This window comes from Miniopterus schreibersii (genome assembly GCF_964146895.1).
Source record: "Miniopterus schreibersii genome assembly, chromosome: 4".
Classification (NCBI taxonomy): domain Eukaryota; kingdom Metazoa; phylum Chordata; class Mammalia; order Chiroptera; family Miniopteridae; genus Miniopterus; species Miniopterus schreibersii.
In genome coordinates this window covers 10510743-10615861 of record NC_138105.1, presented here as the reverse complement: position 1 = coordinate 10615861, position 105119 = coordinate 10510743, and the positions used below count along the sequence as shown (strand labels likewise).

The 105119-nt window shown below is 51.9% G+C and overlaps 5 protein-coding genes across 13 annotated transcripts; 2 read left to right on the top strand and 3 right to left on the bottom strand.

Moving 5' to 3' along the window:
- The first annotated feature begins 3875 nt into the window (after nucleotides 1–3875).
- On the top strand, nucleotides 3876–6637 carry LTC4S (leukotriene C4 synthase). The gene is made up of 5 exons (XM_081136573.1): nucleotides 3876–4023; nucleotides 5760–5859; nucleotides 5943–6013; nucleotides 6100–6181; nucleotides 6386–6637. Exons 1-5 carry the CDS (start codon nucleotides 3966–3968, stop codon nucleotides 6525–6527), a joined length of 453 nt encoding a protein of 150 aa, XP_080992699.1. The 5' UTR covers nucleotides 3876–3965; the 3' UTR covers nucleotides 6528–6637.
- Nucleotides 6638–7854: 1217 nt separating this feature from the next.
- On the bottom strand, nucleotides 7855–18189 carry MGAT4B (alpha-1,3-mannosyl-glycoprotein 4-beta-N-acetylglucosaminyltransferase B). 5 transcript variants are annotated; one of them, XR_013998769.1, is made up of 15 exons: nucleotides 18019–18189; nucleotides 13014–13199; nucleotides 12791–12931; nucleotides 12574–12707; nucleotides 11279–11325; nucleotides 10846–10959; nucleotides 10562–10637; nucleotides 10328–10442; nucleotides 9840–9970; nucleotides 9563–9670; nucleotides 9248–9441; nucleotides 8790–8921; nucleotides 8621–8708; nucleotides 8420–8532; nucleotides 7855–8317 (listed from the first exon to the last, which is right to left on the bottom strand). XR_013998769.1 is itself a non-coding variant. In XM_081136564.1 (15 exons), the coding sequence occupies exons 1-15, from the start codon at nucleotides 18113–18115 to the stop codon at nucleotides 8294–8296; spliced, it is 1647 nt and encodes a 548-aa protein (XP_080992690.1). In that variant the 5' UTR covers nucleotides 18116–18189; the 3' UTR covers nucleotides 7855–8293. The 5 variants fall into 5 exon arrangements, 3 of the variants coding, with proteins under 3 accessions (XP_080992690.1, XP_080992691.1, XP_080992692.1); XM_081136564.1 differs by having other exon boundaries at nucleotides 8790–8868; XR_013998770.1 differs by lacking the exon at nucleotides 8790–8921.
- On the top strand, nucleotides 18044–41813 carry SQSTM1 (sequestosome 1). Of its 3 annotated transcripts, XM_081136568.1 has the most exons (11): nucleotides 18044–18120; nucleotides 19264–19352; nucleotides 19428–19519; nucleotides 23237–23280; nucleotides 31198–31293; nucleotides 31810–32039; nucleotides 32132–32273; nucleotides 33007–33087; nucleotides 37629–37840; nucleotides 38098–38293; nucleotides 40946–41813. In XM_081136568.1, exons 5-11 carry the CDS (start codon nucleotides 31245–31247, stop codon nucleotides 41101–41103), a joined length of 1068 nt encoding a protein of 355 aa, XP_080992694.1. In that variant the 5' UTR covers nucleotides 18044–18120; nucleotides 19264–19352; nucleotides 19428–19519; nucleotides 23237–23280; nucleotides 31198–31244; the 3' UTR covers nucleotides 41104–41813. The 3 variants fall into 3 exon arrangements, with proteins under 3 accessions (XP_080992694.1, XP_080992695.1, XP_080992693.1); XM_081136569.1 differs by lacking the exon at nucleotides 23237–23280; XM_081136567.1 differs by lacking the exons at nucleotides 18044–18120; nucleotides 19264–19352; nucleotides 19428–19519; nucleotides 23237–23280 and adding an exon at nucleotides 29030–29314.
- MRNIP (MRN complex interacting protein) lies at nucleotides 32653–58429 on the bottom strand (the record flags this gene model as incomplete). Of its 3 annotated transcripts, none has more annotated exons than XM_081136571.1 (7): nucleotides 58262–58429; nucleotides 55462–55521; nucleotides 49727–49815; nucleotides 45939–46011; nucleotides 42369–42476; nucleotides 33952–34062; nucleotides 32653–33799 (listed from the first exon to the last, which is right to left on the bottom strand). In XM_081136571.1, the coding sequence occupies exons 1-6, from the start codon at nucleotides 58325–58327 to the stop codon at nucleotides 33973–33975; spliced, it is 486 nt and encodes a 161-aa protein (XP_080992697.1). In that variant the 5' UTR covers nucleotides 58328–58429. The 3 variants fall into 3 exon arrangements, with proteins under 3 accessions (XP_080992697.1, XP_080992698.1, XP_080992696.1); XM_081136572.1 differs by having other exon boundaries at nucleotides 32971–33871; XM_081136570.1 differs by lacking the exons at nucleotides 32653–33799; nucleotides 33952–34062 and having other exon boundaries at nucleotides 41991–42476.
- A 3643-nt stretch (nucleotides 58430–62072) lies between these two features.
- TBC1D9B (TBC1 domain family member 9B) lies at nucleotides 62073–103373 on the bottom strand. Its single transcript, XM_081137072.1, has 21 exons — nucleotides 103089–103373; nucleotides 99680–99790; nucleotides 95241–95359; nucleotides 94074–94302; nucleotides 92825–93083; nucleotides 91356–91563; nucleotides 88376–88588; nucleotides 78458–78619; nucleotides 77997–78147; nucleotides 77318–77532; nucleotides 75673–75790; nucleotides 74474–74759; nucleotides 72806–72935; nucleotides 72591–72689; nucleotides 71819–71887; nucleotides 70665–70908; nucleotides 70313–70378; nucleotides 69159–69230; nucleotides 67021–67083; nucleotides 66343–66449; nucleotides 62073–65305 (listed from the first exon to the last, which is right to left on the bottom strand). The coding sequence occupies exons 1-21, from the start codon at nucleotides 103204–103206 to the stop codon at nucleotides 64574–64576; spliced, it is 3771 nt and encodes a 1256-aa protein (XP_080993198.1). The 5' UTR covers nucleotides 103207–103373; the 3' UTR covers nucleotides 62073–64573.
- Nucleotides 103374–105119: the final 1746 nt, after the last annotated feature.

The window sequence follows — 105119 nt, the reverse complement described above, 5'->3', positions numbered from 1 at the left end:
TTGCAAGAGATGTATTTGATAAAGGACTTATCTAAAGTATACAAAGAACTCTTAAAACACAACAACAAGAAAATGAACAACCCCATTTTAAAATGGACAATAAACATGAACAGACATCTCATCAAAGAAGATATGTGGATGATTAAGTAAGCATGTGAAAAGATGCTCCACATCATATGTCACCAGGGAAATGTAAATGAAAAGAGCACTGACATAACACTAGGAACCTATGGAATGGCCAAAATCCAGGGCAGTGACACCACCAAATGCTGGCGAGGCTGTAGAGCAACGGGAACTCTCATTCACTGTTGGTGGGAATGCAGAATGGTACAGCCACTTATCTGACAGATTCTTGCAAAACTAAACAAGCCTTACCACACGGTCCAGCAATTGTCGTCCTCGGTATTTACTCCAGGAGTTGAAAACTTACATCCACACAAAAACCTGCACACGGACGTTTAGAGCAGCTTTATTCATAATTGCCCAAACCTGGAAGCAGCCAAGATGCCCTTCATTAGGCCTGGTACATCCAGACAATGGACTATCATTCCGCACTGGAAAAAAAGATGAAGCCATGAAAAGAGATGGAGGAACCTTAAATGCAAACTACTAAGTGGAAGAAGCCAATTTGAAAAGGCTGCGTACTGTACGATTCCAATTATGCCGTTCTAGAAAAGGCAAAGCTATGGACACAGCGGAAAGTGTAGTGGTTTCCAGGGGAAGGTGGGAGAGCAGCTAGGCCAGCTGGATAGTGGTTCATTTGCTCATTCATAGGCATGTTTCTTTGAGCGCCTACTACATGTGGGGCCTGGGGACCAGCCAGAGGACAGCCATCTCCTCCCAAGAGCTCCTGGAAGGGTAGGGAGATAGAAACCCAACAAGGGAAACAGAGAGGGACAAGGGCTGCCAAGGAAGAATGCTCAGGCATCTTGGGAGTACATAGGGTGCATGGAGGCCCAGGTGCCCAAATGTCATCAGGCTGAGAAAAGCAGAGTCAGAGCTGTCTATCTGTGAGGTTACTCTGCAGGTGGAGCACGGGCTGGAGACAGGGTGGGTTAAGTCTGCAGCAAGACAGCCATCATCATGGGTGTTATTTCCTTATGTAGAAAGCTTAAGGTTGTGATTAGATTTATGGACACATTAGATGTCCCTTCTGATGTGATGCACTGAGATGTGATGCCATAACTTCTTTTTTTTTTTTTTTTAAATATATCTTTATTTCAGAGAGAGGAAAGGAGAGGGAGAGAGAGACAGACAGAAACATCAATGATGAGTCATTGGGAATTAAGCCTGAAGCCCGGGCATGTGTCTTGACCGGGAATCGAACCTCGATCTCCTGGATCCTAGGTCAATGCTCAACCGCTGAGCCACGCCCGGCTGGGCGTGATGCCATAACTTCTGTGGCATTCTTGCCAAAAATGAATAATCTCAGTGAACCATGTGAAAATATAGGACAATCAAAACTGAGGGTTATCTACAACAGAACTCTTGGATCGGTTCCTGGACCACAAAAAGGACATTGTGGGACAGTTGTTGAAATTTGGACAAGGTCTGTAGATTAGTTAATAGCCTTGGACAATGTTGCCCTCCTGGTTTTGATCATGTACTGTTACCACATAACACAGTAACAGTGGTAGAAGCTGTGGGCTTTTTCACTTCCCTCCTGATACTGTCACCTCCAGGGCTGCCCAGGGGGGTGGGGGTGGAGTGGCCAGTGCCTGGAAGGCCTTAGGCTGGACCTCTGTCTCCTGAGCAGACTCAGCCCAGGCTGGGACCTGAGAGGCTAGACAAGCTCAGAGGGAGGGGGGTGCAGACCGAGGGGCTTGGGGAGGATTCCAAGGCCTGAGACCAGGGACTTCTTCAGAAGCTGCTGATAGCTTCCTGCTGCCAAAGCAGAAGGGGATTAACTAAGAAGGGAGGATGTTCAGGCCTCAGAGGAAACAAGAGCTTGGCAGAGAAGAGGGTCTGAACACGTGCAGGAACCCACAGAAACACACGCAGGCCACAGCTGAGCACTGGGTCCCTGAGAGAGACACACAGGCATGTAACAAGCTGACTGACAGGCAGGCACTGCACATGGGCGCGCCCGGTGCCCAGGCCTTCTGCCAGCATATGTCCCACCTTTCAGGAGACTCAGGGTTTCAGGGGAGGCCAGAGCAGGGGCTGTGGTCAGGGTAGGTTTCAAGGAGCAAGAGGGCTGAGTGGGCAGCCAGAGGGCTGGAGGATGCGTCTGGATCCATTCCCTGGTGCTCTCGTTTGTTTCTACGTGTCTATCACTAAGCTCCTATTGGTCAGACCTGGTCCAAAGCAGGGCACAGGCTTGGAGACCCTCCCCGCCCTTGAGGAGCTTGCAGTGCTCCCAGTTGGGGAGCAGCTGGCTGGGGTAGGGGCAGGGGAGGGCCAGAATGGCCAAGGGGAATTCATTGGTGTTGGCCAGGTAATGAGGGTAAAAGGGGTTCTTGGGGAACCCAGTAGGCAACACAGCCCCCGGGCTGGAACCTGGGCTTGGGCGGCAAGGAGGCCAGGTGGGTGGCAAGGTGAAGAGGCCAAGGGGTGCCGAGTCATCGTGGTAGCCTAGGACCTGCTGCAGCAGCGGTTGCTCCGAAGACCCAGATGCTCCGTTCTTGTACCACGACATGGCCGGAGCTTGCTTGTGGGCTCGTCGGCTCCTGCCGCCCCTGACCAAAACCCACTTCAAAGTGGTGTGAGCCAAAAGCAGAACTGGTTGTTTTACAGCACAAACAGGCTGAATGGCTGGAGGGCAGGCCGGGCAAGGTGGCCTCAAGGTTCCAGGACATGAGCCACCTCTCTCCTGTGGTGGTGGCCCTGTGTGGGCTCCATTTTCCTCAGGCTACTGTGTGGACTTCAGCCATCTCCCTCCTCACTCTGAACTCTTTCCTAAAGTTCTAAGGAAGCTTCCAGAACTGTGTCTCACCATTTTGACTCAGCCTTGGTTCCACAGTCAGTTTTGGCTTGTGCCCTTCCCACAAGTCTCAGAGGGGTGGGGGCAGCTCTGCCCAGATCAGGGGACCTGAGTATGGAGAGGGTCAGGGTCTCAGGAAGGAGGGCTGCTGGCAGGCAGAAACAGCAGGTGGCTGTTCTGGCGTCAGAGGCCCTGAAGAGGATGAGCTCAGCCGTCCCGAGTGGGCTAACCCACCCTGCCAGGCCAGCCAGGCCGCCTTCAGGAATGCCCATGTACATGGGGCCCAGGCAGCTGTGAGGCTGGCGGGCATCAGGCTTCCTGGAAGGAGCACTTGGCTGTGCTGGGTGCCTGGGTGGCCCTGCATCGGTTGGATGTTACGAAATAGCCTTGTTTAGGGGGTGGAGAAAAATAAGTGGGTGTGTATGAGTGGATGGCAGGTGAGGACTGGGAATCCATGAGGAGCCTGTGACTTGTGCCAGATGAGATAAGACTGAGGCTTGGAAGGTGGCACTAGGGTGGATGTGAGAATGAGTGGGACTTGCTGATAGATGGAAAGTGGTGGTAGTGGTCACCCAGGTAGGAACCTCTGGTTTCCTGAAACCAGACTGAGACAAGGGGAGGTCCGGAGGGCCATCTGGGACCTTCTGAGGGTGCAGGGCCTGGGGAACACGGGGATGACACAGTGGCTGGACACACCTGAGGCTGGAGCACACCTGGGTAGGCAGCTTAAATTCTGTCAGCATAGGGCTTGGCACAGGCACCAGAAGGACTGGAAGAGGCCAGGCTGTCCCAGCCAGCTGCTCTCTCCCGCCCAGCCTCATCTGACCCTGGTTTCCGCCTCCTCAGTCTGACCAGGCTCCAAGCCTCTCTCTGGCCATAGTCACGCCCCTCCCCATACCCCCTCCGCTGTGAAGGGGAGGGAAAGCCAGCCACTCTTCCTCTCCTGGGCCAGCCTCTGAGCAGCAGCCAGGCAGGGGCTGAGAAAAGCTCTGCAGCCAGTCATCTTACAACCAGCTGGCCCGACAGAGCCACCAGCACCACCATGAAGGATGAGGTGGCTCTTCTGGCCACTGTGACCCTCCTGGGGGTCCTGCTGCAAGGTGAGCTGCCTTCTGTTTGGGAGTTGGGTGGGCCTGCAGCCTGCCCTCTGCTCTGCAGGCCCAGATCCAGGTAAGGGGCAGAGGTGGAGCCCCCAGCCTAGATTCTGGTGTCCGAGATCTTCTGACCCCATTGACCCTACTACTGGAAGCTGGGATGCCCCAGGGCTGAGGGGCTTGCAGTTTCCCAGATGGGGAGGGGTGAGCCCTGAAGGGATGTCTGCAGGAAGAACTGTGGAACCCTGGGCAGGGACCCAGGCTGACAGGGGCAGTGAATTGGAAAAAGACCCCTGAGGGATGTCAGATAGGCATGCCAGGCACCATGGGGTTGAGGTGGTGGCCCCTGATCAACATAAAGAACCCCGGAGGAGGCCAGAGGCTTCCAGGGAGCAGATGGGCATCCAGCTGTGCTGCGCTGTGGGACTCGTGTGTGTCTGTGCCAGCATGAATGGGTGGCCTGGTGCTAGGTACAGAAGTGGGACAACCCTGCACCTGGTGCAGCCCCACTACAGCTGGCCCTACCCTGTCCAGCTGTCCCTCCCTGGGTGTCCCAGCAGGAAAGCCTATTCCCTGGTCTTTTCAGATCATGTGGAGCTGGACAGGGTTGGAACTTGCTTCCTTGGGCCCTAAAAGGTGCCTACTTGGTACTATTCTCAGACTTCCCCTAAAAGACACATTTCTGGGCCAGATATCCCCACTGCTTAGGACACCACAGCGCATGGACTAGGGCAAGGCACAGACTGGGGCACAGGCCTGAAGGGGCCAAGCAGACTCCAGTTCCAGCCACATTAGCAAGCTTGGCGCTCAGCCTGTTCATGTAGCTGCAGGACCTCCTCCAGATCCTACACTGTGCTCTCATGGCCACCCTTGGCACCCACAGTGCACTCGGGATGGGATATGTCTGCATAGGGCCTGGCACCAAGGGTTCCAGGGCCACAGAACTTGTAGTAAGATAGTTGGGGACACCCAGCACTGGGGCTGTGTGTGATGAGGGCCTGGCCTGGGGTTAAGAGAAGGGCCTCTGCACACTCAGATCCCCTAGGGCAAGCCCACCCGAGCTGGAATGAAGGGTGGCAGAGCCCTTGGGGGTCTGGCATTGGACTAGAAGAGTCCCAGCTGCAACCACCTGGGGCAGGAGAGAGTATGTCTGTCAGGTTTAGGCCAGGGTCCAGAGTACCTGAACAGAGACACAGACAGGAAGCCATGCCACAGTTTGGAAGCACAGGAACCCAGGCTTGAGTGTCTCTGGCCTGAGGCAGTGTCAGGAGGCTCTGTAGGTGGGGGACCAGGGGCTGTCAGCCACAGGGTGCATGCTGCCCTGCACCTGAAAGGATGGACTCTGTCCTCAGGCACTGGTGGCACTCCCTATCTAGGGACACAAAGCCAAGGTCCATGTCTAGAGGGAGGACAGGCGTAGCTGGGCATCTGCCTGTATTTTGCAAGTCAAATGATTTATAAGGGAAGTCCAAAGGGCCTGCCCATAACAGGTGTCCCTGTGACTGGCATCCCCCTTCCCCTACACTCACAGGTGCCCCCAGGCTGCACCCTGCCTTTCCCATTGAGCGTCGTGGACACGGGGCAAGCCCCGAGAAGAGTGGGGGTGGAGGTCCCCTGGGGAGGGCTTTCGAGGGGAGTCGTGACTAGTTCAGTGTGGAGGCGGCAGTGGAAGAGAAAGGCGCGAGGCCGGCTGGGAGGGGGCTGGGGGAGGCCGGACCTAACTCCCACCCCCTCGCCCCCAGCCTACTTCTCCCTGCAGGTGATCTCGGCGCGCAGGGCCTTCCGCGTGTCGCCGCCGCTCACCACCGGCCCGCCAGAGTTCGAGCGCATCTACCGCGCCCAGTGAGGCGCGGGGCGGGGCGGGGCGCGGGGCGGGGCGCGAGGCCCCGGGTGGACGCTCTCACGCCGCCCCGCTCCCGCCGCAGGGTGAACTGCAGCGAGTACTTCCCGCTGTTCCTCGCCACGCTCTGGGTGGCCGGCATCTTCTTCCACGAAGGTCTGGGCGAGGGGCGGGGCGCACGCGCCGGAGCGGCGGGGTTCCCCGCGCCGGTGCGCTCACGGCGCCGGCCTGCCCCCCCGCAGGTGCGGCGGCCCTGTGCGGCCTCGTCTACCTGTTCGCGCGCCTCCGCTACTTTCAGGGCTATGCGTGCTCCGCGCAGCAGAGGTGAGAACGGGCCGGGCGGAGGCAGCTGGCGGGCGGGTCCTGACGGCCCGGGCCCGGAGCGGATGGCCCCAGGGACCAGGCTACCGGTGGGAGGCCGGACCCTTTGGGGGGCTGGGGGGGGCTGGGGGGGCCCTGGTGGAGTTCCCGGGGGCTGGGAGGCGAGGCGGGCCGCCCGGCCGCGCCCCCGCTGAGCGCTGTCCGCAGGCTGGCCCCGCTGTACGCGAGCGCGCGCGCGCTCTGGCTGCTGGTGGCGCTGGCGGCGCTGGGCCTGCTCGCCCACTTCGTCCCCGCCTCTCTGCGCGCCGCGTTCTTGGGATGGCTCGGGACACTGCTGCCCAGGGCCTGAGACCGAGGACCCCGGGTCTGCGGCGCTGGAGAAGAGCCGGGGCCGCCTGGAGGACCGAGGGAGGGTGCTCGCCCCTATCCCAGTCTCTCATTAAAGTGCTCGTCACCGGATCCCGAATGCTCTCTGGGTGGGACCGCGTCTCGCTCCGCGGCTGTGGAGCTTCGAGGGGCCCAGCCGCTGGCCGCAGCAGTCAGGTGGGGGCTGCGGGAACGCGCCGAGGAAGGAAAGCCCTCCCCGCCCCGGAGGAGGGGCTCCATCCGGCTCTAGGTCCGTGCTCTTCGCCCTTCTCGGGGCCCCTGGAGCAGCACCGCCAGCCTGCGGCGCCCCGACTCGCCCGCCGAGGTCGGCCCCACGGTTCCTCCTGCTGTCAGCGCTCTCCTCCCCGGCCCCCTTCCTCCGAGGCCCGCCCCTATTCTTTGTCCCCTGGCCTTCATAAGACACCAGGGACCCTTGTCAGCACTCAGTCCCTGGCGTCTAGAACAATGTTAGTTTTCGGGGCATCCTGCCACCGAGCCGTGGGGACAACGAACGTGGTCAGTGTCCTGATAGGGGCTTACAAGAAAAGGTCCTGCCGGGCCGGGCGTGGCTCAGCGGTTGAGCATCGCCCCAGGATCCAGATCGAGGTTGGAGTCGGTCGGGGCGCGTGCCCGGGTGCGGGCTCCATCCCCAGCAGGGGGCGTGCGGGAGGCAGCCGGTCAATGACTCTCATCACTGATGTTTCTCTCTCTCCCTCTCCCTCTCCCTTCCTTCCTCTCTCTGACATCAATGAAGATACATTTAAAAAAAGAAAAGTCCGGGTGCTTGAGGGGCCAGACTCAGGGAGGTCCTGCAGGCGGGAAATAACGTCCCTCAGGTGGTGACTTTTAGTGGAGTAGGCAGGGGAGGAGCTTTCCAAGAAGGGTGACAATATGCACAAAGGCCCAGAAGAGGGCGGGAGTCCCTAAAATGTGTCAGACGCAGGGGTGGGCGGGTGAAGGAGGCCTTGGAGACAGTGGAGGTCGGCAGGGCTGAGACCCTCGGAAGGAGAGGGAACGAAGTGGGGGATGCCTTTGGTTTGAAAGACCCCACCTCAGGCAATTGGGGCGGATGATGGAAGCTAGGGGGCACGCTTGGAGGTCTTTGTGCAGCAGGATGGCTTTTGGGGGCCAGGGCCTCGGATTTCGCTCCAGCTCTACCCGCGAGTGTGCAGACGCTTCAAGGAGGCCCAGGCCTGGACTGGACTCCTGCTGTGTGGAGGTGGTACCAGGTGGACACAGGGTGGCATCACCTGGTGCCTGCTCCCCACTCCCACCAACCAGAGCTGAGAGTACCATGTATGAGGCACACACTTCATTAACCCTTTATTACAAGTCACGCTCTTATAGAAGTATATGTGGACTTAAGTGAAAAAAATCAAATGTATCCAAGAATAAAAAACACAGCACATAAAGTAGTATATGCATTCCAGTGTTCGCGCCGGAGAGAGCGGGCGCCCAGGAAAAAGCTCTTCTAAAACGGCCTGGCTCAAGCCCGCCAGCCAGCTGCGAACAGTTCAGGGCGGCACAGGCCGGCCTCAGGCACAGTGTGGGGACCACCACCTCCTCCCGCAGCCGGGCGGGTGGGCAGCACCAGCTCCTGGGGCCTCCCGGCCAGCGGCAACCCCAGGCTGCTGAGAGGTGCCAGGAACAACCCCTCAGGCTCGGTGGGCCACATCTGGCCCTGCAGGGGCAGCAGCGAAGACATCAGTGGTCTCCTGGGCTTCAGGGCCAGTCCTCAGAAGTCCTCCTTTAGTCGGCCTTTTTCAGAAAGATCTGGAAAAGCCCGCCTAGGGTCAGCAGGGGCCACAGAGCTGACCCCATGTAGCTACTTGGAGCAGCTCCTTGTTCCCTGTGCCCTACCCTGTCCTGTCTCACCTCGCTCAGAATGACCCACACCGGCGAGTCTGTCTGGATGGAGAGGCGCAGTGCTTCCAGGGGACCAAAGGCAGGGTCCACCTCGCCCTCTGCCACACCTTTGTAGAAGGAGCCTAGGGGATGGCAGTGCTGAGAGCTTGCCCCAAGACCCCTGCTCAGTCCAGCCTCTCCCCCCACCTCTGCCTGCCTGACCCCACTCACCTATCTGGAGGTAGCCATCAGGGCTCCGTGGGTACCGGAGGGTGGCTGAGCGGCCCTCCTGCAGGGCCTCCTTGTCTGACTGGGGGTTCTGGGGGCAAAATCAAGGGGCTGAAGCAGAGGCTGTGGGAGAGGCTGGCCTCAGTGCACACCCACACGCTACCACACTCACATCAAAGGGCAGCACCTCCACAGAAGTGTTGAAGAGCTTGTCCTCTGGGTGCTCAATGTTCCCGCTGCGGAAGAAGAACCTGCAGCCAGGCCGGCCTATGAGCTGCTGTAGTGTGGGAACTGCCCAGGCACGCTGCCCAGCAGAGAAAAGGCTAGGCTTGGGCCCTGGGTGCTGGGCAAGGCTGGGACCACCAGGGGCAGCCACTGGCTGTGCAAGGTAACCAGGGCCTTACTCAGAGGGACTATGGTGATGGGTAGTGTCACTGAGTTCCTGTGGGCCCTGCCTGACATAGTCTTTACAAGGTAGCTACCATTACACACCCTGCTCTTCAGATAAGGGGACTGAGGCATGGTAGGGTTAATTAACTTGCTGGGGTCACAGAAATGTGTGGTGAGGCCTGTACCCTGGTAGCCACCCTGCCCCTCCCCCACGGTAGACCGGTGGGTGCTGTTACTGACCGCTCAAGACGCAGTGGCTGGAAGAAGCGAAAGCGGATGAAGTCCCCCGCGGCAGGCGTGAAGGCCCAGAAGAAGTCCTCACGCAGGTAGGCCTTCTCCAGAGTGAAGTGCTGGTATGTCTTGAGGCTCGTGCTCACTTCAGCAGGGGGGTTCATGTGCTCCTTCCGCAGCGCCTGCTTCCCAAAGTCCTTGTCCTGTAGTTCCAGAGGGACAATGGTGTTAGAGTGGGCCCTGGACTAGCCCTGCTGTCCCCTTGCCCCACCCCAGCCCAGACTCTGCCTGTACTCAGCCGGGCTCACGTGGGACACAGCCCACCTTCAGTTTCTGAATCTTGCCCGCCAGTGAGGAGTGCGTGCCCACGTGCTGGAAGAGGGACGGCTTGAAGCGGATTCGGAGGTTGGCCTTCTGCCGGTCACAATGCTTCTGTGGAGGGAGGAAAACATTCTAGGTCTGAGCTCATGCCCCACCTCTGAGGACAGGGCATTCTCCAGCCAGCAGCACCATGTCCTTAAGTCAGGGCACACCGGCAGACAGTTCATGTGGAGGTTGCCTGCTCCACTGTGCAGGCTGCCTCCGTGCAGCCCCTACTCACCGCATCCTTCTCAGGGTTGCAGACCTTCACCCACAGAATATGGTCAAGGAGCCAGTCGATGGGTTTGTCCCGGTAGAACATGAGGATGAACTCCACAATCAGGCTCAGGTCCAGCGACTTGAACATCTTCCCTGGTGGAAAAGGGGGGTAAGGGGTGCTGAGCAGGCAGCTCTGCCCTGCCCTACTTCCTCTTAATCCCTATGGGAGCCACTGGGGAGGGTCTCACAACAAACCCTGTGTCTGGCTGCAGGCAGGTGTGGGTCACAGTGATGGTGACTCTGAGGGCAGGTAGGAACAGGCCAGATGGGGCTGCAGTGGCCACTCCAGGCATAGGCTCCCTACATGATGTTGTAGGGTATGGGGAATGGGGTATGGGGTATGGGATATGGGGCAGGGTGGGGGGAGAGGATTATGATAGAGATGCAGAGGAGGGTGGGTCTGAGGGGCTCTGTTCAGGTCAGTGGGGGGGGGGGGTTGGGGGGGCACACCAATGAAACCCAGCTGGGAGAATTCCAGGATCATCCAGTCCTCCGAGGGCTGCTGGAGTGCGAAGTTCTTCATGGTGCTCAGGTAGTTGGGCTTGGCCACTATATCGTCCTCCAGCTTCACAGGGGCAGAAGGGGGCTGGGACTCAGGATGGGCACGGGCGTGGGGCAACATGCATCCCCCAAGCCCAGCCAGGGTCTGGGAGAGGGGGCGCAGAGCAGGGTGTCAGTGCTGACCTGCACATAGTAGACGCCTTTGGACTGCGCGTACATCATAAGGAAGCAGTAATCAAGGTTCTGTTTGGTCCTCCACCTGTGGGGCAGGGGCAGGGGCCTCAGGAGCTCAGACCCCTCCACCTCTGGTATGGCTGCCACAGGCACTCAGTGAGTAGAACCTTCCCCCCACCTCCCCCAGGCAGGGCTCCTCCAAAGGAGAAGTGGAGGTACTGCAGCCAACAGAATGGGCCCTCAGCACAGGTGGGATGGTTGCTGGGGGTACTAGAAGGGGGCAGTGCTAGTACCTGACTCTTTCCTTGGGGTCCCCAAAGGATTCTCGGAGTCGGGAGAAGTCAGGGTAGAAATGGGGGGAAGGGGAGATGACCTCCAGGAGCCCAGAATGGATCTCTGTGGGGAACCTGGGGGACAGGAAGGCCCAGTGGGTGTGTAGCCTCCAGGGCCTGGAGCAGGGGCAGAGCTGAGCCAGCCAGACCCTGTCCCTTATTTGAGGCCCACTAGGCAGACATCACCCACACCACACCCAGCCTACTGAGGCAATGGGGCTTGGAGGGGTTGGGCCACCTCTACATACCCATTGCCTTTCGGCCAACAGGGGAAGCACCCCCTCCCCCCCCCCGCCCCGAGAGGTCACTGTCTTGTGGGGACGCAGGCATCTGCCTACTCAATACCCCACAAAGGGCCCTCCTTCCACCAGCTTTTTCAGCTGCCAGTACTCACAAGGCCTTTATGTTTTCCGTCACCACCGAGGTGTACTGTGGGTCAGTCTGTGGGGAGACCAAGCACCCTCCCTAAGCAGGACTGCCGCCCCAAATGGCCTGGAAGAAGGGGCTAGGGGTAGCGGCATAGGCTTTGGGTGACCCCACACACAGAGGGAGGGAGTCCCCTTTCCTGAGGGACAAGTAAGGCTGGGCCTGGGTGCCACAGGTGCCTCAGAAAAAGCCCTTTGGGCCTGGCTGGTGTTGCTCAGTGGTTGAGTGTCGACCTATGATCTAGGCGATCGCAGTTTGATTTCGGGTTGGGCACACGACCGGGTTGCGGGCTTGATGCCCAGTGTGGGGCATGCAGGAGGAAGCTGATCAATGACTTTCTCATCACTGATGTTTCTATCTCTCTCTTTCCCTCTCCCTTCCCCTTTCTAAAATCAATTAAAAACATTATTTTTAAAAAAAAGGAGAAAAGAAAGAGAAAGGAAGGAAGGAAGGAAGGTAGGAAGGGAAAGAAAGAAGAAAGGAAGGAAGGAAGGAAGGAAAGAAGGAAGGAAGGAAGGAAGGAAGGAAGGAAGGAAGGAAGGAAGGAAGGAAGGGAAAGAGAAAGAGAGAGAAAGAGAGAAAGAGAGAAAGAAGAAAGAAAGAAAGAAAGAAAGAAAGAAAGAAAGAAAGAAAGAAAGAAAGAAAGAGAAAGAAAGAAGAAAGAAAAAGAAAGAAGAAAGAAAGAAAGAAAGAAAGAAAGAAAGAAAGAAAGAAAGAAAGAGAGAAAGAAAGAAAGAAAGAAAGAAAGAAAGAAAGAAAGAAAGAAAGAAAGAAAGAAAGAAAGAAAGAAGCCCGGCTGGGCGTGGCTCAGCGGTTAAGCATTGACCTAGGATCCAGGCGATCAGGGCTCGATTCCCAGTCAGGGCACATGCCCGGGTTGCGGGCTGCAGCCGATCAATGACTCTCTCATCATTGATGTTTCTAGCTCTCTCTCTCCCTCTCCTTTCCTCTCTCTGAAATCAATAAAGATATATTAAAAAAAAAAAAAAGAAATAAAGAAAAAGAGAGAGAGAAAGAAAAGAGACAGACAGACAGCCCTCCCGCCCTTGGGGTGGGGCGCACTAGGTAAATGTAATCTCCACGAGGGGGCGCTAAAACGTTTCTTTCCTTTAACTTTTTATCTTGATGAATTTGTGAATGACAGTGAACTTCTGATAGCTTTCCCCTCTGGCATGCTGCCCTGTTTTCATTTCTCCTTGTAGTTACTTGGTGCCGTATGTCCTCCTGTGAGTGCGTTGCCAACCCGCGCCCCAGCCCACTCGCCTCGGCAATCAGCACCACGATGACCGAGTCCTCCTTCTCCTGCGGGCTCAGCTCCGAGATGAGCGAGTGCAGCGTGTCAGTCAGATACGAGTGTACCTCACGCCGCACACTGGGGATGCCCATCACCACCGACACTGCAGAGAACAAAGAGTCATCAGGTATGACAGCGGGGCCCCGCCCCACCCCTGCCTCTGGCCCCTCCTGGCCCCGCCCCTACCTCCAGTGCGGCCCTGGCCCACGCGCACAGCAGGCTGCAGGCTGCTTTCCTTGGCTAGCAGGTGCGGCAGGTGGTGGAAGACGGTAGGCAAGTGCAGCACGTGCTTGTGCGAGATGTTCCACGGCTTCAGTCGTGGGTCCTCTGGGTGGGTCGGGAAAGGGCGGGTCAGACATCGGGGCCTCCCACCAGCCCCGCCCCCCCTGCCGCCCTCTCAGGCTCTCACCGGTCAGTCTGCCCCAGGTGCGATTGCCGTCCCGGTCTCGCAGCGCCTGCCTCTCCGACACTGCCCTCTTGATCTCGTCCAGCACCAGGTTGAGCTCCTTGGAACGCTTGAGGCTCTCCTGCTCAGCTGCATGCAACCGGTCACGCAGCGCCAGGAACTCCCGCTGGTACACGTCCACCACATCGCCTGTGGGTGGTCCGCAGGCTGTCACTAGGGGGCGGCCTAGAGCTGACCTACAGCCGTTTGAAGGTGCCCGCGCATACCTCTGGATGCCTATCTGTGCGAGAGACCATCTATACCTGTTCTAGTTCCTGCCACATGGGAGCTTTCTGGGGTTGCACAGGGTCACTCTGAAGTCACACTAACACACTTGTGGAAGAAAAGCCTCCACTGGGGGATTGGAACTCCAGCATTCTCTCCCTACCCCCCGTTTTCTCCTTTGAGGAGGTATCTGAAGTGGGAGGGCAGCAGGATCTCTTCCAGCTCCAGGTGGGGCATTCCCAGGCAGGGGCTGGAACAGCCTCAGGCTGAATCCTTTCCACCCAGTGACTCTGAAAGCTCCTCTGGCTTCTCCTTGCAGTATCTACTCCAACCAGGGGGTGGGACACCCAAAGGTCCCATGCAGGGCAAAAAGACCCAGCCCTTCCTCAAGGGGCTTCTTAGCACTAGCAACCACATCTGGATTCCCTCCGTCTCACACCGGCCGAAAGAGCTGGCTGCTGCTGTTCCAGCCCCCAGCACTCAAGTGAGCAAATGATGTTGAGAAACTAGTCCAGGTCATTCAGTGAGTCAGCAGCAGAGAAGGGCCATTTCTGAATGCCCTGAGGCCTACTTCTTGGGACACTTGTGCCTGAACCTCCAGCTGGATCCCAGTTTTGGGTGTTGGGGTGCAGGGATGAGGAGCAGCACAGAGGTGGGGCGGCCTGACAGTATAGAGGAATCCCCAGGGTGCCCCTACCTGGCTCCACCGGCTGGGCAGGGACCAGTGAGCAAGTATGAGACAAACAACATTCCTGCCTCAGCTGGTACAGCAGGTCCTGGAGGGCTACACATTCTAGGCCTTTCTGGTCTCACTAGTGTCATCTTCATTTGACATCACATACAAGTCCTTGTCCTTGCCTATGGCCCATGTCTTCACACACACATGCTGTGCTCTCTTTGGCCTGAGATCCCTTTCTTCTTCTGGGCCAAATGAACACCCAAGTAGCCTTCAAGGCCTGGTTTCAAAGTCCCTAAATCCAAGAATCCTTTCCCATCTCCAGACAGCTCTTCTGCTCCTCAATCCCTGGTGGGGTCCCAGCCCCCAGAGTGCCCTGGATGGTGCCACTCCCCACAGTGGGCACCAGAGGTCACAGCCAAGGCAAAGTTCAGTCACCTCAGGACACAACTACTTTTACAGCACTCTATACCCAGCTAGCCCCCACCTCCACCCCCACACCCAGCCTGCCTGGGGGACAGCCCTGAGGGGTGTGTCAGGTTACAGGATCTTCCAGGTTCTGTGCTGAGTTCCAAGGCCAGGTTACTGTGGAAATCTGAACACTTGAACAGGAGCTGGCCACCCCCAAGGCTGTGGGTGGAGGTGCTCAGGCCCACCAGGAGGCAGTTCAGAGTCACCTGGACACCTGGACATAGCAGGTGGGCCTCCCTCCTGCCTGCATCCCTGCCCATCTACCTATAGTATTGGTCCCTGCTGCCTACCCCCGTGCAGTGGAGCCACTCAGTGCTGCCTAGGGCAGCCTCCTGCAGTGGGCCCCTTTGTGAAGTAGGGTGAATGTAAGGAGGCCTCAACCCCCTCTGACTGCTGCCTCTGTCATCCCGTCCTCTCCCTTTTCTCTGGTCTTTAACAGCCTGCCTCAGGTAGACAGGCCAAGTGGGCAGCGGTGGGCACTGTTGCCCTGAATCACCCTGACTACCAAGGCCTGGGCATAGCCTGCTCCATACTGTGGCTGCCCTTCCCAGGGGCCCAGGTCCTGAGGTTCCTCCATTTACAAAAAGGAGATGGGCCTGGCTCCTGCCCATCTCCTGCCACAGAACCTTTTATCATTTCCCTGAACGCTGTAGGCCCTGTCCCTCAGCACCCTGCCCTTGCTCTGCCTGTTGCCTGCAAGGTCCCCAGCTTCACCCTTATCCCTGGCTTCTCGCTTGTGGGTCCAATCTATCCTTGCCTGCCAAAGCCAGAACTTAAAGCTCTGTGACTACCTATCCAGGTGCTGAGCCTTAGGCCAGAGTTCTTCTAGGCCCTACTGGCACCCCACAATCTTCACGGGCTGGGTGGCTGGACTGAAGGGGTGAGTGGGCTGGGAAGGCAGCTAGAGTGATGGGAAGGGCAAAGGTTTGGGAGCCCCTGGTTTCTGGGGTTGGGGCAGAAGTTCCTGGGAGCTAGGGCTGAGGGGACCTAGCTTCTCCTATCCATACATTCCTACCCCAGGGAGGTGGGGTAGGGGGCCTGGTCCCCACTACAGCTGGTCCCAGGGAAGGACTGCAGCTGTGGCCATACTATTGGAGGTTTTCCCACTGGAAGGCAGAGTAATCAGGACACCTGAGGACCATGGACCACAATCTTCTCTCTGGTCCCCTCTTGGCTAAAGAACCAGACCTTGTGCCCCATGCTCAGGGAAGGGGAAAGGGGCTCAGAAGGGCACAGGCTGGAGCCTGGCCCAAGGAGGTCTGTTGTTAACCAGCAGGTGGGGTAAGGGGTGGAAATGGGGCAGGTGCTCACTTCCTCTCCAGGACCTTTACCCATGCTCCCAGCGGTCAAGGGCTTCCACTGCTGCTGAAGTACAAGATGTTGGGAAGCTGGGGAGTGCCATGTGGATGAAGCTGGCCCCCTAGAGGATCTGCTGTCCTCCCTAGGAACAGGTTTTCAGCAGATACTTGGCTGAGGGCTACAGTTTGAGTGCTAGCAGAGGTGGTGCACAAATGTGGTCAAGGCTGGATGTGAAACCCATATCCAGGGCCCATCTTGCCAAGGCCTACATGTCCTTCCTGTCCCTGCGCTTTCAGGATGCCACTTTCTCCTGCTGCCTCTTTCCTCTCTGGCTACCTGCCCACCTCCTCCCTTCCCTATAGACCCAGGTTCCTCTGCCCTTCCCCTACGTACCAGTGCCTGGGCCAACCCTATCCTGAGTTCCTCACTTGCTGCAAACTGGATGCCAGGGTCCAGTCTGGCCTCAGCCTGGCTTAGTCTGGCTTCCCCACAGGTGTCCATAAGCAGGAATAAGAAGGGGTCACATAAGAGCTCAGATTCAGGCTTCTCTTGAGGCCTTCAAAGGTGTGGCCCTAATGGGCCCCCAGAAACAGTGACAGCTCTGGACAAGAAGGGCTCAGGTCACGCCCTCACTGTGCCTCACAGCGTCCTTGGCTTCCATGCCCCAGGGGTGAGGACCCTTGCTTCTGAGCTCCACAGTTCTTTGGCTGAGGGTGCTCTCATACTCCCCAGGCCCTTGGAGTATCAGTCTCCTCGATGCCCACTTCAGGGAGAGTGGGCCCTAAATGGAGACACTGGAATCCCCTCACTCTGCTGCCCTGGACACTGGTTTCCTGTGGGCAGCCAGGCCTCCAAAGGTGTCCTGGTGGGGCTTGCACTGCAGCTCCTGACATCAGGCTGAGGGCTTTGCGGCTGCTGCAGGAGGCAGACAGAAACTGTACCCTGGCCAAGGACAGGGTGTAGGGGCTCATCACTCCACCCGCAGTCAGACAAGTGTGCCTCAACCCTTCCGATATAGCCCCACCTGGGCCTCCATGCCAGTCTGCTTACATGGTCACTCTTCCAAGGATCCAAAATGCCATTCCTAAGGTGACACCCCACCTACAGAGACTGTCCCAGCCATGCTCTCCCCCAGGTGATACATCCCACCTACAGACCTACAGAGAACTCTGCCCCAGTCATGCCCTCCCTGTGACGAGCCCTAGGGGTATCCCCTCAAGGCCCCTGGCCCCCACACAAACAGGACGCTGTAGGCTGGGCTGGGCTGGGCTGGGCTGGGCAGGAGCAGGTGGGGAGGGCTGTTGGGGCTTAGAGGGTCAGGAAGGCTCCAGGTCCTCCCCCAGCCCTCCTCCTCCAGACTCATTTAGTGTGGTGTGGGGGAACAGGGAAGCAGGAGGTGGGAGGGAAGCACAGGGTCAGCTGACCTCAGCCTGATCCTGCCGAAGCCTTCTGCAGGAAGGCCAGGAGGCAGGAAGGAAGCCGCTTTTCCCGCTGCCTCCTGTGCTGCAAGCTGGATGGGCCAGGGCTTCCTAGGGCTCCTCGGCCCCAGCCATCCCAACCAACACACAGTGCTGGTGCCGCCTTCCCCCATCTCCTACCCCCACGGTGCTGGCCCAGATTCGGAGGCCCATGGTGGTGAACTGGCCAACTTGGCCAAACTTCGGGGGGGGGGGGGGGCGATGGCCCGATGAGACCACACAAAGTGAGTTAATCGGCCGCTGGGGCCGGGCTGGGCGCTCCCGGGCCAGCAGCCACAGGAAGGCCGCCCCAGCACCCAGGGCCCTGCGGGGAGTCCTGGGGCCAGATGTCACGGAGGAGGGCCGCGGATCCCCAGGGAGCAGCAGCGGCGCGGGGCTGGGGCGAAGGGGTGCTGGGAGGGAGAGGGTCGCTGCCCGGCTGCCTGCCTCAGGACCACAGTACCTACTCCTGCTCGGGCGCCTGGAGCATCCCGGGGAGCGCCCGGCACAGCCGCCGCCGTGACCTTGCCCCTCCGCCCCCCAGATGCCCGCCGCCCAGCGGGAGCGACCCCCGGCGGGGGCGTAACGTGCTCCCGGAGGCGGGGCCCGGCGCGCGACCCGGCCCGGCGGCGGCTCGGCCCCGCGGCCAGGCCCGGGCGGGAGGAGGATTTCGATATTCCCGCAGCAAACAAGTGGGGGCGAGGAGGGGAGGGGCGTCCTCCGCGCCGTCGGGCGGGAAGGGGCGCCCGCGTCGGCTTCCGGCCGCCTCCGGCCCACCGCCCGACCCGCTCGGCCGCGGGCGCCCGGGCGCGGGGTCTGGGGCGGGGCGGGGCGGGCTCACCTTTCTGGCCGCCGAGGGCCGCGTACCAGGAGAGCGAGAGGAAGGCGCACAGGCAGAGGAGCAGCAGCGTCAGGAAGGTGCCATTGCGGAGCCTCATCTCGGGTGCGCGGCGGGCGCCGGCGGGGCCGAGGCCGCATGGCCCGGGGAGCCGGGGCCGGGGCTCGGGGCCGGGGTCGGCGGGGGCCCCGGCCCCGGGGCGGGGCGTGGCGGGGCCCGGAGCCGGGCCGGGCCGGGGCCGGCTCCTCCGGGGCGCGGGGCGCGGGGCGCTGGCGCGGGGCCTTCCTCCGCCGCTGGGCCGGGCCGGGCTGGGCTGGGCTGGGCGGCGAGAGCCGCGGCCCGGCCTGAATCCGGGGCCGCGGCGGAGTCGGCAGCGCAGGGCGGGGCGGCCCGGATTTAAAGGGGCCGCAGCACCCGCCGCTGCCGCCAGCGCCACGAGGAGGCGGGGCGGGGACCGGCGCCCGGCTGGGGACCGCGGCGCCCGCGTGGGCTCGCGGGGCCGCTCCGGGTCCGGCCTCCGGTGGGTTAGGTGGAGGCGGGTGCCTTCCCGAGCGCGGCGGACCCGCTGCGGTGCGGGCGGCGCGCCCTCGTCCCCCGCAGCCCCTTCTTAGTGACATCTCCATTATAACCCCCCCAGATACGGACCCTGTCCCCGTCCACTCGGGGATCCGCAGAGCTCTCCGCCGGGTCCGAGGAGGGTCTAGGAGGTGGGAGGGGGAGGGATGGCTGGAGCTGGTGCCGCCTCCAGCCAGGGGCCTCTGCCTGCAGGACCTTTCTCTAGTTGGCCCGATAAAGGCGTGCTAGGGACAGAAGGTGCTCCTGCTTCGTAAAATAGGGACCGTGGGGTGATTTTAGGAGTAAAGAAGCTGATGTGCGGGAGTGTTGGACACAGTGACCAGCCCAGAGTTGGGCTGACCTCCCAGGTGCCAGGCACGGGTGTATGGAGGCTGGCAGAGCCTCAGGGTGGTGCGGTCGGCGGCCCTCACCGTCCAGCGCCCCCTATCCCTTTACTGCAGGGCGCTTACACCTTTATTCCTGTACCATCCAGGCTTTGCACAGCCCTCGGTGGAACCAGGGAGGGGACAGCCATAGAGGGACTAGTCGGGCAGGCATTGGGAGCCTTAGCACCATTCCTAATAGTCCTGGCTCCTAGCATTGGCTGCAAGGACCCTGGGGGCCCTGGTGGGAGAGGCCTTTCTGGGATGGGTTCAGACTGGGAGACGCTGAGCATTTGTCTTCCTCTTTCAGCCCAAGCCTACATCTGGGGCAAGATAGGAGCCTAGAAGAAGGTAGGGCCTGGGCATTTTCCTCTGCAGAGAGACTTCTGCCAGGAGCAGGTGAGTCAGGGCCAGCGGCTGAGGGAGACTTGATCCTGGGGCCTGATTAAATGACTGGCCTCAGTTTTCCTTCAGGCCTGTTTCCAGTGCTGAGAAAGTGGTACTGCTCTCTCACCTTGCTAATGAATTCTATGAAGGGAGACCGGCCTTGTCGCAGCCTTCTGGAGGTAACTGTCTTGTTTTGTGTTCCTGTTTTCACAGGCATCTTCTATTTGTCGCAAGGGATAATGGTTTTTCATTTGGGCTGTGATACAAAGGGTTTAATTTTTTTTCTAGGTGTGTATTGAAGTTTAAAATGCGTTGATTTAAGGAAATTAAACCAGTAAAAATTAAGGAGATGGCTTGTTAGAAACTAAAGTTTTGAGAACCTCACCTGAGTCCCCTCCCCCTCTACATTCTGGCTTTGGGGCTGGAAGAAGGGTGGGTGGGGGTGGCAGGGATGGCTCAGGATGGGAGTGGAATTCTGCCCAGATGCCTGGAGACTGAAGGGCCTCTGTCAGCACTGGGACTGTCCAGGGCCAGGGTGGGGGAGAAGGGTGGTGATTGACTTTTGGTAAGTGTGAGGTCTGGAGTGATGGAGAATGGGAGAGGGGCTAGAGTGAGTAGACTGAAGGCGGCCACACACAGAAACTGATGGCTGAGTTTAGGCAGCCATAGTGGTCCAGGGAGTGGAGAAGGAGGGCAGTCTTTCCAGTCCCCATCTCCCCCCCCCCCCTGCAGCCAGGCTGTTTCCTCCCACTACCCCATTACAATCCCAGAGGGGGTTCTCTGGGCCACACACCCACTTCGGGGCACACACCCACCACTTGGCTGAGAATGGGTCAGCACCAGGCCTGACTGTCTTGCCAGAATTGTACACTGAGGGCGGGGAGGGACATCCCAAAGGAAGAAAGTCTGGTGCTACCACTAGTAGGGGGCTGCAGAGGGGGTGGTCATGGAAAGAGCAGAGGCGTAAGGGGTATGTCCCCCAAGGCCTGCAGAAGTGACATCGCTGTGAGAGACGGCCCACTGCATGCAATCATTGGGCCCTGCTGTCCGAGAGCTTCACGTGTCCCTCCCTGTAGCCTCTGCACTCCCAACTTTATCCTTTGAAACGGCAGCAGTTGTCTGGCTCCTGGCCAGTTTTCCACAGCTCTCTGCACCCTTACTGTAATGAATTCCTCAGGGCCTGCCTGCAACCCAATTCCCTCAGGCACTTCTAGGCAGGTGAGCTCTGCCTGTCATCCTGCAGCCTAGGATGGGGCACCCCCTCACCCAAGGGTTCACCTTTTTGCTGGGGACAGTGACACTGGCCCCCATCCAGGAGGGAGGGTGGAGCCAAATGGGCATAGCAAGTCCTACTTTCTCTCCAGACCCTGCTGTGGGCCTTCCTTTGTTCTTGCTTCCCACAGAGTGAAAATGACCCTTTGTGTTGGGATTCCATGTCAGCCCTCAGCCCACACTGCCTTCTGGAGGTTTTCTGGGACAGCCCCTGGCAGTGGCCTCTCTTTCCACCCTTCTTCACCAGGCTTCTTAACCTGTGCTCTAGGGATCCAGAATTGGGGAGCTCCAGGAGCTGAGATAAGAAAAAAAAAATTCTGTCTTTACTTTCACTAACCTCTAACTGAAATTTGCATTTCCTTGAGTTGTGAATGGAGGCAGTAAAGTCCAGCAGAATTCACAGTACTTGTGGCTGTCACACAGAAATCACAGGGGTTTTCATACGCGCTGCAGGTGCTGCAAACCCCTCAAAGTAGCAGTTACCCGCTGCTACCTGGTGTTTCTGGTACCTATTAGTCCTACCTCTGTATCTTATAATGTCATAACTTTGTGTGTGTGTTTATGTTTTGGCATTTGCATTTCAACATTAGCAGTCCTTTTGTAATGCAATATACTTTATGCATCTGAAAACACGGCTCTAAGCAGGGGTCCTTCATCTTCTCTAGTTGCTAAGGGTGTCTCTGGCACAGTGAGAGTTTAGAAGTCCTGCCTAAGTCACACCTCATCCCTCTGCTGGCCTTCTTTCCTTGGATGCCTCATTCTCACATTCATTCATAACAAAGGTCCATGGGGCTCAGAAAGCTTATCCTGGGGGAAATGACCATGCCTGAAGGGCAGAGGGCCTTCCTGAGAAAATAAGGTTAGCAGTTTGATCCAGGGGAGAGGAGAAATTGCCTTGAAAAGGTGGCCAGGTGGTTCAGTACATGCAAATGTCTCTGTTGCAGGAACCTCCAGGCCAGCCAGGGTAGAACTCAGTGAGAGAGGGCACCAGAGGCAGACAGGGTAGGGCAGAGAGAGCACCAGCACCTAGCACACCGTATCAGTAATTTGGGTTTTTACCCTTGGAGCTATGGGGATCCTCTAAAGCAAGGAGAGGAGTGGGGACTGCCCTGGGGTCAATACAATCAGATTTGCATTTTGAAATGATTGCTTGGGCAAGCATGAGAAGGGACTAGAGAGAGTAAAAGAGGAAGCAGGGAAGGAAGTTTAGAATACACACCTGTGGCATGAAAATTATTTTGAGCTGAAGGCATTTGAGAATAGGCTTTTTTCCTGAAGTCCCTTATCTGCCTAAAAGCAGAGCTTCCCAAAAGAACTCAGCTGTCCTAAATCTCTTCCCCAGGAGCAACGAGGGAAAGACTGATTTTATCACCTAATAAACCCAGACACACAGCTGTCAATCATCTCTTCTCCTAACGGCCCATTTATCTTTCCTAAAAGTCATTTATTTCTCCTATAAGTACCTTTCTCCCCCTCCTCTCCCTCTGCTTCCCCTATTAAGTTGGTATATAAGACCCCAAATTCTAACCGCCTAGTACTTGAATAAAAATCTGTTTTTGTTCTTGTTAATCTAATCTGTCTTGTGTCATTTTAATTCACAGGCCCCAACTACTAAACCTAAGAGGGTAGAGAAAAAAGTTTCCTGCCTCCACATAAGCATCTCTCCACCACGAAAGATGGTCTGGAATGCGGGGTGGGGGTTAGAGATGACAAGTAGATGGGTTCAGGACAGGCTTTCCGAGACCGTGTATCAGGAACATGGGCTAGAAGGACAGCCTGTCTGGGTTCATAATTCTGGCTCCACCACTGTGTGTGACTCAATCCTTTCTGAGGCCATTTTCCCAGCAGGTAAAATGGAGGATAATTATCAGTTAGAATAGGCTTGATTGCCCTGGCCAGTGTTGCTCAGTGGTTGGCCTGGGCACAGGAGGGTCCTAGATTCAACTCCCGGTCAAGGGCACATACCTGTTGTAGGTCTGATCCCTGCCCCTGGTTGGGTGTGTGCAGAAGGCAACCAATGGATGTGTCTCTGTCACATTGATGTTTCTCTCTCTGTCTCCCCGTTGTCCTTCGCTTCCACTCTCTCTAGAAATCAATGGAAAAAAATAGCCTCACTCTTAGGGTGAGGGTTAAAAAAAAGTTTTTTAAAATCTACTTTAAAACAAAAAAAGAGTAGGCTTGCCCAGCCGGGCGTGGCTCAGCGGTTGAGCGTCGACCTAGGATCCAGGCGATCGGGGTTTGATTCCCGGTCAGGGCACATGCCCGGGTTGTGGGCTGCAGCCGATCAGTGACTCTCTCATCATTGATGTTTCTATATCTCTCTCTCCCTCTCCTTTCCTCTCTCTGAAATCAATAAAGATATATTTAAAAAAAAATAGGCTTGATTATGCCACTGTAATAACCCCAAATGTCTATGATTTAATAAAGGTATATTTCTCAAAGCTGCATATCTATCAAGGGTCCCTGGGGGCTCTGCTCATGGTAGTTCCGGCCCAGGCTACAGGAATAACCACCTGAGCATAGAAGGCTTCCCTGGCAAAGGGAAAGAGAGCCCTAGAAACTCCAGCACTGGCAAATAAATAAATGCTCTGGCCTCTACCTGATACATGGCTCTTCTGTCTCAGGTCCTTCGCCAGACCTAATCAATGGTCTCACCTCAAGGGAGCAGGTGAGTTAATATATATAAAATATTCAGAATACTTCCTGGCATAAGAGAAGTAGTGTGGGAATGTTACTACTGTTGTTATTGGGATGTACAATCAGCCAGAACTGCTGTGGTTTGAGGACATGGCATGGTCACAGCTGACTCTCATGTTTCTGGCCTGCATTGTGATCATAACTGCTACTGGGAACCCTGGGGCTGCCATCTGGTGTGGGGGAGTGGTGGTTCAGTACTCTTGGATTCAACTGACGAAGGCCAAAATCAATTGATTTAAGCTGTCTCATGATCCAGCATTAGGCCTGTGGGGACCCAGAAGCTCAGTTGCTGAGATGAGGCCTTGATCCCCTGCTCAGTGTGGGCCCAGCTCACAGGCAGACTCCAGCTTCCAGGTGGCCCCTGTGGGCATTTTACCAGCTTGGGTTATATGTGCATTCCTGACTCAGTGGGCAACAGTGCTCTGGTTGGCCAAACCTGGGCCATGTGCCTACCCCACCCTACCCACAGTGGGGGAGGAATGAATAGAGCACCGGGAATGGGGAATGCATATCAAATCTGGGAGCAGGAGTGAGCAAGACTTTGACCCTCTCCCCTCACCCCTGCGGTCTTGGGGAACCGCAGTGCCTGAGGGTGGTGGAGTGGGTCACTGCAGCCTAGTGAAGGGCTGTGCCCTTCTCAGTAGCTGCCAACTTCCCATCTCACATCCTTTTTTTTTTTTTTTAACATATCTTTATTGATTTCAGAGAGAGGAAAGGAGGGGGAGAGAGAGAGAGATAGAAACATCAATGATGACTCACTGATCGACTGCCTAGCCTGCAACCCGGGCATGTGCCCTGACCGGGAATCGAACCCCAATCACCTGGATCCTAGGTCGATGCTCAACCGCTGAGCCCCATCGCACATTCTTTAATAAGGTTATAGTGGTGGCCATACTGCCAACTTTTTGGCCTGGCCTCCAGGAGGCCCAGGCCCTGTGGACCCTCCATCCCTCTCTTCTCTCCTCAGTTCAGGGCCTGCCAGACTGTAATTCCTGGGTGCCATCCTGAGCGCTAGGCAGAGCAGGGTACTGAGGACCCAGCCTCAGCCACGAGGGCCTCCCCATGTCCTCCCTTCACCTGGTCACCTGTGCAAAGCCCAGCTGCACCCACTGTCCTGCCATCAGGTGGCTCGAAGCCAACTACCGGGCATGGCAGCCCTGCAGAGCTTATCAAAGGAGAACCCCTTGGCGTCCTGCCTCAGAGTGTGAGGGTTACAGGATAGGGGACACACTCTAGGTCCAACATGAGCATGACCCCCAAGCCCCCCTCCTCCCTGAACACGCTACTTGAGCTCTCTACCTGCCAGGTGCTGGGGACAGGCTGAGCAAAAGAAGTGCCCACCGCCAGCAGGTGTGCAGGGATGTGAAGGAATTGGGTCCTGGATGGAAGGCCAAGCAGGATAAGGGGAGCTCAAGCTCCAGGCAGGGAACTGATCCGATCCGTTCACAGAAACTTTGGAGCAAGAGAAGGCGGCTTAGATTTCAAAGCTGCACATTTCCAGGTTTTCGACTGGCCAGGGTGGGGGTTGGGAGAGAGGAGGGACAGAGCCCTGAGCCTAAGCTGCAGGCCACTACCCTCTCCATGTGACCCCAAACTCCTTCCCAAGGGAAAGCCAGGGCCCAGACACCTTCTCACTGCTCAGCCTGGGACAGGCGCTCCCTGGCAAGTGTTACGCTGACCTCTGGGGCCCCAGCCAGGTTGGGAGTCCCTGCATCCTCCTGCGCCTTCTCTTCTTCCTCTGCCTTGAGTTGCTGTCACCTAGTCTGCCAGGCCTAGGCGCCTAGCTCCGTTAGAGGTCACCGCATGGTCTCCTGCGGCCCCCAGAACCTTCAGCAGTCTGGACGGCCCTCTGCTGTCCGGATCCCCAGAATGCCCGCCCTGGGTAGGTATAGACGCAGGAAGGGGCGGGATCATCGGACCCCTGTCGTCACCCTCCTCCGAGCCCACTTGGGGTCCCACTTAATGAACAGCCTTAGGGGACCTGCAGCCCGACCAGGCCACTTGCGACCGGTGGATCTGACTCCCACTCGTAGAGGTGCGCTCTCCCTAGTTGCTGCGGGAAACAGGAGCCCCTGCCCGCTTCTCAGTCGGCCAGAGCCCCGTACAGCTCTGGGGGTCCAAGGACGCACCTGGGGAGTAGGGTCTGGCAGGTTGACGCCGCTCCGGCGGGATGGGGACAGGGTCGGGTGCAGCCTCCCCAAAGGCGAGCTGCGGACCCCCTCCAGGGACGCCCCCGCCCGTTGGCCTGAGCCCGGGCCGCTCCCTCCCGGGCTGCCAGCTTTCTCCAGGCCAGGCGGGCGGGACCGGGCTCAGCGGGAGAGGTGCTAGCGCCGCCTGTCGGGCTTAGAGTTAGTTCCTGCCGCTCTTGGGCGCAGGGCTTTCTGATAAGTATTTACAGACAAGGCCCCGCAGGCCTCGGTCCGCCTCCCTTCCCCCATTCGGCGCTGGTGGGAGCTGTCTCCAGCGCCCCGTGCGCAAGGCTGCTGGCGACCCAAGGCGCGGGGGCCCCCTCAGTGCCCTCGGGAGGGCGCAGGCGTTCCACTCCCGGGCCTAGTGTCGGCAGCCAAGCTCAGAATGGCTGCTGCCACCCTCCAGCGTTCGTATGGGCGGCCAGGGTGATTTCATGCCTCACAACCCGGTATTACCTAAATCCCATCCATGTTTCTTCCTGGCTTTATTTTATTTCAACGATGACTCGACCCCCCTTTGTTCCCCCACCATAGCCCCTGACACATCTTGGCTAGGCTGTAGGCCTTTGCAGGAAGGGCTTAAAGAAGGTGATATCCATTGCCTGGGGATTTTCCTGAAAGGGTGGCCACGGAAAGCTCCATCGACATTTAGGATGAGCGATTGCCATGGGAAGCAGTTGGAAAGGTTCCTGGCAGGAGGAAGAGCCAAGGAGAAAGTCACCAGGTGGAATGGTTAGGAACTGGGGGGTAGGGGGGGTCCCTCTGGTGTGAGGGAGTGGCATTGGAGTCCCAGCCCAGTGTGACCTGGGGGCCACCCCACCCTTGCCCCTGACCCTGTTCCCCCACATACGATAAACTCATCCCTTGGGCGTAACTCAGGGGTCTAGAGGAGCCTGATCCCCTGTGATCCTCAGTCTCAAGGGTGGCCCAGAGCCTCTCAGCCTGAGTCCTGTAGTGGCCGTGTCTCTGGCTGGCCCAGCACCCACCTCAAGGCTTGGATCCATACCCCAAAGAAAATAATGGATCTTCAGAAAACCATTATCAAGGGATGGGATTGTTTTTGGAAGGAAGGCAATGGGAACTGAGGAGGTGGTTACAATACACCAGAAAGCAATAAACCAAATCAGACAACCTCCTGCCACCCCTGCTCCCAAAGTACCCTGGAAAGTCTCCACTCAGGTCTCTTCCAGGTTCCCCACTCTTTCACCCCCACCATTGGCTACAGTCTCCTTCCTAAAGTTCCCATCCCCAAGTTGATACCCCCAAAGGCAGCCAAACAACAACTAGCACACCTAGGGGGCATCACCTGGGAGCCGGCACCCAAGTCATCCCACCTACGTCATCCCACTCCAGCCCCATTCAAAGATGAGGAAACTGAAGCTGGCCATTTGCTAAAAGATGACAGGGTAGTAGATAGTTGGTCTGATTCAGGCACCAAGCTTCACTCCCCCTTGCCCCCCAAGTGTGAATGCCATGCCCTGGAAGGTGAGGAGGTGGCCAGTGGGCACAGGGGAGGTTGAGGAACTCCCTGCAGCCCAGGGAGGGGAAGGGCAGAAGATGGAACTCAGTTCATGAGGACAGGGTCTAGTTGAGCCTGGCCTCCCCACTGCTGCTACCAACCCCTGCCGCCTGGCTGCCTGCTAAGATGTCATCAAGATTGGCGGCATCCGGGCTGGGGATCTCCCTGTGGTGGTGGCTGGTCATGGGACGCTGACTCACTGCCGGCCTGACCACCTGACCTCGAGTAGGCCGGCGGAGAGGGCCCTGCCAGGGGGTTCCCCTGCCGCAGCCTTGTTTACCTCTCCTGCCCTTGGGGGAGGGCGGGGAAGGCCTGCGCCCCGCTGCCGCCGCGGGGCATGCTGGGAAGGCCACCGCTGGGGCTCCCCAGGGCCGAGGGTCTCCTGGTCTGTTTTCAGGGGCCCGTTTCCCGCCATCTGGCTTCTCCCTTCCTGCAACCCCACCTTCCCAGACGTTGCCAAAGCCAGGCGGTCCTGCGGGCAGCCTCCAGTTTCCGACAAACCTTTGTACGGGGGGCCGCGCCTCGGGCCCTTCCTGAAACCAGGGTTCCCCAGACCACAGGGTTCTCCTGGTGTACCCCCCACCCACTCAGCAGGGGACACTGGAGCCCTGGGAGCGGGAAGCCTGGCTCTGGGCCCAGGCTGCAGGGGCTGCGAGGCTCCTAGGCTGCTGAGTCATGCCCTCGGGCACCGTGGGCTGTGCAGCCTCTGCCCAGCACCGCCCCTCCTTTGTCCCTGACCCTGTCTGCAGGGCGTGGGCGCGGGCGCGGGGTCTCTTTCCCAGGCTCACCGTAGGGATGCCGGGGGACCTGAGAGGGGACTGTCCTCTCTACAGGGCTGTTTTCAGGGATGCACTGCTTTGCCTGCTCTGGAACACTCTGGGAAGGACCAGCCACAACTGTGGACAGGTCCCTGCTGTGCTCGCACAGGCGAATCACCTTCGAACCTGACTAATCAAATCCACCCAACCTTGGGGGAGGTGTGTGTGTCTGGGTTTCCCATGCCTTGAGGTTACCTGCTCCCACAAACCCCTCCATGACTTTAAAAGTACATGACTTTGACTCAACAGGCCCGAGCTGCTACGTACAGGACCCCACCGGGAGGCTTCCTGGTGACATACTCTTCCTTCAGGCTCGTGAACAGGTCACTTGTGTCAAAGCATGTTTCTTGGTTTCCAGTTGGAGGGCTGTTGGTCTGACCCCTGGGCTGCGCATGAAGCCAACAGGCCTGAGACCCCACAGGCCCTTGGGCGCTACCTGCTGAAGGGAACCCCCGTGCCGACCGGCGGGTGTCCAGGCTTCCACCGGGAGTGTCTTGGGCTGTAGTGGTACTTGGCGTCTACTGAGGCTCCAGGGAGCTTAGGCTGGCCCTCCAGCTGGGTGCGGGTGGGGTTTCTGTGCTCTTTCGGCACCTCTAAGCCCTAGTTCCTATTAAACTGGGAGCGCCTCTCGCGCTTGCTCCTGAGGGGGGCCAGTGTCCCTCAGCCCAGTGAGGGGCCGTCCTGGAGTGTGCGGGGGAGGTGGCGATCCCGGGAGGCCACCTGGGAGACCGACGCCTTCCAGCGAATGGGGGGTTGTCAAGAGCGGCAGGGTAGGGGCAGCCCCTCAGGAGCCAGTCTGATCCGGTCGGTGGTGCCCGCTGGGAGCCCCCCGGCTGCGGGCCTCTGCGGTCCCGCTCCCCCGTGTGGGGCTTCCCCGGCGGCCCGGCTCCGCTCTGCTGAGTCACGGCCAGGCCCGGGAGGGGTCTGGGGGCGGGAACCCTGCGGGTTCTATCCCCAGGTGCAGAGGCCTGAGTCCACGTCTAGATGTCGGAGGGCGGGGCCGGCCTCTCGGGGTCACCGGTGCACTGGGGGCATCGAGGAGAGGGGTCGGCGATGACGGGGGCAGGGGAGACCGCTAGGAAACGGAGGGGGCGATACGCGCGGGGGTCCGGCAGGGCGGCTCACGCGCCACGGCCGCAGCGTTGGGGGCGGGGCCGCGCGAGACCCCGCCCTCTAGGGGGCGGGACCAGACTCCGAGGTCCCTTACAAAAGCCGCCAGCCCGCAGCTGCGGCTCCACAGCCAGGCTCCTGCTCTCCGACGTAGCGCGATGGCCTCCTTTACGGTGAAGGCGTACCTTCTGGGGAAGGAGGAGGCGACCCGCGAGATCCGCCGCTTCAGCTTCTGCTTCAGCCCCGAACCCGAACCCGAGGCGGAGGCGGAGGCCACGGCGGGCCTCGGGCCCTGCGAGCGGCTGCTGAGCCGGGTGGCCGCCCTGTTCCCCGCGCTGCGGCCGGGCAGCTTCCAGGCACACTACCGCGGTGAGCGGGTCGGGCGCCCTCGGGAGCGGCGCGGGGCCCTGACGCAGGCCTGCCTGCGGGGCGGGTGGCCGCGCCTTCCCTCGAGATGGGCTTGGTGGCGCCTGCGGGGCTTTGTCCTGGCCGCTCACTGGGTGGTCGGAGGCCCGCGTGGATCCCCAGAGCAACCTCGGGTGACCAAGAGTGGTGACCAAGGCCGGCTCTTGTGGGGCCATGGTCTGCCAAGGCTCTCCCGGCGGGTCTCAGGCCTGGGGCCTAAGAGGCCTCCCCTCCCCCGGCCATGATGTTGCAGATCTTGGCGAGGGTGCTCTTGGGCGTCTTCGCCGGCTGGCGGCGGGTACAGGGTGGTCAGGCGGGCACTCGGGTTACACTGACATCTTGCTGCTGCGGAGTCGGGGCCTGCTAGTGCCCGGTGGGGTTTCAGATCGTGACCCGGAAGAGCCCGGGCGCCTGGAAAGAGGAGTGGTGCGGGTAAACAAGTGTGGGGGTGCAGGGGACTCGGGCTGTGCGGCCTGGCGCTCAGTCCGCGGCGGCTGGGGGAGGAGAGGCCGGGATAGACCGCAGGACGCCCAAGACCAGGCTGAGCCCAGACGTTATCCCACTGGTCGTGGGCAGAGGAACAAGATCAGAACCTTCTTCCGAAGTGGCTGCGTGGAACGGGAGGCCAGGAACTGTCCAGTGTCTTGACTGGTGGCTGCTAGGGGTGGGGTGGGGAGGTGTGGCTGAGAGGGAGGCGGCGGCAGAGGCAGGCTCCTGGGCAGGGCTGTGCTGGGCCCTTGCTGAGGGGTGCGGCCTGGGCGCCAGGCCCGCTCCTGGTTGGTTTTATTTTTGTAAGAACTTTATTGAGCTGTAATTCACATGCCATACAATTCACTCAAAGTGTACAATTTTTAGCATATTTACAGGTTTGTGCAACCATGATCACAATTTTAGAACCTTTTCACCACCTTATAAAGGAACTCTAATCCTTTAGCCATCCTCCCAGCCCCCCAGCCCTAGGCAACCACTAATCTCTTTTTCTCTATGGATTTCCCTATTCTGGACATTTCATATAAATATAAATATAAATATAAATATAAATATATATATGTAGCCTTCACAACTGGCTTCTTAATACTTAGCATAATATTTCCCAGGTATACCAGTGTTGTAGTGTGTCAGTGCTTCATTCTTTTTTGGTGGCTGAATACTAGTCAGTTGTATGGACATAGAGCCTTTTGTTTATCTGTTCATTAGTTGATGGATGTTTGGGTTGTTTTCACCTTTTGACACTGCCCCTGTTCTTATGGTACATAAGCTTTGTGTGTCTGGTGACCCACAAAGCTGGTCCAGCTTGCAGATGTATGGTGTGGTTTGACCTACATGGTGGTGCTTTAAAACCATTTGAGCCAATATCTAAAAAGGAGACTGGATACAAATCCATAGTTTTAGCTTTGTTGGGGGAGGAAGCAAGTGGGTGTCTTCCTTAAACCTCAAGAGGGCCAAGGCCTTTGGAGGAGCCTGGTTTCCCAGGAGCAGGTCACAGCTGGGGATCTCCCACAGTTAGAGAGAGGTCTGGGCCTGGTCAGATGTGAACTGAGGCAGCACCTTTGTGAAGGGGCAGCTGGCTAGAAGCCGAACAGTAGGTAGCCAGCTACTACTGCTGCTGCGCCTGCACACACGTGCTCTGCCTCCCCCGTGCGCCAGGGCCCAGGTTGGAGTTTGTACCTTCTGGGCAGCGGCAGAGTGAAAGCAATCGCCTCAGTCCTGCTTCCCCCTGCCTCAGACAGGTGGGCTTCAGGTATAGCCCCAAAAGTGCTCCTGTGGCTCAGGCCTCAGCCCTTTTCAGCAGTTGTGTATAGGCGAGGAGCCCTGGGTGCTCATGTGCTGTCTTTTAAACAATCTAGATGAGGACGGGGACTTGGTTGCCTTTTCCAGTGACGAGGAATTGACGATGGCGATGTCATATGTGAAGGATGACATCTTCCGTATTTACATTAAAGGTAAGGGCTGCTGCCTACCAGGTAAAACCGGACGGCTTGAGATTATAGGGAAAATCCCCCCAGCAAAGAGGAGAGGAGCTGCAGACAGTGTAGGGGCGTGATCATGGCTGTGCTTGGCCTGAGAAAGGAGTCAGTGTCCACCACAGTGGGTAGGGGCAGAAGGTCTCTGGGTTCACTGTTGATTGTGCCCAGACCAAGGGCCATGGGTTGGGGCAGCTTTGAGGGGTGCTGTGGGGTTTATTTTAGTGAAGGGCAGGACCAAAGCTGTGCAGACACAGCTCCCTGCTGCTTCTCTCCCACCTGGGCCACACGTGCCCAGGTAAATGTGCAGGTCCTGGGAACCTTCTGGCAGGTTCTCAGGTCACTTTGTTGCTGTTACTTGAGCGGCTGAGTTCCACATGGACTCAGTGTCTGGAGAGCAGGACCAGGGGCCTGCTCACAGTGGTGACAGCCCCGCAGTAGTGACAAGGGGGAGACTGTGGGACTCCACTTCATAGCTCTCTACCCTCCCTGCAGAGAGGAGGGAGTGCCGGCGGGACCACCGCCCCCCATGTGCTCAGGAGGCACCCCTCAACATGGTGCACCCCAATGTGATCTGTGATGGTTGCAACGGTCCAGTGGTGGGGACCCGGTACAAGTGCAGCGTCTGCCCTGACTACGACCTGTGTGCAAGCTGCGAGGGAAAGGGCATACACAAGGAGCACAGCAAGGTTGCCTTCCCCAGCCCCTTTGGGCATCTCTCTGAGGTGAGCAGGGCCTCCCAGCTGGCCAGGGTGGGCACAGGGTGGCTGGAGCCCCCTGACCCAGCACCATTTGCCCTTCTGTTTCCTTTCCCCAGAGCTTCTCTCACAGCCGCTGGCTCCGGAAGCTGAAACACGGGCACTGTGGATGGCCTGGCTGGGAGATGGGCCTCCCTGGGAACTGGAGCCCACGTCCTCCTCGGGCAGGGGACGCCCACTCCAGCCCTACAGCAAAATCTGGTGAGCACTGGTCTGTTGGCTTCTTCAGGGCCAGGTGGGAGGGCCGCAGAGCTGGAAGGCCTTCCCCATTACCTGAATTCCTGCTGTGCCTGCGCTGGTCGGGGCACTGCACAGCCATTGAGGTTATTTAATCCTCGCCAAACCCTGCAGAGGGCGGAGCACCGTCTTTGTTTTACAAACGGGAAAACAGGTGCTTGAGTGCCCAAGGCCACTAATTCACCTGCTCTAAACCTAGCCTGGGCCCCAGCCTGGCTCAGCACCGTTCCAGCACCTTTGTCTCTGTAATGTGCTCCATTCTCTTATGTTAGCTGCCCTGAAAGTCAGAGCCAAATGAGGTTGTCTTTATAAACAGTCACAAAGTTAAAAACTACACATAGCTGGCATTCTAGATTTTTGGATTCTGGTTTTATTACTCTTACTGTGTCCTTTGATTTACCTCATCCTTGGGGACAAAGGTGGGGATATTTGTTTGATTTTTGAGAAAATAACATATCTAGGATGTAATATTTTATACTGCGTATATTGAACCCCTTGTGGGGTTCTGATCACCAGGGTCACAGATGCAGGGGAACGAAGGGTCCCAGGAGGTGGCCTGGAATGGGAGGGAGCGAGGACAGTGATGGGGTGCAGGCTGCCAGGATAGGCCTGAAGGTGATAGCACTGCAACAGAGATCAAGATTGTTGAGAGATGTATTTTGAATTAAACATCGTTTTTATTTTTCAAACATCAAAGCTTCTGGCCCACCGGAGGACCCCAGTGTGAATTTCCTCAAGAACGTAGGGGAGAGCGTGGCAGCCGCCCTCAGCCCGCTGGGTAAGTGTTGGCCTGTCTGTTCTTCGATGCCAGCAGGGCCTTCTGGTAACTCAGTGTGAGTGGCTGTTTGCGGCTTTCACCTGAGATACTACAGAGGAAAGGGAACGCCCTTGAGACTAGTAAAGATTGGTTGCCTCAAGTCAGCCTTTGCCAAGTGTACCACAGGCCACTCAAGGTTGAATTCCCTGACAGATTCTTGAGCTTTCCACATGAGTGCAGGAGAATCAGCCGGCGTTTGGTTGACATCCCAGTACGGAGGGTGACCAGGCTCAGCTGTAGGGCTGGCCTGTCAACTTCTGCCTATCTGTCTTTTGGGGGAAGAACAGTTTGTATTTTCCCCTCGTGTGAGCCTTGGGGTTTCCTCAAGGACTTGGGTGAGTAGTTGAGATCCCTTTTCTCTTTCCCTCTTTTTTGCAACCCCGAACCTTTCCTGCAGGGCTTGCAGGTGCTGGGCAGCAGGGAGCAATAGAGGAAGGGGCCCTGTGTGACGCCAGGTTCCTAGTGTCTCGGGTTCAGAGTAGGTCTCTGGGTGAGAGAACTGTAGCACGTGTCCCCTGGCGGTGTGACAGGTGGGACCTCTGAGGTTTTTGAAAGCATCCACTGTGTCCGCTAGTCTGGATGTGGGTGCTGCAGGGCTAGGCCTTGTGGCAGTGAGAACTGATTAAAGGAGGTGACTTCTGGTTCAAGATGACCACAGATCCATGATCTCAGACTAGAAGAGAGTTCATCTTTGTGACTGCAGTGGCAGGAAGTGTCCACCCAGTCCCGAAGTTGTATCCAGTGTCTGAAAGAAAAAGAGGATGCCCATACCCCACCCGCCACCCACCCTGTGGCATACAGGGAATGACCGCCATCACCTCTTACCTGAGACATTTCTGCTCACGCTCATTCTGCCCCAGGTACAGCTTCGAAGCAGCGATGACATCTTGGCATTGCTGCTCCATGAAACAGCTCAGACCACACATGGTTTCTATACTAGAGTTAGCATGAGAAAAATAATTGATAGTCTTAATGCCCTCCAAGGGGGATAAAACGGGCAGTGATCAGATTATAAGGGGGAGATAATCTCCGCTAAACTCTGCCTGCCACTCATTTAAATGACAAAGTGAAGGGGAGTGGAATTTGAGGTGGTCATCCACCGAATGGGCTGTGATTAAGGGCCATGGGAACTGTTCTTTGGAAGATGGTAAGTGGACAGTGGTTCTCAAGCTGGCTGAGCATCAGTATCACCAACAAAGGCTGTTTTATTTTGGAAACTTAAAATTACTCTGAACAACAGTCGTTCACTAAAAGAATGAAGGAGACAACCTGGGAAGACACAAAATCAAGTCTAGGTCCAGGTAGGGAACTTGACAACAGTACGAGTCCCTGGCCCGCCTTCCGGATTCTGGGATGTGGGCCTTGGGGAGGGCCTTGGAGCTGGGTGTTTTGAAGGCTTCCCAGGTGACTCTGGGCCACACTTGCTGTCCATCCAACAGCGTCTGAGCTTGTGGTGTGTTTCAGAACTTGAGCTGGATTCTTCACTCAGGACACATGGGAATAATTCTGGAAATGCTCAGAAGTCTCTTGGGATAAGGCCCAAGGCTTTTTCACATCTTTCAAAGTGGATGGAGTTGCTTTCTGCCAGCTAGGGAGAAGCCTACAAGAGGGGGAACGTTTCAGTAAAATATGCCTTTGAGTAGTTTCAGTTGAGAGCCATTCGAGGAATTGATTAAATTCTGCTGTTGGAGTTATGGGTATTTTTTTTATGAGGAACTAACAGCTAGGATGACTCACTGCTGTTTAGAAAGGACTGTTCCCAGGCAGGGCCCAGAAGGGAGTGAGCCAACACCACATCCCAGAGGGCAGTCTGTGTGCAGTGAATCAGCAACTTTAAAGTAAGAACCCAAGGCCATTTTTTTTTTTAATTTAAATTTTTAAATTTTTAAAATGTTTTTATTGATTTTTTTAGAGAAAGGGAGAGAGAGAAATAGAAACATTATCAATCAGCTGCCTACTGCACTCCCCCTGCTAGGGATTGAGCCCGCAACCTGGGCATGTGCCCTGACTGGGAATCAAACCACGACCTCCTGGTATAGGTTGATGCTCAACTGCTGAGCCACACTGGCCAGGCCCCAAGGCCATTTTTTGATAGTTGCTGTGTGAACCAATGGAGTGGGTCCACCAAGGCCCAGAACTGTTCCTGGCTTAAGGTCACAGTGAGTGACATCTAGGACATAATGCAGCAGGGCCTTTGTCTTCACGAGGTATTCCATAAAACCTACACACACACAGGCTTTGGGGGCAGCAGGGCACAGACTATGGCACAGTCTGGTAAGCCCTGTAGTGTTGGGTTAATCATCAAGTTGGAGAATCCCTAGTTCTATAATGTCTCTGATCCATTATAGAAGAGTGATGTCATTTATGCACCTAACAGTGAGAAAGTACATGGTTTTGTTGTATTGTTTTTCCAGCTTTTCTGTTTGTTTGCACCTTTCATAATAAAGTTGGAGGGAAAATGTAAGGAGAAAAACAATTTAAATATTGTAGATGAGGGTACTGGTAGTTATGCCTGCGTTTATTTCTGCTTGCTCCTCAAACTTTGTTAAAATAACAGTAAGGGGATTAAAAAGTTTAAAGCAACATGGACAAAAAAGGGAGAAAAGTAATAGAAGACAAGATAAGATGATGCCATGAAACTTTGGAAGATGGGAAATGGATGGAGGGCAGCAACCAAGAGTTGGTTATTCACATGGAGGTTTCTGGTGAAAAGCAAGGCCAGCTTCCCGGCCAGGAAGGCCAGGTAACCAGTGGATGGGTTGATGACCCAATGAAGGATCACATAGAGACTTCAGGGCCCTGCTCAGCCAGATGATGACCCTTACCAACCCTTGCAGGAGATCTGGAACACTTGATGCAGGGAAGTTTTGCTATAGAGACAACAGGGACACAGGGCAGGGTGAGGCACCAGCTTGAAATTGGGCATCATGAATGAGCAGTGGGGCCAGCAGGAGCTAAGGAGTCTGCTTAGGAGAGGCTGAATGTGCCCAAGTAGAGTCCTATAGCTGTGCCATCTAGGATCCTGATGCCTGGCCGGATATCTGGTCACCTGTAGATGGAAACTCCTGGCCTCACATACAATGTTTCCTATTGGCCTTTCCTTAGTGTTTTCCTGGGGTCAGACAGCCACAGCTTACCAACCATTTGGGAAAACTTCCAAACACAGGAAAGAAGAAACTTGGGGAAGGATATGTAACAATGAACAGAATGTTAACATCCTCAGTGAAAGACACAAAAACCTGTTTGTATCCATGAATAAAGAACAGGATATCATAAAAATAACAAAAGGGGACAAAATGAGAATGTTCTTGGAAAATAAATAATAGCAAAAAAGAGAACATTTCAAAAGGAGGCTTAGATTTTAAGGTCATCTTAAGGAAACATTGCAAAGCAAAACAAATAGAGGCAGGAGGAGAGAAAATTCAAGGATTAATTCTGGTGGCACAATAGGATAAACAGGAATTCCAGAAAGACAACAGAGAAAACTGAAGGGAAGAAGTGAACAAAGAATACAAGTTCTTTGCACCAAGGACATTAATCTCTAGATTGAAAGGGACCCTCTGGTGCCTTGTACAATGACTAGAAAAGACCCCACACCAAAGTTTATCATTATTAAGTGTTAGAACCCTTGGGATAAAGAGAAGCTCCTGAAACTCCCCAGATTACTGTAAAGGCTTGGGAATTCAAAGCACAACACTGGAAGCTATAAGACAGTGGCACAAGCAAAGGTTTCAGAAGTCTAAACTAAAATGGTTTTCAACTTAGAATTCTATACCCAGCTAAAGTAGTAAGGTGTGGGGGCAGAACAAAGTTGTCTCGTATGCAAGGTGTTGATCATCTTACCTGAGCTTGAAACCTCTCTGTGGTCAAAATGAAAATAAACCTAGAATGAAGGTGTTTGCAAACAGGACCCAACACAGAGGGAGTTGCCAGGATGAAAGGAAAGGTGCGCAAAGTGCAGGAGCTGTGCCTCTGGCCTAGAGAGCAGCCAGGTCAGGTGGGAGCTTCCTGTAGTCCTCTGTGCCACGATGGGGCATTCTAGCCACAGGTGGTATTTGGCTCCCACTGGTTGCTAGGCCCTGGCCCAGTCTGCTGTGCAGATCTGTCCTGCGTGGTTAGGGAAAAACAGTATCTCTTTCTAGACTTACTGGCTCTGAAAATTGACCTGGGATGTCAGTTGAGATTAATGTTTTATTAAGCTAGAGGAAGAGAAAGGTGCAATAAGACTTTTTCTAGAAGCCAAGATGATTTGGGGTCAGGAGTTTGGGAGCAGTTAAGCCCTTGGGATCCTGAAGGTCAAAGATGACCATCTATTTGCCTTCTTGCTGGTAGGCTGCCATCCTGGCCCAGTCCTGTACTGGTGGTGTGACTCCAGATCTGTAGTGGATGCCAGCATCCCAAGCCTCCCACACTTGGGGGGCTGAATGTGAAAGCACTTTGTAATCTGGCAGGTTCGCCCTCTTAAGGATTTAAGAGGTTTTTGTTTTCTCCTTGGTGTCTAGGCATTGAAGTCGATATTGATGTGGAACATGGAGGGAAAAGAAGCCGCCTGACCCCGGTCTCTCCAGGCAGCTCCAGCACAGAGGAGAAGTGCAGCTCTCAGCCAGGAAGCTGCTCTGACCCCAGCAAACCGGACGGAGTCATGGAAGGAGCAACACAGTCTCTGGAGGAGCAGATGAAAAAGATAACCCTGCAGCCGGGTGCGCAGCCTCAGGCAAGCACCCTCCCGCTCCTCCCAGCACCCCAGCCACAGCCCCGCCCCAGCACTTATGCAGCTGGGACCCAGTTCTGGCACAGAGTGAAGTCTGTGGCATAAGTCATTCTGTGACCCCTCTGCTAGAACTTTGTAAAGAGTATTCCTCTAGCTCCTTGCCAGTGTGTCTTCCACATGTGGACTCTCCAAGGAATTGAGACTGTGGTCCGGTGGGCCTCTTGCACATGGCCTGTGTGCTCATGGGGGTTTTGTTGCAGGAACAGATGGAGTCTGATAACTGCTTGGGAGGAGATGATGACTGGACTCACTTGTCTTCAAAAGAAGTGGACCCGTCTACAGGTGAACTGCAGTCTCTACAGATGCCCGAATCTGAAGGGCCAGGCTCTCTGGACCCTTCCCAGGAAGGACCCACAGGGCTGAAGGAAGCTGCGGTGTACCCACATCTACCACCAGGCAAGTGATCTCAGGGATTTTGTACTTCTACCTTTTTTATTCCAAGTATCCTATCGCCTGTCTTGAGCAACACAAAAAGGCGTCTATGGTGGGGCTGGTCTGTTGGCATGAGAGAAAATTAGGAGTTGGTTTTGTCCTCCTGTCTATACTGAGCCCTTTTAAGTGCAGCTAGTTTTAGTAACTTCTAAACCTTAACATCTAGACCTGCAATTATGCAGGCAGATGTGACGTAGCGGTGGTACTGGCTTTGGCACTGCCATGCACCACTAAGTGGGCTCTGAGGCCACCTTCACTGTTTCCTCGTGGAGAGGCCGGCCTAGCAGGGCCCCAGCTGAGGTCCCTGTAGGGGCCAGGCAGGAAGCCACCATGTGAAGCAGTGTGGAAGGCAGCAGGGCTAGGTGGGGACGGTGGCAGCCGGTGCACACACTGAGTAAAAAGAGGCAGCTGATACTCTGCTCCAGTTCATTACCGTCACATGGCAATATTGTTGAAGACAATGTTCAAGAGAAAACCCATCTGTGGGCCAAATGTGGCCCTTGGTCCCCCAGTGTCTGTCTTCTTTGCCTTAGAGCAGGGGAGACAGACTACAGCCTATGGGCCAAGAATGACTTTCTCAAACTTTTTTGTTAACCTCACCCAAGGATTTCCCATTGCATTTTAGAGAGAGTGGATGGGGGGGGAGGGGGGGAGAGAGTCGCATGGATTAGTTGCTTCCCACACTAGCCCCGAGCGGGGCTGGGGATCAAAGCTGCAACCAGGTACATGCTCTTGACTGGGAATCAAACCCATGACCCTTTGGTGTGTGGGCTGGTGCTCTAGTCACTGAGCCACACAGGCCAGGGCTCAAATTTTTTTTAAATCCTCACCCCAGGATATGTTTTTATTGATTTTTTTTTTTTTTTAGAGAGGAGGGGGGGATGAGGGAGAGGGAGGAAGAGAGGGAGGGAGAGGGAAACAACGATGTTGCCTTCATTACGCACCCGACCAGGAATTGAACCCGCAACCTAGGCATGTGTCCTGACTGGGAATCAAACCTGCAACCATTTTGGTGCACGGGATGGCGCTCAAACCAGTGGAGCCATCTGGCCAGGGGGGTTTTCTATTTACTTATTTACTTAAAATATATCTTTATTGATTTCAGAGGAAGGGAGAGGGAGAGAGAGACACACATCAATGATTAAGAGTCATTGACTGGCTGCCTCCTGCACGCCGCCTGCTGGGGATCAAGCCCGCAACCTGAGCATGTGCCCTGACCTGGAATTGAGCTGTGATCTCCTGGATCCTAGGTCAATGCTTAACTGCTGACCCACACCGGCCAGGAGGGATTTTTCTCATTTTTATAACGGTTGTCTAAAAAGTTAAGACGTGGCCCTGGCCAGCGTGGCTCAGTTGGTTGGGTGTCGTCCCAATGTACCAAAAGGTTGCCAGTTCAATCCTGGTCAGAGCACATGTCCAGGTTGTAGGCTCAGTCCCCGGTAGGGGATGTGCAGGGGGCAGCCAATTGATGTTTCCCTCTTACATTGATGTTTCTCTCTCCCTTCCTTAAATAAATAAATAAATAAATAAATAAATAAGGCCCCCCTTTGTCTCTTTACTCCCCTCATTAAAGAGTTAAGACGTGTGGCCCTAGCCGGTTTGGCTCAGTGATTAGAGCGTTGGCCCTCAGACTGAAGGGTCCTGGGTTTGATTCCAGCAAGATCATGTACCCCAGTTGCAGGCTCAATCCCCGGCCCTGGTCAGGGCATGTGCAGGAGGCAACTGAACTGATGTGTCTCTCTCACAAAGATGTTTCTCTCTCCCCCCTCCCCCCCCCGAAAAGCAATGGAAAGAATATCCTTGGGTGAGGATTAAAAAAAAAGTTAAGCCTGGCCAGGCGTGGCTCAGCAGTTAAGCATCGACCTAGGATCCGGAAGATCATGGTTAGATTCCCTCCCGGTCAGGGCACATTGCCCTGGTTGTGGGTTTGATCCCCAGTAGGGGGCGTGCAGGAGGCAGCCGATCAGTGACCATTCTCTCATCATTGATGTTTTTATCTCTCTCTCCCTCTCTCTGAAATCTATATATATTTTTTAAAAAAAACCTGTGAAAATCTGATGAAATTCTATTTTCAGTGTCCATAAATGTAAATTAAAAAAAAAAATGTTTTAAAACATATTTAAAAGAAGGGAAAGGGATAGATAGAAACATTGATGAGAGAGAAACATCATAGATCGGCTGCCTCCTGCAGCCCCCACTGGGGATGGAGCCTACAACCTGGGCATGTGCCCAGACTGGGAATCGAATTGCCACCTCTTGGTTCCTGGGTCAATGCTCAACCACTGAGCCACACCGACCGGGCCATAAATACAAGTTTTATTGGAACACAGCCTACTCATTTGTTTAGATACCATCTTCCTGCTTTTATGATGCAACGGCAGAATGGAGTAGTTGTGACAGACCAATAGCCTGCAAAGCAGCTTAAAATCTTTATTCTCTGGCCTTTTACAGAAAAATCCCTGCCTTGGAATGTCCCTGTGAGGGTTAGAGACCCTGTGGGAGGGCCAGGCCCTGTAGGCACTGGGTACTTGCTGGTTGGATGGGATGCTGCTGCCTGTGGGTCACACTTGGGGCCTCGTGACTCCCCTTAATGGCTTTTGTTACTCTCTCTGGCAGACGCTGACCCCCAGCTCATCAAGTCCCTCTCCCAGATGCTGTCCATGGGGTTTTCTGATGAAGGCGGCTGGCTCACCAGGCTCCTACAGACCAAGAATTACGACATTGGGGCTGCCTTGGATACCATCCAGTATTCAAATCATCCACCGCCCTTGTGACAGTTTTGCTCACCTGTTCTCTGTTTCCCTTCTTGTCTCATAGTTGTGTTAAGCTAGTGTAGAACCCCAGCGCTCCAGTTTCTCTGCATTCTTCTTTCAGAATTGGGGGGTGGGGATGCATGAAGCCATTTAGGGCAGTAGGACGAGTGACACAAGGAAGGAGTTCCAAATGTGATGATATCTGAAGAGTGTTTACCAGCTTCCCTTGAGTGCCCGGCTTCTTGCAGCCAGGGTGGGGTGGGAGGTATCCCAGGCAGAGCGAGGCTCCTGGGGAGAACGCTAGGCCACCCTGCGCATTGTGCTCTCTGCCCGCCAGGATCACACCAGCAGTCCAGAAGACATCTTGCCTAATGGCGTTCTGCTTTTTCTTTTTTGAAATGACTAATAGTACACTGACATGTAGTTGATTTCCTGCTAGAAACCCGATATACTCCGAGTTTAGCCGGAACACAGCCAGCATCCCGTCCAGAGGGAGGAAGCTGTCTTGGAGCAAGTACTGGAGGGCAGGAGAGCCCAGCACAGACTTCGGATCTGGGAATAGGAAGGGCTGACGGGAACCGGTGGTGGTCACCGAACACTGCCTGTTTCATAACCATTATAGTCATCTCTTTTCCAAATCTGTCACCTGCTTTTAAAGTAAAGATCCCTTTGTAGTTGTTCTGTTAGAACATCTGTAAACCATCTGTAATTAAATGGTATAAGCACTTAAAGATGTTGTGATGAAAGATGATCTGTTTGAAAGTTGTTGATTGTCAGTTCTTAGTTCCCATGAAATCCTCCTCAGTCCTAGTCACTAACAGCACCTCGGGGAACCCTGTCTGCAGTGACACAGGTCTAGTGGAGAAGGGCTCATGTAATAGACACATCTACATAACATACTAGTCTGTTCACAGAACATCATCGAAGTCCTCACCAGTGTTAAAGAGGTCACATAGTCGCACGGGTTGGGGCTCCTGTGCCCCTTTGACCAAGGGCCCGGCCTCTGCCTGAGGGCCTATGGCCCGCAACTGCTTAGGGGTCTCCCCAAAGGGCCTGTTGGGCCCAGACGTAGGAGTATGTATGGCCCAAGGAAGCTGGAGCATATTGGCTACCCTGCTGAGATCTGCATCCTTTGCAGTTTGAGTTCTGGGGGATCGCTGCTCAGCCTGTGCTGCCCCAGCTGGCCTGGGGTCCCTCTGTAGGGGTGTCGAGGGCTGTGTGTCCACATGTGAGCTGTTTCCAGGTGACGGAAGAAACTGTTCCCATTTAGAAGATGTGGCCCTGACCTGCTGGGCAGGATGCAGTGGTTCCCCCCAAGGACCAGTGGGCTTCCTGGTGTCCCAGGCCTCATGGCTGCTTCCTTCTCTGACCTTCCCTGCTAGGCCAGCATGATCCTGCAGTGGAGACAAAAGCAGGAGATGGCTACACCCTTGGTTCAGAATGAGTGCCAGCATCTGGCAGGACCAGGGGACGGGAAGAGAAATGTCCCTGTGCCTGTCTGCACTGCCGCTTTCGTCTCTCCCTTTGGATTCTGGTGCTTTCTGCTCTGTGCTCTACCAGCTAGTCCTCAGGCTGCAGGCTAGGACATGCTTTGATTTTGAGGTTTAGCACAAAGAGTGAATAAGTGCCCTTTACCTTACTCCAAATCCTCTGCCAAGTTCCATGACCAGGTTTTCCCCAAAAGGAAGATACATAACCAGGGGCTCATCTCGTGGGGACCTTAGAATCAGCTAAGAGATTGCCTGAGAGGAGGGGTGAGCTGGGTAAGGCCAGGAAGCCATCTGCAAAGTGATGCAGACTCCATCCTGCCTGCTCACTGCCAGGCAGATGGCAAGGTCCAGAACCACAATGAGGGGTTTGAAGCTGGGTAAGTGGATGCACAGAGGATCACTCCTATAGGACAGGACAGTGGCACTGGCACCTGGCTTTCCCTCCACCTCAGGAACCAGATGCACTGAAAATTGGGTTTCACCACCTACAAAGCAATTTGAAAGCAATGACAGGACCCTGTGTCATCACTCTCAAGCAGTACGGGAGAGGTGCTGTGGTCTGCTGTCACTGACAGCTCTGCTACTGACTTGCTGTCACCTCACTGAGCCTTCACTAGCCTAGTTCCTCACCTTTAAACAGGCTTGTGGTGAGCATTAAACATAAGTTAAAATGTTTAGCACAGGGACTGGCACATCAGTGACTCATTTACATTCCATAATTTGAAGATTCGGGGCCACATCCTCAGCTGGGTCACAGCCAGCTGAGTGGCAACACCAAAGTTTGGCCTCTGCCTCCTGGCTTTGGGCCGGCGTTCTATGCCACGTCTGGCCAGACCAGCCTTGTTCCTCTACCTGGGAACCTGTGGCTCTTGCAACAGTGTAAAGTAAAACCTGTGTTTTGGGGCCCTGAGAGTGCAGTGGGGTTTGCTAGGTTTGAAGTATCAGGAACAAGAGCAGATCCTGGGGGAAGAGGGTGCCTTGGTGCACAGAGCACACCTGGGTCCATGAAGGTAAGGATGGAAATGGTCCCTCAGAGACCCAGGGGAGGGCCCATGCTGGACAGGGTGCTGAAGGCACTCCATACAGAACCAAGAGAACAGCTCTGACTCAGAAAAGCCCTGCTGGTTAACGTCGGGTGCCTGTAAGGCATCAAAATGCTCTTTTGACCAGGAGTTAACACTGAGAGGATAAGCATGGAAGGGAAATGGTGCAGGCCGTAGCAAGGAGTTGGCTTCAGACAGAGAAGACAAGAGACCTGGGTGTGAAGTTGGGTACTTTTTGGGTAGTCAGTCTCATGCTTCAGCTGTTGATGAAGCGTGACAATTAAAAAATCCTGTGTGGCCCGGCCGGGCATGGCTCAGCAGTTGAGCAGCGACCTAGGATCCAGGAGATTGTGTTTCGATTCCGTCAGGGTACATGCTCGGGTTTCCGGCTCAATCCCCAGTAGGGGGCGTGCAGGAGACAGCTGATCAATGACTCTCTCATAATTGATGTTTCTATCTCTCCCCCTCTCCCTTCCTCTCTCTGAAATCAATAAAGATATATTTAAAAATAAATAAATAAAAATCCTGTGTGCACTCCATGGTAACTGGGAACAGAAGAGAAACAGTGCCCTCAATCACTGATCTTTTGGACCCTAAGGTGACCTTAGAGTCCCCAAAGACCTGGCCATCAGGGCTGCACTGAGAACAGACAGTGTTCTGGCTCCATCTCCTGGCAGGGGAAAAGGGCTGTCAAGAATCCAGTCCTGCCCTGGCCAGTGTGGCTCAGTTGGTTGGGCATCATCCTGTGCACCAAAAGTTTGCTGGCTCGATTCCCGGTCAGGGCATATGTCCGGGACACAGGCTTGATCCCCAGTAGGGAGCACGCAGGAGGCAGCCAAATGATGCTTCTCTCTCCCTCTTCCTCTCTAAAAAGCAATTAAAAATTTAAACACAAAATATTATGCTTAAAAAAAAAATTCAGTCCTAGCACCACTGAGTCTCCTGGTCTGATGCCCAGCACAGGTAGGACCTTGTCATCCTTAACAGCTTCCTAGAGGCCTGCTCAGCTCCTGCCCTACTGCCAATAACAGGCTGCCCAGTAACATCCAAAGCAGACCATTTCTCTGCTCATGACTTATAGCTGCTAGAAAGTTCTTATTTTGACCTGAAATCTACCTCACAAATAGCACCTGCCCCATTAGAGGCACCTGAATCTAGATGAGGCGGCACTTCAGAAAACTCACTATGTCTGGAGAAGTAACCTATAAAAGTCAGCTCTTTCTTGTTCTAGGCTAACAGATTCCAGACCTGTTAGCTACTCTGGCCACACTTTGCCCTGCCAACTCTGTTCATAAAATAAGTTCTTCTCTGGGGTTAGTGCCTGGCCAGGCCAAGGAGACACAAAGATGCTCATTAAAGTGTTATAAAAATAGCAATTATTTATAGTAGCAAAAGTTTGGAAACAACCTAAATGCTGTGGAGTTTGAAAATAAATTCTCAGTTCACACTCAAAGTTTGGAAACAACCTAACTGCCCTATAAAGGAATAAATATTGGAATACCCATTATATCCTATACTTTTGAAAAATAAAAATCACTAAAAACTATAGCAACAAAGAATGACATGTGAAAACTCCAGGATGCAAACAGTATGTTATATGAACAATGTAAAATTAAGGCCGTAAGTGGACAAAATTGGAAATACAGACCGAAACGTGCAAGAGCTGCTGTGTTAGAGCAGTGTGTGTAAGGCCACTTCCTGTTTACAAAAAAAAAATGTGGGGAGAGTCCTGTGAAGATAGGATGCTGCCAGTGCAATTCTATGAGCAGAGGCAGAGCTCTGCCCTCAGGTAGGCAGGGAGTTTCTGACAGTTGTCCCCACTTCTGTCCCTGGCAGGACACAGCATTCCGCATACCCGCAGCATCCTGGATATACCGATGGCGTCACCCTACCTCATCACCCAAGCTCTCCCACACCGAGCACCTACTTTATCAGGCACCCAGACAGAAGTGGAAGAGCCCCACTGTCAGACTCGGACTGCAGAAAGGGACACAGGACCTCAGTTTCTTTACAACAGCATCCTTTCTCTACCAGAGGTGTGCCCAGTGCAAGTGGGTGAAGTTCAAGCTAAGTTCAGAAAAGTTCTCCAAGCAGACAGAAGAAAGAGTATTTTAATTATTTGTACACACAGCAGTTTCCACCCTTATAAAAGGGACAGGTTTATTCATTTTTGTGTTCCCTGTAGCTTTAAGCCAAGTGCCTGTCATTCAGTAGCATCAACAGGCATTTACTGAGCAAATGACTAATGAGTGAATAAATGGAATCCCCTCCGGGACATGGAGCTGGCCCAGGAAGCTGGGTGACAGAGGTGCTGCTGGCTTACCTGCAGACTCCCGTGCTCAGCCTGCCCAGGACCTGCATCTTTCCCGTCAGCATTTACAGGTTCTTCCACAGACCTTAGGGAAAGATTGCACACAGATCCTTTGTCTTAGTAAAATGATCAGGAAGCAGGACAGGAAGGTGGAAAGAGGAAGATGCAAGGGCCTGACAATGCATAGCAAAGACTTTTGGGGAATCTCAGCATGTCAGCTGTGGTTCTGACTGGGCTCAGTCATCTAGCAGTTCAGGCCTGAGCGGGAGGACCATTTACTCCTTGGACTTAGGCTGGCTGAGCCCTCCATCAACAGGAAAAGTGACACAGGGGGCAGACGCTTAACCCAGATAGACTAGTTTGTGTCCTGGCTTTGTTAATGACTGGCTGTCACTGTGATGGTGTGACTTTGGGTTTATTACATTTGCTCATCCACAGATGGGGACAGCATAGCATGGGTGACTGTGAAGATAATGAGACGTGTGCACAAGCCCTGCTTGGGGCCTGGGACAGAGACTGTCATCTGAACTCTGTAGCAGAGCCCCTCCCACCAGCAATGGAGATGTCCTTATCGCACAGGGCCACACGAGTCTTTAGTCTTTACAGTTGTGCTGTATCTCGATCACTACGAGAGAGAAGGCACCGGAGTTGCTGTGCAGTGACCACCAGGCTCTTTCACCACATGAAGAACGTGAGGAGCCTTCCTCTCTCCACAGCTCTGAGTGGGGCTGGGTGTCCAGTGGAAACATATACTGTGTGAGGGCTGGAGGTTAGAGCCAAAGCCACATCCATCCATGTCAGACAGGGTTGTTTCACAACTGAATTGGAAATCTCTCTAGTGAACTTCTAGAACCCCAACTCTAACCAAATGAGGGCACCTCTATTCCTATTGTTCATCTGTAAAAATAAGTCAACGATCCTCATAGGGTGATTAGGAAATGAGATCAGGCATGTGAAACCCCTGCCCTGCACGTGGTTGCTACTCCAGCGTTCCATAGAGCAGTGTCCTACTGGTGATGAACCAGAACTCTGCTCACCTTTCTATGATTCTCGAGCTCAGCTTCATCAACTACAGGACCTCTCTCAGAAGTTTGAAGATTCTAGTCTGTCTTCTTGCTTCTAAAGTTACCACTGAGAACTTAGGTGTCTACTGTTTCTTTATAGGTGCTGCTTCTCTTCAGCTACTTTTCAGCTTTTTCTTGCATCTTCTGTGTTCTCCAATTTCATTATGTTGTCTCTAAGGACAGATTTTTTTTTTTTACTTTTAAAATTACCTTAAGGTATAATTAATATACATGAAAATGCACCCATTTGTGTGTACAGTTACTAAGTTTTGATAAATTATACCTTTGAAACTATCACCCCAATCAAGATGTAGAAAAATTTTATTGATACATAATTGATAAGACAAAATTTTCATCACCCCAGAAGTTCCCTTGTCTTTTTGCAGGCAATTCCCCCCTCCCCAGAAAATGGCTGACCTCTACAGTATGTGGTCTTGTGTGGCTGGCTTCTTTCACTTATTAGTGGTTTTGACATCTGCCCATGTTGTTTTGATGCCAAGTAGTATTCCACTGTATGAATATTCTGCCATTTCTTTATTCATTCATCTTCTGATGTATCTACATGTCTAGACCTTCACGAGTATCATACTGTCTTGATTACTGTTATAGTAAATCTTGAAATCACGTTGTAGATGTCTTCCAACTTTGTTTTTATCAAATTTGTTTTAGCAATTCTAGGTCCTTTGCATTTCTATATAAATTTTAGGATCAGTTTGTCAATTTCTACCAAAAAAAAAAAAAGGGCTGCTGGAATTCTGATTGGGATTGGATTGACTCTAAGATCAATTTAGGATGAACTGTCATCTTAATGATACTGAGTTTTCCAATCCATGAACATGTCATAGCTCATTAATTTAGATCTTTAATTTCTCTTAGCAATGTTTCACAGTTTTTACTGAACAGATCTTACACATTTTTGGTTATATTTATACCTATTTCATTTACTCATGCTATTATAAATGATACTTGCTTTGAAAAATCATTTCCCAATGGCTTACCGCATTTATATAAAAATAAAATTTAATTTTGTATGTTGATGCTGTCTCCTTGTGATCTTGCTAAATTAACTTATTAGCTCTAGTAGCTTTTGTGTAGGTTCATTAGGATTTCCTACATCCACGATGTCTTCGTCCAGTTTGGGATTTATTGTGTTTCCTGAATCTAAGAATGTAAACCTTTGATTCTGCAAAATGCTCTGCTCTTTTCTCTGCAAATATTGCCTTTGCCCAATTCTTTATTCTTGGCAGAACTCTTTTCTGTATCCTCCATGCCTCTCAACTCATATTCTCTTTTCATCTTTCTGTGCTATATTGTGAATAATTTCTTCAGGTTTATCTTCCACTTCACAGATTCTGTCTTCAGCTGCACTTAATCTGTTTAACCTTTCTACTACAATTTTAGTTTCAATGACTACAAGTTTCATTTCTACAAACTTTTTGGTTCTTTTTTTCAAAACTACTGTTATTTCTTAAAGGCGCTTGCTCCTATTACCAACCTTTTATTTCAAGAAATAGTAGTAAACATACAATATTACTGATTCTGAAGTCTTTGTGGGTCTGACTTTTCTGTCTGTTGTTCTGCTTTTTTTTTTGCTCATGGAATGTGCTTCCTTGAGTGTTTAATGATTATGAGGTACATATTCCTGGGAACTTTGTGGGAATTCTTTCAGGCCTGGGTTGAAATGTGTTGCTCCAGAGAAAAGCTGCATTTAACTCTGCTTCCTGGGAAAATTTGAAAATAAATTCCCAGCTTGAAGCTTTTCACACAGGCTAAAGAGACATGCGGCAGCTTCCTTGTGCTTATAAAATCCTGGAGCAATATTTCCCCTCTTCAACTGGTGTCAAGGTCAACACAGGCTGGCTTCCTGCTGCAAAGAGGGTGCATTTCTAGTTCATTTGTACACTGAGGGTATAGTTCCTTGGGGACTCAGCTTTAGGTGGTGGTCTCCTACTGACCTTCCCACACTGAGTGAGCACTAGGCTTTGTCTTTGTCTCCTGCACTGCTCCCAGCCTTCTAAATGGAAACTCCAGGGCAGTAGGCTTCCATTGCCTTCACAGCCCAGGTGCTTATTCTCTGGAATTTGGCTTTTGATTAATTTTTGACCTCTGATAGTTATTTACTTTCTTGTCATCAGTGCATTTAAAACATTGTAGCTGGGCCCTGGCCAGTGTGGCTCAGTTGGCTGGACTGTCATTCTGTGCACCAAAGGCTGCAGGTTCCATTCCCGGTCAGGACACATTCCCAGGTTGCAGGTTTGATCCTCAGTTGGGGTCAGGGTTGGGGTGTGTATGGGAGGCAAGTGATCAATGTTTCTCTCTCTCCATTCCTCCCTTTCTCCCTCCCTCTCTTCCTATCTGCCCCCCCCACCTCCCTCTCCCTTCCTCTCTCTCTAAAATCAATAAAAATATATCCTTGGGTGAGAATTAAAAAAAAAAATCTTAAACTGGCCCAAAGTTTCAAAGCTGAGAGCAAAGGTTAAACCCAGTTTTGAAAAAAACACAACTGTAGCAGGCATTTTCAATGATTTTCAAGCCCACACCAGTGTGTTAGGCCATACCATTCTGTAGGCGCCTGGTCTCCAAAGCCAAATTACTTTCAGTGAGAAGACTGTCAAGAGTATCTAACTGCTGCATTGGAAGACCTGGAAATCTAAGGGACTTTTCCACTGTATATCTCCACTAGCCACTCAGGGGGAAACAAGGCAAGATAACCATGCTCCTCTCAAACAACCATACCTGGGTAACATCTCTGAAACCTGGCCCTGCAGCAGGTTTAATTTCTGGACATGGTGTCTACAGTCAGCACCAGAGCCCTCACCATAAGCCTGAGAAACAAACAAAAATATTAAGTTTAAAAAGTGTTGACAGAATGCTAAGATTCACCTTAGGGAGGGTAATCTTGTACTTTGCAAGACCTCCAAATGCCTGAAGCACCATATGGACATTAACAACCATCTGCTATTTCTGGAGTGATTTACAAATTAACAGTCTTAGGCAACTAATAGTTTCAGTCTATCTGGCTGCCCACTAGTACCCCAAACTCTGCATTTCAAAACTGAACTCAATCCTAACCACCTCACCAAATGGTTAAGGAACATAAGAATTCAGAAGTTACACAAATTGCCAATAAACATGAAATAATACCCCTCACTGATAATCAAAGGAATAGCAATTAAAATACTTTCCCCCCCCCATTTAGCAGTCACTCATTTGTTCAATATTTATTGAGCAACTATCATGTGCAACAACATGGATGGACCTAGAGGATATTATGCTCAGTGAAATGGGTCAGGTCAGATAGAGACAAATGTATGTGATCTCACTTTTAAAAAACAAAATAAGTAAACAAACAAAACAGACACAAATTCATGGATACAGCGAACAAACTGATGGTTGACAGATGGGAGCAGGATTGGGGGACTGGGTAAAAAAGATGAAGGGATTAAGAAGTACAAATTGGTAGTTACAAAAAAGTCACGGGGATGTAAAGTACATAATAATAATAATACTGTAATAACTATGGTGCCAGGTGGGTACTAGACTTACTGGGGGGATCAACTTGTAAGTTATGTCTAACCACTATGTTATACACCTGAAACTAATACAATTTAAATGTCAATTGTAATTAAAAAAAAGAAAAAGAGCCCAGCCGGGCATGGCTCAACAACTGAATGTCGGCCTAGGACCCAGGAGATCATGGTTCGATTCCTGGTCAGGGCACATACCCGGGTTGCGGACTGGATCCCCAGCTGGGGCATGCAGGAGGTAGCCAACCAATGACTCTCTCATTATTGACGTTTCTCTCTCTCTCTCTCTCTCCCCCCTCACTTCCTCTCTCTGAAATCACTAAAGATATATTAAAAAAAAAAGAAAAAAGAAATAATAAATTAAAAAAAAGAAAAAGGGAACCCTAAGCTGTGCAGTGTAGAAAGCTTCAAACAGGGTACTCAAGGCCAATCACAAACAGCGTTTGACATTGGCCTGCTCCAGAGACCATCCAAAAGACTGAGAGTCCTAGCAGATCTACCTAGTACATAGAAACAAATCCAAACAGGCAGCCAAAATGGGGAGACAAAAAAACAAGCCCCAAATGAAAGAACAAGAGAAGTCTCCAGAAGAGCAAAATTAAATGGAGATAAGCAATCTATCAGATACAGAGTTCAAACTACTGATCATAAGGATGCTCAACAGCATAAAAAAAGGTATGAAAACTATGAAGGAAATTAAGAATGAAGGAAATTTAGTAGAAATAAAAAATAAATTGGAAGGAACAAACAGCAGATTAGGGAAAGCTGAGGATCGGATCAGTGAATTAGAAGACAGGGTAGAAAAAAAAAATCACTCAAGAGAACCAAAGAGAAAAAAATTAAAAAGCAGGACAGTTTAAGGGAGCTGTGGGACAACATGAAACATAACAATATTCACATCATAGGAATGTCAGAAGAGCTAGAAAGTAAGCAAGGGTTAGAGAACCTGTTTGAAGAAATAATGGCAGGAAACTTCCCTAACCTGGTCAAGGAAAAAGTCACACAAGTTCAGGAGGCACAGAGAATCCCAAGCAAGAAGAATCCAAAGAGGCCCACGCCCAGACACATCATAATTAAAATGCCAAGAATCCAAGATAAAGAGAGAATCTTAAAGGCTGCTAGAGAAAAGCAATCTGTTACCCATAAGGCTGTCAGCTGATTTCTCATCAGAAACTCTACAGGCCAGAAGGGAATGGGATGAAGTATTCAAGGTAATGAAAAGCAAGGATCTGAAACCAAGACTACTCTATCCAGTAAGGCTATCATTCAAAATAGATGGTGAAATAAGGAGCTTCCCAGACAAAAAAGGGTAAAGGAGTTAATCACCACCCAACCAGCATTGCAAGAAATGCTAAAGGGACTGCTCTAATAAGAAGTTGAAACAGAATGAGAAACATAGGCATAAAGAAATAAAACGGCAATAGATAAGCACCTATCAATAATAAATTTAAATATAAGTGGATTAAATGTCCCAATCAAAAGACATAGGGTAGCTGAGTGGATAAGAAAATAAGATCCAAATATATGCTGTCTACAAGAGACCCACCTCAGAACAAAAGACCCACACAGGATGGAAAAAACACACTTCTGGAGGACTTTAAGGGAGAGATTGACAGCACTACAGTCACCATAGGGGACTTTTAACACCCCACTGACTTTACTGAATAGATCTTCCAGACAAAAAATCAACAAGGAAACAGTGACTCTAAATGACACACTAGCTCAGATGGATTTAATTGACATTTGTAGAACATTCCACCCCAAAGCTGCAGAATATAAATTCTCCTCAAGTGCACATGGGACATTCTCAAAGATGGACCACATGTTAGGACACAAAACAAGTCTCTACAAGTTCAAGATAGAAATCATATCAAGCATCTTCTCGGACATTTACACCATGGAATACTATGCAGCTGTAAAAAAGGATCCCTTACCCTTTGAGACAGCATGGTGGGACCTAGAAAGTATTATGCTAAGGGAAATAAGCCAGTCAGAGAAAGACAAGTATCACATGATCTTACTCATATGTGGAATCTAATGAATAAAATAAACCAATGAACAAAATAGATCCAGAGACATAGAAGCATGGAACAGATTGACGAATCTCAGAGGGAAGGCAGGGGTGGGTGGGTGGGGAGAGATTAACCTAAGAACTTATATGCATATATGCATAACCCATGGACACAGACAATAGTGTGGTGAAAGCCTGGAGGGGTGGTGGTGGAGGGTATCAATGGGGGAAAAAGGGGTCATTTGTAATACTTTCAACAATAAAGAAAAATTAAAATTTAAAAAAAAGAGAAGAGATAAGGATGACTGTGGGAAACGTAGGTTTGTGGTAAGGTGAAGAAGTTGGGGAGATGTGAAAAAACTAGCAGAGGATTGAAAGAAACACAGCCAGGAAAATAGGAAAACCAGGAGCAAAATGACTAGAACCCCAGTGAAGACAATGTTCCAAGGAGGAAGAAGTGACAAACTGTGACAGATGCCACCTATGAGTCAAGTCAGTTGAAGACTGAGCACCAACCATTGTTTTCGCAACATGGAGATCATTGCTGACTTTGACAGCAATCTTAGTGGACTGGTCCAGAGTGAAATCCCTTCTGGCACAAGTTAAAGTGAGAGTGAAAGGAGAGGAACTGGAGGTAGAATGGCAAAGTTTAAAAAGAATGGTAACCCACATCTGGCAAAAACAGTTGTGCTTATGTTCTTCTGCATGACAGAGACCACTGGGTGAACACCAAAATGCATTTCCCTTAATCTGGGCACAAACTAGAGTCCATTTTCCAGTCTTCCTTGCAGTCAGGTGTGGCCAAGAGACTAAGTTCTTTCCAGTGGAATGTGAGTCAGTCCCACGCCTGACCCCTAAAAGCCTCCCAGTAGCTCCTCCATGCTCTTGCCCCTTTCAATGGCTGCTGGCAGCAGGAGGCAAGCCTCAGGGAGTAACAGAACCTCAAAAAAACAGGAGCCTGGGTCCCTGAATGACAATGCCAAGGACAGCTGCCCTGCCGACCTCAATGCCTCCAAGGACTGTTATAAGAGCAAGAGAAACAACTTCTGTGTTTAACCACCACAATTTTTGTGTCCATTTGTTACTGTGGCCTAGGCAACCATAAGTCATACACCACTACCTGTGCATGGAGGTAGTGAAGATGGCAAAGCCACCTCAGGAAGAGCTCAGAAATACACGGTGACACCAAAAACAAGCAGCAGTCACTTTGCAGGGTGTTTGCCTGGCTCATAAGCCAGTATTGTCTTCTGAGACTCATCTCAGAGTGGGCCTCAGCAGCTACCCTGATCATCCCCACCCCCATCCACCCCCAGCTGACTGGCCCAGCGGACTGGACATTTGAGTCAACAGCACCTATCAGATTAGTTCTCCCAAGAGTTGATAATTGGGAATCAGTTATTCCAGTTGGCTTGAGATTCTGTGGTCTGTGGGTGGAGTGTGTACTGTGAACTGTCTTGGGAAGAGAGAGGAAGGGAAGGAGAGGAAAGGGAAGATGATGCCTACATTGTCAAGGACGAAGAGCCTTCCAAGTGTTTTTTAATTTTTAAAAATTGATTTTTTGAACGAGAGGGAGGGAAGAGATAGAAACATCGATGGGAGAGAAATGTTGATTGGCCACCGCCCACATGCCCCCCCGCCCCCCCGAACTGGGAATCAAACTGGTGACCTCTTGGTGCATAGGTCAGTGCTCAACAACTGTGCCACACCAGCCGGGCTCAAGTATTTTTTGTGACTAAAAAAACCTTGGTTGAAAGATAACCTTTGAAACAGAAATTTAACTTCTAGCATTTGTCCTAAGGAAATAACTGGTCAAGTGAAGAAAGATGTGTTTGTAAGAAGCTTCACCACAGAGTTGTGCATAACAATAAAAACTAGTATCAATGGAAATGCCCACTGATAGGAGACTGGTCATTTAGTCACTCAAGTATTTACTGAGCACTTTCCATGTGCCAAGCCCTGTGCTAGGTGCTGAGAATACACCAGTCAATAAACAAGCAATACCTCTGCCCGCATGGAACTTACAGTCTGAGGACAATACGTAAACACAGTTGGATTTAATTTCGTATCAGGATAGTGCGAATAGCTAGGTGAAGCCCCAACAATGAGCATAAAGGCCCTGGTAGGGGAACAGGTCTGGACTGTTTCCAAGCCAGAAAGAAAAGTCCCTATGGCTGAAGGAGGAGTGAGAGATGAGGCTGGAGCAGGGGCATCAGGGGCTGGAGTAGGTGAATGAAGGGCTCAGTGAGGAAAGAATGCAGGACAGTCAGTGGTGTTACAGAGATCGGGTGAGTCAGTAAATATGGACTTAAAAAGAATCATGATGTTAGGTGAAAAAAGCGGCTAGGTAAAAGCACTCAGAACTCGGTCTCTTTAGTCCACACCCTCCATCTCGACCTCGACCTGGCATCTCTACCGCCTCCACATCCTGAGCCCACCCTCTCCCATACTCCCACACCCGAAACCACCAACTGTCTGGCCACTGCCAGTTGAGCCTAACTCTGTCGTCTTCTTGCAGGCCCCTGCACTTCCCTTTCATTGTGCCCAGTCTAGTTTTAAATTAAATGCACATGCATGTGTATCTTTATTAGTTTCTCTTTCCTTTCCACAAAAGCAGATCTGTGAGGGCAAGAACAACAACATTCTTACCTGTCATTGTATTTCCTGTGGCTGGCACTAAAAAGTATCAATAAATACTTGCTGAATGAATAAACAATTGAAGGTACCTTTCAAGTCACTGCTCCATTCACTTCACTTCGTGAAGGAACAGGAACATAGGGAGCAGGGGCTCTATCTATGTTGAACGAACTTGATCCCATGAGTGAAATGCTGATTCCATGAGTGAAATCCTGGGAATACCTGAGAAACATGCTTCTCAGGGCTAGGACCCACTTGCTTCCCAGTATGGATATTAGATACCGTTTCTTAGGACTCACCCGCAAAAATGACTGCTTCTCTCCACAGGCTTTGCATGTCCACTTGAGACTCTTTTTCACCTTCAATGAAATTTCAGAAATATATATATAGCTAATTACTTAAAACAGGTGGAACTGGATCAAAAAATAACTTTAAAAGATCAATGGGAAAAAATCAAGAGTCCAAAAACCAACCAACACACATATGAAAACTTAGTATATTACAAAGGTGCGGAAAGAACAGACTAATTAGTGGTGCTAGGAAAACCAGCTATCCATGTCAAACAAAATCAAGTTAGATCTCTAACAGGTGGGGTTCTTAAAAACAATTCCGTAACATTTAATTTTGATTTTAAAAACATTTTTATTTATTGATCTGAGAGAAACATCAATTTGTTGTTCCACTTGTTTATGAATTCATTGGTTGATTCTTGTATGTGCCCTGACTGGGGATCGAACCCCCAACCTTAGTGTGTTGGGATGACGCTCTAACCAACTGGACCTTAATTTTGATTCTTGATAAACCTGAGTAGATGGCTTCTCTTAGCATGATAAACTACCTTATACCCAGCTCCAAAGCTGTAGAATCACTACCAGTATCCCCATAAAAATAAAAAACAAGCCAAGGATCCCCACTATTATTTACCATTTTTTTCCTGGTTTAACCAGTGGAATTTAAAAAGAGAAGGTAATAAAAGGTATGAAAATTGGAAAGGAGAAAAAAAAGAAAACCATCATTATTTATAGATGATACAATGAGTTGTGTTTGTTTTTTTTAAACGTGAAAACCCAAGAGAATCAAATGAAAAACTACCAAACCCAGTAAGACAATAGTGGCTGAGTACAAAATCGATATATCTTCAAAAATTAATACAGCTTTGCCCTGGCTGGGTTTTGCTCAGTGGTTAGAGTGTCAGCAGGCAGACTGAAGGGTCTCGGGTTTGATTCTGGTCAAGGGCACGTACCTCGATTGCAGGTTGGATTCCTGACTCCCAGTTGGGGGATGTGTAGAAGACAACCACTTGACCTGTCTCTCTCACATCAATGCTTCTCTCTTTTGATGTCTCTACCCCTCCCTTCCACTCCCTCTATAAAATCAATGGATTAACAAAAACAAGGAAACAAAAGAAAATACAGCCTTTATGTAAGCAAACATCTAGTTAGAAAAAGATTCTATTTATGATAGTAATAAAGAAAATGTTACCAATGGGCACCAAAGTTGCTTGAAGAAATGGAATGAAATAGCATGCTTAACATACAGACATTAGTTTGGTTCTTAAAAGTTGATATGATTAATAACCTAATACAAAAACCACCAAGGTTTTCAGGAAGTACCCCCCATTCTAAGGTGGACTACAAATTCCAATGGGAATATCCAATGACTGAGCAATTCCACTTCTCAGCATCTACTTCAAACACCATAAAAATACTGTGATTTTTGTAGGGGTACATATTCAAGAAAGAAATGCATTTAAAGAAAATTAAAAGGTCTGGAAAGAAACACAGTAACTGATTAGTGGCTAGCTTGGGGCAGGCCAGAGGGTGGCTGGAAAGAGGTACCATGGTATAATAGGACCTCTGCAATTGACAGCCAGGGCACTGTCATTAGATAGAGACCACTTTAATGATACCTAATTCAGAGGTTGTTGAAATTAAATGAGATATGTGAAATTGCCTGGTATGCAGCACACTTGCAATTAAACTGTTAAATTAAACTTGCAATTAAAACCACTGAGCCATGCTGGCTGGGCTATGTGAAAATTTTTAAAATGGAAATAATTTCCATTTGTTTTCAATTACTAGAACACAGTCCAAAAACATTAAATAAAAAACAAATTTCTGAGCCCCTAAAGAAGTTTGATGCTATCCTTTTTCAGAGTACAGTGGATTACCAGATAACTAGGGAGAGGAAGGGGCTGTCAGAAGCAGATACACCAAAAGCAGTGTTAGGTGACATCGAGCAGGATAGAATATCATCCAGTTAAGAATTCAGGGTGGCGCCCTGGCCAGGTGGCTCAGTTCGTTAGAGCATTAGCCAGACACCACGCCAAGATTGCAGGCTCAATCCCCAGTCAGGGCATCTACAAAAATCAACCAATGAATGCATAAGTAAGTAGAATGACAAACAGGTGTTTCTCTCCCCTCCCCACCCCCTTCCTCTAAGATCATTTTTTAAAAAAAGGGTGGGGGAAAAATAGGTTTACAGTTTTGAGTACATTAAAGTTTATTCTTGTATTATTAGTAATTATTGTATTATTTTCCATTCGAACTGTAAACCTACTTTTGCTCCACTCTGTACCTTAAGTGACACCCTCCATCTCTCGCTGTGGAAGTCAAGGAAGCAGTAGGTTATAAAAACATCCATTATCCTGCTTAAAATACTGGAGGTACGGGTTGTTTAGCCTTGGAGAGCAGGCGTCCAGTCCCTTCCTACGCGGACAAAGGCGGGCAGAGCCACGTGGTGACAGCAGGGGGCGCCCAAGCGTGTCTTAGTTTTAAAACTGCCATCTCCCCGGTATTTACACAGAAAAAGAGCCTCTTCGGGGGGGTTAGGCTCAGCATGGAGGCCGCCTCCGCAGAAACCATTATCCCTGATTTATACGAATCTTACAACAACCAAAACCCGAAAAACGCCCAGAACAGCGTCCTGGCGAAGCGACATCAATAAAACCCAGTTCTCCAGATCGTCGTCGTCATCTGCTCGGGCCCCAGGCACACCCCGTAAGCGAACGAGACGGCGCCCACGCGCGGGGGAAGGGCCTGGGCAGCGCGCGGGGAGGAGGCCCGGTCCCGGAGGGGGGAAGGCCGACGCCCGCCTCACCTGGTGCGCCTGGAAGAGGCGGCAGCGGCAGCACCGCAAGACCCGAGCCTGCGGAGGCGGCGCCATGGCTGCCTCAGGAGCCGCTTCGCGAGCACGTGCACTCGGCCGCCGGCGGGACTCGGCTCTCCGCTCCGACCCCGCCGCCCCCACCCACGCCCCACCTCGTGCGCGTGCGCCCTGCGCTCGGGCCCCTCTAGCCCTCTGCGCCGCCTCCCGTGCGCGAGCGCGCCCCCTGCAGGCAGCCCCCCCACGTGTCTGGGCCGTTCGCTGGGCGCCTAGCGACGGGAGGACTCAGGCCCGCACTCGCTGCGGCGTAGCCGGGCGGGCGCAGTTTGTGGTTTGCGTTAGTGTCTCATCCCTGACCTGTCAGTTCCCTTCTCCCTGAGCCCGCGTTTCCTCGTGGGCTCGGTGGGAAGACTGCGGTCGCCAGGGCCGGGCCTCCAGCCACTGCTGCGGGTCCGGCCTTCGCCCGCACCGCTCCTTCGGCTCCTTCAAGGCGCGGAGAGGGAGCGGGAGAGCGCCTCCCACCCGGGCCACCTCCGGGGCCCGGGGTTAGAATTTGCCGGGCATCTGAGCGGAGGTGGTCAGTTAACCTTCGAGCCGGAGCCCCGAGGGCCGCACAGCGGAGAACCGCGGGGAAGCGGCGCGGCCGCGGGGCCGCTGGGAAGGAAACCGGCCCCTCCGGCAGCCCCAGGAAGCCCCTGCGCAGCCCCCGGAGGCGGAGCAGCGAGGCCCCCCGCGCCCCCTCAGCACCAGGCCCGGCGCCAGCCCGCCAGACACTGGCACGCGCCTGATGCCACAAACCGTCTTTGCCAACAGGCACAGCTCCCAGGCCTGACGAGGGCGGGAGGAGAACCTTCCCGAGGACGCCGTAGAGCGGGAGATGGGAAGCACTCTGGCGGCCACAGTACGACCCTGAGTGGCCCGGGTGTATTATTTATGTACTAGTGTTCCCTGAAGTTTAACCGAAAACATGGAAATAACGTTCCAAAGAAGGGTTGCCCGCGCTAGCTCGGCATGGGTGACTACGTAGGTTCTCAACAGGGAGCGCGCTTGAAGTGAAAGTGCTGGCACCAGTGTCCCTAATCCCAGGGGTGCAAAACCAGACATCATTTATTTCCAGGTGTGGGTGGTTAGGGTTATGGATGATTTTATACATTTTAATAAACTTTTTTATATTTTTCAAATTTTGAACAGTAGCATGTGTTAGAAAAAAAGTTAAAAAATTTATGTTTGAGTCTGACTGTGCAAACGTACAGTGACCAGACCACCTGACAGCTGCTGCAGTAACCAGCCCCCGAGGCCAAACCGCGACCTCTCCAGCAGCGAGCACTTGGTCGGTAACGGCCGGTTTCCCCAGCTCAAGACAAACCAGAGGAAGCCAGTTATGCTCCCCAGCCAACCACCTAAGACATCCTGCTCCGTCAGCCAGCCTCCGCGTCCCACGCCCGCACCCCTGAGACCTGCCTGCTTGTCACCACGCTTTCCCGCGCCTCTGCTTGTCTTTGCTCTGCCAAGTGCAGGTGACGGTGGCTGACTTTTTTTTTTTTTTTTTAATATATCTTTATTGATTTCAGAGAGAGGAAAGGAGAGGGAGAGAGAGAGATAGAAACACCAATGATGAGAGAGTCATTGATTGGCTGCAGCCAGCAATCCGGGCATGTGCCCTGACCAGGAATCGAACCCGGATCGCCTGGATCCTAGGTCGACCGAGGCTCAACCGCTGAGCCACGCCAGACCCACTGACTCCTTTTCTATGGCAGCTCTGGGTAACTAGTCCCCATTCTCATTTGGGGAGAATCTTTATTTCCACATATTTGAGTTATTGTGATAGGGGTACAAGGATAGAATAAAAATGTGATTATTTTTTTTTCCGTCTAATTCTCTTTCTCTTTCCTTTTCCTCCCTTTTATGAACAAAATGTGTAAGTAATTGATTAATCAACTGTATATGGTTAACCTTATGTTCTGGCTAAGAGTTGTTCAGTTCTCAGAGTTGACCAGGCAAGAACAAAGAGACTTTTGTCTGGCTGGCGTTGCTCAGTGGTTGAGCATTGACCTAGGATCCAGGAGATCGAGGTTCGATTCCCCGTCAGGGCACATGGCCGGGTTTCGGGCTCCATCCCCAGCAGGAGGCAGCCGATCAATGACTCTCTCATCATTGATGTTTCTCTCTCTCTCTCCTCTTCCTCTCTTTGAAATCAATAAAGATATATTTAAATTAAAAAACACACACAAAGAGACTTTTAACACAGCCCTGAACTCACACTCCTGGCCACCGGGAACTCGGAGGCTGATGGATTAGGTCTCAGAAACACAGGGATGACGCCTACCCGATCGCGATCGCTGCTTGACTGGTTTCAGAACGCCAACCATCCTGTTCCCGGGACCAGTAATGAAGGCATTCCAGACCCAAGACCCCTCAGGGACTCAAATTTCAAGAGTGCAAATCACCTGAACCCCCCTGTACTCCCTACCCACATCCCCCTTTCCTGATTCCCCTATATAATCTTAATCCTAACAAGTTTAAGGGGAAGATGGATGTTAGGGTTTACCTGTCACCTTCCCAGATTTCCTGCATCTGATATTATTAAACACACACTTATAATCCAATCCCCGTCTCTGCTTTTTGGTTGGGTAGTGACAGGTAGCACAAGTACCAGGCTCGGTTGACCTCTGCTTTCCTTTGGTTTTTTAATCCTCACCTGAGAATATTTTTTCCATTGCTTTTTTTTTCCCCCAGAGAGAGTGGGAGTGGGAGAGAGAAAGAGAGAGAGAGGGAGAGAAACATCGATCTGAAAGAGACACATTGATTGGTTGCCTCCAGCATGTGCCCTGACCTGGGCTGGGGATCAAGCCTGCAACTGAGGTACATGCCCTTGGCTGGAATCGAACCCAGGACCCTTCAGTCCATGGGCCGACACTTTAATCACTGAGCTAAACCAGCTAGGGCTCTGGTTTCAATTGTGGCGGAGAGAAGAAGACATATGCAAAGAATGTTTTATGCTTAATAATGAAGAGCAGAATTTTGAATATGGTATGAATTCAACTTTGAAAAAGATAAATACAGAAAAAAATAAACACCAAAATACTGAGTAGTAGTCTTAAGGACTAGGACAATTGTTTTTCTACTTTTCTGTATTTTTTCCTCCTTTTGAAATAAATATGTAATCTTTTTAAAACTCATACATATATTTTTTTTCTTGAAAATTCTAAGAAAGACTTGATGAATGGTTCATTACACTATATGACTTGGTAAGCAGTTTAAAAAGATATAATATACAGAAAATACATGAAAATTTTCATTGTATTATCCATGTCTTATTTAACATTACTGTTGACAAGAGGAAAGTTCTGAGATGTCCTAAATTACAGCAAGCTGAAAATGTTGCCTTCTCCATCCAGCCTCGCTGCTGGTGGTTTAGGCTGCGTGTCCCAGGACTCGGTCCTTGGCTGGCTGGCATGTGGATGAATACAGCCTTTCTTTTAGAGAAGCTTTTAGCTGTGAAAGTTTTAGACACTGTTCTGTTGCTAAGCATTTTGAGTATCATTCCTGGTTGCATGATAAATAGATGAAAGTACTATTGTTTACATTTTTGTACATTTTACCATATTGAGGGGAGCAGAGTTGGCAAACCCCAATCAATTTAAGACTTTAAACTGCTGTGTGGGATTCTTATGTACATAGTATCTTAATATGGCCTAGAACAGTCTTTCTGGTATGAGTCTGAAATTACTTTATGGAAAAGCATGCAGCTTGTATAAATACTAGTAAGGAAATGACATTAATTAGTGACGTTTTATTTATTTTTAAATATATCTTTATTGATTTCAGAGAGAAGAAAGGAGAGGGAGAGAGAGAGAGAGAAACATCAATGATGAGAGAGTCATTGGTTGAACCTGCAATCTGGGCATGTGCCCTGATCGGAAATCGAACCCTGATCACCTGGATCCTAGGTCGACGCTCAACAGCTGAGCCACGCCTGGCTGGGTTAATTAGTGACGTTTTAAATGACCAGTCTGTTATTTATACAAGCCATCTCTTGCCATAAGCAAAGGGATGGAAGATCAGGACACTCTAGTCATCATTTGAGACAAGGAAAGAAGGTCACCTTAAAGTCCTATACACTTTTCTGGTTCAAGGGCAGAGTAATGGTCCAAACTAGTGCTCTGGGCCCCACTGGGTAAGTGGTCCAGGTTCTCTTTACTCACCTTCATAGCCGGTCAGAAGTGGATTCACATGAGTGTTACAGGATAGGGTGTGGTTACCATCTCCCCAGGGTAAGGACTTGGACCTGATAAGAGGGCAGATGATGAACTTGGGTCTTTTGTGGTCTCTGTAGTGTGGCTTCAGGAGGATATTCAACGTGTTCACTCCGACCCTGGGCAGCCTGACAAGTAGGTGAGGGCCTTCCACATGGGAGCTGAGCCTTCCTCACCGTGAGTGCCACTAAACATAGGTTGCACCAACTGTGGCTGGAATTGACCCAGCTGCCATTGCCATTATGACCAGGACCACCTAATTAATGACATTTTTTGTTAAGAAAGAAAACAGTTGTTCAGTTTCCTGATGTCGTTTTGCTGCATTTATTGAGATTGTGACCTAGAAGTTGTAAACAAGGTAATATCATAGAGATTGTTATTTTTAAAATGGCATAAAATCTAAAGAGACAGCCTGGCCGGTGTTGCTCAGTGGTTGAGTATCAACCCATGAACCAAGAGGTCACCAGTTCGATTCCCAGTGAGAGCACATGCCCAGGGTGCAGGCTCAATCCCCAGTAGGGGGCATGCAGGAGGCAGCCGATCTATGATTAAGATATTTCTCTCATTGATATTTCTATTCCTCTCCCTTCTTTTCTCTCTGGATATCAATAAAATGTACTTTTTAAAAAAGAAAATAAAAGCACAAGATATTTAAAAAAAATCTAGGGACAGCAAGTAGAGTAGTGATTTCCTGGAGATGAGGGTAGGAATAGGGGTTGTCTGCACATGGGCAGGAATGCAATTCTAAAACTGCATTCTGGTGACGGCTGCACAATTCTGTAAGTTTACCAAAAATCATTGATTGTAAGTTAAAACAAGTAAATTTTATAGTAAGTTATGTCTCAATAAAGCTACAGTGTTAAATTTTTAAAAAGCAATGCATCTTTTAGTAGAAGCAGGAGCTGCCCTGTGTGTGTGTCAAACACTGAACACCAACGGTCAGCTCCTGATGCAAAGTAAGAGGGTCTTTGTGGCTCAGCCTGTCACCTGTAGCCCCACAGTCTGCTTCCTGAACCCAACAGGACACACCTCCTGTACCCAGATCCAGACTTCTCACACCAGTGGAGCACAGAGTTCGGGGATCCGTCACAGGTCACCACAGGCCCTGCTCAGCTTGCACCAGCCCCTTGTGTCCCCATTCTCCCTGGGAGCCTTGAACCCCCACCCCTGTAAGGACTGTCTGGAACTTCTGGAAGGCAGCCTGAAGTGGAGAAGCCAGGAGCCCTAAGCGGGGGTCGAGGGCCACATTCAGGCTCTGTACACAGTGTAGTTCCGTTTTTTAAATATGTTTTTATTGATTTTAGAGGAAGGGAGAGGAAGGAAGAGAAACATGGGTGAAAGAAACATCAATTGGCTGCCTCCTGCATGCTCCCTATTGGGGATCGAGCCCACAACCCAGTGATGTGCCCTGACCGGGCATTGAACCACCCATCGATGACCTCTTGGTGCACGGGACAATGCTCAGCCAATTGAGCCACACCAGCCAGGGCCACAGTGTGGTTTTTAGTTTTTCAGGGGTTTATTAAGGCATTGAGCACAGTGTGATTTTTAGCTAACTGAAATGAACACAAGGAAATACATCAGGACCTGAGGAATGTGTTTTTAAGGTTAATGGTGAGGATGAGCTGAAAGAACATTTAGAATATGTTTGTATGGCACCTCAGCCAAGAGCTCTGGCTCAGGGGCTTCTGGAGAGCTACCACTGGTGCCCAACACTCAGGTACTCTCCCTCCCACCCCTACCGAGTGGCCCCTAGCAGGCAGCCGCAGGAGAGCTCCTATGGGGGGAGAACTCGGCGTGGCCTGGCTATGGCACAGGCGGGGAGGCACTGGGCAAGCAGAGGCAGACAGGAGGGCTCTGGCACTCCATAGGGCACGCTGAGCCCAGGGTTAGAAGAGGGGTGGGAGTCTCTACCTGGGCCCCAATGGCAGCTATTCAGCCTTCTTTCCCTCTACAATTCATTGCTTCTTTGGAGAAGGGGAGGGTGTGTCCTTAGGAAGAAAACAGACCAAGAGGAAGGAGAGAGGTCAGCCTCCACTTGGTGGGGTACTCAGCCAGAAACCCCAGAATGCTCATGGTCACTGGAGGTGCTAAACTGTCTTTCCACTTTCTTTTGGTCCTTGATCTTGAGTCCAATGTCAACCCTCTTCTCAAAGAAGTTCACCAGCACAGACTCAGTCAGGATGGAAGCCAGGATCTGCTCGAAGGAGATGCTCCAGTCGGTGTCGACAGAGCCCCCACTGCGGGGGGTGGCTGAAGGGCTGTGGACCTCCCCGCCCACCAGCACAGTGTCATCGGCCAAGTCTTCACACTGTAGGGAGCCCGTGCTGACCACCGAGTAGGAGGACATGGACATGTCATCTTTGGTTTCATCATCAGACAGACGCTGGGAGGGGGAGCCCAGGCCCTCGCCACTACCCCCTTCGCCTACCACCTGGCTCTCCTGAGGTGCTTTCCTCAGTTGGGTGTCTCCACCAGCTTTAGCCTGGGGGTCGCCCACAGCTGGTGGCTCGAGCTCCTGGGTAGGGTCCTGAGGGGGATTGGGGGCTGGTGGCTGGAGCTCCTGGGCAGGGTCCTGAGGGGGGTCCGGGGCTGGTGGCTGGTCCTCCCCGGGGGCACCGTCCCTGGGCTTCCTGCCCGGCTGCGCTGAGAACCTCTTCCCCACCTCCCCGATGCGCAGCAGCAGGCTGGCCACTGTGGCAATGGCGTGGTACAAGTCCTGTTCCATGGAGTCTTCACTGAACATGTTGTAAAGTGTCTTGCACAGCTCAATGAACTGTTCCTTTTAAAGGGAAACACAGAAAATGGGCAGGGAGATGGTGAAAGACAGGCCAGACTGCCAGTGCTGGCCATCTACCTGCCGTGGGTGTTGTATTGTTAGTCACATCCACACCTGCACGTTGTCGAGCCTATGTCACAGACTGGAACAGTGAGGGTCAAAGAGGGAAAGGTGGCCTCAGAAGGGATTTATTTCCCATCTGCCCTTCTTCTACCACAGAGAACGGTATGGAATCTCTCCCTGTTTCTGTGTCCATTCTGTTAGCAGAGATGGACTTATTTCTATCATGATAGTGACTACAAGAATTTCTTCACTGTGCTTTGGAGACACTTGGAGCTTTTTATATCTTTAATCACAAGGGAGTTCAACTCTGTCCTTGATGAAGCTCTTTAGAGGGTGGTGACAAGGCAAGCGCAGCCTGGTCAGTTAAAGGGGTGAACAGGTTTGATTCCAGGTCCTGAAATCACACATACAGTCCTGTTGGCCTGAGAATGGGGCGAAGCCCCAGTCCATAGGGGCCCCACTCTTCAGCCCTCGGGTGGGAGCGCTCCGACTGCAGGGTGCTCCTTTGGGCAGTGCAGGGCCATGCTCAGGCTCAAGAACTGCCTTTGGTTACATATCTATGGTCCTGGCCTTGAGACCTTCACCAAGACACCAGGCTTCAAACCTAAAGCCAGCAAATAAACAAGGAGCCTGTGTGTGCAGAGCGCTCATGTGGACCTGGCAGGAGGAGCACTGTGACGCCATCTCCCTGTAGAAGGTGGTGTGTCAAGCCTCTGCTTGTCAGAGGACAACCTTCCCCAGTGCTTCTCTGGTTCACAGATATTGAGTAAATATGAGCAAGTTGTCACCATGAGACACTGCCCTGAACAAGGCCCTGAAGCACCTGGCCTCCTGTCTTTCTGGAATCATCCCTGTCAACTGACTAGCAGGATCTAGAGGTAGACAGGAGAATCCCCCCACTCTGGGGTGCCAGGTGGGAGGACCCAGCTTGGCTAGCATTCCCACAAGCATCTTTTGCAGGCTCTGGTGGGGCCTACCTGGTTCATTTTGGGAAAGTCCTTAATGGTCTCCTTCTGAACCTCTTTCTCCTTGGCCCACATTTGAAGGTAGTGCCGATAATCGGGAGGGCTGGTCCCCTTCTCCTCTGTGAGTTAGGAGAAGAAATTAAACTCCATGTATCACATGATAGAAAGAGGGCTGGGGCTAGTAGCAGGGAATGAGTGGGTTAGGGTGTGGTCTGGCATGGAGTTACCTGGGTCCTTTTATAAAACATCCCAGCATTTGGGGAGGTGGTGAAAGAACACCCCCAGAACACCCATGGATCTCCTGAGTTATGCTAAAGTAGGTTTGACCTAAACTGATAAAGATGAGCCAACCTGCTTTCCCCACAATGGTGATAGAACCCCGGGGAGGCTGGAATAAGGTGGCATGAGAACAGCCCTGGCAGAAAGCAGGCACCCTGAGAGGGAGATGGCGGCAGCTGGGGTGTTCTAAGCTACAAGAAGATTCAAGTCTGGAGCTGATGTGTGCAGGGCCTCCCGTGGCAGCTGATGGGCCACATGCGCCTCATGGCCTCACCCTTTCCACAGGGAGAGCCTTGGAGTCAGGGTGGGTTTGCCATTTCCCTGGGGGGGGGGCTTCCCTGAAGTGACAGGCACCCAGACCTCCTGGCTCCAGGTCTCTACCAGCAGCAGCAGAGACTGGCCTGTATATACCTCCTCTTTTTTCTTGGATGTCCTCATTTCCAGCTCCCTCTCGCTCTTCTTGCCGTAGTGCTTCTGGACGACCAAGAAAAGAACACAGAGAACATTCTTTGTTAGGACTCCAAACCACTGAGGTCTGTGATGGGCTGGTCCATGTGCTCCTGCAGAAGCAAATGTGGCCCCAGTGGCCGGTCCTGTGCTCCTCTGCACTGGCTGCGGCCAGCCCTGTAGCAGTCGCTCCTTTCTCCACCTGGTTCCATTAAACCCCAGAGCCACCCCATCCTCACTTCCTGTCTTTCAAAGGAATATAAATCTCATCATTCAGTGTTTAAGTGAACGGTGGTGCACATTATGGAGAAAAATCCAAGAACTAATTTCTCTGCTGAAATTTCTCTGCAGGATGTGATACTAATTAGCAATTCAACCTTCCACCGCCACACCAACTGAGGGTGAAGTTTTAAATACTGCTCGGCTCTGTATTTCCAAGTGTGACACATTTGCTGGAGTTGGCACATCCTGTGCTTCCTATGTGACTCTGAACTGGGGGAGAACCAGTCCTGTTCGCTGAGGCAATGGGGCCGTGGGGGACCTCTGGCTGGTGGCAGCTTCCCAGCTCTGAATGGCCTGCACTGCTGTGTGGTGGGAGGACAGGCGCACCTCTGGGCTCAGGCTTCTCACTGTGGAATGGAGACCCACTGCCTGGGGGCTACATGGTGTCTGAGGACAGGGCTCTGACCCCCCCGGCCCTGGCCTCTCCCAGAAGTGCTAGGGATGAGCCTACATCACTCATTTGCCCAGGTTCTAGGTGTGATAGAGGTACATCTGCTTGCTTAGTTTGTATACTTGAAATCAAGGTCCTCAAACTTCACAGTCAAGGTCAACAGGGCTGACTGCCCTGGGTGTCTTTTTTTTAAATTTTTAAATTATTTTTACTTTTCGTTAATCCTCACCCAAGACAGTGGGGGGGGGGCAGGGAGAGGGGAAGAGAGAGAAAGGGGGAGAGAGGGGGAAAGAGAGAGAGAGACATCAATGTGAGAGAGACACATCTATTGGCTGCCTCCTGAACGAGCCCCAACAGGGGCCAGGGATCAAACCTGCAACCCAGGTAGTGCCATGACCAGGAATTGAACTCTAAGCCCTTTGGTGCACAGGCTGACGCTCTAACCACCGAGCCAGGGCTGCCCTGGGTATCTTGACACACGCTGTTTTTAATTTCTGTTGGGTGTATTATCCTTGGTGTATAATGTCCCCTCCCCCGCCCCCCCCCCCCCCCCCCCCCCGAGAAGTTACAGGGCAGTTTCGGTCTGTTTGGTAAGTGTATTATAAACGACCAGCTCGATGGCCAAATCCTAGGCCCAGAATGCCCCACCACCCTGGACTAATGCCCCCAACAGGCTTCAGATGCAGCACAGGGATGACTTCTAACTGGTACTCAACAAACATAGTTTTCCCTAACAGAAAAGTTGTGTGGACTGTGAAAAACATTTTTCAAGGAAAGTACCTCCCACCACCCTCCACCTGTTTTACACTGTTGCAATGATAGCATTTGTTTTTTTTCCTATAAATGAGACAACAGAATACTTTTTGCACATGGCTGTGGGGCTGGCGCTCTGGTGCCTGCGCAATGCCCACCATGCTGCGTGTCCTCACTGACTACCCATGACAAGCAGAGGCCGCCCCTTTCCTCCCACAGTCCAAGGAGTGCTTAGCTCTGGGTCCTCCTCAGGACTTAGCCACAAAGGAGGCGTCCCTGGGACCAAGAGCTTGCAGGCCTCCTGACCGTGCAGGGAACTGTTAGGAAGACGGAGCCCAAGGCCTGGAGGAAGCCCAGGGCAGAGGGGTGCCCTTTCCCTCCCGGGACTAACCTTGAGCCTCCCAGGGCAGGTAAAGATCCAGATCGGAGGCCAGAGGAGATGCTGGAAAGGAGAGTGGAGGGCAGAGTGGAGGGCAGAGGGAGGGAAGGAGGGGCCAGAGTCCAGGAAGGCAGAGACAAGAGAAATGAGTGAGAACACCCCAGGGGTCTACCCAGAGAGAGGCAGTGCCCTCCTCTGCAAGTGACCCAATAAGGTAGGTTCCCCAACCCCCCAGGGGTGCAGGCCACCGGTGTAGGCCCCAGTGAGGCTGAGGTGGCCTGTCCCAGCAGTGCTCACCTTCTGAGGAGCTGTCCTCAATGAAATAGTGCGTTGCTTCCAGGGCTGACTCAGCCTCCTCTGGGCTCAGGGCTGTGCTCAGAAAGACAGGAGGGCAAGGACAGGAAGAAACAATGTGACTCTCACCATGGCCATCCTCCTGAGTCCTGGACAAAGGTGTGCCCTGCTCCCCCAGCCATAGAGCATGCAGTCACCATGAAGCTGGATTCTGGTTACTGCTACTTTCTTGACTTTTACTTGTGTTTGAAAATGTAATGGGTGTCCCAGGTAAAAATCCAGTCAGTGCAGCTGGAGGCCAGTGAATGGTCAGCCTTCCTTCCCCATAATGTGCCCAGAGGATCTCCTGGGACGCTCTGTGTTCCTGCCAGCATACGTGCGGGGACCATTTGTGCACAAGTGACCTGCTCTTCTCACTTTATGCATCCTGGACGTTTGTCCATATGGGGACAATGTAAGCAGTCCCTGGGGGACTTACATGGTTCTAGGGGGCTTATTCTCCCTGATGTATGGAGGGAGTGCAGTGAGGGCTGAACAGTGTATGGCACACGGGGAGGTGGCAGGGCATGGGCCCAGGTCCACTGGAGTGCTGGACAAAGCAGGCTCCTGGCCCAGTGAAAGAGAGCCCTGGCCCCTCCCTCAGCAGAATCATTGGTGGCCAATAACAACTTCCCTGGAGGTGTCCGGAAGCCACTGCTGCTTGTCACATTACAGGGAAAAACCAGCCACAGGTAAGAGCAGGACTTGCCAGCTCTGGCTGCACAGAACAATCTTTAAAACTACCCATCTGGGCTAAGCCCCAGACCAGGGAAGTGACAGCCTCTGGGGATGAATGTGGCACCAGTATTTCAAAAGTCACTCCTAGACAGTTGCTGATACTGGGTGTGGCCAATAGCAAGGAGGGCAGCTCCACCCAGAGCAGAGTGCTTGGGGCCAGTACAGTTCTCAGGGACGCCACCTTGAAGAACTCTTGCTAAACTCCCAGGTCAGAGCCCTGCTCTCAGACCAAGACTGGGCTGTGCCTCAGCACTAGCTCCTGGGGAGGGGGAGCCCCCACTATGTTTGCCGCTCCCCCAGAGGCCTGTGCTTTGGATGCTGCAGGGCCAGCTCTGGACAGGTGACTGCCCCTTACTCGGGAGTGGGAGGAAGGCTCTCACCTGGGGGCAAGTGCAGCTTGTAGAGCACCTTGAGCTTGTCTGTCAGGTCCCCGTGGTACATCCCACCTGTAGAGGAAGGCCAGAAGAGAGGTGTGCTGACAAGAGGGCTTCCAATTCTACGCTGACCCTCCTTTGCACACTTCTCCTTCCAGCAGGTTCTACTGGGCCCCTCCTCACAGATGACTCCCTCTGGGAGGGGCCCGGGGAGTGGGCCTGGGCCTCTTGATCTCCCCTGAGCTTCACCTTTCTCTGGGGCCCACAGACCCAGCAGTGGGCAGCACCAGTCTGAGGGACGATGAAACCCCACTGGGCTCCCATGTCTCCAGTTGAAAACAGCCCTGGAGCCACTCACTCATTCCCGTCACGAATTCCTTGAAGTTGATCAGCGAGTCCTTGTTTCTGTCCAGGAGCCGGAACATGCGTCCTGCTAGCACAGGAGTATGGGCACCGCAGGCCCAGGGCGTCAGGCTGGCAAAGAGTTCCTGGAACTGGCTGGCGTCAATGCGGTACTGCTCCAGGTAGGGCAGGCTGGGGTCCCGACGCACGGCTGTGGGCCTGCTGCTGCTCCCCCAGTACTGACTCGCCAGGTGCTTGGCCTGTAGGGAGTACAGCCTGGTGAGATGGGGGTAAGGACCACCAGGCTGGTCCATGTGCCCACCCTCCTCCTCCATCCAGGGTTGCAGAGACACGAGTGGTGAGCACTGAGACAGACTCAGCCTCACAAGACCTCTCGAGCTGGAAGCACCAGCCCTTGTTCACAGGTGTGGGAGCTGGGACAGAGCTGGGACAGGTCACAGCGCCCCATGGCAGGCAAAGGGCAGCGCTGGACTGTTCTGACCCTAAGGCCACAGTACAGCAGGGGCTGAACCAGAGGAAGCTAGGGGGGGCAGGTTGGAAGTGACCAGAACTAACCAGTGTGGCCTTTGCTGTTTGTGCCCACTCTTCAGCACCCTGTTCCCTTCTTCTGTTAACAACACCTGAAATTTTCTTGAAAAGCCCCTCTATCCCACCATCAAGCAATGGGGTAGGCATATGGCCGCTTTGGCCCAGCGACAAACACTCCCTATAGTCACAGCACCTTGAGCCTTTAGAGAAAACCACTCAGAAAGAAAAATCTTCTTTCCACCGGGGTTACTGAGAGGACAGGGTGACCTGGAGCTGCTGCTGACAGCCCTGCCACTCTGCAGGAAGAGAAGTTCAAGCAATATCAGAGACAGAGAGCCTGACAGCACGTGCGGCACCTGGACCCAGCACACTTGAAGCTGTGCCTTCCTGGGCATTAATCAGAACCAAAATAGTCCTGTGGCTCTTCTGCATAAACTGACCTGTGTGGATTCCTGATGCTTAGGTAACGTCCTGCCTAAACTCTAAGGGTGAAAGGCTACCACATGAGCTTTGTGGTAACTACATCTGAGGGTGTTTTTTAAATCTACTTCTCTTCTGGCAGGAGGCTGCTGCACTGCGGATGCATTCAGGGGACAAGGAGGGGGTGCTGGCGCTGCCCACCTTGAACACCATGTAAAGGTCCTCCAGCTCTTCAACTGAGAAACCAATGTCCCCAGGTATAGCCCGGACCTAGAAGGAAAGAGAAATGAACATAGTGAGAGATTCTCAAGTACCTGCTACGGTGGAAGCAAGATGCTCTGAGAGAACCCCCATATGGAAGAAGAAAGCGAGAACCACCCTCTTGGTGCTGCCCACTAGTCAAGCACGGGTGGGCAGTCCTTTCAGGAAAGGGTGTGGTCCACTTGCTTCCCTCGACACCCATCTGCCACTCAGTTCGCACTCCCTTGGGGAGCACTGGGGGTTTTCTGTCCTGAAAGCCAGGTCAAGGACAGAGGTGAGGGGCAGGCATCTCGTGGCTGCTGTCTGGGTCACTGGCTCTTTGGAAAGTGTCCTAGAATTTCTCAGTAAATTCTCCCTCCAGAGATGAGGGGGACAAAGGCTTACAGCAGAGGTTGGTGGACTGGTTGGGTGGAGGGTGACTGAGTGTCACTACCCAGAGGCAGGGAAACTGGCAGGCAGAAGGCTCAGCACACAGCAAGCTCGTGTTTGGCCTGTAGACACTGGGGCATCATGTACGTTTCCCAGTGACCAGCCATGAGCAGAAAACAGTGACTGGCACCTGCACTCCTGATGCCAGTCCCACATGAGGCAGCACTAGGTACCTCTGCGCCTGCCCAGCTCTGAGGGGAGGTCTGAAGACAGCATGGCAGGAGCAGCCTACCTGGGTTACCACCCCACCTTTGCCCCCACCGGCAACCTGGGGCCATCATACCACACTTCTCTTGGCCGTATCCTCCAAGGACTGGATCACTTTCAGCCTCTGTTTAAACCTCATCTGTTCAATGTCGTCGGCCCTCAGGCTGCTGAATTTCTGCAGGCCAAAGGTGATTCAGTGAGACAACGCAGGGGGCTGCCACTGCCAAGGCTACCTGCACCCACGTGCACTAAATCGAATGGCCTGGCCAAACATCCCCGGTGAGGGCTGACCTCATATGACACTTTGAGGAGATCAAAGATGTCCACCTCTTCAGGAGGGTCATCTCCACTGGTCAGCAGGGCGTGGAGGTGAGGGATAGGTGGAGAAACACTCTGCTTATTGACCACATTATCCAGGTATCTGGAGGGATTAAAGGACAGAAGTTTAGGCCACTAACAGGTGATAGGGGCCTCTTACCCACTGCTAAGTTCTGTGGAAGGACCTAATTTGCAGAGCCTCCCAATTAAGGAGGGAGCCTGCAGAGGGCTGGGTGTCCTCCAGGGGGGTAGGGGTGGGAGATGAGCCCTGGCAAATCAGTTTTCCCCCTGGGAATAGTGGAGAGAAGGCCTTGCCCCCTCAAGGCCTGAGGAAGCAAGACTGCCCTCTGGGGGTCCCATGGGCAAGACCCTTTATAAGCCCAGACCCTAACATACCAGGAGAAAGCTTTGTCCCAGTTGGAAGGATGTGCTCCCTCCCTCTACTGAGTCCTTGGGGACATGGGGACTCCCTGGCCAGGAAGAATCAGGGACCAAAGGAGTGACCCATGAGAAATGCAGGAGGACTCCAGCTGTGGAGGTGTCTTTGGGGTGTGCTATCCCGGGGACAGAGCCTCAGACAGGGCTTGACTTTGGCCAGCCAGGACCTCAGGCCTTTCTAGGCTCTCTGGGTTGGGCCTGACACTCAGATGGGAGAGGGTGGCTGATCTCCTACACCCACAGGTTCCTGTCTCTACGGAGGGGCCTGATGTTTCTGGTGTGACAGGCATGAGAACCAGTCTCAGACTCTGACCACTGGCTGAGCCTCCTGACATCACTGTGAACAAAGAACTCATACAGCCCAGGGAAGGGAAGCGACAACCCTGCCAGAACAGGAACCCTGCAGGCTTCCACAGCACCTGGGTTGGCTCAACAGGCAAGTGGCAGTGACCCAGGATGTCCTGGGAAGCTGGGATTCCAGGCCAGACAAGTACACACACATGGTCAGCAGGACTGTACAGAGCTCAGGGTCTGGGCCAGAATGAGGCAAGGAGGGGACTGGATGTAAGGGGCATGAAGGCCAGGCTGGAGGACTCAGCTCCTTTGTACAGAGAACCACAAGTGGTAGGGGAGTCACCATGTCCCAGGGAGAAATGGTAAGATTCTGATCAGAAAGATCCCTGTGGGATGCTGGTGGGTGAGAGGGGAGCAGGGAGAACCATAATGAAGCAGGCCTAGGGCCTAGGGCAGGAGCACTGTGGGCCTGGAGGGAGGGGCTGGATCCTCCAGAGGGTCTATGAGGGCAAAATATGGGGACTGGAGGGGAGGATGCCAGGACCACCTTTCAGCAGTCACAGCAGGCCCAGCGTGGGCCCTTAGTCTGGGTGATGGGAGTGAGTGATGCTGCTGGGCTAAGGAAGGCACGAGCAGGCGGCCCAGTTCCTCCCGTTGCCTCCTACCCAATAGGCCCTCCAGCCCAGCATGCTTGGGCTGACTCGTTTTATCTTCTCCAAGTGGTGATCACTACTCCTGTGCCATTTGTTTCCTACCAGAGAGAAGGCTCCATCCTGCCTCTTGGAGTGTCCCTGACTCTAGCCCTGGCTGGGCTCTTGCTGGACATGGCCACTGAATGCTGACCGAGGAGCACCCAGGGCTGATGCAGGGTCGGGCTCTCTGGCAGGAGGAGGGAGGCCATTCAGTCACCTGCCCAGGACGGTCATGGCTTCACCCTCGTCGCTGCAGCTGAGCAGCTGCTCCATGTTGGCATCCAGGATGGCCAAGGCCACTTGCAGGACCACCTTGATGCCCTCGTAGAAGAAGCAGTCGACAATGACCACAGCGCTCTCGAAGGGCATGACGCTGAGGAAGAGGGTGAGGAACCAGGAGAGCGAGATGCTGGCGATTACTCCGAGATCCTGCATCTTCTCAGAGAGCTGGGGCAGGAAGTCTCTCGTGAGCTCTTCGAAGATTCCTTGGTCCACCAGGGCCCCTAGTGAGAACACGAGGAGGTGTATGGTGAGTCCTGCCCACTGGCTCTGGTGGCCGGTGTGGGCCCCAGGGCCTGAGGTGCAGAGGTGCAGGAAGCCCAAGGGTCCCTGGCCAGCTCTGCCTACAAGGCTGCAGAGTGGACAGCCGAGTGCAGGCTAGCCCTGGGTGTCTCCTCAGGTTTCCTGTGGACTTCCTAGGAGTGGCTGGCAGGAAGAGAAGATGTTACACATTTATTTGGGGGTTTCAAAGAATGATTTCTTCCATTATACTGTTGTTGTTTCTTTTCCTGGGGAAACACAAATTCCTCCTTAGAAGTAACAGTGGCCTTGGTGGCTTCTGTGTGTACCTGCCCTGAAGCTAGTGAACAGGTGCGATTCTAAAGGACCCCAAGAGTAGAGACCCCCAAAACAGACAGTAGGGAAAAGACATCTTGAAAGAGCAGATGGTAATTATTTTATGGTAATTATATACCAAAAAATACGTTTGCAAGTACTAACTACTACTAACACAGGATCCCCCTGCTGAGTCATGAGAGGTGGGGCTGGGTAACAGGTCCACGGTATGCCATATACTCCAGTGTGAGGCTGCAAATTTTCTACAATAAAAAAATTTAAGAGTTAGATGTTTAGGAATTTAGGCTCCAAGTCAACTTTTAAAAACCACCGAATGTGTAACATCTTTTCTTCCTGCCAGCCTCTCCTCAGGAATCCACTGAAGTCTGGTGAGAAGACCAGTGCCAGCCTGCATCTGGCTCCCCACTCAGCAGCATCCTAGCTTGTCTGGTGGGTACTGGGGCTGCCTCCAGCCTGCAGCATGGCTGTGAGGCCTCTGAGGGCTCACATGCGGGACATGCTGGGCAGGGAGTCAGACCCAGGGAGGCCCTCACTGAGAGCCACCAGGCAGCAGACACTCACCCACCACCCTGGTGTTGTAGTAGTCAGGCAGCATTCGCTCGCAGAGGGCCACCAGCAGCCAGAAAGCCTCCTCCTCGCTGCCATAGAGCAGGAGTACTGAGGTGACGATGTTCATGGCCTGTGGGCATAGAGATGAGGGAGGCTCTGGAGCTGGACACCACAGAAAACTGTCCACTCCCTTAAAGGGTTTCGCTCTACAAGCAAGTCCGGCAACAACAAACCATCCCACCGAGCTCCATGTAATTTGTCAAAGAAGCAATTTGCATAAAGTCAATTTGACAGAAACAGTTAGCCAAGTCCCTCATTGGGCCAGCAGGCATTTGGAAAACTGAGAAGGCAGACATGAACACACAGCACTTTGGAGTGGTAGCTGGTGTCAGAGGCGTGACACGGGCATAGGAAGATGTGTAAGTGAGCTGTGTGCGAGGCTATATGGCCACAAGGAGACTATGGCAAGACTGGGACCCAGCACAGCTTAAAAATTGTTTAAAGCTAGCACACTGGCTTGCCACACACTGGCAGGATGTCATGCAGAACACGGGCCCTACAGAAAGTGATTTTGGGGGAGTTGGCCTGCTTTTCTGAAGTCGAGGAGGAAACTTCGGGAAACAGAAAGCAATTTGACCTGGCCAGAAAAATGCCCATTAGATTTACAATGAAATGATGCCAGAAATGCAAATCAAAACTGCAATGAGATGACACCTCACACCATTAGGATGGCTGTTATCAAAAACAGAAAACAACAAGGGTTGGTGAGGATGTGGAGAAACTGGAAGCCTTGTGCACGGCTGGTGGGAATGTAAAATGGTGCAGTTTCTGTGGAAAATGCTACGGCAATTCCTTAAAAAATTAAATACAGAATTACTTTATGACTAGCACTTCCACTTCTGGGTATAGAAACAAAATAACTGAAAGCAGGGGCTGGAACAGATACTGTGCACCCAGGGTAGCAGCATACTCACAACAGCCAAAAGGTGAAGGAACCCAAGTGTCCACCCACAGATAAATAGATTAACAAAATGTGGTATATACATGCGATGGAATATTACTCAGCCTTAAAAAGGCAGGAAATTCTGACACCTGCTACAACATGGATGAACCTTGATGACATTATGCTAATGAAATGAGCCAGTCCCAAAAGGACAAATACTCTATGAGTCCACTTAGCTGAAGTTCCTAGAGTAGTCTGGTTCACAGAGACAGAAAGTAGAATGGTGGCTGCCAGGGTAATTAGGGGAATTGTTTAATGCGGACAGAGTGCCAGTTTTACAAGATGAAAGAGTTCTGGAGATGGATGGTAGTGATGGCTGCACAAAGGTATATTTAATGCCACAGAACTGTACACTTCAAAATGGTGAAGACGGTAAATTTTGTTATAAGTATTTTATCACACACACAAAATAATCAGATGTCTCCAGGAACCATACCAGAAGCGCACAGAAGCTAACAATATATAGCATGGGGACAAGGTGAGCAATTAATATTGTTTTTAATTACCCCTTTTTCTGTGGTCAGAAATTTTCTGGGGAAACAGGGCACAGTTGAAGGTATGTGAGGCCATCACTCAGGCCCAGGGCCATGGGGACCTGCTTCCATGAACCTCTGGTGAGCGATGCTGTCTCCGGGGCCCAGGTAAGCTCCTTACCTGGCAGTAGCCAATGGTAGGGTTCCGGAAAGCATAGGCAGTCAGCACCCGCCGCAGTGCGGCGATCCCGAGCTCGTTCTGGAAGGCAGGGTGCTCAGGCATGGAGCGGTGGAGGTCTCGCTCAATCTCCTCCGTGGCCAGGCTGTACTTCCCTGTGGACTTCTCCACCAGTTCAGCATAGTAGCCAGGGTGAGTCACCATCTCATTCCAGGCCCCTGTGGAGACAAAGCCGGCAGCTGTCTCTCTCCTCCTCCTCCCCTGGGACTTTAGGGACAATGACAGGGCAGGTTGGAGATGACAATGTACCACAGAGAAATGGAACTTTGGGATCAGTCATATAGTGTGAGGCAAAGGTAATCGCATGACTGCTCCTTGGAGGGGTCACCCCACCCAAGTTCTAATGGCTGATACCCATTCCTCCTGAAACTGTCCAAGTGGCCAAGGGTGTGAATGTTGTCAGAGCATGTCCCAAGGAAAGAAGGCCTGCTCATGTCCCACTGCAGGTAGAAAGGTGCCACCCCGGCAACGGGGGCCCACCCTTGGTGTCTGCTCCCCAGGACCCCTCCTGGCGTGGGCCCGAGCAAGGCCCCTCACAGCGGAGTCCCACTTCCACCCTGCAAAGGTCTGGCAGCTCCTGCCTGGCCAACTCAGGCCAGCTGGGGTCAGCAGGGCAGCTCACCAGAGAAGAGGAGCCAGAGTTCCCCACGGAGGCCCTCGGGAATGCCCTTCAGCACCAGCTCCCGCGTCTTGGCCGTGCGGTACATGCACATACCGCGCCCATACTCAAAGAAGTGGATGTTCCAAGACTCCTCCTTCATCTTCTCCTTGGCCTGGGGGAAGCATCGAGGAGCCTGTTGGTGTGACCCGGGGTGCTGGGACCCAGGTGGCTCTCCTGCCTTCCTCCCCCATCTAGCATGCTGACAGGGTATCTCAGGTTTCCAAGGGCTCACAGTAAAAATGCCACCGGCTCAGGCTGGGCTGAGCACAGCCCCAGCCTCAGGTGGCAGGCATATGGTCCTCCCTGCAGAGACCTGAGGCCCATATCCACGACACTGCCTGTGATGGGCATAGCCGCAGGTTGGCCCTGCCCCCCCATTGTGTGGGCCTAGCACAGCAATGGAGCCCATGCTCTGGGCTTACCCCCTTGGCCCCCAGGTCCTCCATCGGTGCATTTCTCTGGAAGAGTTTGAGCAGGCCCTGGGAAGCAGTTGGAGCCTCCTGTGCAAGGGAGTTCTGGAGGCCACCACAGGGTGAGGTGGGGCTGGCGGGTTGCTCTGACGCCTCCTGAGGAGCTTGCGAAGACTGGAAAGTACAACACAGAGGGAGAACACTGAGCCTGCAGACCTCCTATGTGCACTCAGTCACTGCCTGCAGGGGGCACATGGGGTGGGCAGCACTTGGTCTAGACGAGCAGGAGGCTACCCTTGGGCCTGGCCCACCACCTCACCAGACACCTAAACTGTCTTCCTCCACCAAGCTCACCCACGCTGGCTGGCCTTTCACTGGGATGGTTCTGGTCCTGTGAGGCCCTCTCAGTGAGGTCAGGGCCAGGAGAGAAGAAACTCAAAGACGCCAGCTCGTGTACCCCCATAGGGTCTGATGCAGCGCTGAGTTCCCAGGAACACTCTCTATTCCAGCCTCTGGGGTGCAGACTCAGCTGACCCTAGGGATGGCTGTTGGTGGCGTCTGCCCTGATTGTTCCTGGGCCCCTCGCCACAGTGATTAGCTCAGGTTGAGACTGTCAGGAAAGAGCACTAGGGACTCCATGGAGCATGAGCACCAAGCCATGCAGGGAAAGTGGAGTAGAGGCCCCTCTCCAGCACAGGTCCAAGTCTGACAGCCTACCCTGCCCCTTTCAGTGACAGGGTCCTAACTGAGGCAGTCCCTCCTGCAGGTGCTCTCCATGACTGTCTACCGAGTGAGGGAAGGTGTCCCCTTTCCTCAGGCCACCTGTCCACTGCACCCTGGGGCTCTGGAGGTTCTGGGGCTCGCTGGCCCACGTGCCTCTCTGCTTTGGACATTCATGCCAGCTTCAGACTGGGCTCTTCTCAGTGGTCTGCTGTAGCTTCCAACGAGGCTGCCAGGAATTTGCGGGTGAACATAAAGACACAGACCTAGAACTGGATGTAAGGAGGGGATCCTCGCCTGTGGACTGCCTCTGCTGGGGTTTACCTCCCCAAAGGGTCTAACCAGCATTAGGGGAGGCCCCAGGAGGGCTGGAGGCTCCTCCCCAGTGCAGGAGCCTGGGAATCTGCTTTCCCATTGCACAGATGGCCAAGGGCAAGAAAAACGAACTCTGTGGGTTCTGGGAACCTACAGGGAGGAAACAATATGGGGCTGGCAGAAGGAAAGGGGGGCACCAGGGACAAAAGTCTGCAAGGAAGCCCTGAACTTTAGGGTTCTTTCCTGGCTTTCTGGAACCCCCAGCTCGGGCCCTCCACTGCCAATACAGCAAGTAGGTAAGTTCCTAGCCTGACACCAACCCCAGGCCCCCAAGGAGAAGGTCTCCTGTGGGAATGCAAACCCATCTCCTCAGGGAAGCACTGGCATCTGAGCCCCTTTTGCCAGCATGGGTGATGCCCGATGCTTGCCCCTTGCTCTCCAGACTGTATGCTGCCTGTAGGCACCTGACTTCCAGGTGAGCTCACCACCTTGGGCAATGGCCTGTGTAGGCAGCTTGTCCTCTGGCCCAGGGATCAGGTGGTCCAGAGCCAGTGCCCTCTCTGGTTCTCCCCTCAGCTCCTTCTCTAGCACCCACTGACAGAAACAATACGTTTCTTGGGCAGACACTGGTCATTGGCTCCCTGGAATCCACTTCTGCCAGCAGCAGCTCCCCGTTTTCATGTGGGGGCACATCTCTCTCCACACTTTGTGGGTTCTGCTGAGCCTGAGGTGATGACCCCACGCTAATTAATTAGCATTTCCCACCCATACCCACAGGGAACTTGGGGTACTGTGTCACCCAGTGGCCACCAAGGAAGTGCAGTGGTGACTCTACAGGGAACATCAGGATGAGACAAGGAGGATGCAGGGGCTTCTGCCATCCTGGTACCACACTCAGCCTGGGAATGACACTGCTGGCAGGAAGCTCCGTTCAGTGGGCAGACGCCAGCTCTGATGACAGGCGGCCACTGCATGGACTTCTCAGCTTTGTGAGCCAGTGAGCTCCCTCTGTGAGTTTCAGTCTGAGCTGGGGCTTCTGCCCTTGCGTCATCCTGTCAGCTCTGACCTCGCCTGGCCACTGGCGCAGCACTCTACTTTTCCTGTGTTCCCTGCAAGGGACTCTCCATGACCGATGGTTTTGCAGGAGTACACGTTAAACCCGTCAAACTCTACTCTTTCAATATGTACCACATATTGTATGTCCACTGGACAGTAGAGCAGCTTTTAAGAAAAAAATTAAAAAGGGGAAAAAGAAGATAACTGCTAGCTTACACCCATAGGCCACTCCTCTGCCCTGGCTACTTTTCTGAAATAGATCTGGGGTCCACTAAAATACTTTTTCATGACAAACTGCTAGAATCCAGGGGGCAAGAACCTAGTCCAGACAGAGTACCCTGGTGCAGAGAGCTTTGTTGGGTATTTCTGAGATTCTCGATGGTTAGGGCCACCCTACCGTCTCCCTCTTCCCTCAGCTCGTTAGTGGATTCTGTGTTGTTCTGTTTACTTATCTGTAAATGAGCGAGAGAAATCTGCTCCCAGTTTCACTGGTTGCTGCTCAGAGTCACTTGCTGAGGCTTCTGTTCAGTGAGTCATCATTTTTGGGGTGAGGGAGCTATTTTTTGGTGATATCTGAACTCCCTGGCTCTTAGGACTGCCAGAACAGAATCCTTCTTCTCCTCCCTCCATCACCTCCGAACAGCTGCTGATTCTGTGTCTGCACAGAATAACGCTGCACTTGGTGCTCTGACCCCCACCTACTGCAGTCTGGGGGTTGTGAAAATACCCATTTGTTGAAGATGTCTCTGGGCTTTTACTTTTGCTCTGACTGTTGCTCTGTGTTTTTATGAGGAAAGTTGGTAAGATATAAAAAATTACCCAACTACCACTACCTTGTCCCAGTTGAAGGCCACTTCAGTCAGGCTTTTCCTCCTGCCCTTCCACGGAACAACTCTTATCAAGACCACTATGACCTCTCTGCCATCTCCAGTGGTCCACTCTGAGTTCCCCTTATCCTTGACCTTAAATGTCATATGTCCAAAACGGAATTCTTCCAAACCTGCTCTTCCTGCATCTTCCCCATGTCATTAAATGGTGGTTCTGTTCTTTAGGTTGCTCAGGACAAAGCTACAGTGTCATCTTTGACCCCTTCTTTCTCTTACACCCCACATCTACCCTATCAGTTCTCACAACTACCTTCAGAACACATCCTATTATACATTAACACCAAACAATCCCAAAAGGAAATTAAGAAAATAATTCCATTTATAATAGCACCAAAAAGAATAAAATACTTAGGAATAAACTTAATCATGGGGGTGAAAGACATATACTGAAAAGTAAAAAACACTGCTGAAAGAAATTAAAGAAGACACAAATAAATGGAAAGACATACTGTGTTCATGGATTGGAAAACTTTAAGACTGTTAAGACATCGGTACTACCCAAAGTGATCTTCAGATTCAGTGTAATCCCTATCAAAATCTAAATGACTTTTTTGCAGAGATAGAAAAATATTTTCTAAAATTCATATGGAAACTCAAGGGACCTGAAATAGCCAAAAAAATCTGGGACAAAGAACAAAGTTGTAAGCCTCAGACTTCCTGATTTAAAAATTTACTATAAAGCTATAGTAGTTAAAACAGTATGGCACTGGCATAAAAACACACTAGTAGACCAATGGAATAGAACTGAGAGCCCAGAAATGAACTCTCGCATTTATGGTCAAATGATTTGCAACAAGGGTTCCAAGACTGTTCAATGTGGAATGAATAGTTTTTACAACAAATGGTGCTGAAAAACCTGGATATCCACACACAAAATGATGAAGTTGGAGCCTTACCTCACATCACACACAAAGATTAACTCATAGTGGAGCAAACACCTACATGCAAGAGCTAAAATTATACAACTTTTTGAACAAAACAGAGGAAAAGCTTTATGACATTGAAATGGCAATTTCTTGGATGTGACATCAAAAGCACAAGTAATAAAAGAAAAATAGATAAATTGAACTACATAAATATTAAAAACTTGTCTGCATCAAAGGACACAATAATCAGAATAAGAAGGCAACCCACAGAATGGGAGAAAACGTTTGAAAATCATATATTGATAAGAGGTAATATTGGCAATATATAAAGAAGTTCTAAAACTCAACAACAAAATCAAACAACCCAATTAAAAAAATAGGCAAAGGACCTGAATAGACATTTCTCTAAAGAGGACATACAATAAGACATGAAAAGATGCTTAACATCACTAATCACTGGGAAATGCAAATCAAAAACCAATGAGATCTCACATCATACCCATTAGAATAGTTATTGTAAAACAAACAGAAAATAACAAGTGTTGGCACAGACCAGGAGAAATTAAATCCTTTTGCATTTCTGGTAGGAATGTACAATGGTGCAACTAATGTGGAAAACCGTATGGTAATTCCTCAAAATAGTAAACACTGAATTACTATTTGACCCAGCAATTCCACTTCTGGGCAGTTCTCTCCCCAAATAACCAAAAATAGGGTCTTGAAGAGAAGTTTTTTTCAATCCTCACCCACTGAATTTAGAGAGAGTGGAAGGGGGGAGGGAGAGAGAGAGAAACATTAATGTGACTGAGACACATCGACTGATTGCCTCCCATACGTGCCCCCAACCAGGGCCAGGGATGGGACCTGCAACTCAGTTATGTGCCCTTATGTGGGAATCGAACCCGAGACCCTCCAGTGTGCAGGCTGATGCTCTAACCACTGAGCATGTTGGCCAAGGCGAAGAAAAATTTTTTAAAATTAATTTTTCCTTTCAATTACAGTTTACATTCAATCTTATTTAGTAACGAAAAGGAATTTTTACACCCATGGTCACAGCACCATCATTCACAACAGTCAAAAGGTGGAAGCAACTCAATTGTCCATCAAAAAATGGATACATATTTTTATTTAAAAACTAAATTTACTGGGGTCACATTGGTTAATAAAATTATGTATGTTTCAGGTATACAATTCTACAGTACATCACCTGTATACTGTATTGTATGTTCACCACCCCAAGCCATCGCCATTTTTCCCTTCTTTACCCTCTCCTACCTCCCCCAACCCTCTTCCCTCTGGCAATCACCACACTGTCTTCTGTGAGTCTTTGTTTTCTTTGCTTAATGCCTTCACCCTTCTCACCCAGCCCCCAACCCTCTCCCCTCTGACAGCTGTCAGTCTGGTCTCTGTATCTATGAGTCTGTTTCTACTTTGTTAGTTTATTTTGTTCATTAGATTCCACATATAAGTGAAATCGTATGGTACTTGTCTTTCTCTGACTGGCTTATTTCACTTAACATAATACTCTCCAGGTCCATCCATGCTGTAGCAAAAGGGAAGATTTCTCTCTTTTTAATGGCCACTGATCTACTGATGGGCATTTGGGCTGCTTCCAAATCTTGGCTATTGTAAATAATGCTGAAATGAACATAGGGGTGCTTTTATTCTTTCAAATTAGTGTTTCGAGTTTCTTTGGATAAATACCCAGAAGTGGAATTGTTGGATCATATTGTAGTTCTATTTTTACTGTTTTGAGGAACCTCCACAGTGTTTTACATAGTGGCTGCACAAATCTATATTCCCCCCAGCAGTGCACGAGGGTTCCCTTTTTAAAAAAATATGTTTTATTGATTTTAGAGACAGAGGGAGAGACAGAAACATCAATGAGAGAGAAACAACATCCATCAGCTGCCTCCTGCACATCCCCCACCAGGGACCAAGCCCACAATCAAACTGGTGACCTCTTGGTACATGGGTTGACCCTCCACCACTGAGCCACACTGGCTGGGACCCTTTTCTCCACATCCTTGCCAACACTTGTTGTTTGTTGATTTATCAATGATAGTCATTTTGACAGGTGTGAGGTGATATCTCATTGTGGCTTTAATCTGCATTTCTCTGATGACTAGTGATGCCACATGATTTCACTTATATGTGGAATCTAAAAAACAAAATAAATGAACAACCAAAACAGAAACAAACTTATAGATACAGAGAGCAAACTGATGGGTTGCCAGGTGGAAGGAGAGTTGGGGGGCTGGGTCAAAAAGGTGAATGGATTAAGAAGTAAAAATTGGGCTCTGGCCGGGTAGTCCGGCTGGTAAGAGTGTCATCCCAATATGCCAAGGTAGCAGGTTCAATCCCCGGTCAAGGCACATGCAGTAATCAACCAATGAATGAAAGAATAAATGGAACAAGTTGATGTTTCTCTCTCTCAAATCAATAAAAAAAAAAAAAAAGCTTTAAAAAAATTGGTACTTGCGCCCTAGCCGGTTTGGCTCAGTGGTTAGGGTCTCGGGTTCAGTTCTGGTCAACGGCACATACCATGGTTGCAGGCTTGATCCCCAGCTCGGGTCGGGAGGTGACTAATCAATATCTCTCTCTCTCACATCAATGTCCTTCTCTCTCCCCACCTCCCTTCCATTCTCTGAAAAGCAATAGAAAAAATATCCTCAGGTGAGGATTAAAAAAAAAAAATTTGGTACTTAACAAAACAGTATAGTACAGCATAGGGAATATAGTCAATAATATTGTAATAACTATGTATGGTGCCATGTGGGTACTAGGCTTATCAGGGGGATCACTCTGTAAGTTATATAAATGTCTAACCACTACGCTATACACCTGAAACTAATAAAAATAATACTGAATGTCAACTGTAATTGAAAATAAAAATTAATTTAAAAAAATGAATGGATAAACAAAATGTGAGAGAGATATATAATGGAATATTATGCCAGTGAAATAAATCAGGAAAGAATAAACACTGTATGATTCCTCTTGTATGAGGAGTCAGGTTCACAAAGCAGGAAAGAGTAATGTGGTTACCAGGGGCTGAGGGTGGGGGAGAGGAGTCAGTGTTTAAGGGGTACAGAGATTCAGTTTTTCAAAATGAAAACAGTACTGTGGATGGATAGTGGTGATGGTTGTATATCAGCGTGAATGTACTTCATGCCACTGAAATGTACAATTAAAAATGGTAAAGGTGGTAAATTTTACCACAGTAAAAAAATATTTATCCTGAATTTGACCATTTCTCACCAACTTCACTGGTACCACCTTAGCCAAGACTCTATCACCTTGTGTCCTGATTCCTGTCGTAGCCTTCCAACTCGTCTCTGCTTCTATTCTTGCCACTCTCCAGTCCTGCACTGTCCAAGAGAAATATCATGAGAGCCTATATGTAATTTAAAATTTTCTAGTATCCACATTAAAAAACAATAAATTGGTGAGATTAATTTTAATAATGTATTTTATTTAATCCAATATAGTCAAAATATTACCATTTCAACATGGAATCAATATAAAAATTATAGAGATATTATAGAGATATTTTACATTTTCTTTTTCATACTAAATCTTCAACCTCTGGTGTGTGTAGTTTATGCTTTTAGCACATTTCAAGTGGACTAACAGCATTTCAGTGCCAATAGCCATGTGTGGCTACTGTGATAGCTGTGCCTCTAAACCATTCTCAACATGGTGGTCAGAGTAGTTCTATTAAAACATAAACAGACTGTGTGCCTCTTCTTGACAAAACTCTCCAACAGCTCCCCTTCTCACTCAGCATCAAAGCTAGAGCTTATGAGGCCTTACATGCTCTGGCTTCCTGCTTCCTCTCAGCTCACTCCTCTACCTGGTCTCTGCTACTTTTAGTTGTCTGTTCCCAGAACAATCTGGCCTCACTTCTTTCCATTTTCCTGCTCAAATGCCACTTGACCAGACCCCTAGTTTTCCCTTGCACTCCTGATCCCTTTATCCTGTTTATTTTCATCCAGGGCCCTTACCACCACCTAACATACTGGATGTTTATTTGTTTACTGTCTCTCTCACTAGAATATAAGGTCTAAGAGGACATGAATTTTGTCTACTCTGCTTACTGCTCTAATCCTAGTGCCTAGAATAGCACCTGGCACCTATGGGGAATGCAATAAAAATGTGCTGGGTGAATGAATGGTGAGCTCTGGAGGGGCTACGGGTCCATGCTTACTCTGGCCGTCTGGCCCTATCATTCATGGTGGACCTCATGAAGGCAGCTCAAAATTCCTGCTCATGTCCCTTTCACCCAATCCAATCTTACTCTCTTCAAATCCCAGATCCAGCCCAACCTCCTCTAACAAACTTTCCCCGGGCCTCCTCCCATCTATTGCTTATCTACTCAATAACTTACTGAGCATTGATTACAGGGGTGGAAAATATATAGGCCTTTGTGGGCCAGACCAGGTGGGGCTCTGGGTAGCTGGGGGGCACATGCTGCCACTCAGCTCCATGCCACTCGGTGGGAATGTGGGCCCTGTAATGAACGGCAGGTCTGCTGATTTTTATGGACTCTTGTAATCATGAAGTGTTTTCGTAATTTCAGAATGATCAACAGCACAGAGCTTGTCACACCAGGAAGCAAGGAAACAATCAAACGTGGTATTGTCAAAAGAACACAGGTGCCAACCTGAAGAAGCTCCCTCTGCTCACAGATGGAATGAGGATAATAACTGTCATGGATTGAAACGCATAGAGTTGCTTAAATCTGCAAGTTCATAATTATACTAAAAAGTAAACATAAAAATGAATTGATCACATTTGGAGGATACTAGACAACTAACATTATTATTTTTTTGTTGTTAATCTTCAACCGAGGATATTTTTTCCATTGATTTTTAGAGAGTGGAAAAGAGGGAGGGGGAGAAAGAGAGAGAGAAAGAGAGAGATAGGCACACATAGGGAGAGAGAGAAACATCAATGTGAGACACATCGGTTGGTTGCTTCCTGGGGATCAAACCTGCAACCCAGGTACGTGACCTTTGACCAGGAATCGAACCTTGGGTGCGTGGGCCGATGCTCTACCACTGAGCAACACCAGCCAGGGCCCAACTCATCATTTTAACAACTAGCAAAGAACAGGAAAGAACAAGGGATTTATTTTCCCTTTTGTATATAAACTGTGCCTCAGGTTCACTAAAAAATTGATGAGGAAAGTTTCCTTTACGGGAGTACTCCAGCTGACAAACAGAACAAATGACAGAATTACAGTGCTGCCATTGCAATCTCTGATGAATGACTGGATCTAGGCATCGCTAACAGCACACGACAAGAAGACCAGGTGTCATATGTGTATCTCTTGGTGGAAGTACCATCACCTCAATCCTGCATATGAGTAGACTTGCCCCCCCAAACACAAATAACTGAACCTGAGTTTGATCTGGATTTTACTACTCAACCACCAACTTACAGAAAACAGGAAAATGCAGTCAATAAAAACCACTTGAAGAAACTCTACAGCACAAATGACCCAATTCCATCAAAGAAATACTGAGAAAGAGCAGAAATCTATAGTGAAAAATGAGTTTAAAAAACATATCAACTGATTGTAATAAATGACCTATGTGTACTTCAATTCCAATGATTAAACTGTAAAAAGTACATCTACATTTGGGAAAATATGAATACAAGTATTTGATATTCAGTAATTCTTGTGAATTTTGTTGGTGTAATAATGAGATTGTAAAATCTTTAAAAGGGGGTCTTATCCTGTAGGAATCTCAGACTGAAAGATTGATGGGAGAAGCGCCAGGTTAATAAACCTAAGCTTCCAAGCTGAACGGGCTACACAAGGCTTCTCCTGTGCAGAGGGACTTGAGGCAGCCGGGAATGCTCAGGAGGACTAGGGGGTGTGGTGGGGTGCAGAGGCCTATGACATTGGGTAACACATGCGTGGCTGGACACCTGAGGTGTCAGAGCTGGGTCAGGCTCTCTATCCCATACCTAGCAGGGACCCTCCCCACCAGGGCCCATGGGAGGCACTACAGGGCTGCCTGGGTTCTTCTTCTGGCCCTGACCACCACCTCCCGGCTCCCAAAGCACTGTCTCACCTCTGGGGCTGGATCCATGACTCTGGCTTTCCTTCCCACACTGTTGTCACCTGGATGCTTAGATGACGTTTTCAGAAGAAAGTCAGAAATCCTCTGAACCAAGAAATCTCGGTCTTTAAGGTTGGCAAACAGGAAGGTCATTTTGTTCTTGGTGCTAATAGAGAGAGGGCTGGGCAGGACACTGGAGCTGTCGGCTTTTTCAACAATGGTCACCTAAGAAGGCAAAAACACTGGGTGTCATCTAGCCGGCATGGCTCAGTGGTTGAGTGTCGACCTATGAACCAGGAGGTCACGGTTTGATTCCAGTCAGGGCACATGCCCAGGTTCCGGGCTCGATCCCCAGTGTGGGGCATGCAGGAAGCAGCCGATCAATTCCTCTCTTTCATCATAGATGTTTCTCTCTCTCCCTCTCCCTTTCTCTCTGAAATCAATAAAAACGTATTTTAAAAAAACACCAAAAACCACTAGGTGTCTGTGTCTTGCTATACGAAGCTGGAGAGGTTCTGTGACTGTGCAAGCACAGTGACCTCAGGCAGCCCTCCCCTGGGAGGGTGCAGTGAGTGGATAGGGGCACTAGGGCCTACTACATTCACATTCTAACTCTGTCGCTTGCTGCTATGAGTAAGTTACATGCATCTCTAAACCTTGTATTTTCACCTGTCAATGGGGGTGAGCACAACAGCCCTGCTGGTCTGTCATGAAGAGGGGGGCCTAGCTGCTGGCCCTTATTAGTTTCCCCAAGTGGCCAGTTCTTCCCCTGCTCTGAAGCCTGGTGAGCAGCCTGCCTGAATGGCCATCCTAAGCATCGATTGATTCCCAAAATACTTGCTGACAGGTGCATCCAGGGCTCAGCTCTGACCCCAAGAAGTGTGGACAGAGCAGCACAGGCATGGAAAGCGCAGGACAGGCTTTCAGGGGTGCCTCTGTAGAGCCCACAGCCTGGGGTAGGGGCAGACAATGGCCACGTAGGCTAAACACAATCACTGGTGGTAGTGGGGGTGCTTTGCACTGAAGGCTTTTCTGGGGCGGTAACAGCTGAACTGAGACCTGGTGCAGCCAGGTGAGGAGCTGGGGCAGAGACCCAGTAACAACACTGAGGAGGTGCCGGACTGGCCAGATGGACAAGGAGAAGCCGGACAAGCTGGGGCCCAGTAAGCAGGGGAGGGCAGGGGCGGTGTGTGTGCATACATGTGAATGTATGTATGAATGTGTATACATGTGTATGGTGTGTGTATACATGCATATACATATGCATGGGAGTGTGTGCATGCTTATGAGGTGTGCATGTGTGAGAATCGTGTGCGTGTGCATGTATGTGGGATGGTGTATGTATATGCACTGGTGTTATGTGCATATGCATGTGCGTGCGGGCTCATATGCATGGTTTGTGTGTATACACATGCATTCGAGTGTATGTGGCACACACGTGTGCACACATGTATGTGTGTATGAGTGTGTAACGTGTGCATATGCATGTGAGTAGTGTTCATATGTGTGTGCATGTGTATGTGCACGTGTACACACGTGAACTGATATCTGAGAAGGGACAGACAGCTCACAGGTCCAGCAGAAGACGCTGGAGGATTCCAAACAGGGTCACAGGGTGCCATCATGCTCTGACTGACATGCATTGGCTGCTGTGCGAGGATGGGTCCTAAAGGGGTTAAGTATGTGTAGGACACTCCGGAGGTGGCCCAAGCAGATACTGGTGTCCTAGGTGGTGGCTGTGGAGATGAAGGGATATGCTATGGTCAAGATGCAGGAATGAGGCCAGGCCATAATCAAGAGTCGCTCCTGCTTCTCACCTGAGCAGACTGAAGGAAGGGGCGACACTGCCTGGGGCAGGATAAGAGCATGTTTGGGTGTGCAAATTCAAGAGTGCAGCTGGCTCTCAGTGAGGACCCCTGTGAAGCCTCCCTGGCTGGGACGTTTAGGATTGGTTAGTGCTGGGCCAGGGCCTACATCTCACCAGCTGCAGAGCCCATTCTAAGAGCACAAGATGGTCCTGCTCCCCAAATCTCTGCCATCAGAAATGTCAGGAGGAATGGAGCTGGGGCCTAAGGAAACCCCCATGCTGGCCCCCAGGCCTCAGGGCCATGTCAGTATAGCACCCAGGACAAACCCATGAGCCTGGTACCAACGAGCCTGGGATCAAGGGTCACCTATGGGCCCTGCAGCGTGGAGCTGTGGCTCTTTTAGTCCTTTGTTTGACCTTCCTTGGGAAACCCAGGCAGCATGCTAATCCACACCTATTCACAGCTACACCTGTAACTCGAGGGCTTTGTACAAATGCCAGGAAGGTCTCACTCCTCTAGGTTTTTAATAAAATAAAAATACTGTGATTTAGGTTATAACTTAAAAACCTCACTGTGCCTCAGCCAGTTTGCCCTGCTGGGCCAAGAGGAAAAGGAGGCCTTGTGACCTGCCCTGACCTTGGGACCAGGGCCTTAGTACCTTCAGTCTGTATGGGTCCCTCTCTCTCACTGTCCACATTTCCCAATGCAGTAACAGGAAAAAAGGCCTCCACCTTTTACAAGTGAGAGCTGACTTTCCACGACACTGCTAAAGCCTGAGCCACAGCAAAGGTAGTTGCCAAGAGGAACTGTGAGGGAGCCTCTGAGAATGACATGGGGGGGGGGAGGCTGGTGCAGGGTCAGCATCCTCCAAGCCCAGCCAAAGCAGGGCTTTGCCAAAGTCCAACTGCCGGCCAGGAAGGCAGGACTGAGGGACTCCCACCAGAGAGGCTTGGATCCTTCCTGAGGTTTCCTTATGTACTAGAGTGAGCTCTCCTGGCCAAAGCCCCACCCCGTCTGCCTGTGAGGCCAGGTGACCCCTGAGGACAATTCCTATGCACCCACTCTCCAGAGGCCTGCACAGGGCAGGTGCTCGGGGAGGTGCCGACTCACCATGTGCCCATCTCTGAATGCTGAGGGGCCAACCAGGAGAGTCAAGGCAGAGCTGGAGGGGGATGGATGCTCACCTCCCGCAGGGGTATGATGAGGTGGCAGACGTCCTCCTCCTTGCTGGCAAAGCAGATGTAGTTGCTGGAGATAAACATCTGGCCGGGGATGTGCAGCTTGTTGAATGGAGTCCACAGGGTGCAGCTTGTGTGGCCATCCAGCTGTTCGTCCCTGGGCAGCCGGAACATGGCCCGGTAGTACTCGTTCTTGGCTCGTGCATCTAGGTCTCTGGGGAAACCATGGTGGGGGTGGGAGGAAAGGGTCAAGAGTTGGGTTTTCACATTGGATTTGGGCTCTCTGGGGTCCCCCTGTGAGCAAGTCTTGCCCAGGGATCTTAGAGTTCAATAAAACATGCACCTTAAGTGGCCAAGTGACATGTGAGACATTCATATGACCAGCAGAGGAACAGTCAGCAAACAACCTGTCCTTAGACTTGCTGGCTATGGGAGGTCACCTGGAGGCTGAGAGGGTGTGGCTCTCATTGCTTGCCCAGAGGATCCCTGTACCCACCCTGCTGCTTCTCACTAGGAAGACTCAGCCCCACCTAGAAACACAGACAAGGACCTCCTGACAGGCACGATGCTATTGGTTGATATAAAACGCACACTCGCCTGGCTCATGGCTGTGTGAGGTGGGGCCTGGTATCCTGTTCCTCACCCCTGCAGTGGCTTTGTCCTGGGGAATGCCAGCAGCCTGAGCAGGGCCTGACAGGCACACCCTCATGGACAGTGCCAGAGATGGTCATGTCCAGGCCCTGCTTGTTTTCTTTCCAGAAGGTTCCAAAAGACACAGTCACTTGCATGAAGAGAATGACGTCTTTTGACAGTATTCTGAAGGTACACCCAGATTCTGGGCTAGGCCATGGTATGTGAGCACATGGTGTGAACTGGCTGTGGGACTCAGGGGCCCCCAGTCAGCCTTGTGGGTTTCCTATGAAGCTACAGCTGAGGAGTGCAAACAGAAGTGCTCCTGAGGAGCTGACCATCAGCATTTGCCCCTTTGTCTACCAATTCCCAGACAGGCTGGCAGACACCTCAAACCTCCTCAGCTGCACTTCAGCCCTGGGCCTGGGTCCCAAAGCTATGGGAATGCAGAGGGTGTGAGGGGCCGCTGGCCAAGGGGTGAGAAGAGCTGTCCATCACAGTGGGATGGAGGCAGTGCAGCGTGGGACCTGATCACAGGAGCCATTCAACGCGGCCTCTAGGAGCACCCTGACTGAGTTGGGGGGGGGGAGGACAGGCTGGCAGCCAGCTGCAGACTCACACCCTGGCTCTGCTGCTCACTTGCTGAGGGGCGTTGGGCAAGTTACTCAACCTCTCTGTGCCTCAGCTTCCTGTCTGAGACTAAGGAGTGTGAGACCTTACATCATACGCACATGACAATGAACGTGCCTCTTAGGACAAACCCCTCTGCAAATCTCTCGGGGCCCTCCCTGCGACTACACCTTTACGTGGCCCCCTTCCCGATGTCCTCCCACTGGGCAACGCACCGCTTCAGAGCAGAGATGTTCCTATGTGGCCGGGCAGGCCTAGGCAGCGCCTTGTCCTCCAGGAAGCCCTCGCTGTCCAGCAGCTGCCGCATGGCCAGGTTGGCCAGCTGTTCCATGAGCTTGAAGGTCTCACCAATGTTGAGGAACATGGAGAAGAAGAGCTCCTGGTCTCGGGTGTCCACGCGAATGCTCTCGGGGAAGAGCAGGGTGGCATTCTTCTCTAGTCGCGTGACATCCACCCACTGTACCACCAGGCTCACTGGATACCAGTGGGGACAGACAAACAGCGACCAGATCAAATGGGCTGGAGGGTTGGGCAGGGAGGGTCCCCTGCCTCCCACCGGCACAGGGAACCCACTGCGGGGAACTGTGCCCCGGGCATGCCCCTGTGCCTGAGCATGGCTGTGCTGGGACACCAACTCTTTGTGGAGAGATAGGGCCCCTGGGGTCTCCCTGCATCCCAGGCCAAGCCAGCACTGGCCCTGAGAAGGAGCTGGGTGAACGTTTACCCCACGAATGGCCAGTGTGATATGAATGAATGTGCACAGGTGAGCTAGCTGGAATTCTGGCCCCAAGAAGCCCCGTCTAGTGGGAATGCACTGATGGGGGAACAAGTCACAACATGGTATGAGCAGCATAGAGGACCCAACCCTGCCTGACAAGAAGGTGCAATGCTGGGAGAACGGGCGGGGAGGATGTGGTGTGTGTGTGTGCGCGCGTGGTGGGAGGCCTTGGGCTCAAGAAAGGTAATACTGGAACAGCTGAAGCCCTGGAGGCTCCTTCTGAGAGTATGGTGGCAGCAAGGGTACTGGCTACCTCTGGGGAGTCTGCCTTATGTCCTGAGGCCAGGGTTTTCCTTAGGGAGGGACCTACAGCTCCAAGGCACAGAGTAACCTAGAGTCACTCAAAGACACGTGTGCCCTCGAATATCTGACTTAAAAGAGGCCCCATGCAGAAAGTCTCCATATGAAAAACCGTATCAGTGGGGACAGACATGATAAGAGCCCCCAAGAGCCAGGTATGTGCCTGGCTCAAGTTTGGGTGTTCCTGTTGTATGCTGCTGAGATGGCACTTGGTTTTGGAGAGACCCTCAGTTGGGTGTGTAGAAACAGAGAGCTGGGGGTCAAGAGGGAGGAGACCCCTCAGGGGCTTCGACAGTCTGGAAAGGTGAACTTTCTGGAGGTGAGGTCAGCGGGGAGGGCCAAGGAGCTGAGGGCAGCTGGGGGGGTGCCGGGGCACCCACACTCACCTTCCTTCCCTAGCAGGAAGGAGTAGAAGCATAGGTGATTGACAGTCAGGTAGAGCCAGCCCTGCCTGGGCACACGACCCTTCCAGTAGCTACAGGAGTAGTAGTTGACCAGCTTCTCACCCTCGGGCATTGCGAACTGCTTCCGCATCTTCAGCTCAGCTTCCTTGAACTTCCCAGGGTCCTCATCTCCCCGGGGCTGCAGGTTTTTATTCTCTTCAGCAATGATACCCTGGAAGAGAGCAGGGGACTGGTCCCTGGAAGGCCCAGGGTTCCCATGGCCAAGAGAGGCAAAGGCTGGAGCAGAGAGGCCCAAGAAATCACGTGGTGGCACCCTAGGATGCCGGTCTAAGGCACAGCAGCCTTCGGCCCAGGCAGCTGCTCTGGCAGTGCGTGATCAGACCAATGCTGCCATGTGACTGGGCAGTTCCCTCAGCTCCCTAAACTATTATGGCACAGAGCAATGACTTTTTACATAAACATTATCACCATGATATCCGACTTTACATGTGGCTGTAACTTTCACAATTACTTTGAGAGCTGTAAAATATTCTACTATATATACCACCTGTGACTTTCCCAGTGCCCTGAATATAAGTGCTCAGCACAGGACTCACTTAGAAAGTGCCCAGTAAATGCTCTGCTCTCAAGTTTCATTGCTCTTGCTTCCCCAACCATGGGTCTGGGGGTGCTGCTCCAGTCTTTTCACTGACAGTGTTGCGGGTACAGCTGCCACACACCCCATTCTGCACATATGAATGAATACACTGCAGGGTCAACTCCAAGGAATGGAATTGCTGGGTCAAGGGTCTGTGCATTTCTAAGTCATGTTAGTTTTAAAACAGAAACATGCCTCCAACTATCCTATCACTTCCAGCTTCTTCCTCTGCCAGCTGAGTTGCTGGCAGGCAGCTTGGATCCATAAACTTGCTCTTGGGACCTCTGTAGGGAATGGAAACTGCCAGCTTAGTCAGATTCCAGTGGCTGGCCAGTAGAAGATGGCCTGCATGGGCAATAAGCTCAACTGCCCCATTCAACACCAAGAGAATGGCCGTGGACACGCCATTTCCAGCTCTGTAAACTGGGGATAGGACCGACACTGTTGTTTCAAGTGGAGTAAGCTGGCATACGTGAACACTGCCAGCACAGAGAAGGGAAAGTGAACCTTACGTGTATCTTGCCCTTGACAAAAGTGGTGATATCTTCCTCATTGTCAAAGATGGACAGCGTCTGGAGTAAGTTGCTTTCCAGCCAGTCCCAGTGTTCTGTTATCTCTTTGCGGGAAGAACCTAGGGGAGGTTTGGTGAATAAAGAAGAGAGAAATCACATAACCACCAGGCCTTAAACGTGAACTCAGAGAAGAGAGATGACCTGAAGTGCTACATCCAAGTGACTACACTCTTCAAGCCGTTTACTCTGTTCCTCCTTAGGCTTACATATATGTATACAATAAAGGTCCTAAGTAGTCCTGGTGAAAATGAAAACTAAAAAAAATTCAGGCAGAATAGCAGTCACATGGAAAACAAAACTTCCACTTTCCCCTATTGCCAAGTAGGGGAAATGACTAGTTTCCCACGTGTCCTCCCAGAAGTGGTCTATACATCTACAAATCTGCTCAGTTATGAAACTGTTCTTCGAGATAAAAGAACTTAATGTGGCCTTTGATATATAGGTGACTAACCAGACACAGTCTTGGTACAAATGACTGCAGCCCCCCTGAGAATTCAGGAGTCCACAGCTGGAGCTTACTGCAGGACTCCTTGCCCCAGCCGGTCAGTCTCCTGCTGGGCAGGGCCTGCAGTTCCCATTGCCTCTCTGAGGTCAGGGGCACCCCCTAGGCCTTTGCCTGCAGTGCTCCTCCTTCCTTTCCCAGCTCACACCCCAGTCCTGTTCTCGCCTCCTCTAAGAACCCGCCTGAGCCCGTTAGCTTCTGGCTGCCTGAGGTGCCTGCCTCACCAGGGGTGGTGCCCGTCCTCTTCAGGGAGGGGCCTGGAAGGCACTGCAGGCCCAGTGCAAATGGAAAAACCGAGAGAGGGCAGATTAGTGTCATTCCCAAAGGGTGGGCCAGCTGCTCTCTGTTCCTATCAGGGAACTTGAAAATGGGGCCCCAGGATCAGCAAAAGGATGAGGGAATGTGTCAACGTGGCCTGGCTTCCCCTGCCCCCAGCATGCGTCAGGCATGGAGCTTGCACTCAAAGACGTTTCCTGAGTGAATACGAGTAAGAAGAGGAGTAAAGGCCCCCCATCCTCTCACTGTCCTGGGGTCAGGCAGTATATGGACCAGGAGTGCCAGGACGGCTCAGTTGATCTCGAGGCATGGAGGAGCCCTGGCAAAACCATGAGCTTAGCATGGCTGTGGACCACAGACATGTTGCTGGGTGCCTGAGCCCAGTCACTCCATCCTTCCCTACCTGGAAACACTCTTCCGCCAGCTGAAAACCTGCCCCGCCCCGCCCTGCCCAGGTGGACCCCCACCACCTCCCACCTAGGCACATGCTCAATGCTCTGTCACGTTACAGCCCAGCTGTCTTGGTCGGGGTTGATCTGCTTGTTTCTTTACATTTACTCCAGCAATTCAGCCCCTAACAAGCAATCCAAGGAAGGACCCTCTCCAATGGCCTGTGTGAGGATGTCCGGGTGAAAACAATTAAGCCCTGGCTTAGACAACTCACAGTGAGTCACAACAGGTGAGCAGAATCACCCCGGATCATCCATAAATTACCCTGCTCTTCACCACTTTTCTTCGAATTTCTATTTTGTCCCCCTTTCCCTGGTGCATGGAGGCCAAGGTCTGCTTTCTCCCTCTGTCTTTTTGCCAAGACCCACATTTGAATTTGGTAGTTAAATCTGCACATTACGCAACTCTACTGTATCATTTCCTTTTACACACATTACTGGAAGCCTAAAATGGAAATCTTGTGTACACTGTCTGTGCGGATCTGTCTCAACTTCAATTATAAATATTTACATATGTGCACTTAAAAGAATTATTAGTTAAAAGCAACTGAATCTTCACTAGTACAAGTAAACATAAACTCTGCCACCCCTATGCTTGGTACTGGGAGTAAAAGGAATATACAAGCTAATTAAATTAATCAGGCTACTTCTGTTTTCAGAAGTTTTTGTGAATTATCTTATTTAATTCTTAGAGCACCTTCGAGACAGAGACCATTATTTTCATTTATAGGATAAAGCTGATGCACAAAGGAGTTAAGTAAGTTGCCCAAGGTCATACAGCTGGCAAATGACTAGACCATAATCCTAACCCGGGTGCTCAGCTGCAGAGCCTCCCCTTACCCTCCGGGGGAGCAGGAGAGCCAGCAAGCATGTAGCACGAAGGTGAGAACAGAGACATGGCAAGTCCCACGGAGCAAGAAGGAAGGGTGGGTACACGGGCCTGGGGATTGTGGGAAGGTTTTCCACTGGGGGTGACATCAGAGTGGGAGGAGGTTAGGTGGACATGGGGGGTGCTGTACCCACACTGCCCAGGACTGGTGGGGTTGGGGACTTTGGGCCCTGTGAGCATTCAGTTCAGTCTGAAGGAAGGAGGGCAGAAATGCGGGAAGATGACCCCGGAAGTCCTTCAGTGGCAGGCTGAGCAGTTGGGATTCACTGCAGGTGCCAGCAGGACAAGGTGTGGTTTGGGAGAGCGGAAGGGCAGGGGGTGGGCATGGGGCAACGGGCATAGGGGAGGAGGCTCAGGCAGAGGCCAGGGGGCTGGTAGAAGCGGGAACAGGTTAGCATGTGTCACCTGAGTTCCCCAGAACTAGGACCCACTGCCACCAAAGGGGTTCCCACACAGCTTGGCCACACTCCTCTCTCTCCATGGAGAGGTTGCTCTTACTGCCACTGCCCCTTCCCCATCTACTCCTGAGGAAGACCACCACTGAGACAGAGATGAAAATCTTGAGGGCCCACTGAGAGTGAAGTGTCTCTTCAAAACCCAGGCACACACTAATCTCCCCTGGCCCGCTCAGGGACAGTCCCCATTCCATAGGATTGTCCTCTCTCCTTTGGGTAAACTGGCCCCCAGTGCACCACTCAGGCTCTGGGACCAGGAGAGCAGGGCTCCTACTGGCCACCTAGCTTGGCCTTGGGAAAACTCAGCTTTTTAAGCCTTGCTTCATTCATTCACACAAAGGGGAAGGATACCTCCTCTGTTCAGGTACCTGGGAGGAAGAAGACACCATTTAGCCTGGCACCCAGAGCAGGGCCCACCTGGTAAGGGGGATTGTGCCGGCTGCTGCCCACCCTGTGTCTTCAGCCCTGACTCCTCCTCTACTGAGGCTGGGGCTCAGCTGTGAACACTCTTAATATTTTTCTCAGGCCTCCAAGGAAAACCATTATCCTGGGAGTCAGCAACACTGTGGCTTCTAGCACACACATAGGTTTTCAGCACAGGGACATGAGCAGATGCTCTTGGTCTGAACTGCAGTCTGTGTGATCTTGGCAAGTTACTCAACCCCTCTGAGCCGGTTTCCTCATCTTCAAAATAGGAAGTTCCGCCTTCTGGAGTTGTTGAGAGGTTCACACAAGTGCCTGGTGTGCAGGCAGCTCTGAGTGCTAGCTATCACTGCATTTTATCCAAGTCACCTCAGCCAGGTGACGCTAGAAGGGGACTTTTTCCCAGACTCTTAGGAAGGTGTGTGTCCTTCTAGGGCAGTGATTTTCAACCTTTTTCATCTCATGGCACACATTAACTACTAAAATTCTGTAGCACACCAAAAAATGTTATATTTCTTGCTGATCTGACAAAACAAATAGGTATAATTTTTAAGATTTATTCACACTGGATGGCTATTGTTGTGTTGGCTGTTGTCAATTCATTTTATTTGACAATCTAAGGCAAAAGAGGCCAGTGCCCATGACTAAATATCAGGTATTGCATGTACTAAAAATTCTTGTGGCACTCTGGTTGAAAACCACTGTTCTACGGTGACAATTGCAGCAGATTCTTGTTATTTACAGTAGTTATGTTGAAGTCTCCTAGAACACTGACTTCACCCAGACTGCTGCAGGGATCTACAGGGCTAAGTTCTTTGGAGCCTCTGGTTACATTTTCATCAACTGATCAATACATAACTTTGTTTTATGTGTCTTTTTGTTTAAAGGTACGTTTATATAATATATGTTGTTAATTCCCTAATATCGAACTCCTGGCCAGCACACTGCAACTCAGGCCTGAAGGAAGCTCCTCTAACATGCATACTGGCTCCATAGGGCATCCGACAGCTTTTCGCCCTTGGGAACAGCACACAGCACTTCATCACGATGCTTGGGATCATTTTAAACAGCAAATTACCAAGAAAAAAATGGGAAAAACATGGTATTTAGGCCACGAAAAGGACACTTATTTACAGTTTGAGAGCTGACACAAGAAGGTAGAAGGACGCCTTATTCTACCTCAGCTGGGAGCCTCTTGGGTGACTCAGATTTTTTGCTGCTCTGCATGTGCGCATTCCCAAAACTGCCACAAATGACTCCGAGCACTGCCAGGCCCATGACCAGCAGAGCTGCCTTCCTAAGCAGGACACTGGCCTGGGCTGTGTCCCCTCCCAGCCCCTCTCAGGAAAGGCTCTGCCAAGCACCTTGTGATCCAGATCACCTACCACATGCCACTGTCCAGTAGACCTGTGAGTCCTGGGTCTGATGCAGGATTCGATAAGGGGCCACGCGGGCGCTGGAGTCCAATACCACATCCAGGGTGCCCACAAGAAGACCTGGGAGCAAGGAGAGAGGTGGAGAGTGAGGGAGGGTGGAGCCGAGAACTTAGCCTGACAGCCAGGATGGGGCCCAGAGAAAGAAACACCCTACAGCACATTGCCTCTTCCATTAGATGACTTCTTTTTCCTTGTGTCTGATCCCTACCAAAAAATCCCCTCCTACTTCTTCCTGGAAGCTGCTGCTTATCCTCCTGATGCAGAAACACCTGCAGACAGGGGCACAAGCAGCTTCCCCACCATATTCATATTATTTATTGTATACAGACCCACGATGCCCTGTCAAATAAAACCACATGGCTTTGAGGCCCTGGGCTGAGGAGTGTAGGTTGGCAGGAGGTAGCAACCACATGCAGGTTTTATGAAGTCCAAAGCTTAAACAATCTGGAGGCCCTCTTGAACAAAACTACAAAATCAGGTTCAAAAATAAATATTTCTTTAGAATGAAAAACAGTTACAAATTAAAAACAAAAATAATACGACAAAATCCAGAAAAATTATAAAATATGTTTTTATTATTATTTTTTAATTCTCACCTGAGGGTATTTTTTCCACTGCTTTTCAGAGAGAATGTAAGGGCGGGGGGAGACAAGGACAGAAACATCCATGTGAGAGACACATCGATTGGTTGCCTCCCATTCTAGCGGCAACCAGGGCCAGGAGTTGAGCCTGCAACTGAGGTACCTGCCCTTGTGGAATCAATCCCAGTACCCACCCTTCAGTCCAAGGGTCAACGCTCTATCCACTGAGCCAAACTGGATAGGGCTACAATATGCTTTATTAACTGCCAGACATCACTTGAGCTACATTCCCACCCCCACCCCGGACATTTTGGGTATATTCTGATGACTTTTCATAAGACAATGACTTTGTAATGTTATTTTTTGTATCTACAACAAGAAGATAACAGTCTTTCCTCTGCCACAGGATCATTTTTATTATGCAAAGTTTAAGGAAATTCTTTGCAGCCTTGAAAGTTATGACTGGAAAGGACATGCAAATTTTTAGAAGTATGCAATTTGGGAAAATTTGATCTAGTTTTTTTTCATCCCTGAACTGAAGCATTTTAGGGCATTTCAAGTTTTTCTTCTCATCACTTATACCCTTTGCTAATGTCACTATTTCCCCAACAAACAAGGTAGAGGACAGGTCTACCTTGATTAATTCCTCTTCATTAATTGAATTATCAAGCTACCTAAAAACCTGTTCATTGTTTCTATTTAAAATTTACTCTTTCCTTTTAATGAGGTCCTGCTTTTGGTATGATCTCAAAGTATTTTGTTACCATTTTCCTGTTGATGTCAGAATCATTTCTATTCATGTTATTACTCAACTTTAACACTTGTTTTATACTCCATTTTAATCATATTTCCCCCTCCAATCTTTAATAAAATTGCTGATTACAAAAGAAGGTGCTCTTCACATACATCCAAGTCAGGAGTCTGTAATTTCTCACTTGTTTTATTGAAATGTTCTAAGATACCTTTCTAAATTGCAGTTAAACTAGCATATGCAAGCTTTACTAGTGTTTGGAATAAGCTTTTCTTCATGATTCCTGTTGGGATTTCCCTTTTGGAAATTTTATTTTCACCCTTATACTACTGGCAAGACCTGAAAGCTTTATAATGGATGGGCCTTCTCACACTCAGAGCCTTCAATAAGGACTACAGGTCGGTAGCTGTTTATAAAGGACAGCTGGGATAAAACCACATCACTAACTGTTCCTTTCCTGGGGAGACGCGTTCAGGAGGCCACAATATCTATGATGGCACAGGGAAGGCCATGGCAGGACTCACAAAACCTAGCTAGAGTGGGGAGTTCAAGAAGTGGTTTCCTGGGGGACGTGGGGAGCTCTGTCTTGGGGGATACAAAGAGATGAATGAGGTAGAAAGGGCTTTCTCTGGGCAGGAAGGTGGGGCAGAGAGGGGCCTACCCACTTGCTGAGACAATCTACAGAAACATAGAGTACAGTACAAGGTTTGAAGCACACCCGAGATCGGACACACTGGTTCAACAAAAGGTACTGGGCACTTGCACCTCAATTTCCTACATGGGCTTGCAGCAGCTTCCAAGGGTGACCACTGGTCAGCCTCTCCAGAGGGGCTGCTGTCTCACCTCCACTGAGCACTCTGGACAGGAGGCAGGTCCAGCACTGGCTCCCATGATTCTCAGAGAGCCCAAGGCACTGAAGGGAACGTAGTTTTCTTGGGAATGGTAGAGTCTCTTCCCCATTAGGAGGTGTGGCCCAGGTGGGGCTGGCAGCAGAGGTCTCCCACGGGAAGCCTCTGCATCTGGAAGGACTGTATTAGCTGCTAACGTTTAAAATCAGGACATTCCACAGAGAATCTCTTGACAAATAGGAAGATCTGGCAACACTGGGCCCGCAGTCCTGTATGGCAACAACAGGGCACCTGAGGAGCACAGACACTGGTTTGCCCCGGAGCTTGACCCAGCTCTGCTCTGGCAGTGCCTGCGCAGGCCCGGGGGCACGAGGGGCCTCGGACATCGCAGAGGCAGCCCAGTGGATATTCCTTGGATCTCCAGGAGATGCCTGCCTGTCCAGCCTCATCCTGGATGAGTGGAGATGCCCACATGGGTACAGAAGCACCCTGGCTAGCTCAAGGGACCACCGTCTACTGATCATCTGGCAAAGCTTGGTCTGCAGCTCCAATGGCGCCAAGAATCAGGAAAGGTGGGCAGGAGAAGCTGGAGGGATGGGGTGGAGGGCGGCCCGCAGCTCGGGGGGAACCTCTGATCTTGTTAAAAGGGCAATTCTTTGGTGAGCTGGGAATGAAGGAGGCAAAAGGAAAGGTGTGCCGCGTCCCTTGCCCCCTCAGAGGCCCCTGGGGAAACTGAGGCGGAGGAGGAGGCCCGGGAGATCTTGCTGACTGTCAGCTGTGAAATCCCACTCCGGGCAGCCGCACACGCCTCAGCCGAGCCCCGGGAAGCTCACCAGCTCCGAGTGCGGACGGAGGCCGCCGCCAGCCTTCCCGGGTTGACCGAAGTCTCCCGACCAACCTCCGAAGGCCAGCTCAGCCGTCTTCCTCCCGCCCCCGCCTCGCGCCCCTCCCCCGCCGCGCCCGCCCCGCCGCCCCTGCCCGGTCCCCACAGCCAGCAACCCCGCTCCGTCCCCACCCCGCGGCCCCGGCCCCGGCCTCCGGGCCCCGCCAGGCTCGATCTCGCGCGCTGACGTGCGCGTCCGCGACAACCAGCTGAGGCCGGGCCTGTCCGGGCGGGTCGACCGTCCTGCCCCGCCACCCGGCGCGCCCTTCCCGCCAGGCTGCTGCGCGCCTCTCACCCGTGAGGCCGCCGCCCCTGCCGTGGCCCCGGCGCCGCTGCAGCACGAAGAAGGGGTTGGCCCGTTCTGTCACCCACAGCGCGTTGGCCACCAGCACCTCCTCCGGGCCCAGCCACATCGTGGGGCCGCTCGCTCCGGCCCGGCGCGCCAGGCGGAAGCGCCAGCGCCGTCGCCGCGCCGGGGCCGAGCGGGAGGGCGGAGCGAGCGACGCCCCCTGGCGGGAGTCCGGACAGCGGGACGCGGGCGCTCGGCGGTCCGGGACGGCCCAGTCCACGCAGGCCCCGCCCCCACGCAGGCCCCGCCCCCACGCAGGCCCCGCCCACAGGACACCGCCCCGCCCGCGCAGGCCCCGCCCACATAGGACCGCCCCGCCCCGCAGGCCCCGCCCCCACCCGGACCACGCCCATCTGCTCCGCCGAGTTCGCGTCCCCTCAGCCCCAGGCCCCAGCGCGGTAGCATCGTCCGTGAGAAACTGTCCAGCCCCACGGTCACGGACTCTGCCCGGAACGGCAGAGCACACAGGCCAAGGGGAACTGGTTGGGCAGAGAGCAGGGACCCTGGCGTTTTGTGAAAACGTGTCCAGAGTTTGGGGGTGAAATGTAAAGCGGCAGCGTTTGGAGGTACACGTTGGCTGCTGGGGCAGCGCGGCCAGCGCGTGTTACCCTGGCAGGGGGCGGTGGAAAAGGGTTAGACCATTGTCATAATTCTCTGAATGTTGACACTCGGGCCTAAGACTAGGAGGACCTTCGGGAGCCGAGGGCAGGTTTTCACGAAGCCCCGAGGCTGCAGGAGCCTCAGAATTCAGCGCAGGACACTAGGCCTGGGTGGACCTGGCGCCAGCCGAGGCCTGTGCCCCGCGTGCGCGGGCTGCCCCGGCGCAGGGAAGCGGCCCCTGCTCTTCCAGCGCCGGCCTGCGGGGGTGGACCCCTCAGCCGGACACTGACTCCTCCGAGTGGCCGGGGAAGCTGGTGACTCCGCCTGGGGCAGCAGGCGAGGGTGCAGAATGCCCGGGGCCGGCGGCCGTGCAGGGTCGCCCGCCCTCCGGCAGGTCCGGGAGATACGCAGAGGGAGGGGCGCTTCAGAGTCACCCTGGAGACTCACGCGAGTTTCGAATTGGGTTTCTGTCACTGGCATTCAAGAATCGAATATGATAGATGTCGCTGTAAACAGGTGGTTTCATGGCTGACGGAGTGATCAAAAGTAGTCTGATGTATTGCTTAAGGCTCTCAGCTTGCAAGGTGTAGAGGCTGGTTTTCTTTAAACCTTGGAAGGTTAACGTGCCCTTGAGATCTCAAGAATTTGGAAGTACTTGTTAACACCGGGAAAGGAGGTGAGCGTTATTTGGCTTCTTCATTCCAGTGGTTCTCAAACTGCAGTGCTTGTTAAAATACAGATTGCGGAGCCCCACCTCAGAGTACTTGTACTTCTAACATGTTCTGATGTGTTGTGGATGCTGCTGACCTGGAAACCACCTTTTGAGAGCTACTCTTTATAAACAGGAAAAGAACAAACATTTATTGAGCACTTAGGATGTGATAAGCCTACTTCATTTTTTCCTTTATTTTCTAAGCTATAATTCATATTCCATAAAAGTCACCCTTTTAAATCGCACAATTCAGTGACCGTTAGTATATTCACAAAGTTGTGCGACCATCACCACTATCTAATCCAGAACATTTTCATCACTTCAAAAGAGAAATCCCTTACCCATTAGCAGCCGCTCCCCATTCCCCACCCCCTTCCACTCCTGGCAACCACCTACCTTTCCCTATAGATTTGCCCATTCTGGACATTTCATGTAAATAACATCCTACAATACGTGGCCTTCGTGTCTGGCTTCTTTTAGTTACTATAACCTGTTCAAGCTTCGTCCATGCTATGGCATGTCAGTGCTTCATTCTCTTTTATGGCTGAATAACAGTCCATTGTATGGATGGGCCATGTTTTGTCAATCTGGTCATCAGTTGGTGGACATTTGTGTTGTTTCTCCTTTTTGGCTATTGTGAATCATGCTATAAACAGCTGTGTGCA

Excerpts from the sequence above, each read along its gene's own strand:
- LTC4S (XM_081136573.1), top strand. The coding sequence starts at position 3,966 with ATGAAGGATGAGGTGGCTCTTCTGGCCACTGTGACCCTCCTGGGGGTC. Across the intron at positions 4,024-5,759 it reads CCTGGGGGTCCTGCTGCAAG|CCTACTTCTCCCTGCAGGTG; the intron begins GTGAGCTGCCTT and ends CCTCGCCCCCAG. Across the intron at positions 5,860-5,942 it reads GAGCGCATCTACCGCGCCCA|GGTGAACTGCAGCGAGTACT; the intron begins GTGAGGCGCGGG and ends CTCCCGCCGCAG.
- MGAT4B (XM_081136564.1), bottom strand. The coding sequence starts at position 18,115 with ATGAGGCTCCGCAATGGCACCTTCCTGACGCTGCTGCTCCTCTGCCTG. Across the intron at positions 10,960-11,278 it reads ACGGAAAACATAAAGGCCTT|GTTCCCCACAGAGATCCATT; the intron begins GTGAGTACTGGC and ends CCTGTCCCCCAG. Across the intron at positions 9,971-10,327 it reads CTCCCAGCTGGGTTTCATTG|GGAAGATGTTCAAGTCGCTG; the intron begins GTGTGCCCCCCC and ends CTTTTCCACCAG.
- SQSTM1 (XM_081136567.1), top strand. The coding sequence starts at position 29,104 with ATGGCCTCCTTTACGGTGAAGGCGTACCTTCTGGGGAAGGAGGAGGCG. Across the intron at positions 31,294-31,809 it reads CTTCCGTATTTACATTAAAG|AGAGGAGGGAGTGCCGGCGG; the intron begins GTAAGGGCTGCT and ends CCCTCCCTGCAG. Across the intron at positions 32,274-33,006 it reads CAGCCCTACAGCAAAATCTG|CTTCTGGCCCACCGGAGGAC; the intron begins GTGAGCACTGGT and ends CAAACATCAAAG.
- TBC1D9B (XM_081137072.1), bottom strand. The coding sequence starts at position 103,206 with ATGTGGCTGGGCCCGGAGGAGGTGCTGGTGGCCAACGCGCTGTGGGTG. Across the intron at positions 70,909-71,818 it reads ACCTTTACATGGTGTTCAAG|GCCAAGCACCTGGCGAGTCA; the intron begins GTGGGCAGCGCC and ends TACTCCCTACAG. Across the intron at positions 67,084-69,158 it reads TGAGGACAGCTCCTCAGAAG|AAGCACTACGGCAAGAAGAG; the intron begins GTGAGCACTGCT and ends TTGGTCGTCCAG.